Source organism: Stylophora pistillata, chromosome 3, assembly GCF_964205215.1.
Source record: "Stylophora pistillata chromosome 3, jaStyPist1.2, whole genome shotgun sequence".
Classification (NCBI taxonomy): domain Eukaryota; kingdom Metazoa; phylum Cnidaria; class Anthozoa; order Scleractinia; family Pocilloporidae; genus Stylophora; species Stylophora pistillata.
Window position 1 is genome coordinate 32,221,631 of NC_142521.1, and position 109,403 is coordinate 32,331,033.

The 109,403-nt window shown below is 37.9% G+C and overlaps 9 protein-coding genes, 1 non-coding gene and 2 pseudogenes across 15 annotated transcripts; 7 read left to right on the forward strand and 5 right to left on the reverse strand.

The window, feature by feature from the left end:
• Positions 1-1,345: 1,345 nt before the first annotated feature.
• On the reverse strand, positions 1,346-5,074 carry LOC148735665 (adenosine receptor A2a-like). The gene is made up of 2 exons (XM_088755578.1): positions 4,372-5,074; positions 1,346-3,366 (listed from the first exon to the last, which is right to left on the reverse strand). Exon 2 carries the CDS (start codon positions 3,339-3,341, stop codon positions 2,376-2,378), a length of 966 nt encoding a protein of 321 aa, XP_088611704.1. The 5' UTR covers positions 3,342-3,366; positions 4,372-5,074; the 3' UTR covers positions 1,346-2,375.
• Positions 5,075-7,068: 1,994 nt separating this feature from the next.
• Positions 7,069-10,634, reverse strand: LOC148735666 (adrenocorticotropic hormone receptor-like; annotated as a pseudogene).
• A 1,634-nt stretch (positions 10,635-12,268) lies between these two features.
• Positions 12,269-21,460, forward strand: LOC111329637 (adenosine receptor A1). Of its 2 annotated transcripts, none has more exons than XM_088755253.1 (3): positions 12,269-12,409; positions 18,970-19,059; positions 20,234-21,460. In XM_088755253.1, exon 3 carries the CDS (start codon positions 20,236-20,238, stop codon positions 21,322-21,324), a length of 1,089 nt encoding a protein of 362 aa, XP_088611379.1. In that variant the 5' UTR covers positions 12,269-12,409; positions 18,970-19,059; positions 20,234-20,235; the 3' UTR covers positions 21,325-21,460. The 2 variants fall into 2 exon arrangements, with proteins under 2 accessions (XP_088611379.1, XP_022790117.2); XM_022934382.2 differs by lacking the exon at positions 12,269-12,409 and adding an exon at positions 18,537-18,849.
• Positions 21,461-24,537: 3,077 nt separating this feature from the next.
• Positions 24,538-25,914, forward strand: LOC111329595 (trace amine-associated receptor 7f-like). Its single transcript, XM_022934326.2, has one exon. The coding sequence runs from the start codon at positions 24,773-24,775 to the stop codon at positions 25,730-25,732; it is 960 nt and encodes a 319-aa protein (XP_022790061.2). The 5' UTR covers positions 24,538-24,772; the 3' UTR covers positions 25,733-25,914.
• A 7,788-nt stretch (positions 25,915-33,702) lies between these two features.
• Positions 33,703-34,428, forward strand: LOC148735667 (uncharacterized; annotated as a pseudogene).
• Positions 34,429-46,576: 12,148 nt separating this feature from the next.
• Positions 46,577-56,635, reverse strand: LOC111329603 (guanylate-binding protein 7). Of its 2 annotated transcripts, none has more exons than XM_022934337.2 (11): positions 56,510-56,635; positions 53,791-54,028; positions 53,480-53,637; positions 52,625-52,797; positions 52,028-52,223; positions 51,242-51,506; positions 50,357-50,652; positions 49,703-49,957; positions 49,040-49,162; positions 48,742-48,789; positions 46,577-47,365 (listed from the first exon to the last, which is right to left on the reverse strand). In XM_022934337.2, the coding sequence occupies exons 2-11, from the start codon at positions 53,984-53,986 to the stop codon at positions 47,060-47,062; spliced, it is 2,016 nt and encodes a 671-aa protein (XP_022790072.2). In that variant the 5' UTR covers positions 53,987-54,028; positions 56,510-56,635; the 3' UTR covers positions 46,577-47,059. The 2 variants fall into 2 exon arrangements, with proteins under 2 accessions (XP_022790072.2, XP_022790069.2); XM_022934334.2 differs by lacking the exon at positions 56,510-56,635 and adding an exon at positions 55,593-55,723.
• On the forward strand, positions 55,780-64,873 carry LOC111329604 (guanylate-binding protein 6). The gene is made up of 11 exons (XM_022934338.2): positions 55,780-55,958; positions 57,960-58,138; positions 59,501-59,658; positions 60,255-60,427; positions 61,061-61,256; positions 61,691-61,952; positions 62,325-62,620; positions 62,959-63,213; positions 63,493-63,615; positions 63,890-63,937; positions 64,290-64,873. Exons 2-11 carry the CDS (start codon positions 57,994-57,996, stop codon positions 64,590-64,592), a joined length of 1,959 nt encoding a protein of 652 aa, XP_022790073.2. The 5' UTR covers positions 55,780-55,958; positions 57,960-57,993; the 3' UTR covers positions 64,593-64,873.
• A 1,128-nt stretch (positions 64,874-66,001) lies between these two features.
• Positions 66,002-76,625, reverse strand: LOC111329605 (uncharacterized). Its single transcript, XM_088754883.1, is given in 9 exon segments — positions 66,002-66,268; positions 70,735-71,076; positions 71,871-72,037; positions 72,280-72,423; positions 73,016-73,141; positions 73,825-74,076; positions 74,917-74,934; positions 74,937-75,298; positions 76,001-76,625. Coding segments are annotated over 8 exon segments (1,590 nt in total). The 5' UTR covers positions 75,286-75,298; positions 76,001-76,625; the 3' UTR covers positions 66,002-66,076.
• A 502-nt stretch (positions 76,626-77,127) lies between these two features.
• On the reverse strand, positions 77,128-93,817 carry LOC111329607 (pre-mRNA splicing factor CWF19L1). 3 transcript variants are annotated; one of them, XM_088754882.1, is made up of 20 exons: positions 93,676-93,784; positions 91,927-91,966; positions 90,250-90,334; positions 89,880-89,999; positions 89,713-89,797; positions 89,310-89,420; positions 88,560-88,639; positions 87,903-88,034; positions 86,495-86,613; positions 85,608-85,692; positions 85,091-85,243; positions 84,420-84,507; positions 83,835-83,885; positions 82,828-82,907; positions 82,101-82,193; positions 81,558-81,580; positions 81,366-81,459; positions 81,008-81,121; positions 78,419-78,516; positions 77,128-77,605 (listed from the first exon to the last, which is right to left on the reverse strand). In XM_088754882.1, exons 5-20 carry the CDS (start codon positions 89,795-89,797, stop codon positions 77,464-77,466), a joined length of 1,548 nt encoding a protein of 515 aa, XP_088611008.1. In that variant the 5' UTR covers positions 89,880-89,999; positions 90,250-90,334; positions 91,927-91,966; positions 93,676-93,784; the 3' UTR covers positions 77,128-77,463. The 3 variants fall into 3 exon arrangements, with proteins under 3 accessions (XP_088611008.1, XP_088611007.1, XP_088611006.1); XM_088754881.1 differs by lacking the exon at positions 89,880-89,999; XM_088754880.1 differs by lacking the exons at positions 89,880-89,999; positions 91,927-91,966 and having other exon boundaries at positions 93,676-93,817.
• Trnal-caa (transfer RNA leucine (anticodon CAA)) lies at positions 81,156-81,274 on the forward strand. Its single transcript has 2 exons — positions 81,156-81,193; positions 81,229-81,274. It is a non-coding gene; the product is annotated as a tRNA-Leu (tRNA).
• On the forward strand, positions 93,807-97,426 carry LOC111329608 (small ribosomal subunit protein uS17-like). Its single transcript, XM_022934343.2, has 4 exons — positions 93,807-93,876; positions 94,826-94,954; positions 95,383-95,588; positions 97,254-97,426. Exons 1-4 carry the CDS (start codon positions 93,865-93,867, stop codon positions 97,381-97,383), a joined length of 477 nt encoding a protein of 158 aa, XP_022790078.2. The 5' UTR covers positions 93,807-93,864; the 3' UTR covers positions 97,384-97,426.
• Positions 97,427-98,691: 1,265 nt separating this feature from the next.
• On the forward strand, positions 98,692-106,721 carry LOC111329626 (uncharacterized). 2 transcript variants are annotated; one of them, XM_088754884.1, is made up of 4 exons: positions 98,692-98,934; positions 102,947-103,048; positions 103,684-103,772; positions 104,853-106,721. In XM_088754884.1, exons 3-4 carry the CDS (start codon positions 103,724-103,726, stop codon positions 105,881-105,883), a joined length of 1,080 nt encoding a protein of 359 aa, XP_088611010.1. In that variant the 5' UTR covers positions 98,692-98,934; positions 102,947-103,048; positions 103,684-103,723; the 3' UTR covers positions 105,884-106,721. The 2 variants fall into 2 exon arrangements, with proteins under 2 accessions (XP_088611010.1, XP_022790104.2); XM_022934369.2 differs by lacking the exon at positions 102,947-103,048.
• The last annotated feature ends 2,682 nt before the right edge of the window (positions 106,722-109,403 follow it).

The window sequence follows — 109,403 nt, forward strand, 5'->3', positions numbered from 1 at the left end:
CTATTCTTTTATAGCAAGAAATGTGTTTTCCTCCTCAAAACCGAAAACAATTGCAACGTTTAATTGCTTATCTGTTATCACGCTTCCCAAAGTTAAAGGGAAAGAATTATCGCTGTGTTGAAAACTTAACCTTTATTAGAAATATCTAAAAAAAATGCATCACAAATGACATCGCTGAAAGAATCACGATGGCCTGACGGGTATCACCGGTAGTTCTATGTTGGGTAAAATATTCGCAATTTAATCCTGATGTAAAGCAATGGGTTTTTGTTATAATCATTACAACAGATTCCATTTGCTTTTACTAAACTTACAAATGCAAGTAGAATATTTCAGGGTTTTCAAAGTCATTACTCAATGCGCCGACAGAGTGGGCTAGATATACTTGCAATGAATGTATGTGCTGCCTAGCACAGACGCTGAAATAGGAAAATGGTCCAGGAGCTAGCCCACATTTCGATTATTTCTAACATAAAAGGGGAATAAGTTTCTCAAGAAACTATAGTGGGACGTCTCATGTGGGAAGTATGAAAGTTGGCCTCCTGAATGATTTCTGGCGCTGACTTTTCGAGCGTTAGCCCTTCGTCGCATATTTATATTGGGTATCAATAGCCCGACTAGGGAAAAAATTCAAGTTTTTCTAAACGGTCTATGGCTTCATCTGTATTACAGACCCTTAATTTTATAGAAACCATTTCCATGTTTTGAGTAACATTTGCTGTGGTTTCCACCTCAGTAAAAGAAATGATGTAAGTAAGTGGATCTTTCAGGATCATTATGTATATTCCTCCTTGTTTCAGAAATTGTTGCTTATCTGTGACTATATCTGGTTTCGATTTACTAAAGTTATTATAAACCACCTGCTGTGGGTAAGATGAAAGTGATTTTTTTTTTAATGCTATGAACTTCCCTTGTTTTGATACTAACCTCGGCAAGGTTAAGAATTCTCTGATTAATTAAACCTGCCTACTTGATTGGCCATTCCAGCCGCAATGGTCTGCTATTTTTTTCATTATTCTCATTCATTTAAGTAATTATAAGGCTAGGCCGCTGCGGTAAAGCTGAAAGTGCTTTTTATGTAGTTCCCATATTTTGAAACAAATATTAACACGGTAAGGAATAAGCAGGTGAAAATTGAGATGTGAGCTTTGATAATCAAATTGCGCCCTTTCTTTTCATTCCATTTACTTAATATGTCATTATGATCCTCGGAAATTATCGACATGCATAGGTACTACGATCATATTGCCTTTATTTCTCTTATTGTTTGCGCATACATTAAACACCATCATATTCACCATTTACCCACCAAGAAGAATCACCAAGTATATTACAGGCAAATCAGTAAATTGGTCAAAGAAAAGAGTATTTTATTTTTATGTGATAAACTGAGTAGAGCTGAACATCACAATCACGAAGCTCCATATTCTTCCAAATATTTTCTCATCAAAGTTTATTCTTTTCCGGTTCTTGAGTCTCATTCGCCGTGTTGTTTTCATCTTGGTTAGTATTTACAACAATAGACCTATGAGGAGATTTAGAAGAGATATTTAGAAAGTGGTGATTAAGCTTAAGGCGAATAATTTGTTTACGGATTATACCTCAGGTGATCATAAATGCAGTGGAATTGTTTTCATGTGCTATCGTACTTTATGTATACATCTTTCCTTAAAATTCAGTCTACTAGACAAACAGCAAAGATTCATCATTTTGCACTAAATTCTATAGTTAGCTGAAAATTAATATAAGTCGAACTCTCGAAGCAGCAATTTAAGAAAAAAAAAAAAAGAAACAGATGACTGAAACTGAAATATCCAAGCCACTAAAAATTTGCCTATTTAAAAGCATGCATAGTTATAAATATAACCAGGAGCGAGGGTTTTGGTGAAGTTTAATCATCTGCAAAGTCTTTCATTGATGTCTTTTTTCATCGATTGACACTTTTTTCGCGTCCAAAGTCCTGTTCGGCTTTTCTTCCCATCAAAGAAGATATTTTATTGATGAATGTGATTGACTAAGGCAAGGGGTATTCGAATCAAGTCTGAGATACCTACGCGAAAAAACTACGCTTTCTATGATAATAGCCCTCCCTTACTTGTCCACTCCTCCCTTTATAGAGACAGTTCAAACTTGTAACTTAATATTTCCGTGGTAGGTCGGAAACGAACTTAAACAATGGGATTTATGTAAAAGAAACCACGCAAAGTTTTAAGGTGATCGTTCTCTCGGCAGCTATAGTAAGGGGGTGACCAGGTAGTTGACTTTGACTCAATATGCAGATCAGACTCGTGTCATGCCCAAGAAAATTTCCTCTTCTGCGGTGGTTTTTCATAGATTGATATAATCTGTAAGATTCCATGCCAACGAAACCAGCTTTATATCTGATTGATTTGAGCACCCATTACATTTTCTGCGTTTTCGCTTTGTCCTTGCCTGCAGCGGTTTACAGACACCGAACTCGAGAGGGAAACTATTGTGACATTTGTGTTTTGATGTTGGAACAAAGGGTGCACTTGTGTTTGAGAGACAAAGCAGTTGCAGCTCCGAAACAATGCAGACAACGCCCTGCGATATACTGGCATTCGAAAACAATATATGAAGAAATTGACGACCGAGTTGCTGAACTGCAAAAGCTTAATTAGGAATACGACTGACACAGGTACGCTTCTACTACATAGAGCGCATTTATGAATAACAATGACCAATACTTGGAATGGCATCCACGTTAAAATGAACATGCCAGTTATTAGGCACACCGTCTTGGACAGTCTGGCTTCGCTCCTTGCTCTGTAACCTCGGAGTGGTCGAAGGGTTTCCTCACGCATAATGACGCAATAAGCAAGACACATCACGCACAATGGTGTCGACAAGCTTAGGATAATAATGGACAAGAACTGCTGTATTGTTATGACGGCCGACTGTAGCAGCAGGCGAGAAGACGTCACGGCTACTGCTAGAATCCATGGTATTATCAGTGCAAAGGTGTAACTGCATGAGGTCAGAAGTCGATGGCGTAGAGGCTGGGCAATTGCGCTCAGTCTTTCAAGGGATATTAAAACCAAAGTAAACACTGACGAAAATCCAGTGAACATGTCCACGTAATCAAAAGCAAGTACTGTAACAAGTTTGTTTCCAGACATGAAGATGATCATGTAAATAGGCATTGCAAAAACACCAACCAAAAAGTCCGCAATGGCTAAACTTATCAGTAAGTAATGCGGACGTTTGCGAAGCCTGCGCTTGAGAAGGATCATAATGGAGAGACAGTTTCCAGTGATTATCAGGAAGGCAACTGCTCCAAAGCAGATACTCCAAATAATGTTCCATTGGTTGAAGTCCATTGTGTGTTCTTTTTTGAATTGATCTCTGTAGTAATGAGATATAAAGAAAAGAACTTTACTTTTTGTTCGAGGAGTTTGTGGAGAAAATCTCCGGAGTCATGTCTCAAGGGTATCGAGTGGAATGAATGCCATCTGGTAAATTTCTTTACGAGCTAATTTTAATGAATTAGCAAATACATCAATAGTGATTTGAGTTATAATTTCGTGCCAGTGATTCGATGTTTTCTTTTCTGTGTTTCGCCTGGGCTATAACAACAACAAAAAAATACAGTATCTTGTTTGCATATGGCCGCTCAAAGCACCGTCGATCAACAAAAGGAAAAAAAAATTAAGAAAAGAAATATTTCAAGCCATACATCAATCATCTAGCCAGACAATCAATCAGTAAAAAGGGCAGGAGAAGAAATCTAATAGAGAATCGACACACCCCTCGATTAATCGAATTTTACCCTGTTGTCGTTTTTTTCCAACGCAGGTTTTGTTATGCGACTAAAAGAGGGAAATGAGCATAGAATTGTGTTAGTTTTGTTAGTTGTAGGGTGGCCTTTGCCCAAATTTTCTAAAATAGCACGATCTTTGTGACAAGCTCAGAGACTCAAATATTGCTGTCTTCTTAAAAGCAGTCCCAAGGAACATAAAGCGCACAGAGTTCAATTTTAATGCGCTATATAAGAACTTATTATTAAAATTAAATACTGGGTTTAGTCTATACTAGAAAACTAACGCCAGAAAAGCGTTTGGGTCACCCAGAACGTCAACGTATCCTAAAAAGTTAAAATGAGCTACAATATTTGTCTTTATCGAAGGCGTCAACGATGGCAAATTGCTTGAGCTCCACTTATTTTCGCGTTTCTGAAATTCATACGATTTCCAATTTACAGACCTCTTATTTGGAATGATTGATCAAAAAAATAGTTTCAATTTGTCCACCTGTAACTTGTCCTAAAATAACTCTTTCCCAGCTATGATCAGAGTTGAAATCCAAGATTTGCTTATATATTGTTTTAGGTACGTTTATATAAAATCTTACCAGGATTATTTACGAGCACTTGCCACTGTTCAGCAGATCAAACAGACTATATCCATCGTCTTCTCGTTATCATTAAACGGCCATGAGTGTACAAGCCACATCAGGCATGGTCAATAGCTTCTGATGTGATTCCAGGGCAGCAAAATGGCCAACGTATCAGCATTAGCTCAGCGGATTCGCTAGACTACCATGGAGTGAACTTGTTGAAGCGAGTCTGCATGGGTGATGAAAAGATCTGTTTACATAGCTAGAGCAAATATTTTTCACTTTATTATCGCAATTATTATTGACGGGACCTTTGATAGAAGTATAGGAAAATTCTTAAAGGTAAATATGTCAGATCCTCTCATCCCTATGAGCGAAATTTAGAAGGAAAATAAAATGACATTAAAGAGTAACCTTTTAAAAGAGGGATCCATTTTAGAGCTTCCCTTGCTCATTACACATACCAACAGCAGATTGTTGAAGCTATTTGAGATATTTTTTTTTCTCTTGGTTTTAGGAATTCTCAGCAATATTATCTGTGCAGATTGGAAAGCGTCAAAATACGTTGTTGACTAATTTGCATAAAATGACTTGTATCAGACAATTTACTCTGACCTTTCTACAACACTTGGATGTTTTTTTGTAAAACACTAAACGTTTTTGTTGTGTCGAAAATCATTACAATACAAATATTGGACGGAAAAGGCAATCAAGAAAATGACATAGTGCCATCCGGTGAAAAAATATTTTTTTGCCAAACTTATGTTTAATCACAGGAATAGGTTACTAGTCTACGCAAGGATTAAAATGTCAACAGATAAGATATGGGAAGCGATGTTTACATGGATAGACTCACCCTCTTAGAATACAATCAATTAAGATGATAATTGGAAATCAAACAAATATTTGATTTATCGCCTTCAAAGATCTCCCTTCTATTGTGGCTTACCAACTGTGAATCTATCTCGGATATTACTATATGTACCAAAACCGAGCAATGAGGTAAATAAGTGGGCATTAACTTTTGGAATCACGGAAACATTGGTTGATATAATGAAAAGAAACTGAGAAAGTCTCCCCCTCCTGATTTGCTTGGATTTCCACCCGAAGTTCAACTTACGAAACACAGACACAGGAAATAATTTTATCTGATGAATTTTATTTGCTCTTACTCATTGCAAACGAAGGCAAAACGAAGAAAAATAAAAGGCAAATTTTCCGTGAATTCCTCATCATTTTCACTAGAATTCAAAGAAAATGATAAGGAATTCATGGAAAACTCACTACATTTATAAATACATTGGTATAAACCATGCCATTATCTGCCTTTCCTGACCACAGCGGAACATTCGATGACAGTAACTAAGAAGGTTGTTTGCTTTTCGTTGTGCAGAATGACAAGACTGAAAAGCACTGAAAAGCACTAAGCGCTCTTGGCCGAGATCATGAGAGGCGATACATTTTAATTCGCAGGGGCAAGCTAGCTGACTTCCGTTTAGCCAAAAAAGGTCAGGAGTAAGATAACATTACAAACGTACCGTAAAATATATTGGAACAAAAGCGATACAAATGTACTTAAAGATGGAACAAATGCTCGATTGTGAAGACAATCTGATTGATGTTTTCTACTTGTCGTGGATTTTTTTGAGAAAAGCAAAATGTTTTTCCATAGCCTTCCCTTGCTTTCAGCGTTTATTTTCATTGATGTTCCTTCAGTGATATGTGCACGTTTAATTGGTTAATCGTTAGCCGAAGTAAAGAAAAGATAATTATGAAGTCCGGCTTTCAGCTTTAAGCTATCACCTCAGCCTACAGTTCATCAATGAAATATTTGGTATAGCATTTACATGAACTTTGTTAAAGATACAAATCACATTGATTCTGAAACCCCTTATAAACCTACAACGCACGGGCGACGCCTCAATCCAAACGGTCAGTCCACAACCTTACAATCCTTGCACAACATTTACCCCACGTTACACATCTGATAAATATATGTGCCGGAGAAAGCTACTTTGTATTTGTGCATGATCCTCGCAGTAAAGAGCACTATTTAAACAATAGTGATTATCAGACCTGAAAAATTCAGCCCTATATGGGAATCGAACCACTGACCTCTGCGACACTAGTCCAGCGCTCTACCAATCAAGGTAACAAGCCATCTGGTTGGCCTGGGTTGCTTCCGTTGGCTTGTTAACTCAATTGGTAGAGCGCTGCACTAGTAACGCAGAGGTCAGTGGTTCGAATCCCGTACAGGCCTTAATTTTTTCAAGTCTGATTTTCACTATTGCTTAAATGATAGTGCTCTTTACTGCGAGGCCGATCGTGCACAAATACGTTTCTATAACCGCAGTTCAGATACATGAATTTCATATACTCGTTGTGTCTAGAGATACTTTGAAAAGAATCTCTATTTCATGACTGCATTTAATGGATATGTCCATCTTCAAATAGTTGTTCATGTTGTAATAAAAAGATCCCAAAAATGGAAGGAACGCAATGGAAATTACAGAATTATTAAATTGAGGCTTCTGCAGCTGAACTACTAGGTTAAAATTAATTCACCTTGAAGGTCGAATATCACTATGTGTTTAGCTGTTTTACGATTACAAAACCTTTTAACTGCCACATAGTCTTTCATTTAAGTACCACTGCCGTCAAAATCAGAGATCGCACTTATTTCATCATATTCTGCCCTTGCTGATACGTATCTCGTGCCACGAACATTTTCCATCGTTCAAATGATCTTGACAGGCGAAAGGTCTGTTTGACCATGAGCTCAAACTACTGATACACTTACGAAAGTTATACGGCTGGAACTTTTTCTCAAACTTCGAGAGCTCTGAAAAGCAAAACACTTCCTTCGAAGATTCGATGAGTTCAACTCTGATAGGACGATGTTTTCGGTTCCCATACAAAATCGTAGATTTAGTGATGAATAGGAACCTAGAACACCATCCACTGCACTCAGTGTGTCTCCTTGAAGGTTTCTGAGGGAGATATCCTTATCATTGTTATGATTATAACTTCGCCTTCCATTAAAAGCCTCAAAAATTGCCTTCCTGAATTCAGGCATTCTTAACGAGTAAATAACAGTATCTATAAAAGAATTGAAATATTGTAACAGTTTAATGAAGTTCACTGCATCGTATCAAACTTTCGGTTAGGATTTTGGCTGGACAATAAGTCAAGCTCTCGCTCCTTTTATGTCCTTATCTATTGTTCGAAGGAAAGGGTTTCTATTGTTCGCAAGACAAAGGTTACCAGTCACCGGCGCGTCTACGTAGCCAGCTCACCAAGCGCGAAATTCAAATTTCTTCGGAAGCGATTAGTGTTACAAACACAGCCTTTGTGGGGGAGGGTGTGGTAATGATTGTTGCAGCCTAGACACATCTAAAGGGGATGGAGTGGGGAGGTTTGTGACAAGAAGAGCAAGGTCTGGACGACAAGCAAGCGAAAAATTACGCCTCTGAATGTTGATTAAAACTTCTCGAACACTCGTAAACCATTACAACTGCAGCTTCTTCCTGAATTCAAACTCTCTTAGGCTAAATACAACTTATACAAGTCATTTCAACTTTTTCGGGCCCATTCTCGTTCCCAAAGCCCTTTTCGCTTCTCTCAGACGGAGCCGGCAAAGAGAAGCGAAAACGGCTATTGGGACGAGAATGTTTCTGGCCACGATATTACTCTTCCCAGTGGACCGCTGCACCCAACGAATTATTTTTACCGCTTTCAGAGTAATGTTCTAAGTTCGCTTCGAACCAATCACGTAGTACATGTAGTGATGATGTAAAAATGTATTAATAAACTTGTGCCTGACTACCTAATCGAGAAATTTACTATGCGTTCACAAATTAACACTAGAAATACTAGACAACGCGATCAACTGAACGTTCCAACGGTCCTTCGCCTACCACGGTGCAAAGCTCTGGAATGATCTAACAGACAATGTTAAATCTTCAGAATCGATCAAACTTTTTAGGGACAAAATTGTTAACCTGCTTTTCTCTGATCAATCTATGAATTTGTAATTAGTATATGATGTGTGTATGTGTATTTCACTTATTTTTAACGCTATTTATTATATTAGTTATTTGGTAATTTATTTAGTTATTTTCGCCATTTAGTAGCCTTGTGACTGAAAAACCATTTTTAGGGAGTTGCAATAAAGTATGTATGTAGGTCTGTAAATGCACCTGACTTTTACGTATTACGTGATGTTCGTTGAAAAACGTTACTCTAGAGCTCAAGGTGGCAAAAATATTCGTGGGTGTTGCAGTCTACTGGGAAGAGTAGTAGCGCTTTCGCACTCAAACTTGGAAGTTATTTGTATTTGAATAACAAACCGCTAGTTCACTGGAAGTTATTTGTATTTGAATAACAAACCGCTAGGTCACAGTCGAATCATTAAACTGTCTGTTAAGTTGGCGCGTTATCATGCTAAGAACTCTAACAGTGAAACAAAGTTTAAATCCTCCGCTTTTCCCTTTCGCTCATTTTCCTTAACTCCATTTTATAACGTGCAATATGATTATAAAACTTGGCGCCAACTTACGATACACGGAGGGCGGACAGTAAGAGCTGATTATGAAAATTAGCTCTTCTTTAACTAACTGCGTGCCGGTAATTTAGATTATTCAACCACTGGCGCAATAAATATAAAAGAAAACATGTAGTCCGCAAGCCGAAGGGAACAAAGAAAGTGTGATTTCACACCTTTTTACGTTTGAGTGACCTCACTTTTCCTTCGTCTTGCGCGCGAAACTTAGCACTCTAACAGTGAAACAAGGCTCTATCCCTCCGCTTTTTTCTCTTCCCCCGTTTTCGTTAACGCCATTTATAACTTGCCATGCGATTATAAAAGTTAAAAAGAGAGCGTTTTTCTCTGCCTATTATTGTAGGGACCTGTTGTAGTCACGCCCAGTCAACGTTTATAAATAAAGGGAGGCGGCAAGCGGACAGACTAGTTAAGGGTATTCTTCTAAGTTCAACAATTGCATAGAAAGGCTCCCAAACCTAATCCAGAGTCATAAATCGTTTTCTACAGTTTGCGACTGTGCGTGACGCTAACAATTATGAGTAAGTTTTACGAAGTACTCAAAGTACTCGACAAGCGCACAGATGCCCATAATCGTGTCCAGTTTCTTGTTTGCTGGCGCGGTTATGGGAGAAAGTACGACTCTTGGGTGGATGCGGAGGACATGAACGAGTACCTAAAGCAAGTGTTTCGCACTCGACATCAAGATAACCCTGACTTGCTGCAGACCTTGAGCGTTCTCATCGCCGAAAAGTTGAAAATGAAGAAACCACCGTCAACAAGCATCGTGAGACGGAAAGGGGCATGTCTTGCAAAAGCGTACTACGTACAGAAGGCACTGAAACGGCAGCCACGTGACCATAAACATTCCAGTCACAAGGAGCAGTGTCTTTGCCAGTCGATTGTCTCGTTCCCTTCCAACTCCTTCATAACCTCGAGAACGAACCCTGACAAAGAGACCCATATATCCAGCGGAGGTCCACAGAGCGGTGAGTACAATGTCAAGAATAGCGAGGTAAGACACTACGTTGTAGCGATAAAGCAAGTCTATGATGGATATGATAAGGGCATAAATCCACGCTAGACCAACAAAACAAATGTAGACTCTTTTCCTCAAGGTGCGGTGAAGCAAAGGCTACCCAATGGCTAACAGCCCGCTTTCAACCGAAATCAGTGCCAACGTGAACACGGAGGCCAATCCGGACAAGATGTCCAATGATTCGTAGATGTGATAGATAGCCCCCTTTATTATGCTTTTTTTTTAATGCTTAAATAGATGCAAAGCCGTATGGAAACTGCTCCAACCATCATATCAGCTATAGCGAGGCTTGTCAGAAAGAACAGAGCACGTTTACGAACAAGTCGCTTGGCTGTAAACGCTGCGATCGCAAGAGCATTACCAGCCACAATAATTATAGCGAGAAAGCCAAAAATGGTGCTCCATGCAATATGTCTTTCTCGGAGAAGATGATTTCTTGTGTCCTGTTTAGAAGTGGTGTCAAAAAGCTTCCCATGTGGAGTAAATTAGATCTGGAAAAGGAACAAAGAGTTAATCTGTACTTCCGAAAATAATCTTAAACAAATACAGTGGAAATACAGACCTCATGATTTAGAAGTTTCTCTGCAAGCGACAGCCTCGATAGTACAACAGGGAATTCTCGGAGGACTTTATCAAGTGAAGGTCTCTTGTTTTTATTAAAACATGCGTTTTGACACTTTGAAGGAACGCAGAAAGCCTCACAACCACCTTTTAATGAACTTATACCAAAGCATTAACTCTGCCGTTTTCCGTTAAGAGAGCCTGATAAAAAAATACTTATGGTTTGAAATTAGCTATTTATATTCAAAATATTATATTACCTTCCTTAGAATTAGTGAAAAAAAGTACCAAAAATATCTCAAGCTAAAAATAAACAACCAAACTAAAACCAAACGACAATCATAAATCCTTAAATAAATTGATTGAGTCTCAGTGTGTGTTATTTGCCTCATTTTCTTATATAACATAAGCATTATGCGATTATGCATTCTTTCCATTTTTGGGATCTATTTCTTACAACACGAACAAGCAGACTCGAAGATGGACAAGTCCATTAAATGCAGTCATGAAATAGAGATTCTTTTCAAAGTAGCTCTCTTCGGCACATGATATGTAAATGTTTTGATAGGTGTTTGCCATTTCGGCGCAAGTTTGTTCTATCGTCATGCATGTTCTGAGACGAAAGATCAGAGGTTACGTAAACTGTTAGAACTTTCAGTGCAGCATAGAACAACTTCAAGATTAAAAGTCTTGTAGCTAGAAATTACATTTTTCGAATTCTGAGTTTTTTCTTATGTACAAGAAAGTTGGATAGATTCAACTTTTTCGTAATTTGTTTCATAATGTTTTATCTATTTGATGCATAATGTATTTTTCCCTTTTTTTTAATTAAGAAAAACTACTGATTGGAAATGAGCAAGTTGGATTTCCACCAGTTTAATTTCAAACTATACGTCAGCTCAACTGTTGTCATAGATAATTTTTTTTGATCACAGGTTGTTTTTTCTTTCGGCATGAAAAGCCACCGGTTACCTCTGCGTCAGTAAATGTGGTTAAGCGGCTTGGCGAGCATTCATATAATTATGAAATAAATACAAATATTTCCATGATCATGATCACTGTATTTGACGCTTAGGTTTCATGTGTACTGAAGATACATGTACAATGGCTCGTGAAATCATTAAAATGTATTTTTTCAGTTTTGTATTATCTGTTACACTTGTAATTCATAATTGCTTTTTGCTTAGATATGATCCACTTCAGCTCTTAAGCAAATAAATTACATAAAACATCTCGGAAGTGAATTCAAATAATCCATGTTGGCAACATGCTTGCTAATGTTACACATATTCATTACACACTATTTCACTCTCAATTTATTGGCGACCTAAACAAATTTAGTCATAAAAAGATAGAACTTTAAAATCAATAGAGTCTTAAGAACACCGCTATTCTTTTTTTCCTTTCTAAATATCGTGTCCTTCAAGATTTAAAGGCAGCATAAAATTAAAAACACATCGGTTTCATTTCTAAAGAGTCAATTAAAATCAGACATCTTCAGGGAAGCATTTGCAACCCTTCTCTACGGGAGTTTTAAGCCTTTTTTAATAGTAAAGAAAGAGTGAATAATGATTTCATAGGTAGTGATTTGACTTTTTCTTGGATGAAGTGACGTACAGAGTTAAGAGGGCCAATCTTGTAGATATCATAAAGAAAACACTCGGGTTTTCCCACCGACGCATTTCTCATTTTAATGGATCATAAGCGGAAATTGGGCGACTTAAAGATCAGCAAGACGCCTAAAATGCATTAACGTTTAAACAAATGATATCTTCCCGCAGCTGTCTACCGTTACGAAACATGTCGTGAAAAATTCATGGGATTTATGTACTTTATACACAGTTGTCACGAATTCAAAACCTTACTTAGATTATAATTCAGGAAGAAGTATTAGATGTTCTCCCAGAATTAAGGTAAGGAGAGAGTTAACTTTTGCAGATGGAACGAAATACATCAGTATACATGTAAATGTACCCCAGATATAGAGTAATGAGATCCACGATCGGTTCCATGTTAGGGAAGATGGTGTTCATTACTGAGTGCTGAAAACAAAGATTTAGTTTCTGTTTGAATGAAGCTAAGTATTAAGGTTCAAAAATTAAATAATTGATACATTGCGTTTCATTCTTTTTTATTATTCCCTCGTTTAAATTTTAGTTTTTAGAGATACATCTTAAACAGTCTGGTGAAGCAAATTAGCTGTCATTTTGATTATACGGAAATAGCTCTATAAAAGACAGAGAAACATTTTGAACAGTTATACAGTGCGTGATAGCCGCCTTTGCAGGCTCACGATACGGAGACGTAGGTGGCTTGGAATTCAATATCCATTCTCGGCAAGTTTAAATGTATTCAGCTTTTATACATCTTCTAGCTGGAAGCTCTTAATGTATCGTGCATTTTAGCGAATTTCGATAACGTGGACAATCATGGCCCTACGTGATATTTTGACATCGAAACAGATTGAAGAAAGAAAATTGAAAATTGCCAGGTGTCAGATTTAAAACTTCGATGAATAATAATCGCTAGTTATCCTCGTTTTCTACCATCATAATTAAAAAATAGGACAAAGATAAAACGCGCGTTGAGGTGGAGGGCGCCATTAGTAGACTCTGGTGATGGCATCAAATTTGGAAACAGATAGAAGATTACATAAGATGCTCCAGCGTCAAACTACTTGGAATCTGCCGTTTAATTATTTTACGAGCACAATGATTGTAGAAAATTATCATTACCAAAGAGATCTATTGTAAGTACCTTTCAATCTTTCAAAAGCTGTATTAATCTAAAACATAAAAAATAAATAAACTCACGATAGCTACCTACATCAAACTTTAAGTAATATTCATTGTGAGAGTAAGACAAATTTTGGTTGAAGAACATACTTCTTGGAGAAGTGTTCAATGGACCAAATGTCCATACGTACCCTAATGTCAATCGGAAGCTGAATAATTGACTTCCAACCCGATCAAATGCGAAGCCTTCAAAAAAACCCTGACTCTACGAAAAATCTGAAAGCATCCGTTTTGCCTACCTAAAGGTCAACCTTGTTACCATGATTATTTGATCTCTGCTCGAGGAATGAGCTTTTTTTTCATGGTGTTTGCTTTGAGGACAAAAAAAATCCATTCACGGTGGCAGCGTTGCCAAGTTACTGACAGGAAATGGTTGCTGTTTGATTTCGAAAGACAACAGAGCTTGTATACTCTGAATCTAGACAGGGGATTTTTTAGCAAACTTCGGAGCTACCCACCCAGAAATAAACCAATATTGAATTCAGATACACCAAAAAAAAAAAAAAAAAAAAAAAAACTAAATGCTAAAATCATCTTTAATTCACCATGGATATAAAAAAACATCCACTCAAAAAAATAACAATTTCAGCATAAAAAAGCATTTAAAATCTTTAGATAGGTAAATTGAGCTTTTGAATATTTTAATAGGTATTAGATTTGCAGTTTATAGGCGATAGCAATCAAATGATATAATAATTGAGGACGTTTGGGTTTGACAAGAAAGTAATGAAATTGCATCATTAGTTTAAATTTAAGCAGCTTTGTGAATTCTCCTTCACGTTTGTCAGCTAAATAGATATCATGAAAGTATAATCTACTTTTCAAGTAATCTTTATCCAAAATCCGGCCAGCAAATCAAGGCATATTGAATCTTAAATCCGTTAAGGGAAATATACCAGAAAACCAAAAACAAACAAAGCCTCATCTTGGTGGCTTCGTTTAAAAGCCACTAAATCGGAATATGATTATAACATCGAGAGAAACACAGTTAAAAGGAAACTCTTCCGCGAATATTCTCAGGAAATACAAAATGTATCGTTATCCGTTTTGACAGTACTTCATTTTAGGTTTATTATTATCATGAATTGAAGAAACATCTACTGAAGATGAGACGTTTTGATCGAACTTCACCTGTGTCAACATTTTCGGCACGAGAGGGGCACAAAAGAGAAAAATTATCTTAAAAGGGTCGCCGGCAAAATGTTTATTATTGCATATATGCATAAATGTTTGACTTCTAATTATCTTGGCTCTATTTTTTTTATCGTTACTCAAAAGGCGGAAAGGTTTCTTTTCTTTACTTTTTCTTGACACGACGAGTTTATGTTCCTGTGAGCTGAATAACAGATTATAATAATTAAAATAATTAGTTTAATGAGTTTTATTAAATTTAACATTTCTATTGTTCTGATTGGCTCACTCAACTCCGGTTATCAACTCATATACTGAGTCACCTTATACTGGAAATGAGTTGCACCGCCTGTTGTAGAGCTGAAAAAAGGCTCCAAACATCCGACATTTAAGATTTAGTAAAATTTGATAAAAAAATCAGGTTGTAGCCTGATAGGTTATGGCAAACTTGGTGCTTAGCGCCTCATTGGCTATTTACCATCTCATATCCAACGTGCGCCCATGTAACAATTGTCAAATATATCTTTATCCCGTTGTGTGCGTTTACATGGTGTGAATAACACAAATATGCTGACGCAGAGTTCTTGTCATCTGTAGGGATCATATAATTCAAAAGTATACAAAAATAGATTGTGAGCTTCCTATTTGTATTTCATAATATTTGACAAAACATAAGAATTTGTGTTTTTGTTCCACTTTGTTTACAACCACACAATGCTAGGTCACTCACATCTGTTACGAAGTAGATGGACAGCAGGGTAGCCAATTAGATCGCAGCATTTGTGAAAGTTAGCTAGTAAAGTCTTTTGGTAATGATTGATCGTCTTGATATGATTATTAGTTTGGCAAGATCAGTTTTCTCACACTCCTAGTGATATGAGAGCGAAAAAGGAGTCGCGGAATCGTAAATGGAAAGGAATGTCAACTTGAAAAAACAAACAGTGCGAATCAATTGTTTTCATTGGATCATGCTATGGAAGTGAATCCCGACATAGGCCGTATTTTATTATTGGACAGTTCGCAAAGTTAATCTGAATTCTACACATCCTCTGGTAAGAAATATCTTTAACCCACATACTGAAAAGTAGAAATAATTTTATAGACCAAGAAAGACTCCTCTTACCCAGGCTAAAACTCTAACAGCGTCTGTAGCTTAATTTACAGTTACTTTGGCATGTATGGTTGTGTACACGTCGCTTTAGACACTCTGCCATTTACGAGTTACCTTATGAATAAATTGTCAAATTTATTCATAAGGTATAGTCAAAGGTTTTGACAATAATTAAGTGTTACGTGCACGAATGACCAACAAATGTCCGCTAACAAAGCGTACATAAAAATAGACTCCCGAGTACGATATATGGCACGCAACAAAAATGTAACAACAAGCAGTTACCCATTTTAACTATTATTTAATTAGTATTACATTGTCTAATTTACTTAGGTTAAAGATTAAGTTAAGCAGTTCATAAAGCAGGCTTACAATCCTTCATGCCGTGTAAGTGTTCGTCGTCTTGATCAACTTCCAATTCCACCATCCGCCGACTGAAGACCACAGCGCTTGGCTTTCTTGATTTATCGCATTCTTTCCTTGTACACAAACTCTTCCGGAGGACTTTATAGTAAACTCTGTATTCTCTATCTTCTTCCTCTCTCCACTATCGTCTTTTTCATCTCTTTCTTCTCTCCGGATATCGCAAGGTCAAAAGGTCATAGTCTCGTCATATCATAGCTTCCAAAAGTTCAGTCAGCAAGCCACGAGGGTAAGCCCTCGGGCAAATGTCTTTTTTGTACTTCTCACAAGCCAGCTTTTATACATTTACTTTAGTTATCTAGAATGTTCTATTACTATTTATAGCGTATTACAAGTTGTACTATTTTTGGAAACTGCTGAGTCACATGAAAGAAGTTTCTGGAATATTGAACAACTATTCACCGAAGTGGAGGTGGTTAATGATGGATATTTACCGAGCCGCGAAGCGGCGAGGTAAATATCCACTGCTAACCACCGACACTGAGGTGAATAGTTGTTTTAGTATATACTAAAACAGTGAGATAATATACACCACCAAAAATTGATTTTAATTCGTACAATTCCAACATTTCAACATTTTCCCGCGCGTAACGATCCAACGCGGCTCGGATCGCGGTAAGTGATTTTTTGTTGTAACAACTGCTGTCTCGTTTTTTCGCTGACAGATAAAATTTCTGAAGACATTTTGTTTAACTCTGGTGGCGACATTTCTTCAAATGGTGTTGCAAACTCTTTCTGTATTTGAAACCATTCTGTAAAAAATACCATTCAACTTCGATTTTCAAGTAAACAAGTGAGGTTACGCAAGATTGATTTGCATTTGTAAACAAAACCTTTTTCATTGGTTTTTATCGATAAACTCCCGGTTACCATTACCTTTAAACACAGCCAAACCAAATTTAGTCGCTTTCTCTGTGTTTTCAGGGACTGCTTCGTTGTTATTTGAGTGATTTCTTCGCTTGTCACGGATGCAAACCGGCACGCCACTTTTTCTCGAGTTGCTCGGAGGTAAATAGCAAAGGATATTCGGAGTTTGACTAGCCAATAAGAGCGCGCCTTCAACGCTATCCACTGTTTTAGTATATACTAATACAGATTATAGATAATTCTAGAAAAGTCTGGGATTGCGTGACAGATTCAGTAAAAATAATTTGATCCTCGTAACAAAGACTTCCTTCGCTTAGCGAAATGTTCGAATTCCTGCCGAACATAACAAAGGAAGAGAATGATTGATTTTAAGGTCCAAGTATTCATTTTAAGAATGACTTTTCCGTCTCCGGACACTTCTTCCACATTAACTCTCTGACGCACATATTTAGATTAAGATTAAATCTGCGCCACTTTTTTACCATTTGAGTTCTTTAAGGGATGTCTTTAATGATTTGTTTGGACAAGGAGAAAGGTTTTGGATGCGCTGTCCTTTAGCTTGCGTCAAAACTGATATCCGGGAACATACGTTATTCATAAGCTTTTGCTATTTTACGAAAAGATACCAAGATAATTAGGTGTTTACAACTGGCAATATCGATCTGGGCGTTCGTTGATGACCGACATATTCGTTTACTTCCTTCCTCAAAGCGTTGGTCGAATATATCACTTTGGTTTTCCATTGTTTCTCCTAATTCTGACTAAGCCTAAAATTGCTTTTCCAAGACTTTCAAGTGCCTTTTATAGGCCTGCACAAACCACACCAATTTAGAACAATTTCATCTACTGGAATGGTGAAATTTCTGAAACTAAATCGACTTAGGTTCTGTTCTGCCGCTTTGACAGATAGAAATGAAGTGTTTGTTCATTAATGTGGGCGAATATTTCCCATCAACAGACTTATCGTTTTCTTCGCTGTCACCAAATTGCCAAAAAATTTAAATTTCAGTGTTTTGTATCATATGAGCTTTCAGATGTACAAACTAAGCGTTCGGTTCCCACAGAACTGAATCAGTTATACATTTAGCGCTTCTGCAAATAATCCCATAATCGTTTTTCCGCGACAAAGGTAACGTATTTATTATTCGATTTAACTTCCAATTCTCGGTATAACAAATTACAGAAAAATAAATTATTGAGGAAGAACATTTTGAAATCAGTCTTTGATGTAGATTTTTATATTTTCCCTTTGTGGAAAAGGAGATATTGATACAACCGCAGTTTATGTAGCCGTAACTGCTTTCAAATATGAGAATATAATTTTATTACAATTCAGTATTTTATGTATTAAGCTAATTTATTCCAGTGACTGTGTGAAATGCTAAACTCCCTTTACTTTGAAATAATGTACAATTGTGTCGTTTAAAGTTTGTTGTACAAATCAGTTTACATTTTAGGATGATATTCGGAGTAAAACTGTAAGCCAGTTTTGGTTTGTTCTGGCTGATTTTTAAATGGAATACACAGCAATTCAAAGCCGATATAATTTTTTATAACTTCAGCCAGTCTATTCTGCTTACATAAATTGTCACCTGGTCAACGCAGATGTAATAATCCTCAGTTTTTTCTTTTCTCTTTTTTTACATTATTTAAATTCATTTTAAACCATGTTGGTAGCACTGATTCTAAGCATGTTGAATTTACATTTTCGAGTTTATCTTCTTTCAAAATCCAGTATCGAAACCTTAAATGAGCAAAGTCTAAAGAGACTAACTAGTACTTCGGCCAGGTCAACGATGATCGTTGAGGAAAACTTTTAATTAAAACGCAAATGAAATTTTAAAAAAAAACCACGCCATTCTTTACCTTTTGTTATGTTAGTTTAGAAACTAAGACGTTTAAAAGGTTCCAAAAAAGAAGGAATACTTTAAGACAAACAGCTGGCTCAGAAATTAGCTGTTGAGTGACTAACTCGTATCGTATCACGAACCGTGGTTTTCTAGAATCTCTCTTCTTTTTATTCGAGGTAAGAATTTCCTACAGAAAAGACGGCTTGATAAGAAATACTGCACTGGTTTATTTTCAACAGTTTTTTTATTCACAAACCCGTCTGATTGTTTATTCATTTACCTCCTTACTTCATTAGGTTATCATCACAACAACAAGTTAGCTTTAGACGCTAACCTCTGAAAGATACGAAGACAAGAATCGCCATAAGTATAGCAGAAAAAATACAGTAAGTGTTTTAGGTATGTTTTGTCTCGCGGGTCTCCTTAGTGTACATTTAAGTATAACTTTACGTCCTCAGAGGGATATTTATTCATACTAAGAGGTAAATGTAAACAAAGGGTGAGTTAATATCTGTTGAATACTACTGGGATTAAGGAGGAGAGAAAATCTTCCAAAATGATCTATACCAAACTGCAAGAATGACAAAATACTATTTTGAAATTTCAAGCCAACTAAAATTTCATAAGATACGTAGATACATTCTGTAAAATTATTTTGAAACTGCTTAATATGTTTAAAATTTTATTCACTTGGCTAAAATCAGGTGTCGATGATTAGTCGAGGCGGGTTTAGTTTGAAAGCAATTAGTCCAACCTCACAATTTTGTCAATTTTGTCGTTGCTTTTGGTAAAGGCAAAGAAATACAGAGATTATTTATCCTTTTACGCTTCTGTGAAGAATGAATCTCAATGATTATCCACAGTAAACCATGTTCTAATGCAAGTTTAGATGCTACAAAAATGTTCACGCTTCCGGTCTTCTCTTACGATTTTCCAGTTTGAGTAGTCGGAAAATGTTAAAAAATAATTTTGACAGCCCGAGCTACTTTAGCCACTAAGGACATCTCAGTGTGGTCGCATTTGTGTGGCGATTTTTCATTTATTGGTGATACAAAATGAGAATTGAAAAATTTTAAGTAGTGAAAAATAACAAAATAAACAGAATAAAAATAACAGCCTGCTGTTAACACAATAGCCACCTACATGTAAGGCAATAAGGAAGATGTTTCCGTGAAGAAGTGGCCGTTGTAAGGTGTAATGTTACGTCTGCCACTTTTCAAGCTAGTGAATTTTTATCAATAAAAAATGCTTGCTGCAGTTTACAATGACGTGAAAATTTTACAAAGTATCAATAACAGAACTAGGAAACCTGGCCGTAAAATCGACTCATAATGGAGCAAGTCCACTCCGTATATAGAAACTCACATAAATCAGGGTCAAAAAAAGAAAAACCTTGAGGCTTAAAGTTTGATCGATAAAAGAAAACGCTGACGATTTTCTGAAGAGTTACACCGGGAAATTCTTAATTACCAATTTCACTTGTGCATGTATTTTTTTCATTCTCATCTGTTTCTTTTATCCCCTATTTTTCTTTATGTCTTTTCCTCCTTTTTGGTCCAGAGATGCCAAGTTCCAAGGATACGGAGACGCCCCTGACCAAGGCAGAGTCCATCGCGTTAACCGCAGCCTTTGGTTTAGTTGCGCTCACCATAGTTATAGGAAACTCTGTGACTATCGCTGCTTTTACTAAAACAAGCCTTAACCGAAGGCCAACCCATTATTTTCTCATCTCCCTCGCAGTGGCTGATTTGATGGTTGGAGCACTAGCAATGCCACTTTATATCTTCCACTTTGTAAATTCAGATTTGTGGAGTAAAAGTGAAGTTATTCAAACTATCTATTACAGTTGTGACGTTGTATCTGGCATGGCGTCTGTTTTCACCTTAGCAGTCGTATCTGTGGAAAGACTGTATGCTGTTGGTTGGCCATGGAAGTATCGTCACTACACTCCGCTGAAGTGTTACATAGTGGCGGTATCGGGCACCTGGATCTTGGCAGTCGCCATCTGCTGCCTCTACTTGTTTTTTCGATTTAAGTTCATCTCAGGCATCGTTCACACAGTAACCGTTGCATCTTTGTCCGTGTCGCTTACAGTCGCCTGCTGCGCCTACAGTGCTTTGTGGCTCCGGATCAAGTATCGAAGACGACGTCGAAGAGGTGTTGAAAAGGACAAAAGGCTCGCTATAACGTTGTTTCTCGTTACAGGGATTTTCATCGTGACGTGGATGCCTTTTGAGGTTATCATTATAATTGTGCACTTTTGCCGCTATTGCAAAAACCCTTCTCACAGGCTCGTTTATGTCATAAAATTACTTCAGTATAGTAATTCGTTCGTAAACACCCTAGTGTATTCATTTCGAATGCAAGACTTCCGCAGGGCTATCCTTAACGTGTTCCGCAACGGTTCTTTGAGTCCTAGGGGCAACATGCAAGTCAGGAACGTGGCAGGGATCACTCTGACATCAGTCTCCAATCTTGTCAACTCCTGTTCAGCGGTAAATTTAAACATCATATACGGTGAAAGACAGTTAAAGAGCAGCAATGGTGCGACAGGGCATAGAAGATTAGCAAGGAGGAGAGCTGATTTATTTCTGATGCATAAAAAAGGGAAGTATTCTCCTGGTAAACTACACGCTGCTGAAAACGTATGAGGAGCTTTTAGATTTATCGCTGCTAACAGAATGGGCATTTTTTTTCGATATTAGTCAGTGCTAGTATAACTTAAATACTGTGAAGTAAACCAAGCCTCTACGGATCCTTCTCTTTTAATATATACTTTAAGGCTGATGAATTGTTGGAACGATATTAACGGTGCCGATCGTTGCGTTTAACCATTTTTTCAAACACTGTTAAATACTTCTGATTACCAGCAGTGCTGGTAAAATATAACATCGAAATAAACAAAATGAGAAGTGAGAGAGGGGGAAGGGTGGGGAGTGGGGGGGGAAGGGTGAGGAGCGGGAGGGAAGGGTGGGGAGCGGGGGAAGCGGGGGGAAAGGGTGGGGAGTGAGGAGAGAGTTCAACTAATTTCAAGTGCTTCAGATAAATGTTACGCCTAAATCATAGAAACCAATCAAAAATATTCAAGTGCAGCACAATAGAGCTTCTTCCTCAATGCCGGTTATAGAAAAATACTAAAGGCGTTTTGATTAAAGTAGGAAAGTGACCATTTTAGACATCGCCAACCAACAGGCGGCACACAGAAGCCAAAATGTGTGCGAAAAGCAAAGTCCGCTTTGAATTTTCTTGAACAAGAGAGGATCAGGTTAAGATATTGAATACAGTGTTGGTTCAAATGCGAAAAAAATTTCATACAAAATGACTCTTAGCCGAGAGCGACTCTAGCTTCTTGAGTTCTTAGCAAACCCCCCTAAGTGCATCCATAACTCAATAGTGTACACTGTAGTGTTTACCATTTGTTTTATAAAATAACATTGATACATTGTATCAAAAGAGTTTCTTTTATTTAACAAGTCTTACTTGACCAGAAAAAAACAAGCGCGCGCGGAAAACTGGTTTGGTCACGTCAGCAGCGTATACCCATGGGCAAATAGTGGACGCTGAATTGACCAATCAGAGCGCGTTTAACTTTGGTTATGTTATAAAACCTTTTTTGAGTCTCAACTGTGTCTCACTTAGATACCTGTTGTTAAGCAAAGCTCTTTAATTCAATTCATTAAATCTGAAAGCAAGAAATGAATGGGTTACACTATCTCCCTCTGGGTTAGGGCCATTTCAGTCCCTTTGCATCCACTGATTCCTTCTTGCACTTGGTGACCAACTTTGCACGGCTCATTTTTAACCAAAAACGATGTAACTCACAATATTGAAAGCAGCGATGAGACCATTACCATCAAAATATAGAATCATTCCAGACAGGGGTATTTTATTTTTTAGACTAATACAACAACAGTTGCCAATAAATGGAGCTCGTCAATGATATTGTCGTTCGATCTTTCCGTTAGGTGATATTTTAAAATATTGTAATGTCATGCGATGTGCAACCATTTTCAGTCCTAGACTTGAAATGTCTTTAGTTCTTTACCTATCTTGAAAACAATCAATAAAGCTTTTAAATAGAAGCGGAAGATTTCGAAATATATTCATTCTTTATATCTAATACAGCAACCACTGATAATGGGGCACTTAAGTTAAGTCGTCACCAATATTGCCATAGCTTCGCTCGTTTCACTCAATGATATTGTTATCCGAGGAATGCTGCGTATTTTAGTCACCCATTTGAATTTCCTTTACATCTTGTCTACAACGCATATGTAAACTGTCTCCCTAAAAGAAAATCATATTCATTTGATACGTGCGTATCAAGTTCGTTTCGTAGTTTTTGACGCTATGACACATTGTCTAAATCAAATTATGGCATCCAATATTTGCTTCAGTTTTGAGAGGCCAACATAAGTCAACGTTATTTGTATAGAGCAGAATTTTGCATTGCAATGCTTTGGTACTGAAATTAAAAGTGCTTTTGTATCAAATTAGACTGTTCTACTGTATTCGTTTAATTTCCGATGGTTCTATTCTTTGAGGGTTCTTCCCAATCGACAAGTATTTTGAACGTTGGTGATTTACAGAGAGCAACAGTATGAAGATAATTTAAACAAATATTTCCTTAGCGTACACTGTACGCTTTTGGCCACCATACAAGTTTCATGCGCTAATGACGTCCTTCCGCCTCTATCCTTAGATTTTGAAAATGGACTTGAAACTGCTAAACTATACAAAAATAAAAACAAAATTCTTATTCTTGGTCAGATGCACCTACCTTTCTCGCGTCACAGCTTCAGTTGCCATACAAGTGACAAGTAGAACTAATAATTTTTGAAAGGTATGATAATAATTTAATAAATTTGATGAAGTGATTGTATCTGACCAAATTACCAAGATTTCAGAACTTTCAGCTTCAGGAACCTGAACTGAAATAAATTTTCTAGCTCAGAAACCATGGCTAGAGTAAATACCTTGTCTAACCCGTGGGAAAATTTACATGTCGTAATACTTGTATTTCAGGGTGGTTCATCGTGGACTAAAACAATTTCTCCGTACGGGCTGCATACTTAAACCTGAAAATAAAGTTTCTTTCATTTCTCTTCTTTTCGTTTCGCCTTCCTTTTTTTTCTACCCGAAATACAAAGGAATCGATTTTTGCGCTAAACATATCTTCTTTATTGCAACATCCTTCTTGAATTTACTCACTTCTTGGTTCACCGCGTCGTTAAGAATTATTTTTAATTATTTTTGGCCAACAAGAGTCAAACTTAGTAATTACAGTTAATTCATATGCACAAGTGATATTGCCCTTGTTTGCAACATCGTGAAGCAATTTCTCAATGTAAAAAAAAAGTATCTTCTCAGTAAACGTCAGTACCCTCAGGGAAGAACATAAACAAATAACTCAAATAATAAATTACAATAACATAGTATAAACTGTTAAATCGAACTATTTTCATTAACGATTTTTTTTATCATAATTTTTCAGCAAGGATGTCCTACCATGGCAAGCCACTTCCTAAGTTTTACCAGTGAAAAAACAGTTTTATTCCCCAAATTGATTTACTTTGTCGAGGGAAGATAATTAAAAAACCTTGGCAAGCGATTGTTTTCGGTTGAGCGTTCGACTTTTGTTGCGTCTGCGACACCAAATGCGCTGCAATCGAAGAGGAAAAAATATTTCATGACTTCGAAGTCATAGTTGAGTAATATCGATTTTATTAATAGGACTCTTTGAACCTCAAAAACCATAATTTGTCTTCACAAGTGTTAAACGTATGCTTCTACTTATGTAATCAAAGTTCCTTGAAGGAAACAGGTTTAGGCAGAAACAATATCAAAATCTACGTAAACGGGTTCCTAAATTACGTGTTTCTAATTAACTGACCGAGTAAAACGGGTTCGTTCTTGTACCACAGGTCAGTGTTGTCAAGAAGCTCTTCACGATATGGGAGAAATCTACTATAAGAACATCATCCAGTTTGAGACCAATTTCTAGGATTGCACCTTTATAAAGGTAGCTACGAAGTTTTAAAATCTGGCGTATGTTTCTTTGTTAATCACATCGAATAGTGCTGTTCGTGGGAAGATAAGATGCTAAACGCCTCCGGTACCTCCTTGCTTAATCTGGATCAACCGCACTCAGTGTCCTCGGTGACTTGTTTGTACTTCACCGCTCCTATCTTTGAGTCTTCGGCCACACTCATTGTAAATGTTATCGCATGCGTTTTAAACTCTTTCTTTGCTATTTTTTCATCGTTGGGAAACCTTCTCATTGTGGCCACGCTCTGGAGAACGAAATCACTTCACACACCAGCGAACATTCTCCTTGGATGGTTCACCTTTTGTGACTTCTTGTTGGGATTTTTGGCAGCGCCAGCTTTTGTGGCCTTCAAAATAGCAGAGATCACAAGAAATTTTGAACCTTATTGTATTCTTCGCTCGGTCTACGACTTTAGTTCACAAACAGCACTTAGTGCGTCATTTGTCATACTGACTTTTATGACCATCGATCGATATTTATCACTTCACCTCCACCTCAGATACAAGGAAGTCATCACAAACAAGATTATCACAAAAGCAGTGTTATTTGCGTGGATCGTGTCTCTTTCGATAACAGTGACAAAAGTATGGTTGGAGCCGAAGACTTTTCTCTTCATCATCAAGGCTACTAAACTGTTTTGTCTCTTCATCATCATAGCAGTCTACGTAAAAATACTTGTGCTGGTGCGACGTCATCAAATCCAAATAGACCAACTGACTGTCTGCGACCGCCGTGGCTCTCAGAGAAGCCTCTATGATTTCTGTCGCCTCAAGAAGTATGCGTGCACCGTGGCATTTATTGTTTTTCTTATCATTGCTTGTTATGTCCCTGTCGTTGTTGTCAGCTTTTGTAAAGCTTACGTTTGCACAGAAGGGGTAGAACATACCAAAATTATGTACACCCTAATGGTAACATTTATCTTCTTGACATCGGCCCTGCATCCGCTGGTTTTTATCTGTCGCATGAAAGAAGTAGAGGATGCAATCAAGAAATTCCTAAATATAAAATGAAAGCCTGTTATAATTAATCATAGAAAAACGCATAAAATCTAAATACATATAAATAACTGTACAGAAATAAAGAAATATGTCAACAACAATAATTATTCATTGTTTTTGGTTGTGATCTTAAAGAAACTGTGACCCAATACTGAAAAACAGCATCAAAATAAAATTAATGACGAAATGACCTATATTATTTTAGTTTTGTTGTTTCCTGTCAAGCCAAAAGTAATTGTTACGGTAACAGCGTAAAGTGATGCGAAAAGCATTATTTATACTAGGCCACCCACGCAATATGCTTATTAGCAAGCCGTGATCTGGCTTATGACTGAAAAAAGGAGGTCTGTTGCACTTTCTATCGTTGCACTAACCTCAGCGGAATCTCTTGTAGGCAGAATTAACAGGCAGATTTCGTTTTCTACTGGTAGGTGAAACATATCTATCCTTTTTATGTTCTTACCAATCTTTAAATCTAAATATCTCAAAATGAATTTGCCACCGCGGTAATATTTTCTTAATTTTGCTGTTTCCTTATAAAATCTCCAGATTTGTAACCAAATGGCTTCATTCGCGTTTTCGTGACAAAACAAAACACAGGCAAAAACAAAGCAACACAAAAACCAATTAAACAGGAGACTGAACAAAGCTTTAGAGGAACACTGATAAATTCCCTGGGCTTATAAATCATTACAATAAATTGATAAGGATATCAATATTAACAATATAAAAATATCAGAATACAAAATGTATAAAAACGCGGAAGTGTTGAAATAGTTACACGAACGGCAAAAGAGATCTGATTAAGTAGGAGTCAATTTTCAAAGGTAAAAAAAGGACCAAATGTCCACTTTTCATCAACTTTGAATCGAGGAAAAGCTCGCCTTCTAGATCAGAAGGTGTTTTCCACCTCAGAAAGTAATAGTCGCTCCCAAACGTGGATGATCAACATCCTTAATACTCAAGCAATTTCAGCATCAATTTGCTCAATGTTACAAATCATGGATACTTTGTAGATGCACAAGGGTGTTGATATGACATATATAGAGGTACCTGCAGACACAGTCGTAAATCTTCAATCACATTACATTAAGAACGCATCAGTTTGATTTGCTTGTCACTACGAGCTGTTTGATAATGATGAAATAACTATATTCAACCCGTGTAAAATTTACCACGCGACACTGCTATACTCAGTGAATGAGTAGGGATGAAAACTTTGGCTCAAACCGAGGTTCACTTTTCTCGAAAAAACATTTAATATTTGTGAAAAGCTCTAAAAAAGAGAGTAAAGTGAGTGATGTCGTTTTGCACTCTTTAAGTGCACTGGTCTACAACTCTTGTTATGAAATCGTCATTGAACAACCAGGAAAGAGATATTTGGGTAGATTCATGAGAGCTACCTAATCAACAAGGTACCACTTACAGCTTGGAAGTGTGTTTCATTATTTAAAATGACTGCCCAATACTAAGATGTTATTATATTACCATCGTTTTCTCCGTACAGGAGGAGCTTCAGGAAAAACGGGGGAGGAATATTCCTAAAGGTAATACCATAATTTCGATTCCAACTTGGTGTTAATAATTATGAGTAAATTGTTTAAAGGCGACAAAATTGTCTGAGTCCGTTTGGCGAGTGCAATTGTAGTCTTTGATAAATTTACAAGTGCTTATTCCGGACGCCATACAGTGACTCCCTTAAGGCCGAGCTGGAGAGAATAAAATTCAAGGTTTCTAAAATTGCGGGTATCAAGACACGAGGAACAATCGTGCGCAGTAGAGCGCGTTGGTATGAGCATGGCGAGAGAAATAGTAAATATTTCTATAACTTAGCTAAAAGGAACCAAAAAAAGAGAAATCATTTTTTACTGGCAGGACATTGTAACGACCACACCTAAAAATAAAACTGAGGTTCTCTCACAGCCAATCTGGAATAATCGATTTTTAACGGTGAATAAGAAAACGGTATTCTTTCCTCATTGGCATCAAGCTGGAATAAAACAAATCTCGGACCTTTTTGACTCCTGTGAGGGTCAATTCCTTTCATTTAATTCTTTTCGCAATAAATTCAATGTAAAATGTAACTTTTTACAATATTATAGCATTCTTTCTTCTATTCCACAAAATTGGAAAAAACTATTGCAAGAAAATTCCCAAGACCCAGTTACGCCTCCTACCTCAACCTGTTCACTCTCATGTAAAGCAATATACAGTATCCTGCTTAACCTCGAAGATCTACCGCCACCAACTTCTGAGAAAAAACTTTTAATGTCTGGCATCGAGAAAAGTGACTTGAACAAAATCTACCTCCTACCATTCAAAGCCACGAGAGAAATTAAATTGACAATGTTTCAATACAAAATTATTCACCGAATTTTACCAACGAATAGCTTGTTACACAAAATGAAAAAAGTTGCATCGCCCTCCTGTCCCTTTTGTCCATCTGAGCACCAGACCGTCTGGCATTTGTTTATAAACTGTAAGCAAGCAAGTTCTTTTTGGAATAGATTCCAAGAGTGGTACTCAACCTCTAGTAATATGAAACTGTCACTGTCAGAACTGGAGATTATGTTCGGAATTATCCGCTGTCACACCTACTGTTTAGCCCTCAACCATCTCATTATTCTAGGCAAATATTTTTTGTATGTTAACGCTTTAAATACCATAAATTGCCGTTTCGATGATTTCGTCTCACTTGTGCGCGACAAAATTTATCTAGAAAAATATATTGCTGTCACTTGTAATAACGAGAAGGAGTTCAGGAACAAATGGAAATTTTTTCTGTCGTTATAAGATTGTATTTTTTTTTTTTTTTAACTTTGTATTTTGACCTCTCCGCTATCTTTTTTTATTTAACAGTTTATTAATTTCTGGAAAATCAATTCCCTTGTAGTTTAAATAGCAAACACAATTCTCAGTAGTCACTCGACAATTAACATGCAAACAATAATGTGGTAAATAGATCAACTGTAATTAAATTTGACTAGTGTAACTGTATTGTTATATATGTATTGTAAGTAGTGTAAGTTAATGTAGTTTAAACATGGTGTAAAAAGTAATTATAGTGTAAGTACATATGTAAGTGTAATAAACAATGCTGTAATAAAAAAAAAAAAATAAAATAATAATAATTATGAGTAAATTGTTTAAAGGCGACAAAATTGTCTGAGTCCGTTTGGCGAGTGCAATTGTAGTCTTTGATAAATTTACAAGTGCTTATTTGCACCGAATTCCACGAGAAACAATGTTGCAACTTGTTGACAATTTGCATGGAAAAAGCATTACAGAAAGTTAAGACGAACGAAATTTTGACAGCGCGCGTTATTTGTAAGTTGCATTCGCGTTACAACTTTGCACTCGTGTAAATGAAAAATGTACTTGTTTTCAGCCAATCAGACGTGTGTAATTTCTTCATGTCTCTTACATTATTACGGTAATAATGAATCATTTATGTTAACCACTCTGATAAAGCAGTTTAGTTTATTAGGATGAAATAAAAGTGCCATGCCAGTTGGCTTTCTTAAAAAATGCTAAGCGACTAAAAAATTCCGAAATATGAACATTTTACCTACGTAAGATTAATAAAACGTACGAAACCCTTGTGTCTCCGTTGTAGACTCTGGTTTGTTTTCCCGTTTTTGGCTCACTTGGCAGTCACTGTTACTCCTGTTATGAGACGGCAATGATCGGCGTCGACAAAATCTAGATCGGACCGGATCGGAACACGGACTGGATCATGGACTGGATTACGGATCGGATCACGGATCGGATAATAAGAAGAAAAAAAAAAGGTATGGAATGTAAAAAGAAAAATTCGTTTATAAAATAACAATAACTAAAGAAATAAAAGTGAAAAAAAAAAAGAAGAAAATTTTAGATGAAAATTAGCGCGTGAAGCCAAGAGATTGGAGTGCAAGCCCCGCTGAAAGATATTTTGTCCCAAAACCTAATGTACTCACTTTTACGGCTGTGTGGAGGGGTGTTGTGTAGTGCAACCTTAGATGAAGGCAAATTAAACGAGAGGTACTTATCATTTCATCAGTTAGTTATGCGCCCTTTCTAGTTTTCTAGCGTCAGACGCTTTACAGAAATGCCACATTGCATGACAATACGTGAGACTGGGAAGAATTGCCGATTGGTAAAGTTGGAGCTTGGCTTCAGTTCACTCGTATTTCATTCGTAAATAGGATTCGTAAATAAAATAAATTAATTCCAAACATCAATCAAATTTTCTCTTTTGTTTTAAAGTTGAGCTAATGCTGAAAGGTTTCAAATGGTATCTCGTGTCAGCAGGTAAATAAATCTCCTGGAAGGTGGAAGTAGAGCGAAACTTTAAGATGAAACACAACAATAATAATAATAATAATATTTATTGATTTGTATTGCGTAAATATCAATCCAGAGAAAAAAAATTTGCATCTGCGCATAAATTTTATTGATAGTAAAAAAAGCATTCATTTGACCATCTACTAAGGACTTTCATTGGTTCTCTATGACAAAAATTTTGACATCAAAGTTTTTGAAAAGGCTTGGGTATTTCTTAAATAGGCCAACTCATACAACAACTCAGGTTATACATAGAATGTACAGTTTTTCTTCCATTTTTCCAATTATACTGTAACAAGCTTGCACATCTTTGTAATATATTTCAACCCAACTGATTTTCCACAACTTGTAAACACCATTGATGTACAATTATGAAATAACTGTAAATAATAATAATTCAATAATTTAATATTTATTTTGCGCAAATTAACACTTTTCGGGGGACTATGGACGGACTGCATCAGCAGTTTACAATCAATCGAAGGAAACTTATTTGAAGGTGCCCCCTCCCCCTCAAATTCCCAGTAAACATGCCAGATCACATCAAAGTGAGTGAGTCCCTTAACGTCTCCTGCCTAACCAAATTAACTAGTTAATAGATGCAGGAGACGGGGCCTACGGTTTATTCATCCTTATCCGAGAAGACTAGAATGTCTATTCATTTCTTGATATTATAGAAAGGTAGCACATTTTCCTTAGTGAGGGCGACATTGGAGCCTATTAGAAACCGCAAAACAGTAGAAAAAAATCATCCAAAACCGAAAAACCGAAACAAAATCGATCAAAACCAAAAAACGCATGCAAAACTGTCAAAGCCGACACATTTTGACATCCCAGTTATCAAAATGATTTGGATATATCAACAAAGTTGAAATGGTAAATTGGCCAACTTAACGATTACAAAGGCTGACGTTTCGAGCGTTAGCCCTTCGTCGGAGCGAATAGAGGAATTGTGGGTTGTGTGTGCTTTTGAAGGCAGAAAATGGAGCTACGCTATTGGTGGGAACATGGCAACGAGAAAAACACGAATAAATTAGTGGAATGAAAAGCGTTCGTTGATCCCTGTGGGATTTAGACTGCCGGTTTGAAAGATGAGCTTTTGTTCAAGAGTTTTACGGCTTTCCGTGCCACCTAAGTGCAAGGAAAGACCGCAGATTGCCATATGTTGCTTAGAATGGTTAGGTAAATTTAAATGTCTAGCGACTGGTTTCGATGTGTCCTTGTCATTCTTTTCCACGTCTCGAAGGTGTTCTCGGAATCGGTCACCTAGTCTTCTGCCTGTTTCGCCTATGTATATCTTTTTGCAATAAGTGCAAGTTATGCAATAGATTACATTGGCGGAGGTGCACGTGAAGTGATCGGTGATCTTAATGGATCGTTTAGGTCCCGATATTTTATCAGTGTTGTGAATGAAAGGAAACGTTTTGCATCGTGCACGAGCTCATTTAAAAGTGCCTGGTTGGTCATTAGTCTGAAAAGAACTTCTGACCAAAAAATTGCCAATATTTTTGGCGCGTTTGAATTAAATGAGCGGAGGCTGCGAAAAGATAGTGCTTGTCTCTGGATCGTTTAATTTAAAGTTTTTTTTAAAGTTTTTAAGAATGATGGATTTAACTGAGTGGTTGTGAGGGTGAAACATGAGAGTGAATGGAATGCGGTCGGAATCTTCCTTATGCGACGTTTGTAGTGCTGAATGTCGATCAATAAGTTGAGCGCGGTGGTAACCCGCTTGAACGACGGAAACAGGGTAACCACGTTTGTCGAAGAACTGGCACATTGACTCTGATTTGTGGTGGAAATCAGAGTCATCACTACATAAACGACTAAGTCTTAGAAACTGAGAAAAAGGAATGGAATTCTTAACGTGAGATGGATGCGAAGACGAATATAACAAGTAATTATGCGAGTCTGTAGGTTTGTAATACACACTAGTGCATAAACCGTTACCTTCAATTGAAACTTTGACGTCTAAAAAGGATAAAGAATTGTCAGAAATTTCCCAAGTATATTTCAGAGCCGGGTGAAAAGAATTGACTGCGGTTATGAATTTAGTGAGCTCCTCTCTGGTAGAGGAGGTAGCGCCGATACAGTCGTCGATGTAGCGACCGTAAAGTTCAGGTTTGGACCCGTTGTATTGGCTGAAAAATTGATGTTCGACAAAAGCTACAAGAAGATTGGCATAGCTAGGTCCCATTTTGGTGCCCATGGCTACACCATTGGTTTGTTTGAAGAAGTTGTTTCCGAATGAAAAACAATTGAGTGTGGGCACTAGTTCGGCTAAGCGTAGTAGTGTTTCAGATTTAGGTTCCTTAACAGTGCTTTGAGTCAAAAAAATGTTTAAGGGCCAGATGGCCTTCGCCATTAGGAATGACAGCGTAAAGAGACGTAATATCTATGGTGAAAAGAAGTTTGTTTTGGCCAAGGAAATTAAAGTCTCGAAAAATTTGAAGAGCGTGTTGGCTGTCTTTAATATATGATGGTAAAGTTTTGACGATAGGAGCCATAATTTTGTCTAGATAGCTGGAGATAAGTTCGGTAGGGCAACTGCAAGCCGAGACAATGGGCCGACCCGGGTTGTTAGGTTTGTGAATTTTAGATAAAAAGTAAATACGAGAGGTTCTAGGAGTGGTTATGATAAGATTTTTTGCTGTGGCCGGCAATTCTTGTTTAGTTATGAGTTGGTTGATCGTATTCTTGACGGAGTTTTGATTGCTGGCGGTGAGGTCTTTTTCGATCTTTTGATAAAAAGAGGTGTCAGAAAGTTGCCGCAAAGCTTTTTTTTGGTAGAGGTCGGTGCGCCAAACAACGACTGAGCCACCCTTATCGGCCGCTTTGATAACTATGTCTTTGTAGACATAGATGTCTATGTCTTTGTAGACATAACTTTGTCTTTGTAGACAAAGGGTGCCTCTAAAGTCACATTCGGGTCCTGTGCATATGACAGCTGTCAAAAGGAAAGTACCACATACGATTTATTGCGGCGAAATCAAGAGTGTGGCACCCCTGAAAAATTGTCCGTATCTCGCTTGGAGCTTCAAGCTGCAGTCTTAGCCTCCCAATTTTGTAAGACCATTGTGGAGGAATCCCACTTCCAATTTAAGAAAGTCATCCTTTTCCTGGAAAGGAAATAGGGAATAGTTCTGGCTGTAGTGAAGCTAGAACGTTGAAAACGTTTGTTTCAGTCAGAGTTGGTGAGATCCAGATTAATACGGACCCTATACAGTGGAAACATTCTTGAACGTAGCTGACGATGTTTCTCGTGGCGTACCAGTACGAAATTTGCTTCAGAACTGGCAACATCGACCTGTCTTATCACGCTTGCCTGAAAATGAATGGCCACATGATTCATCAATTATTAACCAACGCGAACCTTAAGAAGAATGCCTCAAAGTTCATAACTGAACGTCTGCGTTCAGACAAGGATTGAAGATCCAATCAATTGCCAAAAGTTCTTGAGCTGGAGAAAACTAATCAGAATTACAGCCTACATGCTAATACTAATTTGGAACCTGCAAGCACAACGCTACAACAAACCACACCCGGAGTAAAATGCCATGAGGCCTAGAGAGGGTCCTCTGCTACCCCAAGAGTTACAAAACGCAGAATGTCATTGGATTGAAGAAATTCAGAAAAGAAGTCTCGGTGGCCGCTTTAAAAAGGGAGAAAAAGCTCAGCCCATACACATATTCTAATGGCATTGTCCGAGTAGGTGGTCGAGTAGACAAAGCCTTAGTCTCTTACGAAACCAAACATCTTGTGTTACTCTTTAGCGAAAGCTAAAGGAAATGATCAGCGGATGAGAATCCGAAAATCTCTGCATCAAAACAGATGTGCGGAAGCGTTGGTGAAGGGCTTAAAATTACCCTTAAAAAGCCTATTGGAGAGCAAGTGTTAACACCCTACGATTTCTATAAGTGCCTATTGGAAGTCGCCAACCTCGCCAATCAACGTCCAATTGGCCGCATTAAAAACGAGCCTAATGATGGATCGCACATTTGTCCGAATGACCTGCTCCTTGGGCAAGCATCATCTCATGTGCCACAAGGCCCTTTCAGAGAAACTAAGAATCTGCCTCTACGAGTATATTTCGTTTAAAAGATTATGGATTGGTTTTGAAAGCGGTGGATAAGGGATTTTTTCCCGTCATTAATTCCATGAAAGAAACGGAATGTAGAGAAACGAAATGTTCAACTAAACAATTTGTTGATGGTCCAAACCCCCAAATGCAATTCGCGGGAACTGGAATATCGGTCAGAATCGTCAACGTTTACCTCAGACAAAATGGTAAAGGCCAAAACGTCGGTGTAAAGACCAGTACTCGAGTGTATGACAGCCTGGTTACAAAGGTTGCAGTGCTTCACCCAGTGGATGGTCACGGGTAAGGATGAGGAAAACGTTCTCATCGGGATGGAGTGTGTTTCACTGATGAACATTTATTTATTAAGATTTAGTATTAAGTTCATGTTTACTGTTGTGCGAGCGCTCCATTTACTTTTATATATAATAAGAATTTCGCAATGTTTGTCGCCTAAATCGTTTAATTTTTTCAGTTGTCTACTAGTTCAGTTTAACCAAGCTAGCCAGTTGTGTGTTGTCACATTATATACGATTCTCTTCCGTACTGGATCTTGGTCTTCTTTTCGAAGGAACAGTAACGCTCTGTCAGTGATTCAACTGACAGTAATTGACCTATGCGTGACTGACACATACAAGTAGCACATCAGCTACGATTTTAATGGAAGGACGTCAGGGTTCTTCTTCCTCGAATCGCCTTGTAGGGGAAAATCATTACCGTTTTTCCTTCGCAATCTTATCTGGCACGAGTGATAACTTAGGGCTCGACTAAGGAATTATCAATTTGCTCCAGATGGCCTTTTAAACAGAACCATCGAAAAGGCAAACGCTGTCTTTCCTTACATTTTCATACATAAACATACCGTTAATAAGAAAAAAGTTTTAAAAGGATGGATTTTGTTTACTGTAGAATTGAACCCATAATCACTTGTTTCTGACCTACCAGTCAGTCCTCCGCGCCACATCTGCACATTTTCAACTTCAGTAAAACAGTATATAATAAAGCAACTTAAATGGTGACAATATGTAGACAATGGGCATCTCAGCCTGTAGACCCTTTGCATTTAAACAAAATAATCTAACCATTTTTAATTATAATATCAGGAAGAGCCTCTTTTTCACATGACAACTCTTTTTCACATGACAACATATTGCTGGAATGATGTATTTGTATAAACGTAACTAGGAACAGCTCCCTGTACAGATTCTACGGTAAATGTGATATTATGCCGTTCATTAAAAGGGAAGGTGAAATGAAGAACATTGATTCAGTGTGTCAGCAGAGCCAAAATTCTTGTCGTAACTGTAGCAAACGATCTTAAGTGCAATGATCATGTGGATGAAGTTATCAAGAAAGTTAACAAGCTTTTATACTTTCCGAGTCAACTTAAACGAGCCCAAATTAAACCAAAGGAACTTACAACCTTCTACAACACGTGTATTCGATCATTGATGGAATATGCACGTGCATTATTTCATGATAAAGCCGTTATGATGTTGAAAATTCTAAATGGACAGACACCTGATTATTTATCAAATAAATTCATCTTCGTAATGATACTACTAGTTATAGATTGCGAAATAGTGAAATGAGGCTGGCTCTTCCGCAGCCTCGTACCGATTATGTTCGTAAAAGTTTCTCTTATAGCAGTGCCGCGTTGTGGAATAGCCTTCCGACTGATATTAGAGTGTCTGAAACATTAGGTGAGTTTAAGACAAAGCAAAGTAACTTCAGTTTTAAGTAAACTAATGACACGCCGTCCCTGAAAAGCAGTACTTTTATTTTCATTTATTTTCATTCTAATAAGAAGTTAGTTCAGTTCGTTTAGATTAGGCTTTTAATCTTTGTATATATTTTATAATGATTATATAGTTTTAAGTTTTACATTTGTAGGTATACTGCTTGTATACGACTGAGTGGAATTTACCGTGGATAAATAAACAGATCTATGATAGCTTACCACAATACCTATCCAATTACCTGGAGCAATGTCAGAAACGTGCCTTGCGCATTATTCATCCGGACAGAAGTTACGAGCAAGCACTGGATGAAACTGGCTTGGCAAAACTATCGGAGAGGCGTCAGATGATTACATGTGAACTATTTATGGAAGCAAGCAGACCAGGACACAAACTGAACAAACTTTTGCCTGCCGATAATAACTGCCATTACAATTTATAACATAACCAAAGTAAAGCGCGCGCTCTGATTGGTCAATTTAGCGTCCCCCATTTGCCCATGGGTGTACGCTGCTGACGCGAGCAAATGCAAAGACTATTTTTCCGCGCGCGATTGTTTTTCTGGTCACGTAAGATTTGTTAAATAAAAGGGAACTCTTTAGCTACAATGTATCAATGTTATGTTATAAAACAAATGGTAAACACCACAGCGTACACTATTGAGTTATGGATGCACTTGGGAGGTTTGCTAAGCACTCAAGAAGCTAGAGTCGCTCTCGGCTATCGCCTCGAGCGACTCTTACGCTTCTTTCGAGCTTAGCAACCTCCCGCGTGCATCCATAACTCAATAGTGTACGCTGTGGTGTTTACCATTTGTTAATTAAGGAAGAAACTGAGAACATTTAGTATCGCCAAGTTTTCAACTAAAAGAACACAATTAAGTTTTATTAATAACAATGCAAGGAAGGCTAGCACCGTTTTATAATTAAAATTATCTCAATTATGAACTTGTAATTATGTAATAATATATCTGATTATTTAACTCGTCGTCTTTTATACACTTACATATACATATATAGACAGGTATAGATTATTTTTTCACATTTTAAATACATTTTGTAATTTTTTTTGTTTAGTTTTTATATATATCTTTACTTAGTATTGTAACAATAACATAATTCAGCCCTTTGGCTGCTAAGTTTTTTAATAAAGCCATCTACCTATCTATCTATCCCATGCTTTTAAACAAAACTCGAATGACAGCGAAAATGGAAGCTAAAATAAAAGTTTTATGATATAATGACAAAGTTGACGTAGCACTTTCGACTAACTAAAAATGTGCTAATGAAAGTTCTGTGTAAATGGCCCCGTAAACAAGAAGGGTGGATGCTATTTTTTGGTGGGGGGGGGGAGAGAGAAGAAGGGAGGGTGGGGTGATCAAGACTTTGAATTCAGGAAATATTTTTTAACTCTTAATTCCAAAGCAAAGAATTCTTTCACGGGAAGTAAATTTGTAATTTGTCAAATCGAACAGTACTATCACTTTCAAAGCCAGAATGATGCAAAAATTATTTTATTCAATGGTAAACTTTACCTTTGATTATTCTGAGCTGCTCAAGAGCTGCGTCAACAACGACGAGGCTTTCCCTAGCGTCATCGCTTTTGCTGTACTCCCTGGTCTGCTCGTCCCATTTGCAGTTGTTTGGGAGACAGAGCGGAACTGCATATTGTTCAGACATAGTGTTTTTGAAGGAGTTTCGGCTTTAACCTTCTCTACGAAAAGACAGAGTTTCCATGTTATTAAGGTGAGAGAGCGCTGAATGAGAGGGAAACTTCTATGATAAAAGCAACAAATTGAAGGTAAAATGACCTCTCGACACAAATTTTAGCAATAAATTTTCATTTTTTTTCGTAATTTTATATTTACGAGGGTGAAGTAATGAAAAATAACAATCAAGTTAATTTTTGTGGGATATATTCCAAACCTTTTTTTTGTTTTGGTACGGGAATGTTTTGGATTTGCGACATTCCGAATTCTTCCATGTCACACCGGTCGAAAAAAAAAAAAACATCCTGCTGTTAAATGGAAGAACGCGGCTGAGTCTTTCAAGAGACTCTTAAGTTACCCAAAGCTAGCGTGCAAGTTCCATTCAACTTAATTTCTTTAACTCACAACAGAAAGATATCTAATGGAGAACAATAGGCTTATTGAATTGCGGGAAGAAGCTAAGTGACTTGAACTGAGAGGATGCTTAAAGCTAAGGATAAATAATTCCATCGATTTGATACAATTCTCATCTATTTCGACTAGAAACATCCTCGACAAGCCAGTTCCCGACAGTGGAAAACCTGTCAAAAGTAAAACTAGAAAAGTATGTCTATGTCGGTCAAATTACAGTCTTGATCCCACGTGGTATTTCCCAGCGCCGAGATTAGCATGGAACGGGGCTCTAAAGAAGGCTGAAATCACACATAAACTTATCTAAGGCTCAGACAAGCTAATGATGGTGGAGAAGAGGAAACGTGCTCAAGGCAAACCACAAATACGTAAAAGACTTCAATCCGGAAGGAGTCTAAAATCATCAAATTTTTGACGCTAACCGTCTGCATGGATATGGAATGACCAGGAATTTGCCAAACTTTGATTTCAAATGGATTGATTATTTATAAAGGTAATTGAACAGAGTGACTTGCAATTTGGTCTGAAATCATTCGCGTAATTTAAGAATCAAACGAGCGTGTAGCGCGGGTTTGATTAAAAATTACGAGTCACTACCACGACACGAAGTCAAATCACAAGCGCGACACGAAGTCAAATACCACTTCATTACATTTATTTTGAAATCACACAATTCAGCCACTCATTATATACTCGAAATCCGAGGATGCAGTGGAATAATGCTTCAGCTGATAGATTAGGACTTACCCCTTATGATTGACTAAGGCCGCGTTATTAGAGTCAAAATTAAAATGCATTCTTTTAAAAAATTTTACTACTTAAACCTATTTATTTAATTATAATGGTTTTCGAAACAAGTCTTTTTCTTCACAATTACTTTGTAATAATAACTGATAATGTTTGTTTATATAGGAATTAACAAATGATAAACACCACAGCGTACACTATTGAGTTATGGATGCACGCGGGAGGTTGCTAAGCACGAAAGAAGCGTAAGAGTCGCTCGAGGCGATAGCCGAGCGCGACTCTAGCTTCTTGAGAGCTTAGCAAACCTCCCAAGTGCATCCATAACTCAATAGTGTACGCTGTGGTGTTTACCATTTGTTTTATAACATAACATTGATACATTGTAGCTAAAGAGTTCCCTTTTATTTAACAAATCTTACGCGACCAGAAAAAACAAGCGCGCGCGGAAAAATAGTCTCTGCATCTGCTCACGTCAGCAGCGTACACCCATGGGCAAATGGGGAACGTTAAATTGACCAATCAGAGCGCGCGCTTTACTTTGGTTATGTTATAATTAACTTTTATTCCACAATTTCTGCTAAAAATAAATTCTTGCTGCGCGTTTGTAGTATTAAGTGATACGCATACGATATCGGAATTTTAAATTGCAAAATTTCTTGCCCGTGCGAATCTTCACCGAACGCCTTCATACTTCTCATGCGATTGACATTTTCTCCGAAATCGATTGACCGATTCAATTTCCTGCGAACTAAAACCGTCTAAGTTTCTGCGAATTCTCCTCCCGATCAAGTTTTCTGCGAAAAACTCAACCAGCTTCAAGGGCAACCGTATCCATTTCATGATTCCCTGTTAATGAAATGCCCACCAGCCTCGTAACATAGGCAAGGCGACATGAGTTGCCGCTTTACAGCGGAACACGCTAAGCTCTTGGACAATATTTATCTTCATTTCATCGGCTTTTCTAGTAGACTAGAGCGAGATTCGAGTAAAGATGTGGCCAATTACGTCTTGAATTAGGACTGCCAACAAGTGGCCTGTCCTATGTCAACGATAGCAAACAGCCAAGTGGGCCAGGAGGATCTGTTATGCAATCTATCATTTTCCATGTAAACAGCTATTGTTGTCAAGCCACGATACGTTGCTTTCTTTTCACTAGACAACTTCCGTTTTAACTTTTAATCCACGACCTCTTTTAATTCATGCATGTACAACTGTAACTTGAACCATCCTTGTATGTAGTCATGTTTAATCCCTTCAGATAGTTTTCTTGAATTCGATAATTCCGAGAAAGTTCATAGCTTTTTTTGTTCGTTTCAAGAATGATCTTTCATCCCTTCTTACAAAGATGTACGATTTTGAACCGGCGTGGTTTTTTATTAAGGACTTAGAGCTTGAGCACTTCTTGCAATTCTGCTTTTATGAGAAATTAATGGTTTTTGATCTTCATTTTTTTCGTCATATCATGAGTTCGCAATGAAACAGTTCCATTGCACTTTCTTTAATTTCCTTGATAAATTCGGTAAGGCCCTGTTTTAATACTTTTCACCTTCCAATGACCTTTAAACCTGATGCCCTCACAACAGCTTGTATTTCAACGAACTCAGTTATTATTTCATATCGTTTTCTGTCAATTGGAACAGTTCTTTGTTTCCAATTTCTATTTTCGTGATATAAAGACACTTTTATTTAAGACATTTTCAAAATCTATTGCTCGTTTTCATGACTCAATCCGAGGGATTGCGGAAAGTCAGATGAAAAATTTTTTCTGAGGCTCTCTTTGATGTGACCGGTTAAGATTGCCATATTCAAAGTAGGAAGGAATAAATGTACTCACAGAAACGAAATTGCAATTTAAATCGTTACTCGACTGCTGGATAGTTTACATTTAAGGAAACCAGTTATCTTTCATTATTGAGGAATCAATTCGTTCCTGCTCGTTATAATTAGCTGACGCTGCTTATTTTAACAAAAACGCTTTGACATCTGCCGTTGTTCGATGAACCTTCGAATCGATAGGCAGTCCTATCACTCTCGTTTCCCTGCTACTTCTTTAAGCATGGTTCATAGAGTGATTTGATCAAAGACGGTGAGTCAACATACCGGCTCTCCTATTTGTTTACCGTTATTAGTCAAGCGGTCATGATATTGTGTCCTCACTGGATTATGAGATGGCGAAATGAAATGGCTAGGAATTTTTTTTTTCAGTTTAGAAAATTTATTGTTTGAAATAAAACTAATAACACTGATAAAAATAGATTCTTGTCTGATTGTCATGACATTTGAAACATGCAGAGCCCCTCAAAACTAAGAGAACCAAATGTTTCATGAAATTACATAAACTTCCCTGAATGCCTCGCTACTTAGGCTTCGAAGAACCTATTTAAAAATTTTGAGTAGAACGAGAACTGGGCAATGTTTTCACAGTTGTAATAAACAATTACTGAAAATCGGCCTCAGTCAAAGATGCACAGCAATCATTTGGGGACTCTCTCTCCTAAAATGATACTATTCTATCAAATCGCTTAAAAGAGTTACATTCAAGATAATAAGAACGCAAGAGAATAGTAGCAATTGAGCTCATAAAATTAGGCCTTTTGGGGGGAAGACAAAACCGTGGAAAGGACATTTTTCAACGATTACCTAAGTTATGCGTAATAGATCTATTAGATGTCACTATTATTTAGACATCTGGTGTGTTCTCTTTTCTAAGTAGTTAATTAGGGTTTGGGAGTTTTTAATCGAATGGACTTCTAAAAAGAATACGAGGTGAATAAATACAGCTTGTACTGATTATGCCAGATATGGAAACTGTGGTATACGATCGATCTATTCGTTTGGAACCTAAGTTTTTAAAAGTATATCACAGACATACTTCCATCTTGAATTACAGTTCTGTCTGGGAATTCGAAGAGCGTTACGAAGGAGTTCATATACAATTTCTGCTTATTCTAATAATTTGCTAGCCTTTCACGTAATTATTTCTTTCCTGAATGTAGTCTGTGCTTACATTCTATATCTGTAATGGACAAAGGAAGGAAAGCTAATGAATCTATATGATCTCAGGAGAGGTTTACCGTCACAAAAGGCTGCTAGAGTGTGTAAATACCAGCTAGTTTGTTCTCACTTCACCACTCATTAGGACTTGCCATTAGTAGAACCAGGGATTCTTTGCGACTCGAGTCAGATTTGAAGGCCTTCTTAGGCCTTAGATAACTCCATTGTATTCATTTTTACGCTACGACGCTTCGGTCGCGATCGATCGAAGCTTCAAATTTTAAGAAAGACCATAAACAACTCCCTCGTATTCGTTTTTACTCTACAACGCTTCGATATCGGATCGAAGCTTTAAGATTTCAGAGGGAATCAAGATCAGTTAGCATTAACTTACCTTAGTTGTCAAAACAGCAACAAAGAAAATGACACGCTTCAAGAGTTTCTTTCTGTAAAGACAACCAGCAAATGTTACCTTTGAAATGATGAAGAGGGTGGTAGCGCCGTTAACAGGAAAATCTTCCCTTTATAATCATATGACATGCGCATTACAACTTTATCGAGGGGTATTTCCCCGAAATGTGCTTCCCGAAACACGTGATGTATACTAAAGACTATCAGAGGGGGCATGACCATTTCTCTTACATTTTTCCCTTCGTGAAATATTACGAGTCAGCATTTCGACCTTGGCTTCGAAACTAACCTTTACAATATACGTTCTGTTAGACATGCAACGCGCCGTGACAAAGGCTTGGCCTAGTAACAATTGTTTCTGAATTTATTTTGCGAATGTCGAGTCTGCTTGTCAGAAATTCACTTTTTTCGTTTTAAGGGGAGGTGAATTTCACCAACTAAACGATAACTAAAAGACTCTTAACTAACCTGGTTGGCGGTTGCCGACATATCACTCTACTCCGAGAAGCATAAACATCATTCAAAAAAAACTGTTTAGTTTCTATGGACTAGACTTTCAGCTTCAAATTATCTAGAAATCAGGAGGATCACTTAAACGTTTTCAGATTAAGAAGAATCAATTTGTTTCACAGAATGCGTCTCAAAGTTCACCGACCAGAAAGCGGAACTAAAGGTCAAACAATTAGGAGAGCTAGCTGCTTTCGTTCTTAAACCCATACTGTCTTCTTTAGAGGCATGTTTCTTCGAATCTTTCTTCTTAGAAGCATTTCAGCGTTGTTTATATAAATACGCCTACTGAAAACATTCCTAAAACATTTTTAGCAATTATATTCGCCGAAGGCGACGTGACCATTGTTGAAAATCTCCTAGAAGAAGCGGAGGGGATTATTCAGCAATCTGCACTAACGATTTGGGTACCTAAGAAATAGTCTCCTTAATTCGGTTTCTGCGTTTGGGAAGTACAATTGTATTTAAAAATAAGAAAATTTCAATAGATAAACTGTAAACACGAGAAATTATTCGCAGTGACTTTCAATCACAAGCATTGTCTCATTGGATTTCAATAACATTCATATCAGAAGGCTTTCACACTCCCATTGGTAATTTATAACTTCCTTAATTTTGATTCTAATAAAGCCATTTTTGTTATTGTCTTTTCAGTTATACATAAGATCACACTCAACAAAACTGAGGAAAGGGAATTGAAGTTTTACCACTTCATGCTTGAAAGAAGAGGGGATACTCAAATCTTTCTAATGATATTGGTATTCCTTCAACTCAGTGCCCAAGTTCTTGGTCAAAAGCTGTCATATTTGAAATTTGATTGAGCTGCAAGCTTGTCGCTGCCTTTTAGTTTCTATGCATTACGGATATAAACAAATATGGGAAAAAATAATATTGCTTGTCCCTTTTTGAGGAATACAAGAATTGAATACCCTGTCCTAGGTGATATGGGTATCCCTTCCTAGATTGGTGAATCATTTTCCATACTTAAATACAACAGATACAGATAGTATATGTGCACGATCCTTCGCAGTAAAGCACTATTTAAGCAATAGTGAAAATCAGACCTGAAAAAAATTCAGGCCTGAATTTTTTTCAGGTCTGATTTTCACTATTGATTAAATAGTGCTTTACTGCGAAGGATCGTGCACATATACGTTTCATAACCGCAGTTCATATATATGTATTTCGTATGTTTGTTGTTTGATTTATCATCTTACGGGTTTATGTCGAATTAATTTGATGGCCTACTCCCAGTTGGCTTGTTAGCTCAATTGGTAGAGCGCTGCACTAGTATCGCAGAGGTCAGTGGTTCGAATCCCGTACAGGCCTGAATTCTTTTTTCAGGTCTGATTTTCACTATTGCTTAAATAGTGCTTTACTGCGAAGGATCGTGCACATATACGTTTCATAACCGCAGTTCATATATATGTATTTCATATGTTTGTTGTTAGATACAAATAGATTACTGTTAATCAACCCTGACAGTCCTTATAGGAGGTGTTCCACCCCACCTGTTTGAGATCCTCAATACACAGAGTCCTCGTTAATTGCGAACAACAACGGTGAATCTAAATCTTTTACTCTCAATAACAGATGCACTTTGTCCTCTCGTTTATATACGAAACCTGGTTTAATTTTTTTTTCCAGAGATGTTTTCGATCATGATGTTGGGCCTAGCCCTGAAACTTGCACAGATATGATATATCTGTGAACCTAGGTTTGCGCTAAAAATCATCTCGATACGACTGCTTGTTAAGTAGCAGACCGTCAGATAACTTGGTACACTTATCGCCTGTCCAGTGAGAATCGCTGATCGTGTTCTGTTTATTCAGAGACCACTGCTGGAAGGTGTGGAATGTTCAGCTTTTTACTATTATATATACTTCCCAAATCCAATGCCTTCTTTTTAAACCTAACAAACCTCTAATGTAAGAATGTAACGTAACATTTAGGATCTTTATCACAAAAACATTGCATACTTTCGATCTCAATTTAGTAATTCTTTATTGCGATAAAGTCAGTCAAAAGGTGGATATATTTCAAAGCTTTCGCTTTAAACTGGTCTTCCAAGCGTTTCCTATCTTCCCCTTGTTTAAATTAACTTTTATAGTTTCCATCTGGGACACAGTACGAGATTCACTAATTGATATCTGAAGCCTTTAAAGTTAGTCTAACTCCGCTTTCAATGGAACCGGAGTATAGGCCTCGAAGAAATGGCAATTGATCAGACTTAGGCTGCCGGTGGGAATGGGACACCGGTAGAAGGATAATGGTATTGGATAGTTGCAAATAATTCTAACCCACGAAAAACTGGGAACAACAGCAACAAACGTAAACCACCCGATCAATCGATAAACAAACAAACAAACAAAGATAAGAAGAAAGAAACCTCCTGTTCTTTTAACCGAGCGAGCTTTTTCTTTCTAAGGTTCAATCATAAATTGTTACGCATTGTTGATGTAGGTTATTATCCGTGTTTCAATATGACAATATCAAGAACCAAGTTCATTCGCAAGTGAAATTGCATTGGAATATGTAGTATATTCGATTTATCGTGTTACTGCTACTTACCATTATTGCTATCAACATTGTTATTATCATCAATCCATGCCATGGACAGTTTCTTTTATACCATTTCCTCTGATATGATTGGTCCAGACAAAACCAAAACAAACTGATGTGACAGAGAGAGGATTGGGACGATGATATTACTTGCTAAATTTTTTTGTGGCGGCGATGTTGCAAAGCAAAGGGAACGGCAGAACAGAATTCAAAATTTCAAGAGAGACATCACTGACTTATATATTCTTGTATTACTGTATAACAAATCTAATTTTCGACAAACATGTCATCTCTACTCTTGCACCCCGCTACGGATACTGTCAAAATTGTAGCAGAGATAGCTCAAATACCGAAATTCAATCTTCTCTCGAGGATGATATGGGAAACTGTAATGATAAAAGACATATATGACCGCATGAGCCTACTACTGTTGTATAGTTGTAAAGTTATGCAGTAAAAGAGAAATGGGGTGTAAGATGCAGAGGGGTTATTAAAAGGACGACCTAGTTAGACCAGAGTTTGTACACTGGTCAATTAACACGCTGGAGAAAGGGATGGAATTAATAAAAACAGGTACATGTATTAAATAAGCATCAGATGTATTATTATACTAGACTTCACCGCCTGGCATGCTGGGTACCTAGCGCAAGGGATATACCTACTCCTCCCGAGTCCGCATGTGTTAGGATCGAGCCCTAGCGACGAAGTCTGTTTTTTTGTCTTTCTTTTTCTTTTCGTTCCTTTCTTTTTTTTTTCTTTTTTCCTCTCAATTTACATTCTTCAGTCTTCAACGGATATTTCAGATATGTTCAGAGTAAAACACAAGTGAGAACGTTTGACGACGTGACTTTTACCTTCAAATCGACAACAAGTGGTAATGTAGAAGTGAGACCCTGAAGAAACACCGAGCTAAGCCCGACAACTGAAGACCAACAATCAATCCGAAAGAACCCGATTAGATTCGTAGAGCCGAAGCTGAACCACATTACACGAGTCGAGACGAGTCACAAGAAAGAAGTAACGAGTGTCTCAGGATAGTCCCCCATTTTGGAAACCGTTTGGAGCTTGGGGGATGGTTTATGGACTTACACGTGGACAGTAAAAAAAGTACGTACAGCCTTCCTAGAAGAAAGATATAGTAGGCGCAAAAATCAAATTTAGCGAGAACAAACTAGTTTGAGTTGAAAACTCAAAAGAGACAGAATCTAAGACTGCTAAATCGATTTATATTCGGATAAAAGTAAAATGAAGCGACTCTGCAGCTTTTCTGGGGTAATCTTAATTTTGTTACTAATGCAGGTCTTTTCATCTGTCACACAGTTCTTAGAATTTTAGCTCTGAGACTTTTATATATAGTAATTTGGCGTCAAACTAAATCATATCCCCTGGTTATTTATTTGTTTACTTTTTATTTGTATTCCTGTCTTCTTGACCATGTAATGATTTTGTAAGGAGAAGTTACTGACTTCTTAAAGAAATGATATATTCAAAAGGATAGCGCTTACTCAGTTGGCAAAACCCTTTACTCAATAGCAGAATTTATAATTAAGACACTGAAAATATTCCACAAATGCGACACTTCACAGCAAGAAAACAAATCTGGTCATGTTTTCATTCGTTTTTTGAGACACAAATTGGGTAAAAATGCCCCCTGAAAACCATCTAACGGAGAGCTATGGCTAAATAGTTGTAAACGGGATGTATAGTGAAATATCTCAACAGTAAATACAGCATATTCTTCCTCTTCCAAAGCTGACTGTTTCACTTCCAGTAAAAAGTTCCCTACAAAGATTATAAAAGTTTTGCAAAGTTATCTTTGAGTGCCGTGCATGTCAGTCTGATCATTCTGCGGGTTTTCTTTACATAACAACACATCCCTTCTTTTTTTTGGGTGGAGATGGTGGTGGCCTGTTTGCAATTTGTTGGATCTGTCTTTGAAGATTTGCTATCTCACCATTTCTTTCATTCATAGAACGTTGCATGTTTGATAGAGCCTCTTGCAATGTTCGGTTCTGGTCAACGACGTTTTGTCTTTCTCTTTGCAACTGCTCCATGTTTGCTCTCATCATGTTCTGCATTTGATCCCTCTGAGCTTCCATGTCAGTTCTCAATTGTTCTTCTAGGCGTCGTCTCTCTTCTTCTTGTTTTGCTTTTAAGAGCTCCATCTAACAATGAAAAAAAAGTCAACATCATAGGAAAGCGAGCTCGATAACATTATTTAATGAAATGACGATAAATGAATTGCCTCTGAGATGATGCCTTTCTACGATATGCAACATAGTTAATAATCAAATTATTTTAAAATTTGTGAGTCAAAAGTCACCAGACTCATTATAATGTAACAGGACTTGTTAAAGCATAGCTTGGCTTTGCACTTACCTTCAGTAGAAAGGGTAAAGGCTGATAGTTTCGAAACAAACTGTTTGGGGTTGCGTCGGTGGGAGTAACGAAATAATTTGGATATATCAACAAAGTTGAAATGGTAAATTGGCCACCGTAACGATTACAAAAGCTGACGTTTCGAGCGTTAGCCCTTCGTCGGAGCGAATGACGAAGCGGCTAACGCTCGAAACGTCAGCTTTTGTAATCGTTACGGTGGCCAATTTACCATTTCAACTTTGTTGATATATCCAAATTATTCAGTAGAAAGGGTTTGCAAGAGGCAAAAGCTGTGAGAGAATCAGCATTTAAGCAAGCACATGACGCACTAAACAGAAGATTCGAGGATGTTGACTACCAACAAGCAACGAGGCTAACGAGAGGAGAAGCATTTGACTTTTGCCACCCTCTCAGCTTTCCGTCGAGGAAAAACAAATCCATGCAAATCTTTATATAATGCTAGCTTGTTAGAGATTGATTTTTTGTGACAATTTATTGTACGGCCGTAATAGCTTGTTTTCTATCAACACAAAACGCGGAAAAAATCTCGGTTTATGCCACTTATCCATTTATATTTCAGACCCTCGAAATCTCGGGATCTCTTACAGCCAAATAATCCAACGAGACGACAGAAAGCAACCAGACTAGAAAACAATCTCGAATGTAACCAACTAGCACCATACGATTCGTTTCTATTCAAGCCTAGAACACAACGCTTGAGATTATGTTATTTCATCAAAAAAATCTGATTTAAGAATTATCTTTTACATTTTGATGAGAAGGATTGGCTAAACGGAAGGAGTCAAGCACTAGTACACCAGATCATTCACTTACAAACCAACGCCGGTTTGCAACAACTAAACAAAGACCACAAGAGGTGGTCACGATCATTACATTATAACGCTAATTAGATTTACTAATGATTTTATCTATCAATTGGTAACAGTTAGCCGCAACAGGCTCTAGTTGGTGAACCGAAACAACATTATCGATTCAACGAAACAACATCTATATCGAACCAACATGTTTCAATTTCCTTCCCTCGCAGTTTACTATATAATGGTGCGATTTGGGAATAAATTGCTTCAATTAGAGCCAATCAGATTACAGGGACCACCAGTGATTTCAAAATGGATATAATAAAAAGGAAAATTGAACACACCTCCCTTTCCTTCCTAATCCTTTCTTCTTCCAAACCTGCCTTTTCCTCCTAAAGATTAAAAACACAACATAATAGTGATAAATTAATCATAAAATAAGCAAATGGATTAATAATGAACAAAGCTTTTGCATACCTACCAAATGGTATAGTCCAAGGAATGCTTTACTTTTGTATGAACGTCTGACAAGTAATTACAGTCTGTTTTGCGAATGGTACTTATTGACCCTCTTAGTCTGTTTCTTGGTTTCATTTGTTTATTTATCAATTTTGTTTTTGTCTAGTCACTTGTTTTCTGTACCTCAACTCTCTTTCTTTCTTCCATTTCTTGTGCCCTGGCTTCCTTTTCATATGCCAGGTTCTCGTCAAAGTCCTTGAGTTGCTGCAAATGTTCCATGTGCTTCTCCATCTCATTCTGCAACTCCTGCAGTAAAGTCGGTAACTCAAGCTAAACAAATAGCTAAGCTATGAACATGTGCGATGTAATACTAAGCTTGTTCACAAATAAGTTAAAACAGATTTTCAATCCAACTCCGGAACCGTTTGAATTGAAGCGTATCAGTGATGATATTGAAATATGCATAGACCATAGTTATCAATGTAGCCCTGCTCTAACCTCCCTCTCTCTCGCTGTGTCTAGTTTCTCAGAGGCAAGGTGTCGATAAAAGGCATATTTAACGTTAGTGCCTCGAGTAATCTTGATTTCAAACTTATCGAGAAAACTGATACGAAACTGATGCCAAACGTTATGTGCCAAACTGATGCAAAACTAAACCTAATCGCGACTCAACCACAGACATTTTTCCGCGATTGAGGCAGTTCACATGCGTTTATTTTGATACACAGTTGGTTCCTGTTACATTTTCTTTTAATTGTTCGGATTAGCCGTTCAATTTTCCTCGATTATGTTCTTATTTACTGACACCCTCAATTGAAGAATCGTAAATGGGTACAGGTGACTCACAGGATGGAAATCCAGAAACACTTGCGCACAGACGTCCTCTGCCCCGGTGGCCTCTGCCTTAAATCCTTGCTCGATAGCGCTATAGCAGGCCATCACTTCAGCAAACGAAACCTTTGCGCCATCCTTTCCCCTCAGTTGGATCAGAACTGGATCAAGGTGTTGATGCTTCAGGCCAATCAGCAGCTGCTTACAGGTTTCCTTGGTCAGCTGCGTGTTTCGCTCTTGCCAACTGTTCAAGCCGTTTTCCATGTACGCCTATCAGAGTTATTTCGAAATCTGTTAACAGAAAGTATCTTACAATACTGAAGTAATAGGCTGTGCCCTTTGCAAAGCAGGTAAAAGTTATTCATTGTTACCTCTCACCGGCAGTTTTGCTGTCGTTCTGAAGGAGCTCTCTCTCTATATAGGATTATTATCGAACATTGATTTTCAAGCGTTTTTCAGAGCTTAGATTTTTAAACGTATCGCAGAACCCTCCCAACGACCTCTTGACATTAACTATGATAGCGACACTCAGGAGAAAGGAAGATCCATTTAGCGCTGCAAATAACCCTCTCTTTTCAGATAAAAGGAAAAACTTTAGAGTATAAAGCAACCCAAGATGCTCAGTGTCAAATACATTAGTAATATGTTGGTGTAGGAAATCCCACTAACCGTTAACTCGTTCAGGTACTTGTCTATATTAGCGGTGGATATTCCAAACGTCTCTTCCTCAAACAGTTTAAGTGCTCGTTCAAGAGCTACCAGCTGAGCTTGACGGACGATATCCCTCTCACATGGCAGCTTCCCAGACATTTCCATTTCCATTTCTTTATCGTATTCCTCCACAGCAGCTGTTTTGGCCTGGCTACATTTGGTGGAGACGAAGACATCCCAGGCGTTCTGAACATTGGGAACTGTTCCTGGGGTGTTTAAAGCCGTGACGTAACTTGTTACCATGGCAGCGAGGGCTAGACAGTAACAAAAAGACTTTTTTTCATAAAAAAGATGTGTCCTTTCATGTTTCGATTCTGTCTGCAGTTATCGTTCATTGGAGGGAATTTTTCTAATAAAAGGATTGAATTTCGCGAAAGCATTCGATTTTTTTTAATTGTTTTTTCCTTACATTGCATCGGAATCAATACCAGTGCTTACATTAGTCCAATAAAGATTTTTCCGTTAAAGTCTGCTTGCTTAAAGTTTTGCCCACTTTCCTACATTTTGTTGCTCTTAAAAATCTTAGAACTAAGTACCCAGTTAGACGACTGATGACTCAACAAACGATTCATTGCGGAGAGAAATAAAGTAGCAGAAAGGGAGCGGTATAGATAAAACTGTGACTGCATCGATTGTTCCATAACAAATTATGTCAATTACTATCATTCTTCATTAAAATGTTCGCAATACAAAGGTCCAAAGGTATTCCTTAAGACTCAGAGACTAACTAATGGACAAATTAATGAGCTGGATATCGATGTTTTGGTCAGTCGGTCGGTCTGTCGACTCCAAAGGTTCATATGGTTGAGCAAGGCAAACCCTAAATATTCCCCAGTATTGTACCTTCACCGGTCACAAACTCTGCCTCGTTAAAGCTGTGCTTTGGAGTCAGTTTAGATCTCATAACTGATTTAAACTCATCGACCCCACGAATGAAGGACTTGTTGATGTCATCCTGTACTTCATCTCTGTTGAGGTTTAACACCACATCCGGTTCAGACGAAGGGGGTGGCAACTTGAAAGCGTCAAATCCAGGAAAATAACTGAGGATGCTCTCTGCCACTGCTTTTGCTCTGTCAGTTTTCGGCCCTGATGAAGTCTTGAATACCTGGAACATGTATACACTTCTTTTCATAAAAAAGAAAGTTTCTTCTGTAACATTTTGTATCATTACCTTCAAGAAACTTCGGCTCGTTTCAGAAATGAATTGCTGTCGATTAAATGTTACTATGAAGTGTAACTGTCTGAATCGAATGACAATTCATTCAACAATTTTAAATCGTATATAAATTTCCGTTCATTCAAAAAAGTACGTTTCTGCTGAAACATTTTTTATCGTTACCTTCAAGAAAGTTCAGCCAATTTCAGAAGTGAATTACTGATTAAATGTTACTAGGAAGTGTACCTTTTGGAATCGAATGACATTTTATCTATCATTGCGGAATCTTAAGTTTGGTAAAGAATTTTTTTTAATATGCTAGTGGTAACCGTGGTATTTTGTGAGCCAATTTCTCAAAGTAAAGAAGATAAAAGCATCTAAATATAATTATTTTGAAGACCATTTCCCTCCAAATTGAGATATACACATTTTTTACTGAAAAATGTTTTGAATAGTTAAATCTTTTGTACCTTTGTCAAGAAGTAATCTTTTATACTATGGCAACCTTTAGGAAGGGCAAGAACAACATCTCGAAGCAGCCAAACGAAGAAAGGAAAAGTCTTATGAAAGGCTCTTGCATCATCATCTTCTATGGAAGTTTTGGCTTCACTGGACGTTTGACTTCCTGAATAAATTTGGATTCGCTGTGACAGCTTGACAATGTAGCTGAGAGTGTTTTGTACGTCAAGAAAGCCTCAAATGACAACTACAATGTATCATTATATCAAAAAACTAGAGTAAGAAGACATGCAGGGATTTCTGTCATCATTTGTCAACTCAGCACTAGTACCAATACAGGATTCAGACACTCCTTTTTGTCTAAAGACATGCGAACGCCGTGACTGCCATAAACGCCATTTAATGACTACATGAAACGCGATATATTTCATAATGGACTTCAAGCTGATAAAAAAAAATTAAGAGGTTTCACTCTTCGACCAGGTGGGTGCAATATCATAGTCTTTCCCAGATTAATTATAAGACTTACAACGCGTAAAATGAAAACTTGTTAATATCCTTGCCTCAAATAAACATGTTTTCATAAGCGAAACCCCACATAAGGATACTCTAGTCCGTCAAGATCAGTTCTGGTTGGAACACCAGCGGAGTTGTATATCAGTACAGAAGCGAGAAGAATGGTCAGTGTAAAAATACAGTGATCGTCAGAATGGTCACTAGATACAGCATCTATTCCCTCTGAATCCAATAACACGACCGTGAATTCCTGTCCGCTGGCGTCCTGTGGGAATTCATGATAACAACTGAACTTCTTATGTCGGGGAAAATATCAAAAGAAAGACAACAACAAAAATATAAAACTGAGAGAAAAAAAAAATTGGTGAGTTTAAGGTAACCGATTTGATATCAAATCAGTAAAGCAAAATTTCTATTTCCTTTATTTTGGATGGACTATAAACAGCACCTACAGCTAGATATCACCAACCTGAGATCAGCAACTGCAACACCAACATAATAACAACAATAGCAAAAAACCAACAACGATAACCACAGAAATAGCAACAGCAATGCGGAGGCAAATAAACAAAAACGGATTAAATCAACATTTCCAACCTTTTAAGTTAAGTAATATTATGTGGTAGTGATCAATTTCTGTGTTTTGATTTGGATTATGCGAAGACAATTTACCTCATCATTTATGTACCTGGGTTGAGCAGCGAAAACTTCTCAGAAAGTTAAGTCACAGAATATCAGTAACTATGGCAATCTACTTTTTGCTTTCATTTTATCTTAATTATGATTCAGGGTCATTCTCATTTTCGTTAATTAGATTATTGTCATCATTTCCAGTTTTTTGTGTTTTTTTAGTTTGTTGGTTTGTTTAATTTTTTATCTGAAGTTGGTCTTTACCTTTTTACATGATTCTAACAAGAAATAAACAGATAGGACAAATTTTCATTTACCTGAAATTTTTCTGGTACAATCCACAACCATATGCCCATAGTCTCGGGGTCCAGCTCATGTCCAAGGGGGAAAACTTCGCCTTGATCAAAAACCTTACTCAAGATGTAAGATTTTCCTTTTCTACATGGACCAGCAATAGAAACAACACACACTGGACCTACAATAGAACCCAGATCACATAATAACACAGTAAATTGAAATGGCATGTTTTAAATCTAAGTATCCACACACTGATGCATGTGCATCATTGGATACCAAAAGTTAAAGTTGCAGCTATTCTCTGATCATTGTCGTGCAATCCAAGAGTTACCTTTAATGTTGTTCAATCGTTCCAGAGCAGCATTCACAACATACAGGCTGGTTCTTTCACCCTCTTCGTCTGTGCTGTATTCCCCTGTCTGCTCATCCCATTTGCAGTTGTTTGGGAGACACAGTGGAACGGCGCAGTTTTCCGACATCTTGCAAGTAAATTCAGAAGACGTCGACTGCAAAGATTGGTCGTCCATTTTCCCCTTATACGACTTCGTCACCCAAAACAGTTAGATGTCCTTCAAATTGAAAGGAAATAAATTATTATATTGGACGATTAATTAAACAGAAATAAACATAGGAATATAATATTCACCGCTATCAAGTGTCTCCAAGTATCCTACAATTTTTAAAGTGAGATAGAATAAATATATGAAAATCATATATTGAACTGCGGTATTTGATACGTATGATGCACGATCCTCGCAGTAGATAGCGCTATTTAAGCAATAGCGAAATTCAGACCTGAAAAAAATCAGGCCTGTACGCCTGATGATTTTCATATATTTATTCTATCTCATTTATCACTTTCACGGGTTCATTACGAATCAACTTAACGGCCTGCTCTCAGTTGGCTTGTTAGCTCAATTGGTTAGAGCGCTGCACTAGTATCGCAGAGGTCAGTGGTTCGAGTCCCGTACAGGCCTGATTTTTTTCAGGTCTGAATTTCGCTATTGCTTAAATAGCGCTATCTGCTGCGAGGATCGTGCATCATACGTAATTTTTAAAGTATTTATCCCGCGTGAACTTCATCGTTTTGATTGTTTTTCTTTCTTAAGTATGTGCACCTAACCACCGAAACCTCTCTCAGACTAACATAAACGAAACATTTCAGGTAACCGCAAATGCGTCTCATCTGTTTACAAAAACCGTAGCTGTTAAAATGATGTATTTGGTATTAAAAGAGACTTTTTTAAACATAAAACGGTAAAAACGAACGATAAAATCTGACGTTTCCGTGTAGTCAGACTCTATTAACAAGGTAAAGCGATCTTGGCGCGAAGAATTAACATGAAAGGGTGCGAAGATTATGAAAATGGAGTCTCAATTATCGTAATTTGCAATTTAAAATTAACTCTGACTGAGAGGTCGTCTTTGTCAATGAACACGTGAATTGCCTGTGCGAAGCACGTCACAATTGCAAAACCTCATAAATTGTTAAAATGAGTTACATGTGTTTAAATAACCTCATTTATGTCAAACATGTTGAATTGCTTCGAAACAAATTGCAAAGATTTCAATGAACTTGTTTCAAGGAAATGGAATCCTGGATTTAAAACGAAAGCAGCCTCCTTTTGATTATTTGACCTTAACTTCCGCTTTCTGACGAACTTCGAAACTGTTTTCAGTGGAAAACGAAAATGTTCCTGACACAAAATAGGTCCTCTTAATCTGAAAACGCTTAATAAGTTATGAAGTTTCTCTATGATTCCGTGGCATTTGAAGCAGGAAGTACGTTTCATTAAGCGGAATAAACGAATTCCATCTGATGTTTATTCTACTCGGAATACAGTGACAGATCCACAACCCCAGCACAGAAATAATTGAAAATTTCATTCATCGTCACGTCTGGGAAATTTATCCCTTTTAAGACCATGCAAAAACTTAAATTTTATATAAGTTGCATTGACATACATAGAATAACTTCAAAACCACGTGTTAGCAGCCTTTCTGCATGTCTAGCAGAACGCACATATCGTAGTTTAATTTCGCAGCTATGATCGAAGAGCTCCGGATCGACGTAGATTTGCGAAAGAAATTAATCGCAATTTCACCGATAGATGCTGAAACGAAACAGCTTACCTGTTACTTAGCTCAAACTTGCCAATATTGAAATGTTTGGAGCTCTATTCGAAAATGAAAGTTATCCGTTTTGGCCTTTGTATCTTCTAAGAAAAGTGATCACGCCACTTCTGCCAATCAATAATATATGCTGTCTGTAGCCATTGTCATAGGTTTCTCGTTATTTCGGGGAAGTACCTTTCGGGGAAATTGCCTTTGATAAAGCACTATTGCGCATGCATGGTCTTAGAAAGAGAAACTTTTCCTGTCGAAGAAGCTGCCGAACTCATCATTATTTCAAAGGGAAACATTTGCCAATTTATTTTACAGCAAGAAACTTTTGAAGCGTGCCTCTTGCTTCGCTGCCGTTTCGACTAGTAAACTGAGGTACGTTGAGGCTCACCAATGTAGCTTACTTCTTGAACCTTCAGGTTTTCAAAGCGTCTCGAGTGAAAACTTATTCAAAGGAGTCGCCCAAGGTTTTTCAGTGAGGTCAAAATTTGTTTAAAATGTAAATCGAGTCGTTAAGAATAGTTCTACTAGCTCTAATTCTACTGGCCAGAAGTCGAAATGAGTAGCGACGTGAATATCAACTTGAGGTGCATACACACTAGTGGCCGTTTGCAGTTGAACCTCTGCTGCTATCATCTAGATTAATACTGTTTTCTTTCGTTAGTACATTAGATGTGTAAAATGTAAGCACAGACTACATTCAGGAACATTAATAATCACATAAAAGTATAACAGATGATTCAGGAAGAAACTGAAATTATTTCAGACTTCTCCGTATCGTTTTTCGAATCCTTACCTAGCACTGTTTTTTCAAGATGGACCTAAGTTTCAGATACTCTTCTAACAGACTGTTTTAAAAAGATCAATCGCAAGCGAAAATTTCAAAATCTGGAATATCAAAAGTTGTATTAATTCAATTCAATTACCTCTTATACTCTTCTCAAGGAATCTAGTCGACTCAAAATTCCCCAAAACCTGACTAACTCAGCTCAGTTCCGAGAAACCAAAACAACAAATGTTTAAACATCCGTCATGTCTAAAAGATCTGTCACGCAAAACTTGATATCAATATTCTAAAGTGTCCTTGACACGGCTTTATCATCCATGGGCTCGATGTCACGTAACTCCTTCATGCAACAGGACAAATGAATCCAAAAAGCCAAAAAGGATTTCTTTGCGTTTTTGACTCGAGTCAATTTGTCAATTTCGGTTATTTTTTTATTGCAGCTGTGAAAAAAATACTCAAACTGCCCAAAAGTTGTTCACAAATAAAATAGTATTTTGGTTGTTTCTATTTGCCTCATCCATTATAAAAACGGTTTTGGGACGCTTGAGTAGCTTGGCATTTCACCGCGGATTTCGATTATATATGCGAATTTTAAATATGATTTCATGAAACATGGTTCGCTTCGTTTTAGAGCTTCTGGTGTGAAAGAATTAAATACATTTTGTAATAGATGTTTCCAAAAGTCGTCAAACCCTATCATTTGAACATTAGAGAAAAGAAGCAATTATTGTTTCAATACATTTTATTCACTTTGTTAATGCCAAATGTTGGAAACTAAAAGTCAATTTCTAGTCATTTCAATTCATCCCCTTTGATGGCAAAACATCACTAGCTCTGGGCCTGTAACAATGTACTGAACACAATTGATGAGCCGTGTTGACCGACCGTTTGAGAACGCTTATCATTTGATCACCAACAAATCATTGTGTGCATATAAGCTTGAAATACTATGCCTAAAGATATTTCATATATATCATGTTTATGATAACTTCGCAGCCTAAAAAATCTAGATTTACATAGCCCAGCACTGTTCCAAAATTAGATTTCTCTCGTACTGAAACCATATCTGAAGGCGAATGTTTTAAAGGATGTGAGCTTTGTGTAAAGCAAAACGGAAGGAGTAAAATAGTAGTGGTTTAACTGACTATAAATTAGGGGCCGACCATTTAACTTTTGAGGGGGGGGGGTGGGTGATCTCTGGTCATCAAGAATTTTTTTTCTAGCAATCTGCTGTGCAGGATATTTTTTTCCGTTCTAAATGCTCTTTTTTTCTGTTACACTTGGGCTGCATGCAATTTTTTTCTTCCAACATGCGCTTGCAGAAATTGTTTTTTAAAAATCAGCCACCCCCCCCCCCCCCCCACACCTCAAGGGTTAAATGGTCGGCCCCTAAGTAAGCTCAATAACCTACCTGCGGTTTACTTTGATTTAACTTATAATTGTCTTTTGAATAACTCAGCCCCCATTTTTCACTATATTTTACATAATAATTTTGAAAGATATCAAAACGGATAGAACATTTGATATCGTATAAATTTTCCACCCGTTCAGTATTTTCTCAAAATGTTAACTCTCATGCTTCTTCGCAGAGAAGTTTAAAGCCTAACGTCTTTCAATACTACGATGACTGAACAATGTGCAGTTCCTCTTTGTCTTCCAAACAACTGTAAATGGGACGAGCAGACTGGGGAGTACAGCAAGAGCGGTGGCGCAAGAGAAAGCCTTTGTGTTATTGAAGCAGCCCTAGAGAGGCTCAAGAGTATCAAAGGTAGAGTTTAATATTGCGTGATTTTATCAGTGAATGTTTCAGCGTATTTTCAGAAGATGAGAAGACATTTCAGGACTCCGCCTCCATCAGACTTGTGGGTTCCTTTTACTGACCTTTAGGACACCAATTTCATGCGACGATACATATCTTATTAAACAAGCGTGAGGGCCGTACTGGGAGAATATCGGCCCGAGGTCTTGACAGTACAAACCGAGCGCAGCGAGGTCCGTACAAAAAAGACCGAGGGCCGATATTCTTCCAGTACGGTCCCGAGCAAGCTTGGTTAATAAGAGCTTTATTATACGACTGAAGTTGAAAGGGACACAAGTGCGGTATCATTCGGGAGCATTCGGGACAGTGCCCGGTCCAATACTTAGAGAATATTGGACCGGCATAGAGCATTTTGATTGGTTGATTTTAGTTATTGGCCCTCTGACTGCCCGAGTCGTGTAATAAAAGATTATTATTTTTGAACATAAAATATTCTAAAAATTACTTTTCATAAAAGAATTCTTTGCTTATCCAGACTTTAGTGTAAAAATATGTCCGTGTGTTTAAAACAAAGTTTCGCCCTTTCACCTCACCCTCCATCAAAAACTCCTGCATCCGCCCATGGTTTTTTTTTTTTTCTTTCTTTCTATTACAAAGGTCCAGAGCTATCGGCGTCACTAAAACAGAATTGATTTTCTCTTTTGAATTAAGTTGAAATCGTTAGTTTGTTCGTTTCCTGTGATGTTCTGGTTGATTTTGTGATCCTTCAAGCTGGGAGCTGTCATTGTTAAAGTACACAAATATTCGTCGCTCATTTTATTATAAAACATTTATTTTCGCTGCCATCTTTGTTGCTGTTCTCATTGTTCGTAACACGTTTACTTCGCACGTAAAGTAAGCGTTACAGCATCACATTTACATTGGAATCTGCAGGCTGGTCCCAGTCTTTCCTACTATGTGTTCTTCCCAAGAAGTGAATGCTCAATTCAAAAAAATTGTTGATAGGCCTTGGCACGACGAAAAAACAAAGAAAAAAAAATACTGTCCACTCGATTGCAAAACGAACTCCAACTCTTGGAAAACGAACATTATGCGAAGGAACTCTAAAGATATCCCGTTGTTTTCGAGTCATTTTTGATCATCTTTAAATTTTCCTCTGGCTACAATTTATATCGAAGATGAAACTAGATTTATAATTAAAAGAAGATACTAAGGAAAAGAAAGAAGAAAGGAAAAGAACCAAACCGAATAAAAAGAAACAAAAAAAGAAAACTCTTCAAATATTTGTACTTTAGTGTCAGCATTCTTATCGTTGTCTCTCGCGAACAACGATAGTCAGGGTCAATAATACCTGCTCCTTTACCTCTTCAGGTCCAGTCTGTGTGGTTTCAATCGCTGGACCTTGTCGCAAAGGAAAATCGTACATCTTGAGTAGATCATTCGATCAGGGAGAAGTGTTTCCTCTTGGTCATTTCCTGGATCCGGAAACCATGGGAATTTGGATGTGGATTGTTCCAGATAAATTCAAGGTAATTTAGAATCACCGTTTCGGTGACGAAAAATACCCGATCTCTTAACTACCAATTATGCTCAATTAAATAAATACCATGGCAAAGCCTGAAGAAAAAAATGCAGGATTTTTTGTAGCGTGAAAGTGAACAAAGTCGGGACACAAGCCACAACCGGCAAGAAGGGAAGTGGAAGAAACTTGATTAAATCTGTCGTATCAAGTTTGAGATGGATACCACCAGTGGTACAACTTACTATATTTTTTCTATATAGTCTTTTGAAATTTGGCTGTTTGAATAAGTAGCATTCGATTTATCAGAAGAATTTAGAGTCTGTTCTTTCGTCACTATTTTAGTTCCTCTGCCGAAATTTATTTTCTATTTCTATCGAAAAACTAGCAATTTAGTTGAAGTATTTCTAATATAACATTATCACGATTTCAGCTTAGTTTTGAAGGTAATGACCCAATAGTATATGACTACAATATTTTTCCATGACTAGAAGCTAAAGGAAAAAGAGTCATGCATGGGTATATGTTCAAAACGTCATTCTACTTCAGGTTGACTGCTATTTTTCCGTTTCATTTTCTCTTTTCTTTTCTTTTCTTTTCTAAAAGGACTCCAATGGACAAGAGTTCACAGTGGTTTTGCTTGACTCTGAAGGCATAGATGCTGTGTCAAGTGGTGGATCAGACGATCACTGTATTTTTACACTGACCATCCTTCTTGCTTCTGTACTGATTTACAACTCTGCTGGTGTACCGACCAGGACTGATCTGGATGGACTAGAGTATCCTTAATCAGAGGCCTATAAATAGATGTTTATCTGGTATAACGACCAACTGAAACTCTCAATTTAGTTCCAGTATTGCTGCTAATGTGATTAGGGAATACTGCTTGAGTTTCAGTAGCAACTGAAATATTACAGCTAGGTCGAGCAAGTGAAATACTCAAGTTCGTCAAGGTCTAGATCGTCAAATAAAGAGCATCGCGGACTCTCGGTACATAATTTTTTTTCTTCTGCCACGCTCGTTCCAAAATGGATGACCTCTAATCTATCATTTAATCTGCTACCTCTATGAAAGGCCCACTTTGCACGACATGCACGCTATGAATAGTTTTCTTTTTTTTTTCTTTTCATGATAAACATGGCATTCTAAATCACTGCTTAATGAATTGGTCAAAAAAAGGTCTCTTAATCTCCCACAAATATTGTCTCAGCGAAAGACAAGAATAAAGGTGAGAATGTGAAAAATGTAATCTAAAAAGAAATTTCTATTACTTGAGATCAATTAGGTCAGAATGTCTAACAAATCTAGATTATAATATTGAAAACGAAGCTTTGTATTGTATGCCTAATTCAAAAGGTAGGTTAAATGATTGATTTTTTCATTTTGTCTTGAATCCTTAACATTCATCACAGCTTTATCGTAAAACTTTCTCAGCGAATTCAGCTTCATTCGTCAACACCAACGACTGATCCAGTCAGTGGAGGAAGCCTACAAGCTGATGCGAATCAGTTTCATAAAACATTCCCCTCCTTCATCTGGTTGCTAAGAGATGTCGTGCTATCTCTTCCAAAGGACTGTCAAAGTATCAAGGATTACTTTCTGACAAGGGTGGGTTTATAAATTTTGTTTTTAAGGATAACTTTGCGCCAATTTATTCGAAGGTAACTGATGATTAAGGGTTCAGATAAGTGAAAGCTAAATTGAATATCAGACTCGAAAATAAGAGCAATCCTTCATTTTTGGAACATGAATTCCACTTTTCCCCTTAACTGTACTGAATGATGCAATGAAGGCAAAATTAGGATCGTTTTGCATGAGTTCCATTTTTTCCATATTTTTAATGGCGGAGAGAGGAAGGAAAAGTCTACAATTCTGAGCTACAGTACTCATTACGAAGACCTGATAGGTTTTTTTTCTCTTAATCCTTTTCGCCCCATAATGCAACATAGAAAACCCGGATTGATCGATTGTAATCTCACATTTGCAAAGCGTCATCCTGCATTACCACAGCAATTAAATTGACGTTAATTTGTTGCACCTAGGTTTTCAAGTCTGACCCACTCCAAGGCAACCAACCAAACCAAGTAGCAGAGAGCATCTTGAACTTTTTCCCTGGGTTTGATGCTTTCAAGCTTCCACCGCCGTCATCAGACCCAGAAGTGGTATTGAACCTTAACAGAGACGAGGTGCAACAAGACGTGAACAAGTCATTTATCCGAGGGGTTCAGGAGTTCAAGGCAATGCTTAGGTCTAAGCTATCACCCAAGCGCAGTTTTAACGATGGAGAACTCGTAACTGGCGAAGGTAGGTGAATTCCTCAACCCTTCTCCCCCCCTCCCCTCCCACGCCCTGAGTGTACTGGATGCAGGCAGGCAAACTAATTTGAAACTTGCAAATGGGTGCATGGCACAAAGGTGGTGCACTAGATAACCTCATACGCCCCAGCTAATATCTAAGAGAAATGACAATCGGATCTTTGCCTAATGACTTGTTCTCAACGAAAAGGCGTCAGGAATTGAATTAAGATCATTTCGTTCAGAATCATTATTGTCAAGTAAGAACACCTATCTCCCGATTACTTTCCCAGTGCAAGCGAAAGTTATCTCTTTAGTGTTAGATACGAAAGAAATTTAACATCGTTTTTTTACCTTATCTTTTTTTTCTTTGACATAATAGCTCTTGCAGCTCTCGTTAATATTTACGTTTCCGCCTTGAACACTCCTGGCACGGTGCCCAGTGTGCAGAGTGCGTGGGAGATCTTTGTGCACACTAAGTGCACTGAGGCCAAGCTAGCCGCTTTACAGGTGTATGAAAGTACAATAACGTCAGAGCTGGATGGCTTACTGCCTTGTGACAGCGATAAAATACGTCAGGTCCAGGAGAGAGCCATTGAAGAAGGCATGAGGATTTTTCAGGAAGAAACTATTGGAGTATCTGCCTCGAGTAGCGAGAAGTATTTGGATGCACTCATGGTGAGACTGCGACATTACAGTGCTGTTGTGAATGAGCTGATCAACATTTTCGCCAGAAATCTCTGACCGAGGAACCTTTTTAAAGTTAAAGAATGCTCATCCCTCAAAATCCACCCTTGGTAGTTTATGACTTCTATGGCGTTCTAAGTTCACGAGTAAAATATCTAGTTGAGATGTAGAAGGGCTTTCCCAGCATTTTGCAGAAGATACTATTAGGTCAGAGGGTCATTAGTGAGGCTCCTGTTAGGAACACCCAGTATTTTAGTTTCCTGAGCACGCCTATGTTGTTGCCTAAAACAATACCTTTCAATGGAACGAGCACTGTTATTTCTTGTTAGGAGAGTATGAACGAAGCATTGAAACGGTGGCAGAATGAGAACAATCGACTTACGAAAGAACAATGCCATAAACTGCTGAGGGCTTTGAAAGAAGAACACTTAGACCCCGTTCTAAGGAAGCTCAGCGGCAAGGATGGAGCGTCAGTCAGCTTCTCTCAGATTATTGGAGGCTACTCAGCAATTGAGCAGGGATTTAAATGTGACGCACGTGGAGCCAAGGACATTTGTGCTCAAGTGTTTTACGAGTTTCATCCGGTAGGTGCATGTGGGATTTCTTTCAAACCGATGAAAACGTTCTAGTCAGTCTCTTACAAGCAAGGGAGGGGCGGATCACATGCCAATGAAGTTTGTTGTGTAGGATGGCCGGAAACTTGCTCGTGCTAAGAATTAGTTGTGAGCTATAATGGATAGGGTAAGATAAAGACCTTTGGTTGTCTTTTTTTAATATAAACAAGCAAAACTAAATAATAAAAACTGAAGTGAAGGTGCCTTTATGAAGGGTATATCTTACATACTCTTACTTTGGCCTGGCAGGAAATGCAGGCAGAGATGGAAAAACACATGGCGTATTTACAACAGCTGAAGGACTTCGACGAGTCTTTGGCTTTCGAAAGACAAGAAAAGGCTCGTCAGGAGCAGGAGAGACGACGAATCGAGGTAACACATTTAAGACATCAGAGAGAAAGATACGGATTATATGTCAACATCAGTAAGAACAATAATGGCGACGAAAACATGCCATTAATAAGATAGACAACAAAAATGGCTGTAATAAGTAAATAGTAATGGTATAAAACATGGTTCATTGAATATGCGATAACTACCAACGCACTTGCATCAGTTGCAACTATGGTTGGTTCTCGAAATTGTCTTTTTGAAATACAGATTGAGAATTATTAGTAATATGTGACGATATGTGATTGACCCCCAGGAAGAAAATGCTCGGTTAGAAGAGGTGCGGCGAGCGAAAGAAAAAGAGGTTTGTTCCCTTATATCTTCGTGTGTTTGTTTATCGATTGATCAAGCGGTTTTCTTTGTTACCTTTGTTTTTGTTTTGTCTCTTCACTTGTCACGTTTTAGCTGGGCGTCAACTGAAGGTCGCATTGAATTAGCATATCATCCATGGGCCACTTTTACATGGGTTATCTCCATCATTTTTCCAGAACTAACACAATTCTACCAGTGTCTCCATTCCACCTCCCAGCAAAGTCTGATCATTTCCCATTTATTCGTATACTCCAGTTCCATTTAAAGAGGAAATAGATTAGCTTAGACTGTTTCAATTCTAAATGTTTCAAATATCAATTATTGAATCTCGTATTGTGTCCTAGATGGAAATTCTGAAAGTTAAACAAGACGAAGATAGGAGACGGTTGGAAGAGCAGTTCAGAGCGGACATGGAAGCCCAAAGAGAGCAAATGCACAACATGATGACAGCAAACATGGAAGAGCTGCGAAAGGATCGAGAGGCAATTATCGAGCAAAATCAAACCCTTAAGGAGACGATGGAGCAGATGCGGCAGTCAATGGATAAAAGAAATGACCAAATTGCCGAGCTTCAGAAGCAAATTGTTGCTCTAGCGAACAGGCCACCTCCTCGCCCACCATTCAAACCATTTTGTGTTATTTCGTAAAAGCACGATCATTCGGCCTTCCCCAGTACTCATAAAATTGCATTTATTCAAAAAGGGCGGCTGATGATGGAATGAGCGACTACAACCACCTAGCGAGCTATAAAAATCCTATAAGTTGCAGTAGAATGCCTGTGATATAAAAGGCTACTGTTAAAGTCATTAGATAAGTATTATTTAAGTTACTTGCAGTGATTTAAAAAGCTTATTCGCCTCTTGAAAACTGTGAAGTATATCTATGTTGTAACCGACTTGATTGCATTAAACAAGTGTCAAAGCAAAAACGTCTGTATGGTTTTATCTCATGGTATCATAACTTAGAGGTATCGTTTGTATTACCAAGAAAAAGGAATGTTTGACTCTTGCAGCAGAAGGCAGCTGAACATTCCGCAAAAGCCCAGCAATGGTCACAAAAAACAAGTTTCATGTATCAGAAAGTCTCTCGCTTACTAAGAACATAATAAGTCGCATCGAGATAATTTTTAAAGCAAGCGAAGGCTTACGCTTAAGAAATGTCTATGCCAGTTCCTGGGTAAATCTCCGTATTGTATTCGAGAATATATTGCTTGAAAATAAACGGCTTTTTAGCATAAAGGAGACGATGATAATGATTATTTTTGGACTGAGATGACGCGAATGCGAGGGAAGGTCTACGAGCTATTGTACAGCTGTAAGAAAACACACTAAAGGAGATAAAAACAAAATCTATTTATTCTAATCAAAACGCTACGAAACATTTTAGGAGGAGAGTGACGGCTTAACCAAGGCAATGCGGATCTCCGTTAAGAAAAGATGAAAGTAGATCCTATCTTTCTTTCGGTCTGTAATGCACCACTGAAGAACTCAATGAATTCATTAGAGTGCACCTAAATCCAAAACTTTTTTTTCGCTTAACGAAATAAGCTTACTTTTTGGAGTATTTCTGTGCAAAAATTTTTTAATTTGCTTAAATCTTTAATTTTCTGTGCCTAGTCAAAATACGGAAAATCGGCCGCCATCTTGCCCCACGACCGAGTTTACAGAGGAATGGCTCTAGTGGATAATGTGACGTCAAATCGAGAACACGAAAGTCTGCATTTCACACATTTTCACTTGTTTAGGAAATTTTTCGTCGATATTGTCCGAAATATGCCGACTATGTGTGTTGTATGAGGAATGTATGAAGCGCGATACCCTCTTGCAAATTTCGCACGTTGCTACATCCTCCTACAACACACTTAGTCGGCATATTTTCGGACAATATCGACTACAACCTTCTCTAACTAGTGAAAATATGTGAAATGCAGACTTTCGTGTTCTCGATTTGACGTCACATTACCCGCTAGAGCCATTCCTCTTTAAACTCGGTCGTGGGGCAAGATGGTGGCCGATTTTCCGTATTTTGACTGGGGACAGAAAATTGAAGATTTGAGCAAATAAAAAACTTTTTGCACAGAAATACTCCAAAAAATACGCTTATTTCGTTAAGCGAAAAAACATTTTTGGGTTTATGTGCACTTTAACGCTTCAGTAAGAAATCTCTCCAAAGCTTTAACTGCAGGCTGCATTGGTTTGTCTGTGTAGTGCAAGGAATCACGGGTACCTCCAGGCCAAGCGGCGGTCAGCGGGTAAATATCTAGTACAGGAATTCCAGCCTTATACATAGCGTCTGTAGCATAGGTATGGAACATCTGATTCCTCTGAATCATAAACAAAATAGGCATGCAAGGAAGAGATCATGATAGTTGAGGAAAATTTTTTAATACGAATTTTAAAACAAATTATTGTTTGTATGCCAAATATTTAAAACACAATCCCATAATGTCCATTGTTGTGACCAAGTAACTCACAAGAGTTCAATTAGTAATCCATCACAAAGTCTTCTGGGAAAAGAGAATAACGAAAATGACACAAAGGAAAGAAAAATACGAGAGACACATGCCAAACACTATTGCAATCATGTTCAGATTATGTGATAATTGAATCCTACACTGACGCAGTTTGCTTGGTTCTTAAGGAGGCTCGAAAGGGTTTTTTTGACCGCGGAGAGAATGGATTCCAAGATACACGCAAGCTTATTACTCGCGAGAGAAATAAGCGATGGCGCGCGCGATCAGATCCGCGGGCGAGTTGTAAACAAACATGGCCGCCATGAGCGTTTCAAAATTGCCGGGTACCTCTAGCTCTATTTTTTCCAGCGGAAGTGGTTATTTGAGAAACAAAAATGGAAAGTTTACTTTTTGAAAGCAGGTAGGAAAATGTTCGGAAGGCAGAGTTCTTGCCGAAAGTGGTCAAAAAATTTTTATTTAACAAGGAGGATGGTGAAGTCGACACCCCATCAATAAAGTCGTGTCGAGTGCATTCGGTAGGTCTTACTTTGTTCCGCGAGAAATTTAAGTGGATACCTCTGAGTGCTACGATTTGTTTCGCATTGTATTTGACTCCTAATAAAATGAAATGACCGAGAACTTTCCTACACAACTCACTGGAAGATGAAAAGGAAAATGAAATCATTCCTGGATCCAGGATTGTAAACATCGACAGTTTTATGAACAGAAATGGAGAACTGGAAATGTTGCTATAAAAATAAACATAATTTTCAGTAAACAAGGGATCGTAAAAATGTAGATGAGACTTTAAATTAATTCTAATTCAACTACAGACGGTAAAATTAAAATAAAATATTCATCTTAAACTTGTGAGAAAGATTGATATTTCCCTCGATAAACTGTAAATTACAACTACGAAAAGGCAAACTCGCATTTGTTAAGAAAGGATTGCAAAATTTGTTTTGTTTTCCATTTTAAAATGGAATAATGAAAGTTCACGGTTATAGCAGTGGCAAAGAGAAAAAAAAGAAAAATGAAGCCAAGTCTTGTTCATACCTCTAGTACCTCGCAAATTTTAGAAATTCGCGAAATCTGCGACGACAAACAAATTACTGACGTATATGAAACCCTAATTTCCACTGAGTTTGACACTCATGACAATCTGGAAGACGTTAAAGCTAATTCTTTACACTACAAATTATTTTCACTCCTCCACTTCAAATTGCACATGAACAATAATTATATCGGTCAATCATGGTAAATGCATGTGCATCGCTGAATAAGGCCTTCGATCAAGCCATCTTCTCGGAACAACGACAAGATACCATCCAGACGTTCGATGGAAAGCTTCATCTTTCGACAAACATGGTCCAGAAGCTGGCACATGCTTGTTTGTCTCATGTTACACGACAATCTGTGTACGAGAAACTCAACATTACCGGCCTCAATGGAGTACTGGCATTGGCGCCATTTGCAAAATCAACTTGTCATCATATATCGAATTCCGCTAGAGAATTCTCTCCGGAGTTCATTTCCAACTGTCATAACAGTAAGTAGTCTGAGTCTCAAATGATGACTTATTTTTCAGGTAGGTGTAAAATTACAAAACAATGTGAATCCATCTTCAGGATGAACGATTTTTTCCGCTCTGAGGGCATCCATCGATTAATCGCGCGGACACGAACTCGTCCTCGCGAAAACGAGCCTGTGAGTCAGCGGTATAGTTAAAAACGCGTGACCGGATATAAAAGTGTAAGCTAGAATTGGAAAAACCGGAAATAAACCTTGCTAAGTTGATGAACTAATATCTCGAAAATTAGTTCGGTGACCTACCCTGATTTTTTGTATACAAATTATTTACATCATTACGCATTCCTGAAGAAAATTTTAAAAAAATTTATCTGTTGGAAATTTTTTTACATTTTAAAACAGCATTTTCCTAAATAATTCAAGTTCTACCAGGTATTTTTTTTTTATATCGTGTATACAGGTAGAGAATGTGATGACGTTTAAGAAATTTGAAAACAAAAACTAGGTCACCGACTTGGTTTTTGAGATATCTTTCAAAAACTGAGTTTTAGAGGGTCTTTTAGCACTACTGTACTGTTGCCATGGCAACAGATAATGCCTGACGAACCCCCTTAAAAGATTGCCCTAACATAGTGTTATGCATATGTCGAGTTATTATCCTGATGATAAGTTTGACAGTCCTGATATCTTTTACTGATTGGCGCTTGCTGTTAATTGTTGAAAACCCTTTCGAGCCTCCTTAATTATGGTCTATTGGAGGACAGACGCATGGATGACGTCACCATTAACATTTGGTTTCTTTTTTAGTAGAGCAAAGAAGACGTAAATTTTATCTTATAACATAGCGCGCGCGCTTGCCCTATATAAGTCCTATTGAGCCGCTATGAACAAAATCTTTATTTGCACACACCCGTGCGTAAATAAGAGGGTGTGAGCTTTTTCTTTTTTTTTTTTTTTTACCTGGCTGCAGAGTTTCCGTCCTGTTAAGCTGCAGCGCAGTTTTCCTTCTCTTTAAAATATGGAAGAAACCAGTCAAGGACTGCCCAATTTTTAACTTCTTCGACTTTTTAAACGTTTGTTCCAGTTAAGCGATAACTGTGGATGAAAAGCTCAACATTAACTGGTATTCGACTTTTAAAACATTTTATAGTGACACGAGTTTATTTAGCTTTGATTTCCTCCATTTTTCCCGTTAATTTTCAGCTTTTCCTTAACAGTTATCGGTTAGTTGGATCAAATCTTCCCGCTCAAACCAAAGCATAAAGTGTGGCGTGTTTTTTACCAGCCAATTATTTCTTTTTACTTTTTTTGTGCGTTGTGAGGATTTTGCACTCTATCACAATAAGAAAGCTTCTTCGCGAAGATCCTTGTTGTCGCTCTGTTATAAAAGAATTTGTTCATACTTTAAGCTGTGCGTATATTGGGTTATGGATGCACGTGGTAATGCACGTGCATCCATACCTCAATATACGCACATTAAGCACGAACAAATTCTTAAATTTTATAAGAACATCAGTAACACACCTAGCTGCGCCTGAGGTGCCACTTTTTTCTTCTTACTACATTTTTGACGTCATCTGCGATCTATCATTGACTATAGTTCACCACTAAATTTTCTCCGATTCTTATTGGTTTAAATTGATCACGTGACGCGATAGTGTTCTTCCGTAGAGAGACACTATCAGCCCTTACAGTTCACCACTAAATTTTCTCCGATTCTTATTGGTTTAAATTGATCACGTGACGCGATAGTGTTCATCCGTGAAGAGACAATATCAGCTCATAGTGCCTGTCCGCGGAAAATGCCCGGATGGATAGTGCCCGTCCGCGGAAAATACCCGGATGGATAGCACTCATCCGTGAAAAATTTTGAAAGGTTTGACGGCCGCGAAGTTAGGCAGATCGGAAAAACAGTGACCTTTCAATTCTGACAGGTATAACGTATTATTTAGCCAATGTACGGTTGCGAATTATTGACATTTATGACAGGCTGTACGCATGAATAAATATTTGATTGATCTGGCGCGCGGAAGAATATTTAGTGGTGAACAATAAAAAGCAATAGACTGTTTATGTCTCGGAACTATCGGTCTGATAGTTGCCCCTTGGAAATATGATGTTCTTAAAACTATCATATTTGTTTTAAGAACATCAAATTTCTGCGGGGCTACTATCAGCCGATAGTTCCTCGACAGAAACACTCTATTGTTTAAATAGTGCTTGTCCGTGGAAAATACCCGGATGGATGATACTCATCGGTGAAAATTTTTCTGTACTAAATAGGCAGGCTTTGTTATAGTATGTCTACTCGATTCCACTGTACGGTTGCGAATTATTGACATTTGCGACAGGCTGTACGCATGGATAAATTTTTGATTGATCTGCATTTAGTGGGTTTTGACTGTTTTTCAACTGGCACGCGGAAGAAAATTTAATGATGAACCATAAAGACAATAGAATGTTTACGTCTCGGAACTGTCGGTCTGATAGTTTCCCCTTGGAAATTTAATGCTCTTAAAACTAGCATATTTGCCCTCGAAGCTTCGCTCCTCAGCAAATATTTGTTTTAGAGCATCAAATTTCCGTGCCGATAGTTACTGGACAGAAGCACTCTATTGTTTAAATAGATGCACGGCAACATCTGTTTGTTGAAAAGATCACCAGTCTCGGTGACACGTTTTCTGACGCGTGCTTCAAACGCATTTGCTTACTCCGTGCGTGTACTAATACAATCTTTCCACCGGTCAGCACAAGGGACTTGATAACTATTTTACGATCATAGAATATGATATTCCAACTTATATCACCTGATTGGTATAGAATCTCCTCTCTGTATAATTCCCTTGGGGAAAGAAGTCTTCAAAACGCTCCACTTCTATGGCGGCGTTGCTCCGCCAAATAGGAAGAGGTCGGCCACTCAGCGCCCCTTCATTCTCAGTACCAGTGTCTCTCCGCCGTAATACCTTGATAATGCTGTCAATCAGCATTTGATAAGTTGTAAAGTTCAACGTTATTGAGTAATGTAGACCGACGTTGAAAAAGAATACGCTTTGATTCCCTCTCATATCAAGGCTGTCCAAGATTTTTTTGATCTCCTCAAGAACAATAGTCTGGTTGAAATCTCCATTGTCGTTTCCTTTCCAGGAGACCTACACAGTGAGGTACGAGGAACCGGTCAACACTGCTCATAGCCGGGAAGGAGGGAGGGTTAGCGCGCGAAGGATTTTGGTTGTGTCACGATAAAATTTACCTGATTTACCCCGCCCCGGTCTCCATAACGCTCTGCAATATCCTTGAGATCCCCCACCTCACATTTGCAGTTTAGTGGCACTCAATTATCTATAGTCATCTATTTCTACTCTGTTGGCGACGACTGATACTCCCTCTGATCCCCTAAAAAACCATGTGATCTCCACCCCCTCCCCCCACCCTCACACAATTCCTCTAATTCCGGCCCTTCCTTAAAATGGTCCCTTTGAAAGAATAGTAGAAATCAAAACTCTGATAGAAACGATACAAAAATGGCATGACCAAACTAATAGTTTATTAGATTAATTAAAATCTACCTTATATAATTTCAAATTTGCAAAATTTCCCGAAGATATAAGCCGTTTCATCCACAAAACAAACAGGAAAGGAAACAAACAAAAGGAAAGCAAAAAAGCAAACTTAGTAAACTTGTTATCAACTACAAGTTGGTAATAAGTAACTAGAAACACTGGTCATCCCCCCAATTAGGAAGAGGTTTGTGCACTTGTTTTTCAAACAGAGAGAGGTCTTTGAAACCATTTCTATGGAGATTCATTTTTGTTCGTACTACCTTTCCGAGCCTTTGTGTCTTCTCATATTCAACAGAAACGATCCCAAATACGAAATCAGCAGACTAAAGACTTTTGACAAGTTAGTATTAAATAACTGAAAGAGTTTCAATCTCTTCACTCACATCATAAGTCCACATATACTTCTTCTCACAGGTATGAAACATTTCCTTGCAAAGGCGATTTCTCCTTGCAAGAGAATGGAAATGCACATTTGTGGAATCCCCATAAAACATTAGATCATCTAATTTTCTCTTCACACGTTTTCCCGCATATTGTGTCTTGTGCATCTCTAATAAAAAAAAGCAAAAGAAAAACATACACAGTAGTAATGAATAGCACGCTGAGGAAGGTCAAAAGAATCTCTTTAAATTGCGACTTTCTTTTCCATACAATAGTTCCAGAAGGTTATTTTCATATCGTCGTGTTTAAGCTGAAAACATTTTGGAGGTAACTTGCATCGCGATCAAACTTTTTAAGTATTGGACATGAACTGACATTGTGTGAATTAATTTCAATAGTTAGCTCGCTAACCTTCCGGGACGTATGGTTTCCAAATGCTATTGACCCATCGCCCAAAGCCGTTCCACACCAAGGAGGATTTAAAGTCACACGAAGGCTGCAGGAATCTTTTTTTACCCGATTGACTAAGCAATGGCTGGATGTACTTGAAGAAACCTGTAATACGTTATAGTAACGGCGTAGCTCTCAGTAAGTCTCAAGTATATGGCTCACTGATGGAGCATCGAAATGTTTTTTCATTTCGTGAATGTTCGATATAACATAAAAAAATCAAAAAAATAAATAAATTCAAGCTCCCCCATAAGGGCTTTTCAACCACAATGTACACTAACTAAGTGCTTGAAAATCCCCACAGGCAAGAGGCAGACCAAAGGGTTATTTACAGAGCGCAGCCGAGGAGTTGAACTAGAAAGTGGCAGGGTGGAGGACTTGAACCCAGAACAACGGATTACAAGTTCAGCACCCAAACCACTCGGCCACGCCGCCTCCTCGAGCCCAAAAGTGACTATAATGATCTAATTTGTCCTTACAATATCACCCCTGAGTCAAAAATGTAGGTCACGAGGGTAAAGGAAAAATAACCAACTGAACAGCTCTAGATTGTTAAACAAAGTCTCCTTGACAGCATCTCAGAAAATGTACAGAGAACGATATGGAGCTCGAAAATATGCATACTGATGTTAGGGTGTAAACAGGCTACAGTCAAAAAACTCTTTCTTTAGTGATTTTCTGTCCTTCATATCATTACCGTTTGTTTCGTTGCACTCTTCGATGCAAAAATTGATCGGTTTTCCATTTTGAAGCGGTGCTTTAATAAAATCTTGATCAATATCTCCCAGGATACCGGTCTCTTGTTTGTGGCCCTGAATGTCACCTTGGGAAAGACAGAGCAAAAGGTGTCAAGAGTGAACTTATTATTTCATTTGTCAAAGAAGGGCAGGATCTTTAAAACAAAAACTTAGAAATGAGGTAAGGGACAAAATTCCACATATTGGCTAAATTGGAGAACAACCACTCCACTTCGATTTTTCTGAGAACTCGAAAAACAGCCCATTATCCCGGTTATGGCTGGTTTTCACATACGACGGAGTCGGAGTTGTAAAAGCGCCGACCCGGTGAAAACTAAAATAGGAGTCGTATGCGGAGTCATTAGCTCGACAGGATCGGAGTCGGAAGAATCAGAACGGTTTCATTTTCTTCCGATTCCTATTATGACTCCAACGCTTACGATCCAGTGAAAACTAGATCAAGTCGTCGGAGTCCCAAGCGGAAACAAGAGAACCAGCCAATAGAAATGGCAGTTCTCGGGCTCTTAAGTTCAGTCTTGCGCTGACTACTCCAACAATTTAGTTTCCACTGGATCGTAAGCTACGGAGTCGTAAGCGTGATGGACATTTTTCCTCCGATGCTGTCGCTTTTCATTAGATCGTATTGCTCTGCTCTTCTGATTATGACTCTGACTTCGACTGGGCCCTAAGTGTAAATAAGCCTTTACCAAACCTTTATACAACAACAAATTCGTATGCTAAACAGCTGAAGCAATATGTAAAAGCGAACCTCTTATGTACCAATCTTCTGGTGGATCCCTAAAACCATCGCAGAGTGTGAAATCCAGAAAAGCTTGGGCCGAGTAATTCCCAGGCTCCAGAGCCAGAAACATAACCTCGTATGTTCCATCAGTATGGTCGATCACAATCGGCGCTAAGGATGCTGGACCTTGTCTGATGTGCACTCTCCAAGAATCTCCCCCAGTTCTCTTAAGTTGGCCACTTTTGGCCACGGTCTGGATAAAGAAGCGACTAAACTCGCCTGAAAAATATTGAGAGTAAATTTAGAGACGCTAAATTAAAATGTTTTGAGTTTATCATATCATTATTATTATCATTATTATTATTATTAATATTATTAAAACTATTATCATCATTATTATCACGATTACCATTCGCAGTATAATGATTATCATTATCATTTCTATCGTGATAATCATAATCAATACAATTATTTAGATTTTTAAGAGCTTCTTACTATTCATTGGGAAAATCAAAAGATAAAAATAAAAAATAAAAACACTCAAAACTATCTTTATGCCGACCAGTAATAACAAAATAGTTAAGGAATTGGTTAGAGGAGGACATTATGTCCATTATATCACATCTCGTAAGTTGAGCGTTATCTACTGCTTTGTGATGGTTAAGTATACTGCTCAAACTCCTGCCAGAATGACAGTGACAGAAGGCATTGGAATCAAATATGGTGAAGTGTTTGGGGTTCTATACCACAAAAAGTGCCTATACAATCCTCAGTATATTCAATTTCAGCTGATTTAGCGTTTGTATAAAGAATTGAGTTTCATACTCGAAAGCTTTAGCGCAAGGCTCTTCGACATCATTATGAAGGGATTATTTATGTGTGGGCTATATCAAGAAGCGCATTGAGTGCGCCATTTATGGGGGACCATTGCTTCCTCTTGGGAAGTCCAGATGCTCTTTTAAATCCTCCGTCGTTATAAAATTGAGTTCTTCTTGTCCATTTTTTTCGGAAATTATGATGATGACAAAAGAATACTCTCAAATCAAAAACGCGCAATCTTAAAAGCATTAGAACAGTTACAGAAATCAGCTTCTCAGAAAGGTGTTTATGTCCGTTTACCTTGAGGTTTTACTTCTTTAAAATAAAACTCTTCTCAGGGTCTGTTCTGTTTAATGAAGAAGTCTCTCTTTGTCTCCAAGCCATTTTGTCACGACAGCTCCCCAACAATCCTTCCCAGTCCACACGCGACCGCTAAAGGCGGCACCAGTCGGTGAAGAAATTCTCACGGTCACTTGATGAACGATTACGTGCTGATCTGTCGCTTGTTAACTGATCAGGAGGAAACTGGTCATGTGTTAACTGATCTTGGCAAAAGTCGACTGGTTTTATAAGGCGTAAGAATTCAAGTCTAAAAAATTCACGTACAATAACTGCTATTGAAACTAAAAGGGACAACAAGAAAAGCTTCTGTACTTTACAAAACATCATCTCTTGTTACCAGCTGTGAAATACAAGAAAAGAAAATATGAGCAATTTTTGACACAAATCAGGGAATTAGCGATTAGAGAACATACCAGCCTGGGATAGCTTATTCATACGGAAAATTGCATGCGTCTTATACCCAAACAGGTTTCGACAAGGGATACCCTGCAAGAGGGACTGGGATCTTGTTTGACTTTTTTATTAATATAAACGCTTACAAACATAACACTGCAGAGGGATACTTCTTGCCGCGATCCAACTCTAATAACTAGACAAGTCAGGGTTATATAAAGAGTCGCCCAGGATAGCCATCACTTCGGGAAGTCACTTCCTGATGACCTTTGATGGGTCAACCACCCGCTTGTGCAGTGAACATTCCTTGATAAATAAGCTACACTCTCGACATACTTAATTGGGACACTTCCCCAGAGCAACGTCATCTATGATGTTCTTTTCATGTCCTTCTCCCCCATACAGCGCTTTTAACTGCAAATGTGTCTGTGCCATCTTGCAGGCCAACATTGAGAGGGGCAGGTTAAGCAGTAAGTCTCTAACACAGTGTCCAGGAGTGTAATTTAAATCACTCTAAATGCGCTGTCCCTCGTCATAAACCTGCCTGAAGCTAACTTTTTCGAAGCAAACAATCGCAAACGCCCCCCACAAAAATTTAACACACAGACAAAGAGATACCATTACCAAGCGACACATTTTAAAATGGTACCTCGACACCAACTTAAATATGATTCCCTTGTGTTTTTTTTTTTTTTCTCCTCTTCTTTGAGCGCTTCTACCGGTACAACGCCAATCACCTGCAGTGTTTCTTTTACTTTGTTCCCTTCCAAACTATTTTTCACCCGGTTGCTGAGCATCGTTTCCTTTCTGACAATAATTCACAAGTGAAAATGGTAATCAGCACTGTCATTATTTTTTTTTTCTGTCAATATTGTCAAACTCCTCTTTATGGACTGTGGTAATTTAATTGCTTTAGTTTACACCAAACCTTCTAAGGGTCGACAACTGTAGAAAATTTAAAGTTAATCTAAATACCTTTATGGGCTATTTAAAAAAAAATTTTTTTTTCATAAAAAATATAAATTATAAACCGAATGCAAATTTGGTGTCCAATTTGAATTGCCATTGTTCTGGACTGACTAGCCTCTCACACATGTAATAATCCTTTTGTGTTTCCACGTGAAGACGAGGCTAGTCAGTCCAGAACAATGGCAATTCAAATTGGACGCCATATTTGCATTCGGTGTATAGAGGTGTCATACTTTCCGTAAAACGCAAACTCCATAGTGACCCTTTCGCGTTAAACAGCTTGACAGAAAAAAAAAAAAAAAAAAAAAAAAAAAACCTATTTATTTGCACACGCGTCACTCGTTAGAAGATCTACCAAACTACTGGTAGACGGCTCATAGCACGAGCCTGGCGTTGACATAATAAAGTGGATGTTATTTAATACCAATACCAAATTGACGACCGAAATCAAATTCATTTTTCAATTTTTTTTTGTTCTAAAGTTAAACAAAAATGTACACAAACCAACAACAGAAACAAAACAAAGAAAAGGAAAAAAAGACAAACCAGAAACTAATAAGGAAATTAAGAATTTATCTTCTAGTCGCTGAATGAAGGAGTGAGGTAGAATCCGCTCCTCTTGACGCGCTCGCTGTAATTTTCCACCGTAGAGCTACTGAAAAGAGTGACAGGTACGTAGTATGTAGAGAAATGGCTTAGAGTAGCCTGAAAAAATCCAGGCCACGACGGGATTCGCGACCGTTCCCCCTATTAACTGAGCTACCAAGCCACACGTTGGAAGCATGGCAAACTTTAAAGGGATGTTGGTTCTATTCAAGGAAACTGATCATTTATTTCATAAATTATAAAGAGCAACAGCATTGAAGAAACCTTCATTTCTTTGTTTCTAAACCAATGAAAATTTCTTTTCCGAAATATCTCGTCCACTTTATAAACACAAGAATTCTCGCCATCCAACTTGTCTGAAAATCATCACCTGCTACAGTTCTTGTTTGACCATACTGCTTGTAACGACCGAACATCATAAATCCGTTGTTTCCCTTGGAAAGTATTTCCTGAAAGTCTTAAATTTTGGGTCTGGATTGTTTATTTAGAGGTACCCTCCGCCATATTGGCGATTTCGTTTCGATTCTCGTCGTCTGCCTAGTCTAAGTTAAAATCATACGGTTGGAATTTCTTTCTAAAGGCGCCCGCCATCTTTGTTTCCTCGTCCTCAGAAACTTTGCAAGCTTTCCAGTGCACTCTGTCAGGCATGTTGAGGAGGGCAGGACTGGCAACAACTTCCCTGTTCAGGAAAAACAAACCAGATCAATAGAGCGCTCCTTCATCGAGTATGGTGAAACCAAATCCAAACCAATAACAACAACTTCACTCAGTCGTGTAGCTTATAATACAACAAAAATACAACCACGAACAAATCATTTTGGAGTTTTTTTTGAGCTAAGAGGTTATTAGACAAGGTATAGAACGTACTGGGAACCAATGAAAGTTCGCGGTTGACACTATGTCAGCCTCCAGCGCAGGAAAACGAAAGTGATCTGCGGAAACGTTTTAATGAATAGAATCATCTCTGTGGTATGAGGTTTTCTATACCAATCGTAGAAGCGTGGTAAAGACAGAGGCACGCCTATTGTGCCTTCGATACTCAACATTACGAAAATTCCCCTTTATCGTACAAATACAAGACGGAGATAAAGCCAAAAAATACTGCCAATTTACCAAGAATTTTCAAAGCCACAGTTAATACGTTCAGCGTGATTTTGTTTTTCTTTCATCAAACCCCTTTATACCCACGAGTAACCTAGGTCCGAGTAACCAGCATATATTTTCTCTTTCCATTAATACTGTTAAATTAATAATTAAGATCATGAAAATAAAGGAAATGATCGTTAAACAAATTCTTCTGGTCAATAACAAAAGATTTGTAGGGAGAAGAGCATAAAGAATATAGACACCGATGTTAAAGCGTAAAGAGTTTATTTTAATATATTACACTTTACACAGGTCTGACAACCTCTAGCAACCTACTTAAATGTTGTCCCAAAAAGTTACATCAAAGCTAATGATAAACCACCCAGGTACTATCTTAAAAAGCTACCTTCCAAACTGAAGAGGCATCTTCGAAGATACTCTGTGAAGCAATTTGTCTTCGTTGTCGAATTCTACCACAAAATAGGGCGCTCCAACCGGTACGATCTGTGAAAAAAAATAAGTCAAGAAAAAAAATAAAGAAATCACAAAAAAATAAGCAGTATAAATTGATGGTGATGAAGCTAAATAAAAATAAAACGAGCCGACAAGACTCGTCCGGCGTTAATGATATCTTAATTTCGATTTTGCTGTAGCTGTCGTTCCCCCATACATCCCCAGAAGGATGTTATATAACGTTACTGACGATGCTAAAACATAGTACACTTAAAAAGTGATAAAAATGAGCTCGCTCTAATAGTGTGGCTTCGCAGCTAATTTGGTACCAGGCCCTCAGAGTCATTGCGAGGAATGTGTACGAATTCCGTCGGAATCTCTATGCTTGTATATCATGAGAAGTCTAATTTTCACTGTGGTTACATTTTTGTTGCTGAGTTTTCCATTCGTGATTACAGTTATTTGTACTTCTTTCTTTTTTATTGTCATTCATTGAGTATTCCGCAGATTCAAATTCCCACGCCACCCAGACAAGGTTCAAATTCCCTGCACCCGAGACACGGGCGACAGTCAAAAGCCCGTGGTTTGCCTGGTTTTGGGGGGGGGGGGGGGGTGGGGGTGATGGAGTTTGAAGGTTCGAATTGATCGGCGAATTAATATCATGATTATTATTGCTGTAGTTATTACCGTTGCTATTGTTGTGGCTATCGTTGTTGTTATTATTGCTCATACTGCTATAATTTCTGTTGCCGTCGCACTCCCTGTTCCTTATGCTGGTATCTAAGTTATTTTTAGGTTTCTAACCTGCTCACTGTAACTTATCTCACACTCAATTGTTTTTCATTCAGGGACAACTTCTTCAAACAAACCAATGGTGTGGCCATGGGCACCAAAATGGGACCTAGCTATGCCAATCTTTTTGTAGGTTTTGTCGAACACCAATTTTTCAGCCAATACAACGGCTCCAAACCTGAACTCTACGTTTGATTCTTTCAGTTTTTACATATGCTATTGAGGTCTGGGGGTGTGCTTTTTATAGCAAATATTTAAGTAGAATTGATAAGCTCTTTGCCAGGTGTTATAAGCTGGACTGCTTAAAGCAAAACAGTATCTTGGATATCCGTTGTAATAGAGATAAGAAGTTATGGCAAAGGATCTCTTCCACCAACACTGCGTTGAGCGATCTCTTACCTCCCCAGAGAACACGGCAGTTGAGAACTAGGTCGCATAATTATATTTTGCCTAAGGTTCAGACTAGCCGTTTTAAATCAGTTTTTATTAATAGATGTCTTTTCAATAGTAATTAATACCTATTCTTTTTCCTTATTCATTCTTTTCATGTTAATTGTTGCACGTCTGTATGCACAATAATTCTTAATAAAGACCTTTATTATTATTATTATTATTATTATTATTATTATTATTATTATTATAAACCAACAGACTCGCATAATTACTTGTTATATTCGTCTTCGCATCTATCCCACGTTAAGAATTCCATTCCTTTTTCTCAGTTTCTAAGACTTCTTCGTTTATGTAGTGATGACTCTGATTTCCACCACAAATCAGAGTCAATGTGACAGTTTTTCGATAAACGTGGTTACGCTGTTTCTGTCGTTCAAGCGGGTGACCACCGCGCCCAACTTATTGATCGACATTCAGCACTACAAACGTCACAAAAGGAAGATTCCGACCGCATTCCATTCACTCTCACGTTTCACCCTCACAACCACTCAGTTAAATCCATCATTCTTAAAAACTTTAAATTACTTCAAAACGATCCAGAGACAAGCACTATCTTTTCGCAGCCTCCGCTCATTTCATTCAAACGCGACAAAACATAGGCAATTTTCTGGTCAGAAGTTCTTTTCAGACTAATGATCAACCAGGCACTTTTAAATGCGCTCGTGCACGATGCAAAACGGGTCCTTTCATTCACAACACAAATAAAATATCGGGACCCAAACGATCCATTAAGATCACCGATCACTTCACGTGCACCTCCGCCAATGTAATCTATTGCATAACTTGCACTTATTGCAAAAAGATATGCATCGGCGAAACAGGCAGAAGACTAGGTGACCGATTCCGAGAATACCTTCGAGACGTGGAAAGGAATAACAAGGACACATCGAAACCAGTCGCTAGACATTTTAATTTACCTAGTCATTCTAAGCAACAGATGGCAATCTGCGGTCTTTTCTTACACTTAGGTAGCACGGAAAGCCGTAAAACTCTTGAACAAAAGCTCATCTTTCAAACCGGCCGTCTAAATCCCACAGGGATCAACGAACGCTTTTCATTCCACTAATTTATTCGTGTTTTTCTCGTTGCCATGTTCCCACCAATAACGTAGCTCCATTTTCTACCTTTAAAAGCACACACAACCCACAATTCCTCTATTCGCTCCGACGAAGGGCAAACGCTCGAAACGTCAGCTTTTGTAATCGTTACGGTGGCCAATTTACCATTTCAACTTTCTTGATATATCCAAATTATTTTCTCAAAAAACGTGCAAATCATCAAATAACAAACACGTCACCTGACTAAGCTCCGTATTGGCAGGCACTTCCCTCATCGCAAGAGAATTGGAATCTCCGTGATCTCTAAAAATGTCTTTTAACTCCTCCACATCTGTGAGAGGCACCGGTATAACCTATTAAAAAAAAATTCACCTCCAATTAGTAATTGTCAGGATGGCCGAGCGGTCTAAGGCGCCAGACTCAAGGATAACCTCCTTCCCAGTGCCAACTGGGCCGGGCGTTCTGGTCTCCAAATGGAGGCGTGGGTTCGAATCCCACTCCTGACATTTTAATTTTCCTTCTTTTTTTCTTTTTGCGATTATGGTTAACCTCGCGTCTTCTTCTTTCTTTTTCTACAAGGATAAACATTGGTGTTACCTGAAGCTGAAGATGCTGAGTGTAATAATTCCTTTCAAAAATAACACAGGATTTGCCTTCCTTATGATACATTTTGCGAAGCGCTCTCTTGAACCTGCTCTGATGTTAAAGAATTCGAACAGTCACAACCACAAGACATTCAAAGATCACAACTACAACAGATTATTTTTGAACATGTTCCCTAAAGGATATTTTTCAATTTCCATGAGCACTTCCTGCAGTGAAACAAAAAAAGTAAGTTTGTTCTTAGGCAACAAAGATAAGAACTGGTAGCAGCTTCATCATACTCAGTGTTGAACAGTAACATCACAGTAAAACGTCGAAACGTTGCTTTAACGGCATTGTACGATTAAGTCGTGGTAATGTAAAGAGTACAAAAAAGGTAAAGTCTGTTTATGAATCAAGTGGCCCGTCAGGCCGGCATATAACTCCAGTTTCCGTAGTAGCATGAAGCTAGAAGTTTTTTTTTACACAAAAACCGATCTACAAAATAGCCAAAGCGGCATACCGAAAATCCCAATGCCCCCCTCCTTAAGGACAAAATTGTCATGGAGGATTTCGTTTCTTAGCTCAATCTTCTTTTCAAAAGCTACGTTATGGTTTTCTTGCAAGAGCAATTTCTTTTCCATTTCATGCTAATAATACTTGAAATGCAACAGCCATTTATGCGTCACTCCGTGTACTTTATGTACATGTAGTGACGCATGTAGAAATAGATGTGGAAAGGTCTCCTACCTCGGTCAATTTAACTGTTGACTCGAAATGCGCAATGGGACAGATCAATACATGGTCAGGTACCAGACCTCCTTTGGCCAACGCCACGTATGACTGATGTCAAATGGAAAATAAAACAAAAAGTTACGTACCATTTATTGGAGAAGCTACACATGTTTGTCGTGGTCCAAAATTAAATTGCAGACTGTGGTCAAATTAAAACTACGTGTATATTTGGAAGGGTTCACTAAGAGATGATAATGGGTGAAAATACAAAAAATAGCATTTTTTGGGAAGGCTATTCGGTTAGCTTCGAGATTCGACTTTTTCCGTAAATAGGAAAATAGGAATAGCTATGATCCTCCAGACTTTCGATTCAGTAAAGCACTCCACCAATTATACACATGAGACCTGACTGGGTTAAAGAGGCTGTGCTGGTTAGTAGCGAGTGCAGCAAGCCAAACACATACACACATGTGCGATGAGTTCGATTCCTGCTGGAAAACTCGAAAACCCTTCCAAAGAATGATACCACCCTTGTTTCAAGTAGTTTTAGAGTTTTCTGACAAATCTACATAAAGCATAAAACTCACAGCAGACTGAGGGAATGTACATTAGGGGCCTCTAAATAAAAGAACTGTCTAATAAAACGATTTCCTGCTGTTTTCGTTACAGAACCACAGCCCTTTGACAAGCATTTCGTTTCGTAGGTTTCGACTTTGAATGGAACCGCAACTTGTGTACTTACATCGTCTCCCACACTGACAACCAAATGTTTCTCGACCTCAGGACTCCCCAGGCAGAACCAACAGGAACCTTTTAAGGGAGCTTGGGAGGAAAAAGAATATTGACCACTTTCATAAATGGATGTCGGATTAATATTCTTTTGTTTATATTTAAATTAGCCTTTCTGTCCTCGCTTGAGATAATGTAACTCCATTTTCTGCCTTTAAAAGTATACACAACCCACAATTCCTCTATTCGCTTCGACGAAGGGCTAACGCTCGAAACGTCAGCTTTTGTAATTGTTACGGTGGCCAATTTACCATTTCAACTTTGTTGATATATTCAAATTAAATATTGATAGGTATGTTACTTTTGTCACAAAGGGCCGATCTCGCTCTAAGAACCCTACTCTCGTACTAAAACCTGCTTACTGTAAAAGTAAAAACTGCAAATTTTCAGTCCTCCTTTTTAATAGAATTGTTAAACCCTGGAACATTATCTGTAATCTCGCCTCTCATGACAATTTTTCGAGTCTAAGTATTTTTAAAAATTTTCTGCGCGCCACTTATTCTACTTTACTGGACACTACTTATAATATTGACATGCCCTGCAACTGGTTTCTCTCCCGTAACTGCCCTTGCCATCGCTTTTAATTTTTATCTGACTGATTTCACTTGCATTGTACTGTACATTATCTAAATTCAATCATAGTTAAATTACTTAATTAAATTTTAGTTTTTTTATCGGACATATGTATATATATATATATATATCTTTTTTTACATTTCGGGTTGCGCCTCACATGGGATTCTGCTTCCGTTCGCGCAATCCCATTTGGTCCTTTCTTTTATTTCTTTTATTTCTGTATATGTGTAACTAATGAGACCAATAAAGTTAATAAACAAGTTTAAAGCATTTGGGTCAACGCGTTCTCAAGACTATGAGGATGAAAAGAGGCCAAAATGACTCATGAAAGGTTACTCAGTAAGTTTTTCCCTACATTGCAGTAATCGAGGGGATCATTCTTACGTGGTCCTTTACGTTGTCTTGGCTCTCTGTTTGAACCGCCTTCTTCACCACCTGTAACAAAATGAACGGGATTGGGGTAAGTGACTGGAAAACTTTAATTCAGTTATATTTTAAGATAACAGCACAAGCCAAGTTAGCAGAAAAATGTTAGGTATACAGGTTTAGGCAGTTACATCCCTAATTAACTAAAAGAAGAGTTTTTTCGAGCCACAAACAAAAAATGTACCGCGGGAAGCGGGTTGTCTAATGCTCAACACTTGAGTAATACGTGTTCGATCCCTTACGGGTTGCAGGAACATGGTGTTAGTGATACAAATCACCCCGGGGGATGGGGGGTGGGGCTGGGGATGAGGGGTGGAGGGGATGGGGGTGGGGGTTGCGGATGGGGTGGGGATGGAGGGGTGGGGGTGGAAAGGGAGGGGTGGAGGGGGTGGGGGTAACCTGTGGTCAGCTAGAATTCCATTAAGGAGGGGTTAAAAGACCTCTCGGCTCCTCATCCAACAGAAACTAGGCTTAGCAGAAATGCCTGAAAATCTAAAACGCCACTTAGTTATTTATAGCTGATGCTATGTATTTTTGTGATACCATGATCCCTATGTCGTTTTTGTCCAGGTCTCTGTGACTTCCCTGTGTTACTCATATCAAAAAAGAAGTTCTGACCTGTAGCACTGGCCTGCAATAGACAAGTAGACGCCATTAAGCCCTCAGAAACAAATACACAGACATATATTCTGAAAGTTTGTGAGCCAATAGTCTACAGTGCAATCGACCAGTACCCCTAAACGTGTCCTAAACTATTGAGCATGACGAGAGCTCGCCTATGTGTGGCCGTACCCTCCCCCCCCCCCCCCGAGAAACAGAAACCTCTCGGTGAGAGGGTACGACTTAACGTAGGCTAGACGAGAGCGAGGAAAACTTAGGTGGATTCTCCGTTCCTGTAAAGGATTTGAGCCTGTCTCAAAGTTACTAATTTGGCGCTACTGGGAGCATTGGCGCGAGTTCTGTCAAAGCCTGATTTTTTTCCTGACTTCGTTGCTGAAATTTCTCGAATTGCAACTCGTCTACCTACCTGTTTTTCATCTGCAGGTTAAAATATTGACAACTTATTTTTTTAGTTCATTGCGTAAAGCGTATACTGCAGTCACTTCATTACTTGTGAATATGCTACCACTGAAGGTGCCTCTCCAAGTCCCTGAAGATTTCACGCATTACAGTCTAACCTTTACTTTATTGTCCAGAATTGTTTAAAGGGTCACCTGAGACTGTAGATTTGTTTCTTCGCCAGCTGTGTTCACATTGCTGCCACTTGAAACTTTGTTGTAAGGACACTCAGTAACATCTGATGGCTGTTTGACAAGTTCGGTTTTATCCATGGACACTAAGGGCACTATATTGAACGCGTACATGTACTGCAAGATATAAAAGAACAAAGGGAACTGAATTGTGACCCAGTCATGGTGAATACCGCAAACAACATGTATTTTATTCGCTAAAACTTGCGTTGCTCAAACTTGCTGCAAGTCTTTAAATGAAAGTATATTTCGTACCCCAATGCTACCTCGCTCAAGTGAATAACTGTAAAGCTATGATTTCGTATACTAAGATTTGAGGTTATTAGACAAGTAGAGGAAGAGCGGGGCACATTGTAGAGAGAGGCTCAAATAAAGGTGCTCAAGGTATATGTCTGTTTGTTTCCCTAACGTATTGATTAAGCTGTATGCACACCCGAACTATCAAAGGGTATTATGGAAATGATAAAGTATTTTCACGTACCTTTTTTTTGTCTGGATTACCAGCTTGAGCAAGGGCAATAAATCGTGTCACATGCTGTGCAGATTCCCTCAACACTTGGTGATTCCTACAAGAACAATTAAAGTGAATCGCGAAAAAATCTACACAGTTAAACTTACTGTGTAGATTTCTTCACACTAGTACCGCAGAGGTCAGTGGTTCGAATCCCGTACAGGCCTGAGTTTTTTCAGGTCTGATTTTCGCTATTGCATAAATAGCGCTCTCTACTGCGAAGATCGTGCATCATACGTATCTACAACCGCAGTTCAAAATATATGAACTTCATATATTCATCGTATCTGATTTATCATCACGGGTTTATTACGAATCAACTTAACGGCCTGCTCCCAGTTGGCTTGTTAGCTCAATTGGTAGAGCACTGCACTAGTAACGCAGAGGTCAGTGGTTCGAATCCCGTACAGGTCTGATTTTCGCTATTGCATAAATAACGCTCTCTACTGCGAGGATCGTGCAACATACGTACAGTAAAACTTGTTAACGGTATACTGTAATTTTGCTGATCGATTAAGCAACGGACCAAACAACTGCTGCAAACTAAGAGACCTAAGTTGGTGCTAAGTATAATGCAAATTTCTAGAAATGATTTGTTTTTACCACAAAGAAGATCTCGGAAAAAGAATCCGAGGGAAACAATGGAACTTTTTCAAAAGAAGTTACAGGCCAAAACAAGATTTTCCAGAATATGGGGTTCAAGTCAAACCCCTTTTTGGCCAGCTCCATAACCAACAGAACACTGGTACATGCATATTTCATGTTAATTTTTTGAGGCTGGAGTAAAAAAATGTTTTCATTTAACTTGTCACACAGGGTTGGCGTTTGAACATATTGGCCAAATACTCTTCTCTTACCTGTATGGGGGTCTCTCATAATGTACTCCCTCATGACCAGCAAAATGGTACCTGGGCCTTAACTGTTGTGCCAGTCTGGACACCAGTGCTGAGCCACTCTTTTCAGGGTTAAATCTCTCCTACAGTTCATGACAATCAAAACCAATTCAAAGGGATATTTTCTACTTGTTGGCCCCTACACTGCCTAGATCTCATCAGGAATTCTCATTACTGTCTGCCATACAATTCTTATGATGTAAGTTCTGAAAATTTGGGATTTGATCAACATTATGTACTAAACCCCTGATTGATATTTTTCTTCATTCTTGTCACTTGTCTGCTTGATATTGTATTGATATTGTAAGGAGAAACTACGTCTTGGTCATTCACGGGAGTTACAGGGTTCGTCAGAAGTTTTAATTCCATTAAGGTCGTTGCAGAGATGATTGTTCTCCTATGCTTTTTATATCTTCTTTTTGAAGCCTTTGGTTGCCCTCACAATGAGGGGTAAAAGGATCACTGACTGTAAATTATTAAGCAAGTGTGCAATCATATCAGGTTTTAACTACATGTGGACTGACAGAATTTAAAAGAAGAATTAGAAACCTAAAGCTGCCCGGCCAATTCTAAGATTTTTTTTCAAAGTGGGTATCACTCAATGTCACACCCATAATTCCCTGCATGTACCTATCTATCATCAGGGCTCGACACTAATGGTAGCCAACTAGCCACAGACTAATAGAAATTCAGTTTTGGCTAGTGGTTTTCGATTTCCACGAGCCAGTTTGGCTAGTAAACAAACTGAAATTGTTGTAACATCTAAGTTGTCACTAGCCACTTGGCTAGTGGGTTGAAAGTTAGTGTCGAGTCCTGTATCATAACAATTTTGACATCCTTACAGTGTTCCATTTTAAGTGGCTAGTTTTTGCAGGAGTAAAGAGTGTTTCACACTATTTAAATTTTGTCAAATTTGTAAGGTTTACATATTTTTGAAAAGATCATCTCACTTAGTGGGGATCGAGGGCACCCCAAAACCTCTCCCTTGCCAATGCCCCTAATGGAGAGAATGACACATTTCCTGAACTCTAATTAGCCAGTCAACATTTTTAAATTCTAATTTTAATGCATCTTTGACAATTAGTAAGTAAGTAAGTAAAAGTAAGTAAAACCTTTATTTAGACACGATAAGTATTGAAGCTGTGCAGCAGTAGGGTCGTGTATAAAATAAAAAGATACATAAACAATAGTTGTAATATAGTATAAAATAAGACTAAAATTATAGACCTAAAAATACTTCCTTTTGCAAGGAGCTAACAATTTCATTTATTTCATTATTATATTTAATTTACAATTAATATAATAATAATAATAATAATAATAATAATAACAATTGTAGTTATGATAATGTTGTTAACAATAATAAACTCACAGGCTGATTAGCAAAGTTGGACACCCCTCTTGGCCAACATGATGATATGAGAATGTCTAATCCTTTGAAGCTTTCATCTTGGCACTGAGACTCTAGTGACCCGACATCATCCACAGTGAAATGACATCCTTCCTATATTGAAATGGTGATAAGTTGTATCGCACATCAAGACAATAGATCAACAACTGAAACATCTTAAGGAAGGTGGAATAGGACAGAAAGGATGCCTTTTTTACTACCTTATGACATTATTCTTCTTTTCAGGCAGTAATGGGTAAAATTTATTGCCGATAGTTCCATTTATTATTGCCTAAATTTCCATGGAATTCTTGAACATTCAAAAGGCAAAAGGATTACTCTACCACTTTGAAAATTTCACGTACCATGACACTTAAAATAACAGAGAACACTTCTTGAATGCATATGCAAGTGCAAGCATGTATCATGTACAATTTGAGAAAGTAAGTATAGAAGGATCTTTCCTACGAGTAGTTATTTATAATTCATTGGTCATTACAAAAAAGACTTTCGGGCTTCTTGACCTAATGTGTTTTCACTGGCATGGGAAAAAACAGTGAAAACCACTATATCCCTGGATGTAAACATTGTATTTCCAATATATTCACAACTTGAAGGTTTCTACAGCATGCAGTGTACCTCGGGGGCCTCAGATTTTTCCAATCCACTCAAATATGCAATCTGTAAACCTGACTTTGTTTTCAAGATCCCTTTCCTGCCTGAAAAAGAATATGAGCAATAATACATTCAGTCTAAGAAAGAAAGGATTTTTATTTTAGATTTTAATACTCAATAGCAATGCTTGCTCAATCGCAATGCTTGACAGGCTTTTAATACATAATTTTCTCTACAGTTTAATATAGCAAATAAGTAAAAAAGGGATAAATTATTGCAGCAGCTAAAATAATAATTATAATAAATAAATATAATAATAATGTTTATTCAAGCCTTTTGCAGTCTGCAAAATGTTCAGAATGCTGAATTAAAGATTAGGGAACATCATGGAGAAGTCTTTTAAACTTGTCTGGGTCAGTTTACAAATGTGTCTGGAAAGTGTGTTAATTTGCTATTGTTATTCATTGCCAGAGCTTTGCTTTGTGTGCCATTGTGTTCTACAACAAAAGAGATGGGAATATAAAGCACCGGTGTGCAAGTGGGAAATTCGCAAAACAATTACGAAAATGCCAATGAATGCTATTGCATGCAAATTGTTGAACATAAGAGTACAGCATGCACAGTTTTCATAGGGAGGGGGAACTTTCAAAACTTGGATACAAATGTATTGCAATCACATTGCATGAAATACAACATGAGGGGAACTACACTATACTAAATGATTTACCTATACATGTATACATACATGTGTAGCCTACTTCACATAAGACTTACCTAAATAAGTTACATTTTCACACAACTCTCCACCATTCTCCAAGGAAACAGAAGAGTAGTAACTCACTTCCTGCATTTCAGTAGGTCCAAGTAGAAAAGTAGGGATAGGAACTGATATTTAGGAAAAGAAGAGTCTTAGTCATAATTATTCTGACTAATGGCTTAATAATACATTATATCAAACTTTCAGCTAACATTGAATGGTAAGCTACAGCTTGATATTTGTCAGATCAAACTTGGAAAAATTCTAAAATCTCAAGGCATAAGTCAACTGCATACTTACGTCAAATTTTCATATATCGTGATTGAATGTCTGTGCCCATTTAGTTCTCTATTAACCAGTTAATATGCAAAGGTATGTGCTTAACTGAAATTAAGGATTCAAGTTATCAAAATTATCCACCTGAATTGTTTCCTGCAAGATAACCTTCCCATTCTTTTTTAGATTCTTCACTTGATCCAAAGAAACTTCCAACACAAAGCAACATCTACATGAAAATGGCAAGATGTGTATTGGATTTGTATAATGACTAAGAGCACAAAGAAAAAAACAAAAACTGAGGATCTCACTTGTTCTGTCAGAAATAACCCAGCTCAAAATGAACTATTTTGTTCACTCCTTGTGGTAATGTAGGTTTAAAAATCTCTTGGCACCCTTTCTCTTCCTGTGCTAGTATTGAAAGTTGGTTTCTAAGGACATTAAGAGAAAAGAGAGAACCCAGAAAATAATAATGATTAAAAAAGTTGGGCAATGACGCCAATCACCAACCAATTGGACCCACACCTAAGCATTAGCTGAAAACCTCTGCACAACATCCTCATCATTAACAAATCAGTAGGACCTCTTAATTAAGTGGATGGATTTATTGTGGCCAATCTCTACTATGTCAGAGACCTTTGGTTACCAAATCAATACACATTGTCCCTTGAAACCATTTACCTCAAAATCCTTGTTTTTCTTGAGAATATTTTTTACTCGTCCAAACAGAGTGTTAAACTTTCCACAAACATCTCCACTAACAAGGCTATAAGGTAAAGAGTTCAGTGAGTACCGTAATTGAATTTTAGTTAAATTTGCTTTCTTAACCAAAATCCACTAGTTTTCCGAAGGCTGACACCTCCTAATCACATGACAAAATTTTGAAGATTATGCAAAGCAACTCTTTAAATTTGGCATCAGAATGCACATTCTCTCTACTGCTCACTTCACATTCATTATGGTGCTGATAAGGAGAATGTGTTAAAGTGCCTATTACCCCAAAAATTTTTTTTGGCCATATTAAATCTCTCTATTGCACTGAGCAAAATGCCGCAAAAATTTTTGCGTTTGGTTAAAACCGCGATTTTTTATGATATTTAAAAGTCAAGTTTAGTTTTCAAATGACCGAGTGAACCAGAGACTGGGGCCAGTGATGTCATTCCAGGCCATCAGCAGTGGGGCTCTGATCCAATCTCAGTCAAAATTATACGTTCCCAACAGGACGAAACCTTCGTTAAAGCCTGATCTGGTAAATTTTTATTATCTTTCTCTTACTTCGCTTGCTTTCAGCTGATTTCGTTTCCTCCGACATTCCACACGTGATCAGTCAGAAAGACACAAATTCCAACTCCATCTTTTCACAACCTTCGCTGCAAAGTCTTGCTAGTCAGAGCAGAAAACATGACTGAATAATCTTCTTCTCGGAAGTGGTTGGAACACATGGGTGAGTATTTTGTGGGCTTCCAATGTGCACGCTTCAATTGCACAAAGTCAACCCACTTCTTTCTTCTCTTTTTTTTCTCCAGGTCATCTGCCCCATAAAAAGGTATTGGAAGAAGTGCTATTCTTTTTTCTTTGTTGGGAGTGTTGCTACACCCGAAAACAACGCACTTATCAGGCATATCCGTCAAGATACTTCATCCAGTCCTTGAAGCAAACTCATTGGAAAGCCTGGAATGACGTCACAAACTGTGCTCGACCCAGACCCATCTTGATAATTCCGTGCCTAGGTTGTGTTTTCAAAAAAGGCGATTTTCCACGACTTTGAAAATTCATAAAAAATCAGGGTTTTAACTAAACACAAAAATTTTTGCAGCATTTTGCTCAGTGCATTAGAGAGATTTAATATGGTCAAATAAATTTTTTGGGGTTATAGGCACTTTAAACAATCCAGAGCATCTTCATTTGGAAATAATTTCCTTATTATTCCCATGACCTTTCGATTCATTTTTGCAAGGTAAGTTGTTTATAAGATCCCACGGATTTCTTCTATCCACAGGGGGCCCATACAATCTGTTTGTGTAGCCGATCGTTGTTTTATAGTGAATGTACCAGATTTACCGTTTGCCTCACCTTGAGTGATATATTGCTGAATAAGTACATAAATCATTGATAAATAAACCTTGAATTACTCTACCTGTGGTGCATAGTTGTCCTTTTGCCTCAAAAATGTTTTTTTTTAGCGATTTTGAATAAGTCTGATTTTGTCGCTAATGTAATGCATTAAAGAAAGACAAGGGTGGAAACCTTGTTTTCAAAGGGTTCAAGGGCCCAAGTGATTTTGACCCCGAAAATCACATTGCTCCGCTTTCAAACTTCGCAGCATTAAGGTCAAACGATGCACGATTCTCCTCATACCTTCCAATCGAAAATCCATCCAAATGGACCAGAGCTAGCCCTTGAAGAAAATCAAAATTGCACATTATTTTAGCATCTGGGATGTGTAGCAAGATTCTCATGTGCCAGCCAGAAACCGCCCTCCTCTGATTGGACAACATTAAATCATGACCAATTCAAAATATCTAATGAGGGTGGGAAACCATTACGTTTAGGGACCCTTCAACTGTTTACCCACCAGACTCGGGTCGTATGTCTTGATGTTCACCGGAAGCAACTTACATTTTCGCCCATTGTTCGCGTCTGCCAATGAATGAACAGGGAAACAGATTGTTTAGTATTCGAATATTCCAATCCCGGCTGATCAGTTAAAAGACTTTGAATGCACAGACTGATATTTTCACAGGGTAGAAGGAGTGGCACGGAAAAAAATTTACAGTCAAATGTATGGAAAATTAGAAAAATTAATTGAGCATCTTCTATCCAACCTACATTCTTCAAACTTGGTGAATACAATCTTCTGCTCAGTGTTTTAATGATGCGATTCATAAATTGCGTAAAATTCGATTTTGGGAAAAGCTATTTGCCATGGGATTCCCATACGAACACTGTTATTTCTGACTGCTTTGCCTACCCGTAAAGATAGCGCCGAAAACCATGACAAGGCCTAGCTATTCATCGCCTGTCTGCGAGAAGTGCACATGGGAAAGTGCAGCGATATTTCCTATGCTTTCATCAAAAGCCTGGCTCGACCTCTTTCAGATGAAATGAAAGAAACAGTGACTCATATTTTCTTCTGGCGCTTACCAGTACAATTTTTTAATTCACAGGTGCTGCTTAAGTTGCCAGGTGACCTGTTTACTTTTCACGCAATTGATGAAGGAGATGCGAACAATAGGCGAAAATTTAAGTTGCTTCCGGTGAGCATCAAGACACTTGACCCAAGTCTGGTGGGTAAACAGTTGAAGGGTCACTAAACGCCAATGGTTCCCCACCCTCATTAGATATTTTGAATTGGTCATCGTTTAACGTTGTCCAATCAGAAAAGGGCAATCAACGTGACGGTTTCTGGCTGGCACATGAGAATCTTGCTATGCATCCCAGATGCTAAAATACTGTGGGATTTTGATTTTCTTCGAGAGCTAGCACTGGTCCGTTTGGATGGATTTTCGATTGGAAGGTACGAGGAGAATCGTGCATCTTTTGACCTTAATGCTGCAAAGTTTGAAAGCGGAGCAATGCGATTTTCGGGGTCAAAATCGCTCGGCCGCGTGAACCCTTTGAAAACAAGGTTTCCACTCTTGCCTTTCTTGAATGCATTACATTAACGAAGAAATCAGACTTATTCAAAATCGCTAAAAAAAAAACACACATTTTTGAGGCAAAAGGACGACTATGCACCACAGGCAAAGTAATTCAAGGTTTATTTATCAATGATTTATGTACATAGTCAGCAATATATCACTCTAGGTGAGGCAAACGGTAAATCTGGTACATTCACTATAAAACAACGATCGGCTACACAAACAGATTGTACGGGCCCCCTGTGTTCTACCTGAACTTCATGCGACAGTTTCTTGAATTTTCACCAAAAATCGAATACTCGCGATCCTTCCCGTAATAATTAGCAGCAAAGCCGCAAATATCGATCATTTAGCTTACATTAATTTGAGACTACGTATGATCAAAATTTATCGCAGGAAAACACACTTTTCGTGTAAATTAAGATGTAACATTGATTAAATGTGTTACATTTTTTCAATTACTTACATTTTTCGAGCTGCTGCCATGATGGTAATTTAAAAAGTGGAAGCACTAGCAATCGATCCCAAAAAAGGATTCTCCGTTCACTTTTGCCGCCATCTTAGATTTCTTCGCCTCGTCTCCATGTCAGGAAACACCAATGACTGCTGGGAAAATTCAGGAGACCACGTGGTTCGTCCTCTTTTAGTGGCAATCATGGCGGAACAGGTTTGTCTAACCAGCCATCTGACTTTCTTTCGCTACAAACACGCCTTTAAGTCAAATTTTAACGATTCCTGATATCATAAACTGTGAATTTTTATTTTATTTGACCCTTTAAGACCCCATGATGAATTCAAAAAACGTGTTTGGCTATTTGTTCCTTTAAATAAGTAGAACATATTTTTCATCGGCATGGGTGCCGTAATTTACGTTTATGGCGATGATTTGCAGAAAGATCACTAATAAAAGGCGTTTAGCTTATTTCCATTGTTCTTATGTTTTTTAAATGCAGTAACAGGTTACCTTCGTATTTTTGGTTGAGTCGATCATTGTTTTTTCCGAAATGAAGTTTACTTACGATACCAACTCACGTTTCGATGGGCTTAAGAAAACACGTATACCTCGTAGCATTAAGTATAGATTTGCTCGAATTTGTTTTCTCTGTTTATAACTCTAAAAGAGTGGCATTGTTAAGAAACGCAAAGTTTTGTTCCGGTAATGATTACTCGTCACAAAAGTGTCGACGAAGTCAAAAGTTGCGTCTTACAAATTCGGTTGAGTTTTCGAGAACATGTACGTTTAAACCCACACCAAAGCGACCTTATCTTGGTATAACTTAAGGTGATATGAAACCTGTAAGCCATCCAGGGCTTTATATAAGAATCGTAGAGGCAGGAAAATACTATGTGGAGACCGAAGAAACCAGCCCCAATTCAAACCAGCTTGCAGCTGACTGAACTAGCTTTCATCAATATTATTAATAACTAAATATATAAATAAACTGTCTGATTATACAAAATTCAAAGAGTGGCAACTGTACTGCAACTGTAAATACTCTGCTTAAGATGTGGGAAAACATCAGAGTTGTCTGATGCTGTTGGTACTAGACAATGCTCCTTTAGTTAAACGATGTTTTGCATCTAAGCAGTTAGTAACTTGTGATAACATTTTGCAGACCGAGAGGGCCTATCAAAAGCAGGCACCAATTTTTCAAAACAAGAAACGCATTGTGGGTCAACCTGGCAAAAAGAAGGAACTTCGATTTGTGAGGAATGTTGGTCTGGGATTCAAAACTCCTAAAGAGGTAAGTGCACTTTTCTGGTGGGTGCTGGAGTAGTGAGATCCCTGAACCTCAGACTTGCTGGCAATATAGGCAGAAAAAGCTAGAAGTTGATTAAATCTTTTTTTTTAATTGTTTCCTCAGGGGTTACAAATGTTAAAGCTTGAAAGTATTTCTGTAAAGTGATTCTGAGTAATTTTCTGTGATCACTGAAATTATCTCCTATGAAAGGAAAACAAAAGTATTAAAAATTTGTCAGCTTAAAATAGTAAGAAAACAAGAGAAAAAAAGTATTGTTCAGTATTGAGAATACACCCGAGAAGTTTAAACTATGGACTTAAGTATTTATTTACTTTTATTGGAGACATAAAAATCTTGCAATGTAGTAAATGTACAGTTTCCTTGAAGAAAATTTTGTGATGACTTCAACAGTTTTGTGATTCTCTCAACAGGCCATTGAAGGAACTTACATTGACAAGAAGTGCCCCTTCACAGGAAATGTGAGCATCCGTGGTCGTATTCTGACGGGGATTGTTGCAAGCAAGAAAATGAAACGTACAATTGTCATCAGACGTGATTATCTTCATCACATCAAGAAGTACAACCGGTTTGAAAAACGCCACAAGAATCTTTCAGCCCATCTCTCACCTTGCTTCAGGTTCGTTTCACTTGTTTTAATCAAATATTGAAATGCGATTGGTCATCAACCATGATGAAAATCTCAATTTTCAAAGTTTCATGGCATGTAAATTTGTCAGGAAATAAGTGTACTTTATGATCTTGTAGTGTCTTGTCAAAGGTGCATAATTTGAGACTTACCATATTTATCCGTGTATAATTCGACCCCGTGTACGAGTTGACCCCCATTTTCAAGGTCAAAAATCGGATTTTTCATAATTTCTAGTAAAGAGAAATTCAAACCGATAGAAATTTTGCAAGTGGCTGATCTCTCATTTCTGAGAATGTATTGAAAACACAATGAATAAAAAAACTGCAGAGCAAAATGTAACCGTGTACTGTGAAGTTTAGTAGCACTTGTTTACATCACCACAATTCATGATTTAAGCATATACGAGCACTTTGATTGCCATCTTGGAAACTACACAATGACATAATTGGTCCAAGTGCATAACAAACAAACCCTCGTGAGAAAACAGCATTTGCCCGGTCACTAAGCTACTGTAATCATGCGATGAAAACAAGAATTCAGCACTGAAAACAGGAGCGAAGCTGTAAGGAAAAATGTCTGCTCTACAGATCAGAAAATACAATAGAAATCAGCCCCACTAGGTTTCTGTTTAAGCCACGTAAAATTGATTATTTCTACATTTTTCATCTATGAAGAATGCACTGAATACTGACGAAACTCGAACATAATTAGAACTGGTTTTGTGAACTCAGTTTTCCTAATGGACTTCAGGCGACTGTTATGCTAATTTCTTAGACTGCTTGGGTCAGGTCTTTGTCTGTGATCCGTGTATAAGTCAACGGTGATGTTTTGGGCTGAGTTTTTGGTCATAAAGGGTCGACTTACATGTATACACAGATAAATACGGTACATGTATCATTGAACACCGACACCATATCATGATGTGTATGTGATACACTGCACTAGTTTATTTAGTTAATGCATCACCAATTTAGTAGAGATTTTGTGTTGATCAGTATAAGTCTCCTTTCTAACCACATCCCCAATGCAATCTCATCTGCGTTTTTAGATGCATGTAGTTCTGTATAACATCACCCACTCCCTGAAACATCTTGGCAGTAAAATTGCTGTATTTATGGATTCTGCAGTGTAATAATACAATGATTTTATTGTTTATTGTCATATGAAGAGTTTTGTGTGCTCAGGGCTGTCATTAGAAGCCTTTGGAAGCAGAAACCCCTCAGCTGTCAAACCATTTTGTGCCGGCTTCCTCGTAAATTGTGGTCCAGACTAAGAGTAATCCCTCCCTTTTGGCAAAGTCCATTGTGCAGAGATAGGGAGTGCTAGTGGTCTAATTGTAATCAGAGACAGAAAATAAGTATTTCTGAACTGGTGCTAACATCATTGTCTGGCTAAAAAAATTTCTTCAATATCCAAAATGCTACCATTCATGTCTCTTAGAGTTTCAAATTTCAAATTTTTCAGTGGGTAGCATGCCCCCAGACCTCCCCTCTCTTTAACAGGCCATGTTTGCCACACAAGCACAACTTTATTCAGCTGCCTTTTCAGCTCAGATCATGCATCTATCACATCTACTGATAACAACCGCGTGTGCTGTACTTGCTCTTTGCTGGTTTCCTTCTTAAGTGATGTATTTTTGTTCTTTCCTGGTAGGGATGTCAACCTTGGTGATGTGGTCACTGTTGGTCAGTGCCGTCCACTCAGTAAGACAGTACGTTTCAATGTACTGAAGGTCAGCAAAGGAAAAGCAAGCAAGGACAAAAAGCAATTTGAGAAATTCTGAATGCATGTTCCCTCTGCTAATAAAGTACTCGGATAAAAACTGATTTTTGTGTCACAATTTTTGTTCAGTGTTTGCAAAATTTGCTCCCCACTGGTTACTTTTTAATTCAGCTGGTTCCCAAGTTGTATTATGCATGGTGCACGGTAGCTTCCTGCGCAGATGTTTTTAGGCTCGTCACTTCACGCAATCATTCCATGGTGGGGAGGAATGACTGTTTGATGTGATGAGTCCAACAACGTCTGCATAGTAGGCTAGTTGACATAGTTACCCACATCTCCCTTTCCTTCTCCATCATATCCAGACACATGGTTGTTACTGGTGGTGCTTTATCGGTCGTGGGTGTTACAAGATAATTTGGTTTTATGAACTGAGTTGATATGTAGAAGTTGGCCTCTTTGATGATTGTTTAAAGCTTAAAGTTTGAGCCTTAGTCCATCGTCAGAGCAAAGGGCTAATACTCGAAACGTAAGCTTAAGAAACAATCAAAGAAAAAACTTAAAATATGTTATGGTGGGAAAGGATGATGCCAAATAAATTGAAGACTTTAGCCACGTGTTTTTATGAAACGTCGGCGCGGATCCTTTCTTTTTTTTTTTTCCTTTTTTTTTTTTTTCAAGATTCCCCCATTCTACCAATTTTATTTGACTTCATTCAAAGATAAACTTGAAAAGTCACCCAGCTATGATGAGTGTTGAATGAATATTCGAGATTAGATTAACGATTTCTCGGCTGCTGGGAAGATCCTTGTGAAAATAATAAATGAACAGCCGATTGTGAAAGATAAGTATGTGTAGCACATGTATCATTTTCGGTGGCAGGTTTGATGAACGATTTAAGTTGATAATTAACCATTATCTCACTAGTTTGACAAATTTACTCAGTTATGGTCAACATGAAGCGAGCCTTGTACATCAGCCCCGAATATTTGTCAAGGTCATTCCAAAGACGATTTTTTTTAAAGTTCTCTTTCACAAAATACTACGTATCGATAAATCTGTTTGTTAAAAGATCAGATTGCTTTCTTTTCAAAATTGGAGGTCTTTCAAAAGCTGATTGGCGATTCTTTGTCACCCCTTTGGAATGTAGCACGCAATATTTTTCTTTAACTGTTTGAAGCACACTGTCTTGATGCGAAAGACTGGGTCAGCGATTTAGCTGTGAACTTTCTTAAAAATAAAGACATAAAACCCCGAGTAAAGGCTGATCTTCTAAATGTCAGCTTTAAATTCTTTTTAGCCTTTCAGTTCTCGGTTTCCAAGTTTCTTTTGGTCAACTCACTTCGATCACCTGCTAGATCACCTGCTAGATCGAGAAATGTTTCTCAAGAGCATCCTCTCGAATTTCGGTAGAGAGCTAGATGACTTTACATGTTACAAAGCCATTCCATTCATTTCAAATAAGAACTTGATTCCGATAGTCTAATCACAAAGGTCTCAGTTAACACTTAGCTTGAAAAAGAAAAAGAAGAGCATTAAGCTATTTGTTATCATTTCTGACCTTATTAGCCCTGGCCGAAGACATATTATTTCGCTGCGAGCCTAACATATTCAGGTAACTTTTTCTTTTAAATCATATTTTACACCTTTTTTCAATATTCATTGCCAATAAGTTACAATCAAAGATTGACAATCCTACCAGAATATTTAGCAGAATTTTACGAAAAAAAAAAAAAAAATCAGCAAAATTGTCTAAAGTTTTACAATAATTTCATCTAACCATAGGCCGGTCTAAGCCGTATGAAACAGATTATAGAAAAACCCTTTTCCAAAGAGTATCGTGCCGTCGAGTTACTGAAAGATTGACAATCCTACTAGTATATTCAACATACCTTTTGAGCCAAAATATCATGTAAGCTATCCCAACTTTTCTCAATTCCCCAAACAAACATCTTTTTCCAAACAGAGAGCCTGGTCACAGGCTAGGGAAAGAGGAATGGGGAATGGGGAATGAGAAATCTTTAAGACGAGGAATCTTTAAAAGTGGGAATCTTTAGAACGGAGAATCTTTAAAAGCGGGAATCTTTAATACGAGGAATCTCTAAAAGCGAGGGTCTTTAAGAACGAAATTTTTTTTTCGGTGGATGGCAGTGGCACTCGATTGTTATATATTTTTTTTTTTTATTACTGAGAAGTCAGCTATGAGCCCTATAAGCAATTATGACTGAATACTCCGATCTACATCGTTCTTCGGTATTATCCTCAGGGTTCAAATAACAGTCGCCTGCCGGCGGCAGCCGGAACTTTTAACACACTTGCTGGCAATTTTTCACCAAAGAACTAAAAATTTTATAGAAAATATTTTGCTTACTGATTGTCCAGCTGAAGTAAAAGTCGCTGTCCTGTTCTGGTGAACATTTCATGTCAGACAATAAAGCAGCCAAGAAATCTTTTAGAAGCTTTTTGGAGACGTAAACAAGACTAAAGTTTCGAAATTTGATATTCAGCTTCTCACGTATTTGTTCAAGCGTGAAACATGCAAGTTTGTGTACACACCGTCACATTACCGTGTTTATGTTTCTGCAAGTACATACTACCTTAAATCGAAATTTATTCTCCGCCAAATCCTGTTCAATGTCGTTTGTATACCCTTCTCACGCTACGGATTTCCCATGACTATCAATGAAGAAGCGCGACAGTTTGTCTAGACTCCGAAAAATTGAGCCGTTCACTACCCTTTGTTATTGGATGTTACTAAAAGTAGTAACGAGGAACGAGGAACGGAGAACGAGGAACGGGAGATGGAGAACGGGAAACGGGAAACGAAATACGAGGAACGGGGAACGGGAAACGGGGAACGGGGAACGAGGAACGGGGAACGGGGAACGCGGAACGGGGAACGGGGAACGGGAAACGGGAAACGGTAAACGGGAAACGGAAAACGGGAAACGGGGAACGGGGAACGGGGAACGGGGAACGGGTGTACAGCGGTAACCCACCTAAGAATTAAAAATGGCGGAGTAAACGATGTTTACAAACACTGATTTTATCGCTAGGTCGCCGCTTGCAGCGAAATTAGACGACTCGCTTTTATTTAACTATTGCCGAGGCGAAGCCACGAAGCCTAGTATTCCGAGGCGAGAATTCGAAGTCAATGTTTCTGCAATGGCTACCACCATTTGTTCTGACCTCTCTCTTTGTTTTTCCTCCCTGAAATCTACATCTTTTGGCAGAGTTTGGGTATGGTGGTTGTTTGCTTTGCCCAACAGCATTTTTTGCAGATAAGTAGCAAGGAGGTAATATCAGGTTAACAGAAATGAGCTAGGAAACGTAATAATCAGCCTAGTTACTAAAATTACTACATGCAGATATCTGCTTACCTTACCGAAAAATAACATCAGGAACATATCTTTGTATCGACCCATAAACTTCCATGTAAACAATAGAGAAATCAAACATTGACAGAAATTTTAATAACATTTAACTTAACAGGAAAACATCAGTTATGTCTTCAAGAATGTAGATGTATGAATTCAAATTCATGCTAATGCTCTCAATAATATTTACACTGCATTGATCATATTCAAGAGAAAGTGATTCCCATAATGGGCGTCAAAGTCATTCAGCTGTTTGCTTTACAACATTATTGACATTGCTAGGTTGTAACGGTGAAGATATTGGAGGTAAACTTCATTACCTTGCAGTACAATTACTCTATGAATATAAGAATAAATGTCGCGAGCTTGTAGTTCTGAGTTGATTGTTTAAATGTTGTGCATGAATTGTAAGATACTCACCTCTCCGAGGATTAGATTTCTATGCAACCGGCAATGTGTGCGAGACAAAAACCAAGTTTATGAGGCACCCAACATTTCAAAGTAAAATCCTTCAATAAAACCTACATTTACCGTCCATGCTTTTTGCTCCGACGATCACGTTCGAAGAGTACGTACTACTACTTGCCAGACCCTTTCAGTTCGCTTTACTCCGCCATTTTGAATTCTCAGGCGGGTTACCGCTGTACACTCTTTCCCCGTTCCCCGTTACCAGTTTTAGTAACATCCCTTTGTTATTAGAGAGGGAATTGCCGCAACGAAACTTGTTGATATAAATAAAGATTCTGATGCTGGAATTATTTTAGTAATTTAATCATGCTGAGTGCTGAAAAGCATGTGCTGAGTGCCCTTCCATTACAGCGTGGTTGTACTTGTCTCAACAGTCGTGAATTTTGATAGATTCACTTGCTTAAAACTGAAAAAACGATCAACTTTTCCACACACCACTCATTCATTTGGTCGATTTCATTTCACGCTTCTAAAGATTCCTCATTTTAAAGATTAACGCTTTTAAAGATTCTCGCTTTAAAAGATTCCCCATTTTGAAGATACCCGCTTTTAAAGATTCCCCGTTTTAAAGATTTTTCATTCCCCATTCCCCACTCCCATTCTCATATTCTCCGTTCCCTATTTTAAAGTTGGGCTGTACGCAGGCTGGGATCGCGCGCGTGTACCAAATCGCTCAAGGGTCAACCGTGAACATTTAAGATAGCGTTGTGTAACAAGTATTCAAAGGTACCTCACCAAACTTGGTGAATGATTGGTTTAATCTTTCAACGTCATGGATACCAAATTTGGGGGAAATCGAAAGTAACGCAATACCATTTCGAGCCGTCGGAAGTTGGGTAGAAATTTCTACCCAATTTAAAGGGGCTGCCGGAATTAAACAGGATTTGGTGGAGAATAAATCTAGATTAAAGGTAGTATGTTCGTGCAGAAACGTAAACACAGTAATGTGACGGTCTGTACACAAACCTGCATGTTTCACGCTTGATCAACTACGTAGAAGCTGAATAGCGTAAACAAAAATACTCCCTGTAGCACGCTTTAATTTTCGAAACTTTACACTTGTTTACGTTTCCAAAAAGCGTCTAAACATTTATTGGCTGGTTTATTGTCTGATGTGAAATGTTCACCATAACAGGAAAGCGACTATTACTGCACTTGGACGATCAATAAGCGTAATATTTTCAATAAAAATTATAGTTCTTTGGTGAAAAATTGCCAGCAATTGTGTTAAAAGTTCTGGCTGCCGCCAGCAGCAGGCTGTTATTTGAACCCTGAGGATAATACCGGAAAACGATGTAGATCGGAGTATTCAATCATAATTGCTTATAGGGGTGATGGCTGACTTACCATTCAGGCTAATAAAAAAATAATAATAATCGAGTGCCACTGCCCTCCAACAACAAAAAAAATTGTTACGTTTTTAAAACTTCACGCTTTTAAAGATTCCCCATTTTAAAGATTCCCGCTTTTAAAGACTCCCCGTTTTAAAGATTCCCGCTTTTTAAGATTCCCCGTTTTTAAGACTCGTGCCCTTAAAGATTCCCGCTTTTAAAGAGAGGTTGGGGGCCCTGTTTTATACAGAACACAGAAATGAATAGTATTTTTTTAAAGCTTTTTTAAGCAAGAGTTTATAATCTCTTGTCCTAAATAAAAAAAAAAAATGAACATTTAAGTTCTCGGATAACAACTAAAGTTCCATTTAAACATCTTCTCGAATTCTGGTGAGGAACTAAAGAAGTCTCGCCTTCCATTTTAAATGAAATAATTTGATCACATTATTAGTGTTATGCAATCGAGCTTACAGCTTAAAGAAGTGACTTGGCTATTTCTCGACCAGTCTTCGAACAGGAAAGTTTTCGTGGGGTAGGCGTTTTTTTAATTCAGGTAACGTTATTGTTCTCATATGCTGGTAGCTACTGTGAAAGTTTTTAAAGTGCGTATGTTGTGCAACAACTATTTTCTCTTCTTCGAACTACCCTCTTTGTGAGGTGCACGTGAGTTTGAATTTTAGAACGTCAGCTCAATAGGCAATTCGTATTCAAAGTGTTGGCTTGAGCTGGTGATCTCCCTTTGATTTCAATCAAGGAGAGCATCACAGTAATCGTCTAACATCAGTCAAAACGGCTTGTGCACGTACGACTTTGATCTCTCTTCTTTAGCTGTTAACGGGTTTAGGAGAATACGTAGAGGTATGACTCCGTCCTACTCTCCGTCTCCGTCTAAGTCGCACCAATTAAGAAATGCAGTATAGAGCTCTCCAGAACTATAACATTAAGACACAAAGAGCACAAGTGTTCCTCTACCTATAGGACATAATACTAATCCATCACACTGTAGTCAGCCTCTTCAACTTGAGAAGTTATATACAGAGATTTGTACTCTTAGGCTGAGTGAAGAACTGACATGTAGATCTAGTGAGTGAAGCATTGAAATATGAAGTTAGCTCAGCCTTAAAATGGAACAACGAAAACTCTTAGGTAACAACACATTTGAGTGACTGCTAAATTTTTACTCGTTAGGGGGCCAGGACAGGTCTTCACATCGCTTTAATTTTCTCCCATGGCATCAAAGTATCATTTGATTTTGTTGCTGTGCGCTTGGAACACAGGTATGTGAAAAAATCTAACCATTCTTTTAGTTGAAAAGAGTTGAAGAGGAAAAGAGCAGCATACAGAATAATCAGAAGAAAGAAATGGAAATTACCTCGACGGCTTCTTCTTCTTATGCTAGTACGGGATCTTTTGGCAAACCTCTCATTTAGGGGAGGGATGTTTCAACTTTCCATTCACCTCACACTGTTTAAGATGGCACTTAATTAGAGGAAAGTCTGCCTGAATGAACGAGAGGGTACGTAGAAAAATCGCTTACTATTTCCTCGCTTTGAACTTGGGACATCGGGAAAGCTGGTTTTCGAAAATTCAGCTTGATTTTTATTTCTGGGAAAGATATAAACCCTGGATTTATCTCGGGAAATGTTACCAATGGGGGCATAGGAACAGTAGAAAAGCCAAACGATCATCACTTTCAACACAATTCGACGGTTTCGTCTTTAGGACGAGTGGACTGCTGCTTATCAAAAATTAAAAAAAAATACACAGAGAATAGTTATCGAACTGATATATTGATATTAGAATCAATATGAATATAAACCACGCGCGCTGACTGGCTGGTTCAGAAGTGATTAGCAAGTACTATTCATCTCCGAAAAGGAGGTCCTTATATAAAATTGTATTTGAGCAACCATTACTATTATCATTTCTTATCATCAATGTCATTATCATAACTGTTATTATTATTTTAATTATTATTGTTACCATTATTGTTATTATTATCATCATCGTATAGTAGGTCTGATGTGGTCGCACATTACAAAATATTTTGAGACCAGAAACGCTACAAAAGTATTTTCAAGGACTTGTAACAATAAAATTGAAAAAAATATATACGTTAAGATCAAAACTCTAAATAATTAAAAAATTGTGGAAGATATCTTGATTTCAATTCTTTACTGGATAACTCTCTTTGTATTCAGAAAGATCCTCAAAGTTGATGATGGCCACAATTTGAAGTGCTACTTCTTCTCCAACTACATTTGCAAACTCTTTGTAAATTTGTGTTCCTATTTCGATACGACGAGGCATATTGATGTTCTTTAACCATACTGATCATTCTTTTATTTTTCTTTTAGAATGTGTCTCAGGCACCTTTACGTGTGGTAGTGTGCAGTACAGTACACAGAGGATAGACGAGAACGAGTATATTAACAACTGTATTCCAGAACAATGGAGAACGTTTTTCATAAATATGAATGAAGGCCAATCGCCATTGTTGGGTAGGCTAGCCAACAATCTGGTAACAAAGGGTGAAGACCTGAATAACGCTATTGAACCTAGAATGCCATTGCTGTTTGAGGCTTTGAGATATGTGAGCCCAAATGAAGTGAGAGTGGTGATTTTAGGCCAGGATCCAACTCCACAAGAAGGCAAGGCTACTGGCGTGGCATTCCACGTGTTCAATCCTCGTTCTGTACCAGCGGTATTAAACATGTTTTTAGAGGTGGCCTTTGAAGGGTTTCCTGTGGACTTAGACAAAGGTGATGTTACTTATTGGGCAAACCAAGGCGTCCTTCTGCTTAACACGGCGTTTACATGTCCACATAAGCCTCCGAAAGAGGAAAAGCAGAACAAGATTAAGTATGAAGGACACTTTGAAATATGGGAGGCTTTTACCGCATCCCTAATTAGTTTTATTGGGGGTCACCAAGCGAATCCATCTGTTTGGCTGTTGTGGGGGAAAAGGGCAAAAGGCTTCTCGCAATTCATAGATAACAAGCACCATAAAATTGAAGGAGGGCACCCGTCACCTATGGGCACCTCCATTCATGGAGATACGTTTTTCGGTGGCAACTACTTTAATCGGGCCAATCAGTTTTTAAGGACCAACGGTATTTTGCCTATAGACTGGTCATTATCATCTAGCGGGTTGAATAGTTTGACGCTATACCCTTCAAATTGGCAGGAGTGGCAAAAAATGCTTCTAAAGAAAAAGGAGGAAATACAATTGGTAATAAATTCGGGAAAAGCATCTGTGAATGAAAAAAACGAGCTAGAAAACGAGCTGCATAAAATCAACATACAATGGAGTCTGTTGCCATTAGAACAATTAAAACAGCACTACATAAACATGGTAGAAAAAATAAGACAAATTCAGTCAAACTAGTTATTTTGATGATAATTGTATGTTTAATGGTGTCTCTCATAACTGAGAGTAACTGTCAATTGTAGAGTCAAGCAGTTAAGACGGAGTCTCTGTAAGAGTGATGCGATCGATTTTGGCGGCGTAAGAAGACAACATTAGATAAGCAGAGTAATCGCACTTAATTTTCTTGCTTCTTGCTTATACTTTGAAAGGAAATGTCACCAGTAAATGAATAACCCAAAAAGTGCCAGTGGTGGTAGTGTTTGGCTGGAATTAGAACTCCGAAACCCATATCGTTTGACCCTCGATCAGGCAACTAATGATGAATGTGTGTTGCTGAATAATGGTCAAATAGTGTGATTCCAGTAACTCCGATGAAAGTAAATAATCAATCAATAAATCAATCAATACTTTATGTACCCACGTGGGGTTAAGGAGCTCGTAGAGCTCCTTCAAAATACGTACGTGCCTCTAAAATTGAGAATCTTAAAAACCTAATACATACTGTCCAGAACTAATAGATTAGAAATTACAGTAACTTAAAATTAACATTAAAATTCAAGTTTGTACAATAAAATTAAGAGTCACCTAAATACAGGTATAAAGTGGTAAAACAGCTAAATTAAGCTTCAATATTCGCAATAGCTTCTTAAAATGGTTGACATTATTGGCCATTTGTATACACTTGTAGGTACACAAGTGTATACAGATTACACATTATAAGTAAAAGAACACACATTATAAGGAAAAGATCTTTTCATAAAATTTAAATTTAATTTAGGTGTGCCTAAAATAATGCCGGTTCCTCTCAGATTGTACATAGTTTCCCTAGAACTAAATAAATCTTTGATGTACAGTACTCGGGACCCTCATTATGCGAACATTCTCTGGTCTAAGGTTTCCATATTCAAAATTCGCAAAAATTCATCATTAAGGGTAGATTTGCAATAACCTAGCAATGATCTAAGAATACAATAGTTGGCATCTTCTAGCCGATTCGGTTGCACTTTCCCCACTCTAAGAAAGAGGGGGCAACAGTATTCAAAATGAGGGAGAATGAAAGTTTCATAGAGCCTTAACATAACATTGCCAGGGACAAAACACCTTATTCTCCTGAGCGCGCCACTTTTAGCGTATACCTTTTGAAGCTGTTTTAGTAATGTGATCCTTGAAAGATAGCATGCTATCAAGTTCAATGCCAAGTATTTTGATAGATGGCAGTGTCTCAAAGACAGAGCTATGTATGGCCAAGTCGTAGTTGTACTTACAGGGACCAATAGGTACTGCTTGCGTTTTTGTGTTGTTGATCACCAGATGATTCTCTTGAAACTACGATGATAACCGTTCAAGACCGTTATTCACTACAAATTTGAGAACCATGGGCGAGACGTCAGAGGCATACATGGTTGTGTCGTCGACGTACAACCTCAGAGATACAATGGCATGGGGTAATTCAAATCGTTTATACAAATGTTAAACAGCAGCGGTCCGAGGAGGGACCCTTGAGGGACGCCCACCATCACTTCAGAGTAGCTACTAGTAGAACAAACACCGGACAAATTAACTCGCTGTCTTCCCCCCAACAAATAGGAAGAAATCAAGTTTAATGCAGACGGAGAGAAGCCATACGCTTTTAGTTTAGCCAATAGGAGGCTATGGTCAATAGAATCAAATGCTTTGGACAGGTCCTCTGCCAAAGCTGAAACTGCCTCCCTGCTGTCAAGGCTTCGCCTTCAGTCCTTAGTCATCTCCAAGAGTGCGTTGCAACAAGAGTGTTTCTTCAAGAACCCAGATAGATTCGGAGAAAGATCTTCATGTTAAGCGCCTTACAGCTGGTCAAACATAACCCTCTCGTACACTTTAGAAATGGCGGTAAGAATGGAAACAGCTAGATGATAATTTTCTTTGCGTGTATCCTCATCCTTTTTAAATACTGGTATCAAGTTCCCACTCTTCCATTCAGTTGGCCATGATTGGTTCATAATCAAATAGTTAATCAGCTGTGTTATCTCCTCTGTTAGGACGGGAGCAGCCAGCCTTCAGAGACGCGGTGAAATTCCATCTACGCCAACAGCCTTCCGGGAATTTAGATTGCCTAAGATTTCCCGTACATAGCCGGCAACTCACAGTCTGGAAGACAAACTGATCTAGCAGCATTATGCTAGCGATTAGATTAACAGCTGGATGATCGTTGAAATGATTTTCACGGTGATTTGTTGAAACTACATTGGCAAAATAGCATTAAATATTTCCACCACCTGGCTGGGTTCCGTCGTGACCACACCGTTCTCAACAAAAGTTATGTTGTTTAGTTTATTTGCACCAGAATTAGGAAGAAAAGGTTTCATTTTCTTCAAGATAGATGTCACTTGCACGGCTGCGCGGAGATTTAACAATCATAGATTCAGGTACAGTTTACAATGAAATGATATCATAGCCTATGAAAGAGGCTATGATAGTAAGACTATCATAGCCTGTCTTACTATCATAGTCTTCTATCCTTAGTCTTACTCATTATGAGATACTTGTAAGACATTAACATCGTACCTAAAAACATCAATGACGAAGTATCAATAAATAGTTGAATATTTGAATCGATATCTAAATGAGAGAAGTATACAGTGAAGCAGAATTAAGATATAAAATGGGCAAAATTGTACTATTTAAGTAATTAAGGCTACGCGAGTGTGTTTTTATAAGTTTATGGCTTGCTTTCAACGTTTGGAGCGATATATTTCTAAAAGATAAGCCTTAAAAATGTTTCAGGATCTAAATGATGTTGTTTTAACATTACCAGTTAATTATTGTAGCTTCTCGCATTAAGTATAGCTGCCCACGAGAAGCGTTTACATCGTAGCCTTAGCTATCTTAAGAACTAAATGTTGTTGCTTTAACATTATCAGCAAATTCTTATAGCCTCTCATATCAATGTAGCTGCCCATGAAAAGCGTATACATCGTAGCCTAAGCGATTTCTAGATCTAAATATTGTTACTTCAACATTATCAGTTCGTTATCATTATAGCTTCTCATATTAATATAGCTGCCCATGAAAAGCGTATACATCGTAGCCTAAGCGATTTCTAGATCTAAATATTGTTACTTTAACATTATCAGTTCGTTATCATCATAGCTTCTCATATTAATATAGCTGCCCATGAAAAGCGTATGCATCATAGCAAGATCTATATATTGTTGCGTTAACATTATTAGTTAATTATCAAAACCTCTCATATTTGATATAATTTGGATATATCAACAAAGTTGAAATGGTAACTTGGCCACCGTAACGATTACAAAAGCTGACGTTTCGAGCGTTCGCCTTTCGTCAGAGCGAATAGAGGAATTGTGGGTTGTGTGTGATATTGTGTGAATATGTGATATAGCTGCCCATAGGACCAGCTAAGCTATTCAGTTTATCTCGCTACATCCCCCATATTTTATATATGCCCTTTTCAAATCTATTTATTGGACAAATAAAGTTTTTCCTTAAACTCTACTCTGGAATATTCCTCAGTACAGATTGCATGTGAAAGGCTGCA

What these genes read in the sequence shown, in the direction of transcription:
- LOC111329603 (XM_022934337.2), bottom strand. Translation starts at nt 53,986, where the DNA reads ATGGACGACCAATCTTTGCAGTCGACGTCTTCTGAATTTACTTGCAAG. An exon ending in TTGTACCAGAAAAATTTCAG is followed by an intron (nt 52,798 to 53,479) that starts GTAAATGAAAAT and finishes GAATTCCCACAG; the next exon opens with GACGCCAGCGGACAGGAATT. An exon ending in AGAGTTTGTGACCGGTGAAG is followed by an intron (nt 50,653 to 51,241) that starts GTACAATACTGG and finishes GTTACTGTCTAG; the next exon opens with CCCTCGCTGCCATGGTAACA.
- LOC111329637 (XM_088755253.1), top strand. Translation starts at nt 20,236, where the DNA reads ATGCCAAGTTCCAAGGATACGGAGACGCCCCTGACCAAGGCAGAGTCC.
- LOC111329595 (XM_022934326.2), top strand. Translation starts at nt 24,773, where the DNA reads ATGCTAAACGCCTCCGGTACCTCCTTGCTTAATCTGGATCAACCGCAC.
- LOC111329626 (XM_088754884.1), top strand. Translation starts at nt 103,724, where the DNA reads ATGGCATCAAAGTATCATTTGATTTTGTTGCTGTGCGCTTGGAACACA. An exon ending in GCTGTGCGCTTGGAACACAG is followed by an intron (nt 103,773 to 104,852) that starts GTATGTGAAAAA and finishes TTTTTCTTTTAG; the next exon opens with AATGTGTCTCAGGCACCTTT.
- LOC148735665 (XM_088755578.1), bottom strand. Translation starts at nt 3,341, where the DNA reads ATGGACTTCAACCAATGGAACATTATTTGGAGTATCTGCTTTGGAGCA.
- LOC111329604 (XM_022934338.2), top strand. Translation starts at nt 57,994, where the DNA reads ATGACTGAACAATGTGCAGTTCCTCTTTGTCTTCCAAACAACTGTAAA. An exon ending in GAGGCTCAAGAGTATCAAAG is followed by an intron (nt 58,139 to 59,500) that starts GTAGAGTTTAAT and finishes TTACCTCTTCAG; the next exon opens with GTCCAGTCTGTGTGGTTTCA. An exon ending in ACTGATCTGGATGGACTAGA is followed by an intron (nt 60,428 to 61,060) that starts GTATCCTTAATC and finishes CATTCATCACAG; the next exon opens with CTTTATCGTAAAACTTTCTC.
- LOC111329608 (XM_022934343.2), top strand. An exon ending in GATTCAAAACTCCTAAAGAG is followed by an intron (nt 94,955 to 95,382) that starts GTAAGTGCACTT and finishes TTCTCTCAACAG; the next exon opens with GCCATTGAAGGAACTTACAT. An exon ending in CATCTCTCACCTTGCTTCAG is followed by an intron (nt 95,589 to 97,253) that starts GTTCGTTTCACT and finishes CTTTCCTGGTAG; the next exon opens with GGATGTCAACCTTGGTGATG.
- LOC111329607 (XM_088754880.1), bottom strand. Translation starts at nt 93,695, where the DNA reads ATGGCAGCAGCTCGAAAAAT. An exon ending in CCAACTTTGCTAATCAGCCT is followed by an intron (nt 86,614 to 87,902) that starts GTGAGTTTATTA and finishes CATGAACTGTAG; the next exon opens with GAGAGATTTAACCCTGAAAA. An exon ending in CCAATACGGAGCTTAGTCAG is followed by an intron (nt 78,517 to 81,007) that starts GTGACGTGTTTG and finishes TTTTTTTCACAG; the next exon opens with ATCGTACCGGTTGGAGCGCC.